Below are 104,222 nucleotides of genomic sequence, written 5' to 3' on the forward strand. Positions count from 1 at the left end.
TTGCCTCGTTATTGATGCTTACAGGGGCAGTAAACTAGGAATGATGATTACAGGGCCAATAAAATAGGCATAGTAAATTAATTGACTAGTATGTACAATTTCTGGATGCAGCTTGAATTATTAACAATGTATAATTGCTGTTTGTCTTAACCCTTTCAAGGAAGCATAGTGAGAATCACCAAGTAGCACTTTGTTTAACTTTACTTCATTTGATAAATCACCAAGTAACACTTTCATATCAGTGTTTAGTCCATAAATGAATTGTGAAGTTCATGTCATTGGTTAATAGGCCAACTAAACTAAGTAATCCTAGACTTGCCCTTTACATGACAGCTCTACTATGCTGCTGATTGTTGTTTTCCTAATTGAGATTACAATATGATGTCATTGTAATTCAGTAAATTTTCTGATGTTATCTCCAGTGTTGTATGGTCTCACGGTGATGAACTACATGCTGATGTTTGGTTTTCCAACTGTTCAGGTATAGGTTGTTCTTACCAACAACTGTTGTATGGTGTGGCGCATGGAAATTTGCCATTTAGTATTCCAGAAGAGCAAAATCCAGTGACAAATACTAATGGTGGAGATGCAATTGGACCAGATTCAGACAATGCAAGTCCGTCTATTGACACTGCTAATAACGAAACCGATGAACGGCACATGGACATTGGCTACCTGGAAAGTGAAGAATGCATGCCAGATACTGATGGAGAATCTTACTGGGATTGAAACAGATGACTGGGATGTATTCTATTCCACTAGTGAACTAGTGAAAGTTGGAGAAAATAAAGGACCTGGACAAGTGAATCATGCGTGTAGTAATGATTCAGGTGTTGGCAATGCTGTGGAAAATAGTACCATCATTCCAAGGGGCGAAGAAAGTAACACGGGAGGATGGAAAAAAAGGTCAGTACTTATTCCAAGGGGCGAAGAAAGGAAGTTGGGTCCTCAACAACGAGGGCTATCAAACAATGAGAGAAGTTGTTTGCCAGAGACAGGTACTGGGTATGGTTAGGAATGTACTGGTAACATTTATTTGACCAGTTCAATAAATTTAGATCAGAATCATTTTTAACCTGCTACTGGCCTTGTGCAGGGCTTCGACAAAAGGACCAAGAGCAAGACAAAAGGCTGTCACTGCAAGGCGATGAGTAGGCTGCACCGTACAGAAGATGATGGTTGGTTCATTTCAACATATGTGAAGGAGCACAACCATGAGTTTTCAGAAACAGATGGCAGAGAAACGGGAATGGAATTCACATAAGAAGATAGAGCAAACAACAAGGGACATGGTCAAATATTTACAGAGTGCTATGTTTGGATTGGGCCAGCTATTCAATTTGCTTCCATGAATTTATTTATGTATCTACTTTTAAGCTTTTGCTCGAATTTTTGAGCGTGCAAGGACTGGCCAGCACTAGCTTGGGTCTTTGCGCAAGCAACTGCGTGGCAAGGAATGGCTAGCGACGTGGCTTGAGCAGAAGCGGCGGAGCGCGATGCAGGCACGCAGCTGCGTGGGGGCGGCGAGCAGGCACGCAGCTGCGTGGGGGCGGCGAGCAGGCACGCAGAGGAGCTGCAGAGATTCAAAAAAAAAATGCTTTCAAACCGTCACCATGTTTGATGAATTTTTTACCCAATTCAAACATGAAGTCGTGGAAAAGTGTTACTAGAACTTACGACTGATATATATATATATATATATAGGGCTACATGTTCTGTATTGAATTTTACTTGAAAAGCTGAAAGAATTGAAAATTAGAAAGATCTGAACTTCGACCAAAACTCTCGAGCTTCAGATCTGCTGCGCGCGCGTTCGCGTCCGGGGGTCATTGGGCTGGACCGGTTGGGCGCACCCAAGTTTGTTCTTGTGCGCTGGAGCATCGCCCATCGGGTTTTCGTTGGGCCGGCAGGCAAGATGCCCGGAGTCCAGAGAAATCTGCCCGCCATTCCCCGGTTCCTCTATCTGCTGCGCCCGACCACGCATGGACCATTTCTGATGCCCTTAGCTGTTTATGCACCTGGCTGGCAAGCTTTGCACGAACTCAACGGACAAATCTGAAGAACAAACACGTTCTCTGATAATCTGATTTGGTTGCGCAAACGGTGATATGATTACTATGTATCCATCCTGGAGTTGGACGTCAGAAGGCAACCAGAGCAAATGTAGGGGGAATTAACTGTTACATACTGCAGTGTACAACCTGGTTCAAATCGTCCGGCAGTTTTACATGCACTTGCTGCGAAGAAAACCTCTAATACGATTCATGAATCAACATCACAGAAAAGCTACATTACAAAGCTTAATGAAAAAAAGAGGAAAAGTTCAAGTTGGATCGTACAGTAGCAACACCAGCCCTATCGTCGTTTCTGCTCCAGCAATGCCCCACCCAGACCAGAGTCAGGAGCCCCTAGGCCAGAGTCAAGAGCATGAGCAGCAGCAGCATGACGGTTGGGGCGAGTCAGTTTCCTTGCGGAACAGCTGCGTGGGACAGCTGCACGGGCACACGCGCCGCATCTACTTCAAGCATCAGATACAACAGCCACAGGAACGCACGCATGATTCTACATGAGCAGCTAGGAGGAGTTTTGGTCATTGGCAGTCTCTTTCTCTTTCTCTTCGGATTTATCGCCAGGGGTCGTTCCATCTAGGAAGCGGACAATGACAACTGTGATGTTATCGGAGCTTCCCCTTTTGGAAGCTTCCTGGAGAAGCTTGTCTGCTGCTTCCTGGGGGTCCTGAATGGGCTTGACCATGGCAACAGCTTCCTGGGAAATAGAAATTACATCAGATAGGCAGGCCTAGTGCAGAATATCAGAAGTCTAAACGAAAATATTTCAGTAATATTTTTTGGTACCTCATTAGTGACAACATCCCAGAGTCCATCACTAGCAAGGATGAGGAATTCAAGGGAGCTGTCGACCACCTCCTCCTGGTAGTAACACAAAAAATCGTTTTCAGATGGCTATGACAATTGCTGATGGGATACAACCTACATTTCTAGGCACTTACAAACTCATAATACTTCCTCAATCCATGATATGACTGGAAAATCATCCATAAAATCCATAGAAAACAAATCTAAGGAGACAAACCTTGATTTCCGGGTCAGCAACAACATACTGCTTCAAGAGCTTATCACCAAATGCTCTCGAGACGGCAAGAACGCCACCCACACGCCATGTCCCTACAAAATTCCAATAATTAAACAGTACAAATAACAATAACTGGTGTGTAATAAGGTAGATTCAGAGGAAGCATTACCAGCCCACATAACAAAGCCCCCAGCATCCTCAATTCTTTGTCTCTCATCTGACTGATCAGGTTTGTGATCCCTTGAAACAGCAATCGCTGCAGGTCAAAATGAGAAAAGCATCAGTAAACTGTTGACTATCAAGTGCAATGCGAGTAACTTTGAATCCTGCTAACTATGCATCATGGGGAAATACTTGACCAGGAAAAGATATAGCACATAATAATTTGAAAGCTTCTGATGGAAGTGGAAGCATAGGAACACAAGACACTGAGATATGTTATGTTACAGACAATAACTTACCCTGTCCTCCTTTACAAATAACAGCTCTAGAATCTCCAACATTTGCAACAAGCAAACGATCACCTACTATAATAGCTGTCGAGGCAGTTGAGCCAGCATCTCGAGTCTGACTACTATCAGCTTTCAAAAATTCTGAATCTGTGTGGTTGTAAGTTTCGGCTGCAGAAAATAACAGAAGGAAATCAAGGTCAACCTATCTCTGTGTATAAGTACAAAGTCCACAATAGTTGATGCGTGCGTACCAATAGCAGCCTTGGTATCAGTGATGAACTTTGGGTGTTTAATTAAATTGCTGAAAAGATGCTGCTTGACATATTCAGCTGCTCTCACTCCACCATGACCTACAGAAACAGAAAACTAAGCTCACTTTACAACTCAAAAAAAAAATCAGCTTCATCAAGGACTAGGAGTGCTGACACTATGAAAAACAAAGGAATTGGTACTACTTTCAATATCACTAGGCAATACATACCATCATATACGCCGAACATTCCAACTTTTTCTCCGTCAACGTCATCTATCCTTGCCTCAGAAAAGTCCTCCATCGATGCTCTTTTCCCAGGAGAACTTGCAACTCCATAAGTGAAGCGGCCATTTGCACTATTACTGCGAAGGGAAATGTTCTGTCAACCAACTGTGAATTCAAACTTAGGCGATATTGCACACTATCATATAAAAACGATATTGCACTATTACTGCAAAGGGAAATTGTGGTGTAAAAACATTGAACATTCTGCCAGGCCGGTCAAGGACACAGGGCTGATCAATGAAATCAGGTGGGGGATCCTCTCCCCTCCCGTCAACCTTAAAAAAAAAAAGGCTTATAATACCATTTAACACATTAATTCAACTAGTTATCTTCTAGTAGAAAAACAAACATAAGCACTAACGCTTATATTTAAGACATAATTATCTGATGAATCTCAGGACATAGTAATCAGTTCAGCGCTTCCTTTTTGTACTCAAAGAGCACTGATGCCAGGAATGTTTAATTTGCGAAGGGTGCATTCTCTGATTCAAGACATCCTTAAGGTTCAGTAACAAATATATAGGAATCAATACCGGGAAATCCACAATAAAGCATGCATGAATTTTAGTAAGTGGGGATTAGTAACAGCCACGGGCAAGGAGGTTAATTGGCTAGGGCGCTCGGCAAACCAAATGGATGACCAAAATCTTAGACAGATCCTGACGCTTTGGCATCAAAACAGCAAGCTATGCATCTTTGATTTGGCCTGGTACTACACGTCCTTTGGAGGCAGGGGGATCGGCGACAAGCAGTAACCATCAATAAAACGGTAAGTCCTCGCTCCTCATCAATGATTGAAAGAGAGGAAATCGATGCAGGCAGAAGAAAACTCCTTAATAATGGTCCTAAAACAATAGTCCGTCATCTTTCCATCTTCGTCGACATCCAGTTACCAGGAACCGACACTACGAATCGGACAGATCCAATTGAAAGGACGGCGGTTCAGCAGCTGAAGCAGTGAAGCCTGCTCTCTAATTCGCCTGGAACCCATAACCACACCGCCCCCAAACAGCCAGAGATCACAGGCAGCACAACTGATCCCTACGGCCATGGATCTCCGCTCCAAGGCACCAGAGCCTCCTAAAAAGCTAAAAGTCAACCAGAGGAGGCGGCCAAAAACAGAGACCGCGCGGCAACGAGATCGCGGCACGGAGCAGCGATCGGATTTTCAGAACAGGGTGGACCACCCGGGCTCACCTGATGTGGCCGGCGGCGGCGGCGTCCGGCGGCCCGTCCCCGTCGAGCCCCATGCGTGGTGCCGCCACCTCCTCCGCGCGTTCCCCCCGGCAGCAGCAGGAACAGGAGGCCGGCCGCCCCGCGAGCAGGAGGAGGAGGAGGAGGAGCAGCAGCAGCAGCGAGAGGCGCGCGGAAGGTGGTGGTCCCCACGGCCCCTTGCGCATGAAAAGGGCGGGCAGGAGGGAGGGGGTGGAAGAAGGGGTGGGGAGTGGGGAGGAAACGGATGGACGAGGAGAGAGAAGGGGGTAGTGGGGAAAGCGAGGGGGGGGAGACGGGGAGGAGGAAGGAAGGAGAGTGGATGAGAATGATCGGCGGGTGTCCTCGAGATGCGAGGGACACGTGGGGAGCGCGGCGCGGCAGACGAGGTGGGCAAGCGCGTCAAGCAGCTGACCTGCTTGCTACAGGAGTTGAGTTGGGGGTGGAAAAGGCTAGGAAATGCTATTTCTCGGACTAATTTAAGTTCGGTTCATCGGATATCAACTAATTATAAAATTAATTGCATAAATCGTGACTAATTCGTGAGATAAATTTATTAAATCTAATTAATTCATGATTAGTACTTATTTACTGTAGTGTCATATGGTCAAATCATGAACTAATTAGGCTTAATAGATTCATCTCGTGAATTAGTTTTCGTTTATGCAATTAATTTTATAATTAACATATATTTAATACTTCTAATTAGTAGCTAAGCATCCGTTGTAACATGAACTAAACTTTAATCCCTATTTCCAAACAAGACCTGTTATTTCAATCCGGTAAACTACAGTGAAAAATTCGTGGAAAAAGTGATTCGTGGATTTAATTAGACGGGCTTGAGATGGAGGGGCAAGGTCCGTATCCTCCAGCTGCTACTGCTATATTTCTCCAGGACCATCCATCGATCGATCGATTTATCCACGAGCTGTTGCGCTCTGTACGACTGTACAGCACCTCCCGTTCCGAGTTCGCTGGAAGCACTGGTGCTGAGCTGGCACCAAACACGAATCATGATGATGCCAGATGGCTAGTTTCATCAAGAAAAAAAAAGTAGGAGGGGAAAGCAGAAAAACAGGGGACCTTAAATTTGGGGGTGTTTCAATGGGGGCTCGAAAGGGGCCCAGCCCAAGCTGAAATCGATCTCCTCGCAAAGAAAGAAGAAGGCATCAGGCCCACGTATGCATTAATTAATATCTCATTCCGCGGTGGGTTCTTTAATTCAGACATACCGGGCCCAAGATATTTGACCGCACTTGTAATAGGGGATCTGCGCGCCCACGAAATATGCTCCACCCAGGAAGTGTCAACATGTTGGGCCCCACCAGCAGGCCACTGCGGCCAGTGGGCCCGTACAGGCCCGCTGGCGCAACAAAACCAACAAAACCAACGGCCCACGTCTGCTCGCGGTTTCAGCGCTCGTCGTCTTATCCTTCTCATTGCTTAACTAATTTGTATGCTCAAATATACCAGCAAACTCACCCCAAAATCCAAATCTCTTGTTTTCCTGTGAATTTGTTTGGATAAATTTGAAGCGAAGCCACTTTCGATTTGTAATTTATGTTCTTCAAAGTTCTTTGTGTTGAGGGTGCATGCGAGTTTTTTTTTTTTTTTGGGAAAGGAGGGTGCATGCGAGTTTTCGAGAGCTCAAACCGAGAATCTCTCAACAACCAGGCTGCGACAGACGACGGTGATGGCCTACGAGATCGAGAAGGCCCTCCTCTTCCCTCTTCCCTCTTCCTCCTGCCGCTGCGCTAGCCTCTCAATCAAGCCCGTTGCGTTTTGTCACCTTGTCCCAGCTCTGCAACAGCAGCAGCAGCAGCGTGCACGTGCGTGGCCCACCGCCGCACGTCGGATCTCGTATTATTCCGCGCTCCATGGGGCAATTACACGATCGTCTTTTTCTACGTTCAACCCGACAATGATTCAGGCGAAGATTAACGGATCGAGCCCAGCTTTCCGGCATTGTTCATAAACAATGGCATGCACTACATCGTAGCATAGCTTCAAAGATTCCTGTAGCAATCAGATGAAGAAGCAATAAAGCCCCCATCTTACTAGGGGTGTTTGGAAGGAGGAGCTAAATTTTAACCCTGTCACATTGGATGTTCGGATACTAATTAGGAGAACTAAACATAAGCTAATTGCAGAACCCTATGCTAAATCGCGAGACGAATCTATTAAGCCTAATTAATCCATCATTAGTGAATGGTTACTGTAGCATCACATTGTCAAATCATGGACTAATTAGGCTTAATAGATTTGTCTCGCGATTTAGCCTAGGGGTTGTGTAATTAGTTTTGTAATTAGTCTAGATTTAATACTCCTAATCAGTGTCCAAACATTTGATGTGACGAGGGCTAAAATTTAGCCCCCCTCCTCCCAAACACCCCCTCACCAAACGAGAAAATAACTATTTTTTTACTTTTATTTTTTTTCAGGAAGCATGGAGCTTATTCGATGATGCCATTTTAGATGCTTTTCCGTGGCTTCAGATTTTGAAACTTGCAGAAAAACTACAAGAGCTCGTTTTTTTTTTCTCACCTATCACCAAAACAGCTTCTTCTTCTTCCTCTGTCAGTGATGGGCTGACTGCTCTTGCTTGCCGTGAAGTTCCCTCGCTTTCCACTCACACGCAAGCGCGAGCTCACAGTTCCCAGGCCGCCACACGCGCGACCCAACAAAAAAGCAAACGAACACGCGAGCACAGCCAAACGTGTTCTTCCGCCCGGAAACAAAAACCCCTCCTTTTTCCCCCTTACCTCTCTTTCGATCCTTTTCCCCCACCCGCAATCCGAGAGCAAGGAGCCGTTTCCACTTTCCAGTGAGAGGGTAGCGGAGAGGGAGGCTCCAGCATCCCCCCATTGTGTAGGCTCCCGCCGGTTCTTGCGGCGGCGGCGACGGGTTCCGCCGCGATGGATCAGGACGCGGCGGCGAGCCTGGTGGCGGCGCGGCGGACGCTGCGGGCGGGGGTGGACAAGTCCCGGGCGCTGGGGCACGCGCTGGCCCGCGCGGGGCCCCGGCTCGAGGAGATCCAGGCGGCGCTGCCGGCGCTGGAGGCCGCGGTGCGCCCGATCCGCGCGCCGAGGGCCGAGCTCGCCGCCGCGGGGCCCCACATCGACCGCGCCGTGGGCCCCGCCGCCGCGGTCCTCAAGGTGTTCGACGCCGTGCACGGCCTCGAGCGCCCGCTCCTGGCGCCAGGCGGCGCGGGTGCGGGCGCGGGCGGGGACCTGCCCGGGTACCTCGCCGTCCTCGCCCAGCTCGAGGACGCGCGCCGGTTCCTCGCCGGCAACTGCGGCCTCGCCGCGCAGTGGCTCGCCGACATCGTCGAGTACCTCGGCGACCGCGACCTCGCCGACCCGCGCTTCCTCGCCGACCTCGGGGTCACGCTCGAGGGGCTCAAGGCGCCATCCGACGACCTCGACGGCGGGCTCCTGGCCGCCGCCCTCGATATTCTCGAGGCCGAGTTCCGCCGCCTGCTCGCCGACCACTCCGCGCCGCTCGCGATGCCGAAGCCCGGCGCGGCGGTGGCGGCGCCGGCCCGCGTGCCCGCCTCCGCCGTCCACAAGCTCAGCCTCAGCCTCGATCGCCTCGTGGCCAACGGCAGGCAGGAACGCTGCGTGGCCGCTTACATTGATGCGCGAGGGAGTGTGGTCACTGCCAGTCTTGATGCCCTCGGCCTCGACTACCTACGCGACCCGGCTCAGGACGCGCAGGCATTGGGACCTGCCCTTGAGATGTGGGGGCAGCATTTGGAGTTTTTGGTGCGCCGCCTCCTCGAGTCAGAGCGGCAGCTCTGTGTCAAGGTGTTTGGGCAGCACAAGGAGGTTGCATCGGCGTGCTTTGCGGAGGTGGCAGCGCAGGCCGGTGTTCTTGATTTCTTGAGGTTTGGCCGTGCGGTTGTTGATGCTAAGAAGGACCCCATCAAGCTCCAGCGGTTGCTGGAGGTATTTGATTCTTTGAATAAGCTTAGGCTGGACTTCAATAGGTTATTTGGCGGTAAGGCGTGTGCAGAGATTCAGAGCCAGACTAGGGACCTTGTGAAGTTGTTGATAGATGGTGCTGTTGAGATTTTTGAGGAGTTGATTGTGCAGGTTGAGCTCCAGCGGCACATGCCTCCCCCATCTGATGGGGGTGTGCCGCGCTTAGTTACCTTTGTTGTCGAGTACTGCAACCGGCTACTTGGTGATCAATACAGACCGGTGCTTGGTCAGGTGATCACCATCCATCGCAGCTGGCGCAAAGAGGTGTTCAATGACAGGATGCTTGTTGACGCGGTGGTTAACATTGTCAAGGCCCTCGAAGCTAACTTTGATGTTTGGTCCAAGGCGTATGACAATGCTATGCTGTCATATCTCTTCATGATGAACACACATTGGCATATCTTTAGGCATTTGAAGGCTACTAAGCTAGGGGAGATCTTGGGTGATGTGTGGCTGCGAGAGCATGAACAATACAAGGAATACTATCTGTCGATGTTTATCAGGGAGAGCTGGGGAGCACTTGCGCCGCTATTGAACCGGGAGGGATTGATATTGTTCTCCAAGGGCCGGGCCACGGCAAGGGACCTGGTGAAGCAGCGCCTGAAAACATTCAATTCAAGCTTTGATGAGATGCATTGCAGGCAATCGTCGTGGGTTATACCGGACAAGGATTTGCGGGAAAAGACATGTAATCTTGTGGTACAGACAATTGTTCCTACTTACCGGAGCTACTTGCAGAACTATGGACCACTTGTGGAGCAAGAGGGTAATACCGGCAGGTATGTAAGGTTCACTGTTGATGGTATGGAGAAGATGCTTGGTGCACTCTACATGCCCCGGCCCAGGAGGTCTGCAAGCATCCAAATCAAGCACTCGAGTGACAAGATTACCAGTGCAATGACTGGGTTGCATCGGAGCGCTTCTGCAGTGAAATAGCTTCTGTTGAGGAACTCAAAGATCGGATCCAATATTATGCAATAACTGTTTTGTGGCAAATGATTCATTTGACCCTGTCAGTAAAGAGTCCTGCGCTGTATAGGTGACCTGATAATGGACCGATGATGAGAGCAGTGGTCAGTGGTGGCACATGAACATAAGCTCCTCTTTAGTTAGCATGAGAAGAGAAGATGGCGTAATCATTCCTCAGCAACTATTTGAGATGTTACTTTCTCCTGGGCCATCTTCTCTTGTTTTTGTACTTCTACTAGGGTCCCCTACACCATATCATTCATTTGGAGGATATTCAATCATCTGTGTACTGTATGTAAAATCAGTTGTATTTTGAGCCCATTATATGTAGTGGGTTATATGGAGAAAAAAAATCAATTTCAAGGAATTGCTGGGAGCCTTGCTAGCAGTACCGGGGCTTCAAAGTGAGGCTCTGCAATTTGGTGAACCGGAGATGATATTTGCCCAATTTCAGCTGCATTTCACCCCTTTTCTTTCTTTCTTTCCCCCATTTTCTTTTTGCTACGATTCGAAATGAATTAGGCCACATCTACAGTACCCTTTTTTGTTTTTTGGTCCAAACTGACTTATGCAGCTGAAAGGATCCGTAACTGATTTGACATACAGTTCATTGATGGCTCTAGCACAGGTTGCCATTCAGTTCAGTGTGCCATGAGCTGCTGATGTTTACGGTGCGCATCGATGCAGGATGGACTTTTTCTAGGGTGATGCAGGATGAATTGAAGGAACTTGGAAGTTGGAATCATGAAGCTTGCATACTGGGAATACCCAGGAGTAAGCATCTGAAACCTGCTTAGAGATTTTTGTTATTCTCCCTTGCAGTTTGATTCGTTGCAGCATTTCAGTTCAGTTTGATTCACCACCCTCCTGACTCAAAAGGGATTAATGGGCCGCAAAAATGTTTGGGCCGAAAGCAGATGCGCGCTCATGGCACATAAGAATTACAGTACGCTACACAAGAATAATAGTACGCTACATAGCAGACGTTTAGAATCTTTAAAAAATCCCACGCTGAACATATGTTGCAATAATTAAGTATTGTTATAAGTATTGTTTCTGTACGTTCCACGATAAATGTTGCATGAAACATAGTGTTTATATTGCGGTGGGAATTTATCCCACAGTCGAACGACGTAGTCATTTTCACACATTATTTTTTTCATGTTGTAAATAGTAACTAGTAATGTTGCACTAGGTAATTTTTAATGTTTCGTCGGAGCGTCTGATACAAACTTTTCTATCAGACATCCAATCGCTAGCAAGACGTCCAAGCGCTAGCAGTGGTAAGCCCACAAACTATTATTCACATCGAATGGGCTGGCTGGGCGCAGAGTGCTCTTGATCGTACTTCGTGTCCGGTGGTAATTCATTTTCGCAATATTTTAAATTTTAATTACGTCAATGCAAGACCATTACCAAGCTAATTTCAGCTTAAAATGGGTACTTGCGGGGTTTTTATTTAAAAAAAGGTACTTTCAGATTGAAATACATACCAATGTTGTATATCAATGTTAGTTCCTTGGTGCTTCGAAAAATTCTTACACGTACCAATGTTAGTACTATACCAGTTTAGAAAGAAAAGGGCGAAGCACAAAGTTGTTAGTCCATAAAACAAGTCAAGGAGTAATGGCTTTATGGATCAGATCACCGTGTTCGGTTCATACAATCTAAAACTCATTTTAACTAACAACTAACGACTAACGAGTTGCAAGTCATCTCCGCAGCACATTAATGTCCGTACTGCCTCGGCTCGTAGTCTTTTGATACTCAAATTTCCAATCAAAAACTAAGCTATCGAGCTAAAAATGATCACAAACCCACAGATCCAAACAACCCAATGCATGCGAGACAGGTATGCAATCCACAGGACAAATAGATAAACCGTAATAACATCCAATAGACAGCACACTGAATGTAGCAGAAAAAGGAGTCACATGACACCACACGCAGCAGCTAAAAACATAATGTTCGCTGCTTAAACACTCCCATAACACAATTTAGACACCCAGCACAATTAGTTTAGACTGGACACAAAAGACTGACGCCACCACACTAATAAGACAACCACACGGGAAAAACAGAAAACAGGTAGATAAATAGCAGTATCGAAGTGCTGCGTGGGATCATAATAGCGCCACATCTCACTCATCATCCTCTTCCTCGGACTCGGCGCTCTGGAGCCACTCCACGAACGGCTTGGCATTCTTCACGACCTGGGAGTTCTTGCCGGCAGCGACAGCAGCGTTGTACCACTCCACGATGGTTTCCTCCTCCAGCACATCACCATCATACAGAGCTTTCAGGACGACTGGGACCTCCTTCAGGGCCTCAGGGCTGCACTTGCCACCGAAAGACTCGATGGCCTGGACCAGCAGGGTCTGGGCACCCTCATCAGGCACAGCAGCAGCAAGGTACTTCTTGTTCTTCACCACCTCTTTTGCAAATCCCTTGCCCACACCATCAAAGAGAGCATCAAGAAGAGCATTCATCACGTCCTGGGGCGGGAGTGTTGAGGATGCCAGCACAGCCTTGAGCTGTGTAGGTGTAGGAGCACTTCCCAAGCTAGCCTTGATGTCTCCAACCAGTTCATCATAGGGGCTGGGCTTAATGACAGCTGGCTCAGAGATCTCTTGGGCTTTCGCAGAACCATTAGCAGTGGTTTCTTTGTGGGTCACCTGTTTCTTCTTCTTCTCAGTCCCCTCAGTGGACAGCATCACCATCTCAGCAGTTGCCGCACTCAGTTGCTCCTGCATGCGTTGTTTTGCAGCCTCCAGAGAAGTGTCAGTCTGCCACTGGACATCATCATCGTCATCCTCCTCATCCGCAGCTGCATTGTCACCATCACGACTGCGAGTTGGTGATGTTGAATGATCCTCATCAGAACCACCAGCAGCAGCCTTCTTCTTTGAACTCTTGGCAGTGGATTCCTTGGAAGACGCACCTTTCTTCTTTGCATCCTTCTTCAGTTTCTTCAGCTCCTCATCAGCAGCCTCACCTTCCTTCAGACGTTCCTTCTCAGCTCTCCTCATGGCCTTCTTATCTTTTCCTCCCTTCTTCTGTTCTGGTGGGTTCTTCAGGATAAAGGTTGTGAGCTTGTCCCTCATGTCAACATCTGAGATGAAGCCACAGGCAGCACACTTCAGTGATATCATCTGGGTCTTAGAGATGAGAATCTCAGTCTCAGGGTTGCCACATCCGTAACACTGGACATACTTCTTGATGAATACCTCAAGGAGACCAGCCAGCTTTGCAGTGTCATGAGCCCCATTAACCAAGGAAATTCCTGTCTTCTCATCAAATTTAGACTGTGCACCAAGCTCACACCCAAAGTACTTGGTTGTGTAGGAAGGTGGCCTGGCAAGTGCTTTTGCAATATCAACCATGTTCACAACATTTGTCTTGATGCCATTACCACGGCCTTCTATTTTGGTAATCATCCTAGGCATCTTGTACCTGTAGAAGGCATCATCCCTGTTTGAAGCACCAATGTTTTGCAGCGCCATCTTGGATAAAGATTTCTGAAGCAGATGACTATCAGATGTGGCAAAATCCTAAATCGAGAGTTGCTGCTGATCCTTCCAGAAAACCAAGCTGACTCTGAGCACCAGCAAAAGACACCTCAGAACAAGAAAACCAGATGGGCTCTTGATGCATGCAGAGGAGCGGAAGCTTGTGCCTTTTTCTCGTTGCACGAGAATACTCTCCCAGCAATCCCAAATAAAGCAAAGATTGTTCAGACATAAAAGAAGCAGCAACACCTAAGCCCTCCACTTTGTCAGACTGCAGCAGAACAGAAGCTGCTACCTGTTATGCAGCAATAGAGAAACAAATGTCAGTGGTCAAGTAAGATTAATAAATTTGTTAAGAGACTACAGGCGGAGTTTATAGTAAAGAAATAATATGCACCAAGGAATACTTTATAAACTATCAAACTGGCGCCCATATCTAAATTAACACCAAGATCAATCATTCTACACCAACAAGGCACAGCAACATAAATTACATTGTATATCATAATGTCCTCCTTAAGTACAGACAGGAGTTCTACAACCTATACAAGAACATCCCAGACTCGCCACAAATAAGAACTGCACCCAAAATAACAAACCAAGACTAAAAATAAAAGGAGAGATAGTAAACAGCAAAACCCTTGCATGACTCGACAGCAAAACCACCAGACCCTTGCATGATTCTGCAGCTACTGGGATAACTTATGTCGTACCACACCCTTGCTAGTTTGGTAGTGCAGCATAACATTACTAGTTGCTTGTTAATTAAATCCTCGAACAAGAGTAAGTGCATCTCATGTTTTAATGAAACAATTACATAGTGAGCAAATCCTCGAACAAGAGTAAGTGCATCTCATGTTTTAATGAAACAATTACATAGTGAGCAAATCCTCAAACAAGAGTAAGTGCATCTCATGTTTTAATGAAACAATTACATAGTGAGCAAATCCTCATACAAGAGTAAGTGCATCTCATGTTTTAATGAAACAATTACATAGTGAGCACGAAATAATGCAAGTGGCAAAACACGCACAGAAAACAAAATCAGTATATGGGTAACTATAAACATGCATTTATGCCCTTCCATACTATAATGGATCTAGTGGACAACAACAAAACGGACCAAAATAAAAGAATCACAGGAGCCATGGCATCTTTGTAGACAAAAGTAAGGAGCACTAAATCACTTATGTTGCAACATCAAACAAGATATATGACTTACATAAATACAATGCACGTGCCAGCAGCCAAATACAAGCACATGCTACAGACCCCCAATCCCCCCTATCTAAAACAGTTCTTAGAAGGTTAAGCCACAGGACTCGGGCACACGATTGAAAATTTCATCGATCTGACCTGGGGAGTAGAACCATATCCCACCACATAAACCTAGTCCGGCAACTGCTACCAAACAAACCCTAATAAATCCTAATAGCGAGTTGTCATAAAAACACTCTTAACCCTAGCTTGTGCCGACATCTCAACAACCACCTACGAAATTCACTTCAGGATCTGGAACCTATGAGCCCGGCAGCATCGCACCCAGATCCACCGATCAGGACGGTCAGACGGCGAACGGAATCTACTAGTTCCTCTTCTCCCGAGAACCAACGCCGCCGCGGGTACCAGCTACCACGCGCGGCGCACCCAGCAACCAAAAGCGCCACGCGCAAAGCTACCGGCAGCCCGCGCGAGCACCCTAGCTCCGGCGCCGCCGGCTCGGCCAGCAAATCGGATCAGGGCAATACAGGATCCGAAGCCTCAAGAGACCGCTACCCACCTAACCCCAGCGAATCCAATCGAATCGAATCTGAACGAGCGGAGCGGAGCAATCGATCAACAAGCCGTGGACGGACGGGCGCACGGGTGCTCACCTCGGCGGGCGGAGATCTGGAGGGGACGACGAGCCGAGCCGGGCGGGGCGCGATTAGGGTTGCGGGGAACGGCGGCGAAGCGATGGAGTGCGGGGGGAAGAGGTGGAGGCGGGCTTTTATAGCGGGGAGAGGGGGGGAGACGCGCAGGGGTGAAGCAAAGCTAGGGCTGCCGTATCCGGCTCGACTTCTTTAAATTTTTTTTTTCTCTTCTTTTCTTTTTTTCCGGTGCGATCTGGCCTGGGTTGGCTTCTCGTCCGCTTCCGAAATTGCTTTCCGCCTCCCGAATTTTTTTTAATTTTATTTTTCGGCAGGTCTTGTGTGGTGAGTTGTGGGACCGGTAGGAGGATTTCGTGGACTGGACTCCGCCTGCAGAAAAGAAAACAATAAAGTGGAGAATAAAATATCTGATGGAACTTGAGGACTACTGAAACTACAAAGTCGGTACTAAAATTAGCATACAGTTTTGAGGAAATTATGTTACGAGTATTTCATGAGAAAATAGCTTTGGAAAAAAAATGTCGGTAAAAAATTACAGTGATACTTTTTTACATGCGCCATGCAACACAGGAACTTTGGCCCAACCTAGAACACAACAAGACCCTTGCCCAAGATCAAGATACTTTACTACGAGATAGAAGCAGAAAAGGGGGCACTTTATAGTAAGTATCATGTATTAAGCATGAGAGAGAGAATTTGTAATTTTCTGCAGTGGTTTAATAGCTTGTGGTAAAATCTAAATGACTAGCATTACCAGATGAATGAACTAATTAAACAATTTTGATGTGGCTGTTTTGACTTTTCCGAAACTTCAAAAAAAATTCGAATGCATTTTAGGATTTGATTATCAAACTTTCCAGCAAGTGCATTAAAAAAAGTAAAAGAAAGAGTATCTAAAAAAAATAAAAAGAAAGAGTACTAAAGAAGTAAAAGAAAGAGGGGGAAAAATGCCAAGCTCACCGCTATCTTTGAATCGACCTCCCAATCTCACCCTCCAGCGTAGCGTGGATCTTTCCTGCCAGCTCGGCATGCCATCTCACCAATCTCCCACCGGCCGCATCAAACTAGGATCGCTGGTTCCCGGATAGCTCGATTTGCGGATGTCTTGATCAAGCTCCTCCCACTGCTAACTCTTCAGGATTTTAACCTAGTGCCTGTGCCGACACCTCACCACCTTTTCTCACTTTGCGGGCGTGAATGGGAAGATGGGATCCTATCCACACCATCTATTTGTGAGAGAGATGGAAGGAATTTAGAAAGGGACGAGAGAAATGAGGGAAATGGGAAATTGAAAACGGACATAGACATGCATCATGAGGTCAAGCAAAGAATAGTCGTACAACAAGAATTCTCTACAATAGACATGATCATAAGCTACTCAAGGCCAAAAAGTCTAATTCTTTTAGGTAGATAAGCCCAACAGCAATCTAAAAATTCAAGCCCGTGCCTCTAGTATTTTCTGCTCCCTCCGTCATCGTTTTGATTTTTTAGTGTTCATAGATTTTGCTATGCACTTAGATATACACTATGTCTAGATGTATAGCAAAAGTTACGAATTTAAAAAAAAGCCAAAACGAGCTGTAATTTAAGACGGATGATGAAGTAGATACGATCAGCTATTTTCGAACAAGTTGGGTAGGATAGCCTACGTGTACCTAGTTTTTCCATCAATCGGTTTGTTTTAGTGAGACATTGTTTTTCCCAATAGAACAAGCTTCGTTTAAGCCACCAATTAAAAAGTGTGATCGGAGGAGTTTTTTTCCCCCGTGGGCCTGTTTGTTTCTGTGTCGGGCGGCAGCGCTTTGCTGTAACGCGTCAATTTGATCGCCGCCGAAGCGATTTTTTCAAGCACGCGACGGACGCGTGACGTACGGTTGGATTATCCCACGTTTTGTCAGACGCGAACGCAAGAAGCAGAAACAAACACGGCCTATAGATTGTTCATTGCTCAAGTGTGGAGTTTTCCCAGAATCCAGCAGCAACTATAAGCAGTTTGAAGCCTGTGTTGCTTGTGTTTCGCACAGATGAACAATCACAATAGGAAACAGATAACTGTTGCATAAGGATTCTATCTAAAATCACAATGGGCGTATGATGTGCAAGAGCCTATAGAACATGTTAACGCATCATATTTGGGACCTGGCCTCAGTAACCTTCCAACCTGCTAGAGCCTCGGTAACTGAACGTAACCTGCTTTTCACGTAAGCTATGCTAACTTGATATACTTGCCATCTGGATGAACTAGCTATAGTTATCAGCTCTATAAAGAAAAAGGGTAACAGGTCTCTACAATCTTCTCGAGTCAATAGCGGCGATTTCTTCCTTCGGAGCGTCGAGATCTTCGTAACTGCAGCCAGAGCGAGAAGCAAGTTACATGTAGTCGAAAAATGAATGTCATTGAAGTGAATGTGGATACATTGAAGCAGTCTGACTAATCCAAGAAAGAGTTGATGGGTAAAAATTGGCTGCCATTCCCACCACCAAAGCAAAACCAAGTGTCATAAGCTTGTGACACAGAGTGGATTAGAGGGTACTACTGACCTTCGATAAGTACGTCTGCCAAGTGGAAATGACGGATACATGGGTAGCGTTGGTCCCAGCACCGAAGGCTTCCCGTGTCGAGCAGCATCTGGTCCTGAATGTCCTTTCTGCATCATCTGCATGGCCATCTCTGGAGGTGCAGGAACAAATGGACCATATGGGCTAAGAAGAAAAACAACCCAAGTGCCCAACTTTAGTAGACAGCCTGGATCTCTTAACTGAATTATTAGCTGACTTGCATTCATAACCTACCCAGCACCAGGCACTGGTATTAGTACTGGTGAAAGGGCACACTTGGGGTCGGGGAGAAGTGGAGCATCTGAACCACGTCCACCAGAAGCACCAAACATCTGTTCATCAGGCCTTCGTCTCGTTCTATCCTGCAACTGAGAAAGTAAGATTATCAACAAAGATGTTCTAACTGCAAATCCAGCATGCTGAGAAACATCGCTATTAGCCATATTTAGAAGAAATTAAACTACGAAATGCAAGTGTGTCGACACAAAACCTACTTCACTTAACTAAAAAATGTAACTTTTACTGAGGTTCTAATAAAAAAGAAGGGTGTAATAAGAGCATCAAAATCTTAATCAGAATCTAAAGTTTAGTAAGTCCCCAGATTAAAATTAATTATTTTTTCTAGAAACAAATCCTCAGCATTAAACTTAAGATGACTGGAAGAGTGGAAATTGGAGCCCTTATTTTTGTTTCCTTTATCTAAAGGAAGAGTAAAAATGCAGTTCAGGTAAACAAACAAATGAAGATGGAATTGTATGACAAGAAGAGTTGTCAAAAGAATGAGTTTGCTAGAGTATATCTGTAATAAAAGAGAAAGACTCTAAATCATTTCAGTTTAAGAGTTCCTTGAACAAGCATGGCATTTTCTATGCTGAGACTAGGTTACAGGAACAAACAAAAGGGCCAAAAGTTCTTAAGAGGTACCGTTTGCTGCATGACTGGTTTTCCTCCTGGAGCATCTGGATCACTGCATCAAAAAGAGAATAGAGGAGAAGCATCACCTTTTGTCACTTATGAATATAATGATCTTTCAGTTGTGTATGGGCTTACTTCATGTAATTTTGAAAATAGATATCATTTTCGATTCTTGATGACAAAATAGAGACCAAAAGAGGATGCTTGAGCCTCAGATGCTTGTGAACATACTCAGGAGCATGGAAAAGTTTTTCACATCCCTTGGCTCCACAACCATACTTCCAGACATACTTCTCATCCCTCATTTTTCTGACATAAGGTTCTAGAACTTCAACAATTGCTGCATCAATTTTGTCCTTTGCAGTCAATACAACTAGAGGATCCTCACCATTCACCAGTCTTTGTTCCCAGAAAGAATCCAGTTTCTTCTCCCAATCAGCAGCATTGTTGTTTTCAGCCATAGTGCCACTCTTGTTTTCAGCTCTCACATGACGAAAACCTTTTGCGTATTTCATCTCAGACATGCCATAGTAATCAACACCATGGACACGCCACAGATAAGTAAGGAGAGTGTCTAGGAGCTCAACACCTTCAAGGCCCTTGACAGTATTTAAGCCCCGGACAATAACTACAGGCCCCATGGACCTGATGTGTGATTGATCAACATTTGAATTATCATGATCACCAGTTAACAGGATGTTTCCCAGAATATCCTTCTCTGAATCAAGCTTTTTCACCAAAGCAAGAGTCCGGTCTATGTCAGTGTGAATCCTTCGGTACTGTGAACTGACCGGATGAGCTTTAGGAGCAGCTGAAACTGAAAGCGGTTCAATCTCTTTCTGGGGACCTCTTCCATGTTTTCTTTTCTTTTCACCATAATCTGTATCATCCTCAGAGCTTCCACCATCACCGTCTCCTGATTTGATCACTGCATCAGCAGTCAATCCAGGACCACTACACCACCAAAAATAATGATATCAGCAAAACAAACCAAGTCTATCACAATAATTATAGTGACATAGACTGTATAGAATGTATCTCACAGGTCTAAAGTTCCATTCTGTAGGTCATGGATCAAATTCTTCGCTGCAGTCTTGCAAAAATCATTCCTCCTGAGTGAAGAAAATAGGACATTAATGGTTAGCAATCAGCAACAATAAAAGCTCCACCAAAAATAAGGAAACAATCTTTCAAAAGAAGAAGAAGGAAACAATGAACTAAGAAATGCTAGCACTATCAAAAGGAACTGTCATGGTTTCTTGTAAATGCTACACATAGACTTTCTAGGAGAACAATGGGAAAGCAAACTTTTCACCTTTCAATAACAGATAATAATTTTGTTGGGTGGTACATGTCTTTCAACCTGCAATTAAAATCAAACAAAAATCAATAAACCATCAAACCATGTAACTAATAAAGTGCAATTAACACCTAAACAAAGAAAGGTTTTAAGCATACCAATCTTCATTCTTATTGAGATCAAAATAAGCACGTTTCTGAGTAGTTATGTATTCTGTCCTGTATTCTTGGTACCTTGAAACCAGGGAAGAAACAGTATCACTAGACAAGTATGTGGTGTGAGCTATAAGTAGAACTGGTACCAACTACCATTAAAATGAATCCATATTTTATTCTCTGGTGTCAATTACCTGCCCCCAGCTTGAGATGGTGAAACATCATCCTCAAGAACTTGGGTAAACTGTTTGTATGTCATTAATCCTAACCTAAAAAACATTCAAAATAACATAAACTGATATGCAAGTAGCAATTGATAAGGGAAATAAAGAAATGGATGAACAAAACACCCATAGGCCATGGGAACTAACAGCAACCAACATGCAACCAGATCAAACCCATCAACTACTGGGCAACAATTTACATACCTTTCAGTGTTATCTTGACCATTAGTGGTATCACCATATCTTGAGTGAGGCCTATCTGAAATAAGAGCGAAAAGTCATTTTTTATGAGAAATTGTCAGGAAACACATGAAAGACCATGTGCTTTGTCTATTCATTAGTTTGTCTTCTTAGTAAATACCAATTCAATCTGATGCTTTTGCTTAAATTAAGGAATCCCACAAGTACTGATGCCAACTCGTGTTATCAAGTTAATAGGAACTCTACAAGAAGTTTACCTCCACAAGGGTGCCAACAAGCAAAGGCATGATTGGTGGAGCAGAAGTTCAATTTTGAGAACTACAATTCAAATTTTTTATTTGTATGATGGCACATTATTGTGCAACGCATAGCTATACGACGTAAACTCAATCTCCAAATAAAGACATTTGTGTTCCAAATGCTGATTAGAACAAACTGATGAACAGCATCCAAAATTTGACAGTTACAGAGTCTGTTTTTTAGAAGAATGGTGGTTGGTAAGAAGTTTTCACAACGAAATTGACGCAAATTCATCAACTTTAAGCTAATATATGGAAGAAGAGTGAGGGCTGGCAGCTTTAGAAAGCACACCACACCCATGGCCATCACACACTGTACATGCCATTAAGACTCCGTACTGACACCAATTCAATGCATGATCGTGTAAATTAATCAGTTTGCCAGAGACCAAGCCGTGATTAGCTCACCTGGAGAGCGAGAGCGACTGCACGTACGGCTGCCTCTGCCTTCACTTCGCCTGCACTTGCTCCAGGAACTGCGCAACACAATCCACAACACACACAAAAAACAAAAGCTTCACCATCGTACATGATCAGCTTCGAGCTCTACGTGAAGCGAAACGCACGGCGACGAGGCCTCACCTCCCGCGGCGCGACCGCTTGGGCGGAGCGGGCGACGGCGACGACCTCCGTGTCGGGGAGCGCTGCCACCGCCGCCGCTGGCCTCCTCCCGCTCCCGCTCCTGCTCCGGGGCTGGCGCTCCTCCCCACGCTCCCGGCAGCGGCAGGCCGCGCGCCGTCGCCCTCGAGGCGGGCCACCACGGCAAGCTCGGGTCGCGACGATCCCAGCGGTGGAGGGGGAGGGAGCGGGAGCGCCGGCGCGTCCTCGGTCTCCCGCGGCGGCGTTGGCGTTGGCGTTGCGCGGCCCCCGCCAGCTCCGGGGCTAGCGCTCCTCCTCTTCCTCCTGTAGCGCCTCCTCCCCCGCGCGAGGGCCTCGAGGCGGTCGACGAGGCGCTCCGGGCGCGACGATCCCAGCGGGGCCGGCGGAGGGAGAGGGAGAGGGAGCAGCGCTGCCAGGTCCGGAGGCGGCGCGGGGGGTAGGGACGACGACGGCGGGCCGGGCGAGCCGGCGGGGGAGCAGAGCACGTACTCCATTGCCGTACGTGGAGGCGCCGGGGCGACGGGAGGGCGCGGCGGGGTTTAGGGTTTTGGGCGGTTGAGGAGACGGGGGAGAGGAAAGGGAGGGAGGGAGGAAGCAAGACGACAAGGAGTTGAAGCGGGAGAGAAGAGAGCAGCGATCGTTCAGCAGGCAGCAGGCGAGCACGCACGCCGCGAAGGCGGTGGCAGCCAGCTGGCGAGAGAGGAGGGGTGTGTGGATTTCGTAGCTTCGTACGTGCGTACGGCGCGCGTGGTAAGGGGCTTGGGCCGGGCCGGGAAGTTATACGGTCCCAAAATAGGAACGGGCCGGGACGGCAGACGGGCCCAAATGGAACGGGCCCTAAAGCCTGGTAGAAGGTGCCAGTAGCCCAGTACACTCACTGCCTGCAGGGATTCATTCATCTCTGCTAAACACTTGCTGCACAGAAAAAGGACTTGCCGAGTGGCATGTGCATTGAGTAACAGCAGGCAAACAGTCAAGAACAAGGATTTGCGACGTCAGATGGTTGGTGTCGGCCATCAAGTGTCACGATGTGGCTGCTAGAAAAGGGGTTGCAGCCTGCAGGAGAACGGCTGCAGACCTGCAGTCAGTGAAACCATCGCATGCTAGGCACATGCATTTTTATGATCTGAAGAAAAGAACACTGCCGGTTCTGCTCTTGTAGGGCAAACACAAGCAAAAAAATTACCAGCGATTCTTTTGAGCATTGCAACATGGATTATGAACCTTCAACACAGTGCTTGGACATCCATAGAACGCGAAATGGGAAGAAAAAAGGAAACAAAGAACAGTGCATGGTGCTCGTGTTTCTGTCCTGTGCATGCGTCTTCAGAGTCTGATTTGCCTAATACTTGTAGTATGGGAATCGAGATATGTACATGGGGGGAACGGGCAGCAGTTTAGGCTTCAGAGCTCGCCAGCCTCCTCTTCAGGGACTCGTTCTCCTTCCTGAGCTTCATCACCTTCTGCTTCAGCGTCTCCACGTGCTGGACCGAGATGGAGTCCCTTTGCTGCTCGGCCTGCTTCATCCTCATCATCCTCACTGCGCCAAGAGAGAATATAAAGCCGTCAAGTGGCAGCCAATGGACTGATGGGTTCCAAATTCATGTTCCCCAGTTCAAAACTGAAACGCATATCCCCTCCTGCTGACCAGTTCAGCTTGAACTTACACTCGTTTTCCGTATTCTGAAGCTTCCTCTGCATGTCCTTCTTCTCCTCCTGTTCAACAGCAATCACATCCCTCAGATCCTGGATCTCATTTTTATCTGCATAAGGAACCACAACGAATTTCAGTAAGCTGAGGCTGAGACTGCTCCGTAAGGTGTGAGACTGTGTTCCTGAAGAAGAGCAACTCTTAAACATGTGTAGGAAGATTAGATCATTACAATGAGAATGCACATCCGCAGTAACCTGCTCCAACCTGCTACTTAACATGTCGATATGAGCTTTATGAGCACCCAGCTCCAACTTCAGTTGCTTCGTGGCAGCTTCGTCTGTTGCTTGCTGAACAAGGGCGTGGCTGATTGTAGCGACAATCAGTACTCAGTAGTTCGTTCAGTTTTCACAACACAATCAGCAGGGGAAAAAATCATCTGAATATCATGACTCCCACAGTAGTCATATGCGGCCTACCTCAAAGATAGTTTCTTACCTGAGCTCATTCCCCAGGGCATTGCTGTTCATTTCACTGTTGTGCTTAAGTTGCTCAACTTCCCTCTTATGCTCCTGCATTAAATTGACACCTGTTAGATTAATACAATGGATTACCTGCAATCTTAGGTGTTAGGTTACCTCTTCCATGGATAGCAATCTACTATTTGCCTTTTCCAGTTCTTCCTTCAGGCTTTGAGCTTCTGCATGAAATTTCACCTGAATAACAGCAAGCATATCAGAAATATTCCAAAAGTTTTATTAACAATGATAGGCTCTGCATACTGACCAAAGCAGATATCATATGATAAAACTTGATGATACAACCCCACATTATCTTCTGGCATCACAAGGTACTTGAACAGATGTTGAGGCACTTAAAGTGCTAAGATAATACACGTCCTTGAACTCATTTTGTGCAAAAGAAACAAAAAACTAAGACCAAACTACAGAAGCATTAGGCAATCAACAAGCCATAAGCATCTGCTAAAGCTGTTGTCATGGAATGAAGACCCCTATTCTCAATTTACTACAGATCATAGGTGAAAATGGCTCTAGATAGACATGAAACATGCCAATTAATTTAGTTGTGACATCCTCTGAGCACTACATTTTCACCACCGTATAATTGCACATAGTAAGTAGCAACCTACCTGGTTGGTGAACTTGAACAGAGTTTCTGTGTACAGTCTTCTTAATCGCTCATTGTCTGCATAGCATGAACAATTACTCATTTCTTTTTTTTCTTTGAAAAATAAATACTCATTACTTTCTACCCTCATGGAAGGAAAGTAAATGATTAGCTATTACATAATTTAAAGTGTTTTGAGAACAGGAAATTTAATTTGAACTTGCACAGATCACTGAAGTTTCAGTTAACCTCTCTTAAGATCTGCGATATGAGATTCAAGGGCTTCACGCTTCTTGGATTCAGTACTGAAGTTTACTCTTAAAGCCTGGACCTCCATAAGTGCATCTTTGTACCCCTGTTCAGAAAAAAAGAACCAAAGGACAGAACAAGATCAATAAGAATTAAGGACGGAAAATGCTATAGTAAAGGCCAACCTACTTAGGAAATGGAATCTCCTAAATGTAGACATTTATAAAGAAATGAACAATTCTTCTGCATATATGCCAGGCTGCCAGCCACGCAGCATTGTGCCCCAACACAAAATCCAACTAGCAGCCAGCTGCGAGCCTGCTACAGGTACTTTCTGGGCTAGAAATCCTATCAAACATGCCAATGTAACTGGAGACACCCGCTCCCCAATTGCATCCACTTGGGCATTTCATCAAACACCAGCTGTGCACGCATCAACTACCTCAGCATGCATAGGATGTAAGATTCAACGAACGATCACTACAACTCCCAATCCTCAAACTGGCCACTGGAGCAACACACGGACGAGACACTGACGATCAGAACGCAAAGCAGAACTCGTACACATTCCGAAACGGGGCGCGGGTGAAGCTCGAACACGATTCGCGGCTGGGCGACCGTAGCGCCGTAGCGGAACTGGGCAGCGTGGGGGCGCCGCGCGCGCGGCTGCTGTCCGTACCTGGGAGACGCGGTGGAAGTTCCGAAGCAGAGATTCCAGCTCCTCGTCCCCCATCGAAGCCTCCATCGGCCCGCCTCCTCGCGCTGCTCGGCAGCGCCGCTCCGGTGGACGGTGGTGTGGTGGTGCCGGAGGTGGAGCGGAGGAGGGACTGAGAGCCAAATTCGAGACGGAAACCAGGGGGCACTTTGCATATATTCGGATCGCGATTATTAAACGCGATCCAAGCCAGGGGCTATTCTGAAAATATTCGGATCGCGATTATTAACCGCGATCCAAACCGGGGGTATGATGCAAATAATCGGATCGCGATTATAATCGCGATCCCATATGTAAATATAAGGGTTGTTTCTGTAAATATTTGGATCGCGATCCAATTGAGGTGGTGCTTCGTAATATTTCGGGCCGGCGCCATGGGAGCCGGCGACCACCGCTCGCCCTTCGCGCTGCTTCCCTGCGAGCTCCCGTCAAGTTTGCGCCCCAGGCGCTGCCTGGAGAGCACGGAAGGAAGGAGTGGCCCGCGATGGCGCGGCGGAGGCGCGGGCGAGGTCTGCGGACCAGGATGCCCGCGAGGGGGTCGTCCGTGAGCTTCAGCGGCGGCGCCGGAGCTTCAACCTCCGGCGAGGCCATTGCGGATGGGCCCAGGACTCCTCGGCGCCGCCCGCGGCCGGCGGAGGTGACGACTGACGAAGAGCTTCCCGAGTTGCTGGTGATGGTGATCTGGGTGTTTAAGCATGCTGCATGCAACTGGCATCATCAGCCAAGTAAACTACTCCATTAATTAATTAGCATTCCACACATTAATTAATTAGCATTCCACACACTGTATGCAGAAAACGTTGCGGTTTCATCCGAACATCTGACATGTCATTAGCACCCACTGTGACTCCCATCAGCCGTCGTCTTGGCCGCAATTACTTCGAGAGGTGAAGAAACGTCACACCACTCATCAGAGAAGACGCGACACAAAAGGACCGAAACCTGTCAACGCAAGCCGTGTCTATTCCTGTTCCAGAACCCTTGAAAGTTACCGCGAAGTTCAACTGGTGAACATCCTGTAAGAGTGACCTCAACACAGCACTCGCAGTAACATTTTTCGAATATTACTGTCAAAAAAATACTTCCAATTTCACGTTTATTCAACACGCACCTCAAGGCAATCGAGTCTTGGCCCTAACAGATCACTGAAACGAAGTTCCTTTATTACAACTCTGGCATACAAAGGCTACTAGAACAACCGCACTGTACAAAAATTTCCTGCTTCAGCTTCAAGGGCGTCTCAAGATGGAGCTCTTTGTGTGCCACCGAGACTTGCTGATTATCCTCCTAAGCGCTTCCTTGGCTTCGTCCAGAGTTTCTACGCTGCGATCCACCTCAAATGCTATCCTCTGTATGTTGAACTGCAAAACCCGTGCAAAAAAAATGTTTCAGGGCTTGCATTGCTACCCAATAAGAAACGACAATAAATATGGCAGCATACTTATATCAGAGAAAAACGGAATGAAGTCGATTTATGAGGATCAGAAAGAACATAATAGGTGTGGAGGTAGGGCTCACGTTTCACAATTGACATGCCATGGTTCTTATTCGAATAATTGATGAGCTAATTTTGACAAGGTTTACAAAAAAAAAATCATCTCTTGTTTAATAACGAATTCTACCTCACAGTTATGTCTACTCTGGACACATAAAATGGAAAAGGAGACAAATACAAATTTTGAATTTGTCATGCAAGTACAATATTAACATAACAGTATATCTGGCTTTAACTGCAATATTCATAGCTACCCAAGGCCATGTACGGTGATACAAATTTTGATTAGTCAGAGATGCAAACCAAGTGCATCTGAATATAAGAATGGAGTTTTTTGCTCATTATTGCATATGCATAGCATGAAACTGCACCTGTAGTATAAAGATAAGCTTTAGAAGGTTGTACCTGTGCACCTTGTCGAACGCGGATATCGATACCTTTGCTATCCATTGATATAACAGCTACATCATCTACCTCTCCTTCAGTTGATAAGAGTTCTTTCAGAGGCTTTGAGAACATTGAGTTGATTTCCTATTCAAAGAGCAAAAGATGGTCAGATGGAGTGGTGAAGCCACTTTCAATTACAGTGCCTTGTGTCAACTGATGAAAACATCTTCAGGGAAAAGAATTATTAGTCCTTAAGGCTGTTCTCTGAGCAAACGTACTCATTAGCTTACCTTCAAATATTGCTCCCCTCCATCCATTGAAATCTTATCAGGTTGCAGGGACTCGTATTCCTTCACATCTATCCAAGCTACAGTACCAAAACCTCCAATGAAATATATGTCGCTGGAACAAAGTTCACATGTAATTATCAGAGTCATCAGTGAATATAAAAAAAATGGGGGCAACACAGAAATAATACATTGTGAGAGGGTGTACTGATACCACAAATAAATGTAATACCAAAACAATAAGTAAACTTGTGCAATGTCACATTTATTGCAAATCCATATTAGCAGGAAAAGTGCTAGAGAAATAGATCTGTCAGAAAGATTATCTGAACTAATAGAACCAAGGCACGATTGTAGCATTAGAAAGTACCAGTCCCCTTGATTGTTGCAAGAGTACTAAATCCAATAAGGAAAAAAAATATTATGTAATGACCATGTGAACTGATCAACTATAGCTGCTTTGCCTTGTAGTGAACACTCAAACAGTAAACTAATTCGCTGCAAACCTTTTGTATTTTGTTTTAAAGAATAATTGCATTGCTCACGACTCACGACCAGCGAGCAAGAGGAAAGTGCATCTTACATAGAAACAGAAATGCTCATAAAATCTCAAAGAACAACATACGGAATGTTGCGAAAATAGTTCTTATTAATGCAAGTTCAGGAACTACCTTATCGTCTCCATTCTGTAGTAGTAAAAGTTACCCCACTGTTGAGATGCCCACTGCTGGTGCTTTGAAACATACTGCTGATGAGCCCATTCCTGATAAGAATTTGCCAAAAAAATCAGAAGAGAAAAATATCAAAGGCAGAAGCATATTACAGTATTACATCATATAACCTACCTCATTGGAAATAAACTACAACTCCCATATGCTAAAGTCATGTTCATGAATATTTTTCCCTCATTTTATTTTGGCAGGTTTTCAGTTAGGGTGGCTGCCATTGACTGGCACTGACACTGATCAGAATTGGTGAATGGAAGTATGAAAAAAAACTGCAGCTTTAACATATATGAACCAGAAGGCAGGTTCAATAAGTGCCTTGCTTTTGAGTTCATTTTATAAATTCACATGTATAAGCATTGTCTTAATGCGCTGAAGCCAACAGGGGATACCTTTCTGTGGTTCATAGTTCACATAAAAACAAAATCATAGAAATATGGCACACATCTCCAGAAATAGCTTCATAAGTGTAAATATCAAACACAAAAATACTGAATTGGATGAATCGCAGGAGGTTGTATTAGAAAAAAATAGATAATATCAGTAGCAACTTTAGTACAAACCTGTTGTTCAGCAGGCAACGGAATGACATCACCAAAGATAGTTACTCGTGTATTTGATAATCCACTCGATCCAGTTATCTAAGGGAAGTTCAGAAGATTTTGGCACACAATCAACAAAGGCATTTCAAGAGCTGATTACATAGTATAGTCGAATGTCAAATTTACCTGTACAACAAGGCTGCATCTTGGGTCTGCCAACAAATTTCTTGTGTGGATGGCTAGTGGGGATAACGACAAGATTGGGTCTGCATGACAAAATTGCAATTTTTCTAAATAAGTAGAACAATCTAGAAGCTTGGTAGGTACAAGATGGGATATAGAAATTACTTACGGCCCAATGGGTCAGGTGCAAAATCTACTAGAGAACCAAATGGGTATCCTGCACGACGATGATGCATCCGAGACATGACAGTGCACAGCTGAGCAAACCTTGCCTGATTTTGGAAAAGAAACATGAGCATGGTCATTTAAAGTTCCTTTCCATATCCATACTTAAGTGTTTACCTCTTTCTATCTCAGAGTACAAATAAACCAAACAAATATATAGGTTTAGTGACTGCTAGCTACTCATAGATAGCTTCTTTTTGTAGAAAAAAATGGAGTAAACATACCTGTTCCATGAGATTGCGAACTGCCAAAGCTGGCGGTGGTAAATCATGAACAGCAGTTGCGCTGTGCACACCGCCTGAAATAGGTGTTCTGAATAGGCCAGTCCTTGAGCCACCAATGTTACTCCCACCATTTCCACAAATGCCAATCTCATCTTGTTTAGTGGTATCCATATGATGGCTTTCATGTAGAGTTACATTATTCTTTCCATATTACAAAGAGAAAGAGAACAATCATCAAGCTCATAAAATACAAAGCAACAATAATTAACCATATGTGTCACTGGTACCCAAAAGGGTAAGAGCCTATGAAAGAAAGCATTTTCCAAAAGAAGATTAAGCATGGTGCGTTGACATTTTACCAGTGAGCTGGTGAGTATTGCCATAGTTCATTGCCCTAATATACACTTCATTGTAGTTGCTTGTAATTACTGTGACATAGTTCATAGTCCTAATAAACGCTTCATTGCAATTGCTTGTGATTTCACTATAACAATGAAACATTTTGCCAAATTAGTCATGTATCAGCAACTGGCATTGCTTAAAGAGCAAATTCCTCCCAGATTATCAGTTGTCCAATTGGTCAAAAAATAATGTGAACTGCCGGCAAACTTGACAGATATTTTGATCCTTCAAGTGCCAATACACGGTTTGTTTTCTAAACAAAATTAGTTCCAACTGTTTCACTTAACGGAATATATCAATGAAGCAGTTAAACTGTCACATACACCAGCGAATTTAAAGCAGCGCCAAACAACTGAAGTACGATCTCTCGCGCACAAAATCGCACAGGATAGTTTCCCAGGAGCACATCAGCGAAAGCGAGTACCTCGAGTAAGGGAGATTCTTCCGCATGGCCACCCGCATCACCGGCGGGGTCCAGGGACCCGCCTTCCCCTGACCCAGCGAGCAGGCGGGCGCCGCCACGGCGGGGAGAAGCACGCGGCCAGCGCGTGGAGATGGCGAGGGTGGAAGGGCTCCTGCGGGACCTGGGAAGTGCGACGGACACCCGGATACGCGATGGGGAGGGAGACGCGTCTCCGGCGACCGCCGCCGGCGAGAGCACGGAGGAGCGCGCGACGAGCGCTTCCATAAGGCGAGTGGATCGAGAGAGCGAGAGGTGCCGGATGGTGTCCATCTAGGCCATCCTTCACCGTGCGATGCAGATCCAACGGCTCGGACTGGGCCTGCACGATGGAGTGGCCCCACCTTGGAGAATCTTCTTGTTTCACCTTAATTATCCCCAATAATGGACAAGGGATATTGCTGGGATAAACACCAGTCCTTGTTTCACCTTCGCATTTCAGAGTCTAAAATGTCTGTTTATAAAACATAAACAGAATGTTTATAGACACCAGAAAGGAAGAAACACTGTTGGGCCAAATGTGCTTGTCAAAGGTGGCGTTCTTCGAACGAAAAATTGTCAAAAGTACAAATCGGTGGCGTTTTTCGAACAAAAAAATGTCAAAAGTACAAATCAAACCAGTGCTTTGTTTACGTCTGCATCCACCAGAGGTCGTATGGTAATTTTCTAGTTCCTGTGTCAGCATCACCAGAAGAGAATAAAATGTGCAAGCTCCCCATTGCACAGTATGGATAATAATAAATGAAATAATCACTGTGTTGTACATGTAAACGAAAAAAGGCTTGAGAAAATATGTGGGGGCAACTCAAGGGAGGGGGACAACCTGTTACCATCCCAAAACCCTAACTTCCAAAACTACCATGTCACTTTCCTGTAATGTAATCCTGTATCATATAGTATAGTAGATGCTAGCATGTGAAACGCCCTCCATCTTTCTAAAAGTAAAGAATAGAGCAAACAAAAATGTATGTACATGGGTTCGTTGCTGCTGCTTCTTCAGTTCTCTTCCAGCCATTTGCATCATTGTCTGGCCATCGCAGGCGCTCTTGGACCCCCAAAACTAGGCTAGATGGGATTCAAGGCATGAGGAAGACGGGTGAAAATGCATCCTGAAGATGGTTCGCAGCTGCCAATACGGCTCAAGTATTCAGTAACATTTCCAAAAGAAATCATGGTATTAGTGCTGACTGCTTGCTTAGCATAGTTTTGCTATGGACATAGACACAGTACTGTACAGTCACTCGCCAAGGACATCACTACAGCTGCACAATAGCATCAGGAGAATTTCGTTAATATGAATGGGAAAAAAAACACAATTCCATGCAGATAAAATATGATATAGCAGTGCCCTTTTATCAGGATGGTTCCATAATCATTTTATTGACACGTCTTATTTAAGAGAATTACTGGTTGTCTTGTTTCATTCGCTTATCATTTCCTAAACCATTGATTTGGATCAGATCAGTGCTACAGTATTGTTATGAAGTGCGCATGTTATGCAAAAACTGTAGATAAAACATGGTGCACGAGTGTGTCATGTTTAAACATGCACAACACAGTTTGCCATACACAGCGCGCAGCAGGGTCATAACAGTCGAAAGTTTAGTTGGTGCTTAGTGAAGTCATCCATCACTCACCTCTACAGACTTTAAATAAAACTAGCAAGCAACGCATGCAATGCAATCCAATATATCAAGATGCCAAGTCTTAAGGTCGGTTGCCTCATGAGCAATCTATCACCAGAGACCCTGTTAAAATAAAAGGAAAATTAGTGACTCTGCCAAAACATCATCAACCTGTAAAGTAACAGGTGTAATTGCAGTTACCACATCCCATCAATTCTGTCTGATATCGGTCGAGTGAACTTGGGAACAAAGCGTGACATAGTCAATGACTTGAAACCATGTGCTGCAATAACAAATTGAAATCAACCAGAGAACAAAACTAAAAGTGAGTCTGTATTTAGGATGCAGGACACATGCTTACCTTTATCATCATCTTCATCATCTAATTGCTTGTCTTTATCCATCTCTACATCAATAGCAATTTGGTCATTGTTGACTTTTCGCGCGCCTCGAAGCTGAGTGACAACTGCTGGGCTTTTGTCATTCTGCGCTCAATTGAAATATGCAAGTAAGCATATATAAACAAATCCAATACATATTAATTTGTTCTATCCAGTTTGTACAGGTACTTTTATATTCACAAAATAGAACATACTTACCATTTGTTCAATCTCTGAAGTGCCAGGCAAGTTTATAGATCTGTTCAGTTGACTGGATGCCCTATCCCGGCGAAGCAACCCTATTTGAGAATCCTTTTGGCTCAATGAAGCTTCTAGAGCATCTGATTTACGCATCAATTCTTCCATTTTGGTCCTCTCAACCTGTAGTAAAGAATCTTTGCTTTGGACTACAACCCTTAAATCATCTGATTCAGATATCAGAGATCCTATTTTTTTGCTCAACATCTCCATATAGACAGGAACTGGAGTGCCATCATAGTCGCAATGCACGCCAAACTGCAAAAGTGCTGTTTCTAGCCATTTAATGAAATCGTTTATCTGTGATGAGTACTTTTTGTTGCTCTCTTCAGTGGTTAGCAGTTCATTCGTACTTCTTGTAACTTCCTGCCGCAGAAAAGAGATCTCTGAATCTCTTTCTTGCAATTGTGACTGAAGGTTTTCCACTTCTGCAAGAAGATTTTCAGACAAGCTATGCAACTCATCAAACTTGTCGACAGTCGTTGCAAGTTTTGCCAGAGCTTTAGTCCTAGAAACTTCTGCGCTCTTTAAAGCAAATTCTTTTTCTTGCAGCATTTGCTCCAACTCATGACTTTTGTTCTCCATGACTTCAAGCTCTTTTTCTTCTTCATCAAGTGCTTGCATCAAACCTTCAATTTCTGCAGAATACACACAAAAAAAAGTATTAACAACCATAGGAACAAATATTTTCGGATTTTTTTAATTATGCGAAAACATGTAGCAGTGAACAAAACATAAGTAACCAAACCAAACTGAATCAAAATGTTCTGACAGCTCACCTTGGTCTTTTCTGCTTAGTTCATCAGTCAATTCCTTAATTCTTCCGTGCTGCTCACTTGCCATTGACTCCATATTTTTAAGCTCATTTACTTGAGTCTCTAAAGCCTTGTTCTCATTATGCAACATATCAACTTGTTTCGCCAAATTGTGGACCTCCATTTTTGCACCTTCGAGCTCGACTGAGAGCTGCTTTGCAGAAGATTCAGCCGCCCTTAACTGATATGAAAGCTCTGAACTGATTGTGCTGATTTGGATATCTTTAGCTTGAAGCTCCTGCTGCAACTCAAGAACAGTAGCCTTCAGTTCCTTTGTGCTGCCTTCATTACTGTTCCGAGAAGTTTTTACAGCTAGAACTAACTGTTCAACTAATGATTTTATACGTTCATCTGCAGAATGATCAACAGCATAGCTCTGGTTACCAGGGTATATATCAGTCATCCCTTCAATCTCAGCAACTGAACTAGTACATGCTTCATATAGCAAGCTCATATTCCTGCGTTCAGATACAATCTCCTCATCTCTTCCTTTCATCTCCAACTGTAGTTCAACAAATTTTGCTCTCAAAGATTCCAACTCATTTTGCTGAGAAGTGAGTCTGTTCTGCAAGTTGGACATTACATCAAACAGCTCTGTTGCTTTCTGTTCAACTGAAAAGCCATGCTCATCAATGCTTCTTTTGAGATCATTACAGTCTTTTACACACTCAGATAAAGCACGGCATGCAATAGCAAGATGATGCAAAATCTGTCTCTCATCGGTATCATCCATCTTAATTTCCAAAGGAGCATTTGGAATATGAGCCTTCTGTAAAGAGCAATTTAAGACCAATTAGAAAGTAACGCCCTTATTATCTCATATAGCAACAACATATGTGTACTGCTTCAGCGCAGGAAAAAAAGCAAGGTCTTCCATTTCATTATGGGTGGAAATGCCATATTCCGAGGAAAATATTGATGACTTCCTTGGTGAATCAAGGTACCATGAAAGTTTAAGGATAAGGATATATTCTATATAGATATTATCTTTTAAGTTTTAACAATATGAATCTCATTAAAAGAAAAATAGGTTGAGTTATCTAACCATGCAAAAAATGCAGGACAATGAGTAGGTATTACGTGTCTTGGATATACATGTGGCGAAACACAAATACAAGTTAACCTAAGCAATCAGTCGTTTCAAAATGGTATAAAACTTGCTAAGATGCTGTGACTGTAAATATATTGAAATGAAGAAAAACACATAGAAGTTTACTTAAAGCATAATATACCTTGCTGTTTATGCGGTTGGACAAAACATGTTTAGAAGCAATCGGTACATCCATCATATTTGTGCCATCTATCCATTTACCAGAAGACTTCATGAAGTTTTCCATATAGCAGATAAGGTCCACATCCTTACTGAATGCATTGACAAGATGATGTGAAAGTTCAAAGCAGACTTCTCTTAGTTGACTGCTGGTGGAGTTCAACTCCATCAAATGATCTAATTGCTTCCTTCTTGTCTGTGACTGCGCATGCATAACATGCTCAAGGTGACGAACAGCATCAGCTCTTGCAGATTCTGTAACACTGTATTGTTTATAAGATTCAGAAAGTGCAGCTTCTGCCTTGAACAATTCCTCCTGCAGGTTGTCAGCCCTTTCATGAGCTTCATTTAACTCAGCTAGAAGCAACTCTGTTGCTCGTTTCGATTTCTTCACTTCATTCTGTGATGAAACCACAGTTTCCTGTAGGTCAAGGCAAAATTTTGCTATCTTTTCAACCTTGGTAACTGGATCCGTATCAAATTCCCGAGCAATGTCCACTTTATTTAAAGCATTTAATAATCCACTCAAATACTGGTTTGTTTCATGCAAGCTCTTCTCATTCTCAGCCAATCGATCCATTAAAGATGATTTCTCAGTCTCAAGTGATTCTATGTGCTGTTTTCTTTCATTCTTAAGTTTCTCTATCACAGCATTCATCTCTTCTATAGTTTGCTTCAGGCTGTCTCTGTGTTGCACTAGGCCCTTCCCTTTTCTGACAGCAACATTTAGTTTCTCCCTCAATGAGGTACACTTTTGCTCCTCCTGATTTAACTGCTCCTGCAGATTGTCCCGCTGCTTACCCACAGATTCTAGTTCAAGAACTAGCGACTGATACTTTTGCATCTGCTCAGCATCACTTTCTTGCAATTTGTTTATTTGAGCTTGAGCATGTAAGGTCTCAATTTCCAGCATTAGTGATTGCGTCTTCTCCACAGCTTCATCACGCTGCTGCTCCACTAAGGCCAGATTGTTGCGAGCATAATCTAACTCATTATTTAAAGAATTTAGTTCGATCTCTTTGTCGCTTGTACCAGTATCCAATGTAGAAGCATCATTAGATGGCTTGATATCCTCTAATTGAATATCTCTCTCAGTAAAATTGCCTTCAGTGGACTTGGACAAAAGAGTACCATAGTCATCCAAAAGTTTCCTCAACAATTTACCCAAGCACAAAACAGCAGAAGTGTCACCCGATGAAATTTCTGAATCACTGCCATCCTGCAATGTGTTTTGCACCAAATTCAGCAGCTTGTGGATCTCTGTGTCCATTTCATGATAGTGCCTGCTCTCCTCGGTTTTCTCAGCTAACTTCTCCTGCAATTCAGATAGATCTTTTCTCAAATTATCTCTGACAAACTCATCTTGAACTGCTTTCTCAGAGAGTCCAAGGAACTCAAATCTCAGTTTCTCTAGGCTTTGTGAGAAAAAATCCTTCTCAGCCTTTATAGCAACAACCTCTGCGCTGAGTTCAGATATCCTTTTATGCGACTCTTCTAGATCAGCAATAAGCATTTCAGAGGAATCCTCAAGGTGCTCAATCTTCAACTGTAATGAATCTCTTTCCTGCTCCACCTCCAAGAGTCTGTTTCCTAACCATTCTATCTTATCTTCTGCTTCCAACATCCTGAACTGTGGGGGGATGCTAATTTGACCAAGGACTTCTTCCCATTTCTGTATAAGACTGTTCCTCTCCACTAGAGATTGTTCCAACATGTTGTTGTGTTCAGCCAGCTCATAGAATTTCCTATGCAGCTCCTCATACTTGCTCTTTAATTCATCTGATGCTGGATTTGAATTTGAGTTCTGCTCATCATTTATCACATCCATGGCCACACCAGACTCAGAATGCCCATCAACAGAGGATCTCTTGTCACCATCAGGTAGAGTAAATGAAGTGCCAACAGCCATCTTCGACAGCAGTTCAATTTTTTCAACTATATCTCGAGAATGAAATTGCTCTGGCAAATCCAGGTCTTCTAAGACTTCTTCGATTCTCTGAAGAACAGAGTCTTTTAGAAGAAATGAGTCCCTTAGAGCTGTAGCTGAATTCCTTATGTATGAGAGCTCCGATTCCAAAGCTTCAATTCGATCTGCTTCTGTATAGGATTTGAGCTTAGCTTCTAACTCTTTCAGCAATGTTTCCTTTAACTGCAGTTCTTGTGTGAGCTTCTCGACCTCACCAGACTTCTCCAACAGAGACTGCTTAAGGCTGTCACGCTGCACAATCAAACCTTTACCTTTTGCAACAGCAATACTAAGTTTTTCCTTGACAGATGTAAGTTTCTGATCAAACTGTTCAAGTTCAGAAACCTTTTTCTGAAGCTCAGTACGCGAAGTTCCAAGAGCTTCATCAAGCTTTTTCATGCCATCCCTCAAGACTGGAACTTCAGTTTCCAGCTGAATATTTAGTGCATTGAGCTGGTTGATTCTGTCTTGCAAGTCAGACAGCTTTGGTAAGATTTCCTCTTTGATCAATGTAGGCAAGGGGTAAGACCACTTGTCGAATGAAATCTGGTCAAAAATATTGATATCTTGCAAGCATATCTTTGACAAGCGGATTTCTTCAGCTGCATTTTCAAATTTCTCAATGCATGAAGCCACACCGTCCTCAATGCATGGGAGAAGGGTGGTAAGTATATGATCTTCCTTGTTAAACCCTTCACCACTATCAGATATCAATTGAACACCTGCTGAGGAATGATTTACTGAGTGGGAAACCAACTTTTCAGCTACAGCAAGACATCTACTGTGTAGTTCATCTTGTGTGGCATTTTTGCTTAAAGAAGCTGACTTAAGCTCTTCATTCATAACACAAACATCATTCAAATTTTTTGTTAGAGAACTGTATCTCATGTTGAGCTCCTCGACCTCTTCACATTTACTCAACAGTCTTGACTCAAGGTCAGCATTGGATGACAGCATAGTATGGTGGTCATGCAACAAATTCTTTAAATGCTCGATGAGTCTTCCATATTGACTTTCAATTGGTTCCTCAGCACTGTCCCCTCCACCAAATTCATTTGAATTTTTAAGTGAATCGCATAGAAGTTCCTGCAGGGAATCATACAGTTTCTTGACAGTTTCAAATGCTTGTTCGCTCCTCTCTTGAGCAACACAGTTTGCTTTCCTGAGCTCCACCAGAGAACTATTGAGCTGAGCATTATCAATTTGAGCAGCCTCTAATTTCTCCTGAAGACTCTGGAATGATGTAGCAACAAGATCCACACAGCTCAAAGTGCGGAAACTGAGATCTTCACTTTCACTGGAATCATTAGGAAACATAGTACATCCCAAAGAGGTGAGCCTATTTGTTACTTCAATGAGCAAATCTGATAAAGACACCCTCTCCTTCTCAAGAATGGAAATCCTTTCTACCGCATCCTTTTGCAACAGTTCTGCTTGATCAATGAGCCTTTCAGCATTACTGTTTGCATCCTGTTGAACAGTAGCAACCTGATTGTGCAGATTATCAATTGTCTCCTTGTAGTTGCTCAGCTTCCCAGCAAGTTCATCCATTTTGGCCGCAAGAACAACAGTCTGTTGTCTATCTATATCATGCTGCGCAGTAGACTTGACGGAAAGTTCAATTTTGTTACAAAGTTCAGCCACATATTCTTCAGTTTTTGTAATATCTGAGCTCATTGCCATAAACTTTTCCCCAAGGCGACGTATCATCTCCCGAGTTGACTTTCGTAATTCATCGTGCTCCCCCTCAGTTAGTCCAGTGTCATCCTCATTTCCTTTAGGCTCGAATGATTTTATGAGCTTCGATACCAGAACACGTCCATCAGACCTAGAGGAAATCCTCTCTAGCAACTTTTCAAGGTCATGCAAATCACCTTTAGACACCTCTAGATGGCCCTTCAGTAACTGTAAAGCAGTAGAGTTACATGAGTCATTCGTGTTGGCCAGATTAGGAGTGCACTGATGATTACCATGGCCAACAAGTACAGGCCTCGTAATGGTTCTTTCAGCATTTTCAGTATTGACTTTAGGTGGGTCCAAATGAAGATCACTTTCTTGATGCACAACATTCTGAAATTGGCCCAGCACCACATTATACTTAGCGTGCAAGTCTTTGATTGCAGATTGGTAAACATCTGCGCTGCTACTAGCATACAGATTTTCCTCAATTAGCTGCTCCGTAAGTTGTTCAAAGTATGTTTCCGTATCTTTGACATGTGACTCAAGCTGCTTATGCTTGGCATATGAAAGGTTCAACTTGTCATTTAGTTCAGATAAATCTGAAGAAAGCCTACCCTTTTCATTACATAAATCCACATTGTCTTCTTCAAGTTTCTTTTTTGCTTCTTTCTCAGAGACAAAATTCGCAGATAACTCCAAATTATCTTTTTGCAATGATTCCAACAGAGCCCTATAATTTGCCAATTCTGTCAAAGTATGCTCCAAATTCTCATTGGAGGAACGCAGCTCTTTCTCCAAAACTTCACATCTGCTACTGCCAGCATCCATTTCCTCTTTCATAGAAGCTAAGTTAAGCTCAAGACCTGACAACTCTGATAAAAGCTTCCTGTTATCAGAAGATAGATGGTCCTGCTGCTCCTCAGCTGCTTTTTTGGCTTCTTTCTCAGAAGCAAGGCTTGCACTAAGCTCCAGGTTTTCCTTTTGCAGGGCTTCCAGTAACAATCTGTTGTCAGCTAATTCACTCTGCATTTGTTTTGTGTTCTCCTCGGAGGAATGTAGCTCACTCTCCAAACGTGTGCACCTTAAGTTGCTAGTGTTGATTTCTTCTTTCAAGGAAGCCATGATTAGTTCAAGTTCTCCCTTAACTGTGCTCACCTTGGAAAGCTCATGTCTACATTGATGAAGCTCTTTGCTAACTGCCAGATTGCTTTCTTCAGTTTCTTTTAGTAGTACCTGGAGCTTGGTGATCTCATCAGAAGACCGCTGTGTAACATCTGAATAATGACCAGCAACCTCATCTAACTGCAACTGGAGAAAATCCCTCGATAGAGTTGCAGAGTACAGATGCCTCTGTATATCCTCAAAATGATCTGGCACAATGCCTTGCAATACCACACTTCTAAATAAAGCTGGATCACCATCCTGTTCACAAAGTGGAGTATCCACTGCCCCTATTGGCTTGGCCTGTACACTCAAATCTTCATCAGTTACATGTGTTGTACTTGGATTTTCTTCAACAGCTTCCCTGCCCACTCCATCAGTTTCCTCCTCAGTGCCTCTTCCCGCAGTACTCTCAGGAATCTCATGTGAAGCTGCAACAGTCAACTCTTCTTCAAGTGCAGTCGCAGCAACTATTTCAGCAGAAACAGTGGGCTCGATGTCATGTTGTATATCTCCATCTAATGGAATCCTAGAAACATCTGTCAACATTTCTTGAGCTCCTTCATCATTATTATTATCAGCTCCAGTGTCTTGAGAAGGAATTGGCACCTCGGCGACTTCTTCGGAATCAGAGCTTGTTGGCTTTTCAACAGGCTCCATTTCCACCTGCTGGTGTTCCCCAAGTTGATTGCAATCATCACCGTCTCCATCACGTTCAGAAGAAGCATCCAACTCCATGTTATCCTTCAAAGTCATATCTGGCAGTTTCTTATCAACATGCACCTCACCCAGCTGAGCTCCTTCCACAAGATCACCACTGCCGTCTCCACTGGTAGCCTGGATTGCTAGATCCTCACCATCAGCTGCCTGGCTTTCATGCTGCTCCGAAATGCCCTGCTCACTAGTACCAGCATTATGCGCATCAGAGCCATCAGCTGCCGTCTCCTGTTCTCGCACTGCATCAGCATTCTCCACAGAGCCGGACTCCACAGCCCCAGGCCCCTCGCCATTGCATTGCTCCGCCTGTGACGTCTCCGCTTCCTGCATTGACAGACGAGCATTACACACAGGCAACACCAGCAACCCACTCAAAACCCAGACTCTCAACACTGGAGAACACGAGCTTCACCTCAAACGGAGTGCTGCTGCCGCCCACCCCGGCGAGGAACTTCAGCCCGACAGGCGATTTCGGCTCGGGCACGGTGGACTCCTCCGCCTTGGCCGCCCCCTCCTCGGCCTCCGCGTCGGCGTCGGCTTCCGCCGCCTTCTTCCCGGGCTCCCGCTTCCCCTTCTTCTTCCGGAACTGTTGCAGCTGCACGCAAGCAGAACGCAACACCCGATCAGAAATCGCGAGAGAGAGAAAAACGCACAAAAAAAATGGGGAGAAGGAATCCGCGGGACTCGTACCTTCTTCCGCCCGGCAGCGAGGAGATCGGTGCGGCTACTGTTGCCGCCGCCTCCTCCTCCTCCTCCTCCTCCCCCTCCTCCTCTGCCGCCGCCGCCTCCCCCTCTGCCTCCGCCGCCGCGGCCGCCGCCCCTGTGATCCATGCGGAGGAGATCTCCAGCCCCGGGGCAGTAGCGGTCACGAGAGGCGGGGAGGCATCAACCAATCCCGCCCGCCCAAACCCTAGGCGCCGGCGGATTGCCCCCCAATCGGACCGGGTTGGCGCCAATCTGCAAGATCTGGGAGGCGGGAGGGAATCGCGCGCGCTCGGGTTTGGGGGATTCTGGGAACACGAGGAGGAAGAAATTGACGCCGGGAAAAAAAAAAAGAAACAGAAGAGAGGTTCGTGTTCCACGTTACGTTACCGCGCTGGGCCCGACCCGGTTGGTGCTTGACCCTATGCAGTCGAGTTACTGACGTGTGGGGTCAGGTCCACGTGTCAGGGATCAACTGCACAAGGACCGACTGCTGTTCGGGGTGGCCGGTGTCGGTTCGAACGCGACGGTTTCACGTACCCACCCGACGAACACACACACACAATGCTACTACTCGGGAGCATCTTTGAAAAACTGAGGTGATAAATTTTCGAGATCGACGAAGTCACCACTGACGTCTCGCTGTCGACGGGCATGTCACCTACCTCTAAAAGAATAGCGTGCGGTTAAATCCTGGAATAAATCTAGAAAAATGCGAGCACCAGTGCCGAGCCGAGGACTCGAACCTGGTGGGCAGGTTCCACCACAAGGAACCTTTTCAGCTGAGCTCAATATCAAATTATCGATCACCCACGAGGTGGAACCTTAACAGCTGAGCTACGCTCAGTTCGCGGCAATATTGAATTATCGATCACCCCACGGCCCATAAGTATATTGTAAAAACAAATACCACAGTGAAACTTTTTTAAAAAAATAAAACCTCAAACAAATCCTTCGACCCTGCCAACAATGACTAAAAAAACCAACAGATGTATTCCTGAACCACCTATTCCGATGGGAAAAACCATGTTAACCGATTTGCAGTAATATTAGATAATACTTGCAAATGTACACACTTACTTGATTTAAATCGCAGTGAACTGGGGATAGGATGAGCTAATTAGGTTGTTAAGAGGAGCATTGAAATTTTATCAAAAGAAAGAGCTGAAATTTATTGTTGAACAGATTTCATTTCAGGCTGCACGGAATTCAAATGAGAGCAGAAAATAAATTACAGGACAAATTACTATTTAGGCATGTACAACAATGTAACTTTGCAATACATCATTCTTTTATATAGTCATTCTTGACATTAAGATCTTGCGTATTGCATTCACCGGTTTACCAACTGCAGCCAGAAACCTCATCACATCAATTCGTGCATCAATTAAATAATGGCAGAGATTCGGATTTTACTATTGCAATGCATCATTCTTTTATATTTTCATTCTTGACATCAAATGAACTTGCATATTGCATGGTCTATCAACTGCAGCAAACAACCTCATCATCTCATCTCTTCAAATATTTTGAAGTAAAAGTTCAGGTACGTGCGTAAATGTGTAATGTTGTGCCGCGTCGTGCGCCGGTGCCATCATCTCCTCTCTTCAAATATTTGAAGTAAAAGTTGAGCTGAACATTTTAATTTTTAACCAAACGGTCCTAGATTCATTCTTCTCCTATACTTGCACTACTAAAACAAGGAGCATTATATTTTAGGGATCAAGGACTAGAGAATCCGTAGCCATCAAGTACAGGGTGACAGCACCGTACCGTTCATGAGTACATATTACAAAGGAAGAAGGCCTTCTTCATGTTCTCATCTATTGTACTTATCCTGATCCACTGCCTGCAAACTAGTGTGTGATCTCTTGTTATGCAGTGAGTGGACAATTTCCCAAGTATAACGCTAATCATTAACTGGGATTAAAGCTAGCCAGTGCTGAAGTAATAGGCAACACTTACGATGAGAGAGCTCTGAATATCTGCATGCTAGTACATGTGTGCAAACGACGTTTCCTCTAGAATCCAAGATTACCCCCCAAGTATGTGGAAACTGTTACCTGTTGGCCCACCTGTCAGTTTTCAAGATCCATGCCGTGTAGTCCTGGAACGACTGTGACATAGGTCAAGGTGTTCAAAGTGGATATTGATGTGGGTAAGTGGATTCATGTCGTCCATAGTGAACTCACTCAAGATGAGACCCTCTTCCTTAGTCGAGGTTCAATACATTTTGATAATACAAATGTGGTGTTCGATACTAAATTATGACCCCTATGCCATTGCCCATTTAAAATGCGAAAAGAGCTTACTAAAAATTGGATGACATGGATTTTTCTACCAGAGGTCGTAGCTTAGCGTACACAAGTGTTTTCTTTCTGCAAGGTACATTTGGATGTTTCAAAATTCAAAGTACCGTAAGCACATTTGTTTCATGAATCATGCATATAGACCACTCCAGGTGGTTAATATTTTCCTTACTTTGTTTTTCTTTTATGCTCTGGAGGTTGGTCGAATCTCTTAGCGACTCGCGCTCACCTGATTAGTAAGGTTACCCAAATTTCTCTTAAAACTTCGATAATCAGTGGTGAAGACAGAGCAAATATGTGAGAGAGGCACTTGACTTGTGGATGCATTTTTTCAAATTTTCATGGGTACATAGCACCCCCTAATTATATTGTATCTTCATCCCCTAATTATACTATGTCTTCATCCCGGCGCTACGTCACTTGCGATTACGAGCACAGCACATGTGTGTGAACATCTGCGTCGGATTTTATTTAGGAAAATATTAAAAAAACCCTTTAAGAGGGGTTCTTGCGTTGTTGTCACGTGCTGTGCCGTGCCAAGTGCCGGCTCTCGTTGCACCGGCCGGCTGGTCGGCACGTCACCCACCTCTCCCCCAATCACGCACGCACGCACGACGCGGTTGCCGCCCGCGCCCGACCCGTCTCGCATGCATGCAGCCAGCAACCACACCCATCCTTCCTTCCCTCCCCTACTTCCCGGCCGCCCCGACTTCCGAGCAACCCCGTGTCGGCCTCGGGAGCGCGCGACGTAGCCCCACCCCCACCACCGCGCGCCGCTGCACGGCACGGCACCACCCCCGCATCCGACGGGCGCGCGCGCGCCGCCGTGACCCGTCACAGAATATTCCCTCCCCTCCACCCCGCCCCCCCCCCCCCCCCCCCCCCCCCCTCGCGGCCTCACGGGACTCCCTTCTCCTCTGTTTCTTCCTCCCCCTTCCCCACCACGCTCGCGGCTTAGCTTCCCACCGCCCCGCCCAGGCGCGCCTCCCCCTCCTCCTCTTCTCCTGTAAGCGCGCTTCCTTTTTTCTCTTGTTTTCCCTTTCTGTCTTTGGGTAGTTTTGTTTGTCGCCCGACCGTCCAAGATCGGCGCGTTCTTGTCCGGGCTCGACCGATCTCGCTTCGGCAGAGCTGGGGCACCATTCCGAGCTCTTGATCTGGGTTACCCTAGTTCTAATTGCAAGCTCTGATTGGCACCTGCGTAGCTGAGTGTAATTTGGTAACAACCGTCTTGTGCTCTGGTGATGAATTCGGGGGTGGGACGCCTCCCTATCCGCGGCAATGATCATGGAATGTGGTGATCGGTTGGTTACTGTCCGTGATCTGCTGGTTTTGTGATTGGTTGCCGCGTAATCGTTTGGGTGGTTGCCTTTAGGAGCTAGATATAGGCTAAATTTCTTGCATGGGGGCATATTTGGGTTAGGAAATTAGCTTCGGATTGTAGCACAGAGGCTATTGCAGAGCATGGGAGGTGATAGACAACATTGCCCGGTGGCAGCGCGTTGGGTGATGAATGGTAGTCACTGACCAGAGATTGATGGTACCAAATGCTTGATGGCTAGAGTTAGTTTGTGCAGAATAAGCACACTTCGTAGAGGCGAAGTTGCAGAGGTGGGTTGACCTTGCATTGAATATGCTTGGACAGCTTGATTGTCGAAACAATGCTGTGATTCAGCTAGAACGTTATTCATTCGCATTTTGTACTTACTGCTGCATCTAGCTTGTGCATCCTTACAAAGTTTGGGACTCTTTGGGCCACCGAGCTCCTTTTCTGAATTGGTGTACAGCATTTTTTAGAATGCTGCATTAATGTTTGACTGCACGTTGATTCCATTTGAACATTTACTCATTCTTGGTACCAACTGCATGATCTGATTATGATGTAATGGGTATTATAGCTGTATTATGGTATACACTACAATTTTGGTTTGGGTTCAAAATGTTCTAGCTAGAGTCTCACCTCGATGCTCATTGGTATAAAAGATGAGGAGGCCATGTTATTTGGCGTGCACTTGAGGTGGATATGCTCTCAGCTAAGAAGTGAGAATTGAGAGCATGTCAGTTACCACATAGCTGGTGACTTGCAGTTTGTGGGTACTCTAGATAACCGTGACCACACTGTTATATCTGGTCTTTGACTACAAGCTTTTAGGTCATTTGCATTTATAACTTTTCCAACTCATCTGCTTAAATCATTACTTATATACTAAGTTAATTTCTTTCATTTTCTTAGTAGAAAATGGCGATGATGGTGGATCCTCCAAATGGATTGGGAAGCCAAGGAAAGCATTACTACTCTATGTGGCAAACATTATTTGAGATAGACACTAAATATGTGCCTATCAAGCCCATAGGGCGAGGAGCTTATGGAATAGTTTGTTCATCCATCAACCGCGAGACAAATGAGAAAGTAGCAATAAAGAAGATACACAATGTTTTTGACAACCGTGTGGATGCACTAAGGACCTTGCGGGAGCTGAAACTCCTTCGCCATCTCCGCCATGAGAATGTCATTGCTTTGAAGGACATAATGATGCCAGCACACAGGAGGAGCTTTAAGGATGTGTACTTGGTCTATGAGCTCATGGATACTGATTTGCACCAGATAATCAAATCACCTCAGGGGCTTTCCAATGATCACTGCCAGTATTTTCTTTTTCAGGTAATGATTGGATCAATTTTCTCTATTCTGAATGTACTATTTTCTTATATAGTATGTTGTTGAACAAATAAAACAGAAATTGTGTATTTTGTAAAACATTAGCGATGATGTGTAGTGCGTACTGTAGCTCAGCTGCAACAGAGTATTATTGGCATGGATACTAATTTGAGGTTGATTTCGTTGAATTGCTGATCCAATGGGTATCTATACGGTCCTAATATCAAAATCAATTTAAGCCCTGTTGCATCAGTCTCTGTTGACACCTTTTCTGATAGTCATTTTCACGTAAAATTATTATAATACTTCTTCAAAAAGAATATTGTGATATCCAGATAAATATGAGAATATTGTGGTATCCACAAAGAATTCTGGTTGGTTTCACAAATCCTTGCACTTAATTACTAGGATTTGATAGAACTGACAATAATTGGCAACTTAATTCTGGTTCGTTTCACAGATTTTGGATTTCTCAAGTTTGATTTGATCTGCATATGTTGTCAGTTGTCACAGGCTCACAAACCCAGTCACTCTCATTGGCTTATCAAATATACGATTATATCTTAGTCATCACCACAAATGCTGTATGCAGCCTAAGACTAATACCATCTCTTTAGCTGTTTATCAATTACAACTGATTTTACTTGTTCAAGCCAGATCTCCCATTCCAATTGATATATCGAGTAAGGCAACCAGGAACTTACTTGATCAGGCTTGCTGTTCCAATAAAGGTTGACTTTTGTTGAAATTGGGTCATCTAGTAAAGCTGCTTAGTAGCAATTCTTTCAGCTGCATTGCATATTTACAAAAGAATCCATCCAATTGAATAAGTAGTTCCGCACAGGGGCTTAATAATCCATCCAATAATTAATAATTAGTTCTGCATGCGAAACTAGAATTTATTCTCTACATGAAGTAAAGAGCAGGTTGATGAATTTCTTGTTCACCCTACCCTTAAGCAATTCAGCTTCATTTTTATTTTGACCATCTTTAATTATGTTTTTCATTTCATTCTTGATGTTTGCTATCTACGTTCACTGATAATCTGAGACACTCTTCCTTTTCTTGGTTGTAGTTGCTCCGAGGACTGAAATATCTCCATTCAGCAGAAATACTCCACAGAGACCTAAAACCTGGAAACCTGCTGGTGAATGCCAACTGTGATCTGAAGATATGTGATTTTGGCCTTGCGCGTACAAACAGCAGTAAAGGCCAGTTTATGACTGAATACGTCGTCACCCGCTGGTACAGAGCTCCTGAGTTGCTCCTCTGCTGTGACAACTATGGGACATCCATAGATGTTTGGTCTGTTGGGTGCATCTTTGCTGAGCTCCTTGGCCGCAAGCCAATATTTCCAGGAACCGAGTGCCTAAACCAGCTCAAGCTCATAGTGAATGTTCTCGGCACCATGAGTGAGTCTGACCTAGAGTTCATCGACAACCCGAAAGCTCGGAGATACATCAAGTCCCTTCCCTACACTCCTGGTGTTCCCCTGGCAACTATGTACCCGCATGCGCACCCCCTCGCCATTGATCTACTGCAGAAGATGCTCATCTTCGACCCCACCAAGAGGATCAGCGTCACCGAGGCTCTTGAGCACCCTTACATGTCCCCTCTGTACGATCCAAGCGCGAACCCTCCTGCCCAGGTGCCCATCGATCTCGACATAGACGAAAACATCAGCTCGGAGATGATCAGAGAAATGATGTGGCAGGAGATGCTCCACTACCACCCCGAAGTCGTCACGGCAGTAAGCATGTCATGATCTCCTACTGCCCCAGGACCTCGGCAGGCTCACCCTTTTTTTGATAAAAGCCTACTGCGATTTAGCCGACTACGGCGCCTAGCTTTTGTAGCACCTTTAATGTGTGTTTGATGCTTGGCTTGTGTAAATACGAAGATGCGCCCAATAGGAGGCGTATGGATAGCTTTTATCATCATGGACCATTACTTGGTGTATGCATCGGTCGACTGTTGTGTGATGTTGTATGAGTTCATGAAGCTCTGTTAAAGTGAGCTCAGTAATCCTATGAGTACTTAGTTCAGTAATCTCTACTGTTTATGGGTTGATTTTCAGATTTCAATTGCTGAGAGGAAACATTTCAGATTTTCAGATCCCACAAGTGATCTGCTGTTAGAATCTGTGTCTCCGGACGAAACCAGTACAACACTATCGGGAAGAGTACATTTCTGAGAGGAAACAATTCTTGAATACCAAAAGGGATATCTGAATGTGAAGAAGCAGATTCACATCTGTCCAAGACTCCCAAGTTCAAAAAGCTGGAACAGGACGAATATGATCTGCCAGCCATTGGCCATCATCATCAGCAAAAGCATATACCTCGTTCTCGCAAGAAACTCAAGCTCCCTTGCGTCTGTTCAGCTGGACTTATAAGCTAGCTGAAAAGCTGAAACGACTGATTTGTTGTGAGAGAAAAATACTGTTCGGTGGCTGATAAGCCAGCTGATAAGCTGAAGCGAACAGGTCTAATCCACGGCCTGACATTGCAGCCTGCGACCACGGACCACAGGAGCTCAGAGGCAGGCCCGCGGCGTACGGATGGTCTCTTGGCCGTAGGATCTGAGTTGAACGGCCAGGATTCGAAACGGGAGATGCGTAACGGGAAGGAATCTTCCAGGATACCTCCCTCTCCGCCATTATTCCCCTTCCTCCTCCCGCTGCGGGGAGGCGCCGCAATGGGGGCGTGCCGGCGCCGGCGCCGGCAAGGAATCTCGCCGCTTCGAACACCCTCGTCGCTTCTCCCCAGGTCAGTAGCCGCTCCGTGCAGTGCGGCGCAGCATTTCCGATTGGCCGATCAGCGACGCAGATTTCAGGGCAGCATCATCTGCAGGGGCGGCTCTCTGGCTCCTTCCTTCCCTCTAGCATGTCGGACCAGGGAGGAGGCCATTGATCCGCGAGTTGTCATATCAAGGACTTTTAGCCGCGGGCTGTTCATGCAGTTGGAATTTCGTACTGCAGGTCTGGATAGGTGAGCAGTGCTCTGTGACTCTGCGCGCTCAATCATTTCCTTCTTTTGTTTGATGCTCGGCTAGTAAAAAAAAGAAGGATACAATCTGAGAGCTTCAACCACGTGCTGCTTTGTTTTCTGTTTTTAATCCTTACCTGATAAGCGCCTCGTGAAATTGCAAAGTTTTTCAGGTAATGATGAAGTTTCAAGAAGATCTGTATTGTTTTCTTTTTCAATTTCCTAGTTTGCTAGTGACTGCAGTACATGTTTCAGCATGTAGTTGCATGCCTGCAGGTAATTTCCCTCTTAAAACGGTGGCAAGCATAATGCATGAGTAGCAGATACTGTGAAAATGGTATTACATAGTCCATGCTGATTTCAAGTCAGTCGTTTTTCTTTGCAGTGGATGTTTCAAGGCAATGTGATGTTCAGCCGGTAATTTTGGTGCAGTGAAAGTAAATAAGAACCCATCATCTTTGCTGCTTGCTGTATGACTGTATATTCTAACATCACTTTATTTCCTTCCTTTACCTCACATTGTAAACCTGAGACAAACTATGTGACCACCATAGGATGACCATGACAACCCACTCTAAAGGCATCCTATTCTCTCCAGAGCAAAACTCCGAAAAAACCCGGGGGAAATCCTCACTCACATCTCTTAGCTAATGAGAAACTAAAAGGGCAAAAAAAAAAAGGTGCTGATAAAAAACAGTCTAGCAAGTATCTCTGTCTAGCTCTCCTCCTCCAGGGCTTGCTGAAGAAGAGATGGGCTCCTAACAAACCTTCCCTGCAAGAACCAGAACAGAAAATAAACATGTCAGTACTTCACACACTGTGATATGGTTAACTGCATCTGCAGGTTAAACACATGGTATTTTTTGTGTGATTGAACAGTGAGTTTTTGCAGTTTTTGCCTTACGAACAGATCTTTTATGCTTTCTAATCAGTTCTAGTGCTTGCCTTCATCCGAGGCCGGCAGTCGGCGTTCACCTTCCGCACTTGGTACCGGATCTTCTTTGAGAACAGCCGGGTGCGCCTCTTCTCCTTGTACCGCAGGACACTGGCTTCCCTGATGCCACCAGCAGCTCCATTCTCTGGAAACAGGTCAATGTCTGCAAGTTTAGCCTGCAACAAGGACGGATCTTCATCAGTAAGACTGTAAGAGCCCCAGTTTTCATACTTTAGGATCCATGAAGACAGTTGCTATTTACAGGTTTGCATTGTCTCTGAAATGTCTCTCAAGGTAGAAAATACATGTCATGATATGTCCATATTACAAATGCTGGACGTATCTATTGATTGTGATTCTTGTCATTTTTGACAGCTGCCAATATTGGCATGTGCCAGAGCAAATTGCAGAAAAGCCAACTGAATTGGGGCTGCAGTTGTTGCAATTGCTCTATCATTGGCACAAAGGGCACCAAAATTGAGCCCAAAAGACCCCTTTGCAACAAGACAGACATATAATCCTTGGCACAAGATCTCCAGGCTCTATTGTCTGTGGTCCACTGATGGATAATTGAGTTTAACAAATCATAGCCAGATACTCCCTCCGTCCCAAATTATAGGTCGCTTTAGCTTTTTTAGATTCATAAACTTTGTTATGCACTTAGATATACCATATGCCTAGATGCATAATAATATCTACGCATCTAGAAAAGCCAAAACGACCTATAATTTGGGATGGATGGAGTAGAATTTACCAATTCTCAAACAGATCTTCACCCATAAGTTTAACAGAATTTAAACGATTCATGAAGATATGAAAATCTGCTAACTGAAACCTAAAATTCAAAAGCTCACTACTTTTTATTTTTCTCCCCTAAAAAACTTAATATTGGGTTACTGCAAAATTCTCAAGCACCGTAAAATTTCTGGATAATTTATTCTACGGGTTACTGCAGTACCACTGGTATTCTGAAAGACGTGTACTATCAGATATGTAGCAGTGCGGTACTATACAGTACTTTGTGTGAGGGACCATCCATTTGGATAAACAGTTCCTATTCTAGAGACTTGTAATGTGGTTTTTTGCCTGTGAGTGTCCATTTTTATTGTTTGAAGAAGCAACTGTCCAATTGACAATTCCCTTCTTTCTTATAAAATTTTGAAACGAACTCTTTCTTATGAAAAGATATTCAGTTTCAGAAAATTGTCCCATTAATCTGCATGAGAATGTAACAAAGAAGTAAAATTCAGCTATAAAGCGCCAAAATCTTACTATTTGATCTAAACGAACAGTCCCAAATGGTAAAATTCAGTTACTGATAACGCATCAAAATTATGCTCTACTTTCCTGCTCTGCAAGTACCTTCTTCTTTGTTTTTTTTTTAATTTTAGGGGAAAGATTAATTGAAGCATCAAAATTCAGCCTCAAATGGCAATCAATTACTTACCCGCACGTCGGCAGCCGACGTCGGCGACTCCGGCCCGCCGCCCTCGGTGAACATGGACCCTTTGTCGGACCACGCCTTGAGCACCTCGTCGGCGTCCAGCTTCAGCCCCAACCCAGTCTTTGGCGCCTTCGTCGGCGTGCTGTCAGCGTCGCCGTCGCCATTAGCAGCCTCGACGGAGCCGTCAGCTTCCTCCTTGCATTTAGCGTTGGGCAGCTCCTCCTTCCCCTTTGCCATAACCTTCTCCACCTTCACGACCTTCTTCTTCTTGCTCTTCTTCTTCTCTGGCGCCGCCGGCACCTGCGCCATTGCAGCGTCCGGCGCTGCCGGTGCTGGCGGCATCGGTGGTGCAACCGTCAAGTCCTTCACCGGCACGGCCGGCCACATCCACCAGGCGCCGTCGTCGTCCCGCCGCTTCAGGGCGCGGTTGAGGTTGGGCCGAGCGCCGTGCCGGAACCCGAGGCCGAGCTCGAACCTGCCGGCGAGGCCGACCACCATGAGGCTCCTGAGGTAGGGGTGTATGCCGGAGCTTGACAGGATGGAGTCATCCGACGTGGTGGCCGTGTTGCTCTCGACGGTAAGGCTGCCCATGATACCGTCGAGGCCCTCGGCCGCGCCGGCGGTGGCCTCGTCGACGTCGAGAATGGACTCGGCGTCGAAGCCGTCGTCGTCGAAGTCGATCTCGCCAAGCTCGTCGGCGTCGACGGTGTCGGGGCTCGCCGGTGACGGTGCCGGGTCGCGGAAGTCCCGGAACACGCTGCTCACCGGGGCCGGCGACGAGCAGTTCTTGGCGCCGGACGGGCTCTGCGGCAGCGGCGGCGGCGGCGCGGGCACGTCCCGGAGCAGGAATGCGGTGTCCGCGAGGACGGGGAGCGGCGGGAGGAGGTCGGAGGAGGCGTCGAACGCTGCGGCGAGGCCGGAGAGCTGCCGCACCGGCGGGCGCGTCGCCGTCTTGGGGCTCTTCTTGACGGGGAAGACGGAGGGGTGGATGGACGCGAGCAGCGCGGCGGCCTCATTGTACGCCTGGTTCGGCCGCTTCCGCGGCGCGCGCGCCCGCTTCAGCGACACGGACGTCGCCGACGACGACGCGTTCGACGCCTCCGACAGCGTCGACGACGGCGACGAGTGCACCGGCCGCAGCGGCGACGAGTGCGCACCCGGCGACGCCGCCGCCTTCACCATGTCCAGGTCCAGCCGCAGGCCGGTTGGTATGCAGGAAGACGACATTGCAACGCCTCAACAACAGCAACAGCTACCACCAATTCTCAAACGATCACTTTGCCCTCGTCTTGTTCGGAAGGAGAGATGAACAGCTCCAGATATTCTTGGATTAATTCCACAACCATCAACCCAAAAACACAGGAGCAAGATTATGTCTTTGCAACTGCTGGACTCCTGTGGGCAGAAGAGATGAAGAAGCAGAGCAGAGAGCTTGCAAGAACACAAGAGCAGAAGCAGGGGAATTCCCTGAGCTGAGCTGAGAAGCTTTGTTGGGATTGGGGATTGATGAAGAGAGAAGCCGCTGCAATGGTACTTCTTGGATCCTTGGGAGGAGAGAGATTGTAGACAGATAAAGAGAAGGGTGTGGGGAATTGCAGCTGCTGGGGAGAGGAGGAAGAAAGGGTTCAAGAGAAGGGGGTACAGGGTGGGGTTTTAGAGGGCTTGGGTAGGAGCATATAGGAAGAGACAAGCCACCCTCTCACCATGTCCCTTTCTCTCCTGCTGCCCATGGCATTTGCAGGGCCCACACAGTTTGTGCAGGCCCCCCTCCCCAAGCCATTTGTGCTCTTTATTCCTAGGCTCTGGGTTGTACATGTGTTGGGATTTGCAATGCTAAAATGAGACCAATTTGCCCTAGCTTGTAGGGTTATCAAATTTGTTACCATCATCACCATTTTTTTTCCAGAAGAAACCCACTAGATAACTAACTGAAGTTATTTTGTTTCAGATGTAGTGAAGCCTTAAAAAGGCAGCACTATACTAGAATTTTTTTTATATCATAAGTTTGCTGGCAAGAAATCAGCTGGTAATTGCTAGAATCATGCGTGATTTATATAATTGATACAGCTTTGATTGAACAAATATACACAAAAGGTGTGATAAATCATAGATGGTTAAAATTATAAGCAATATGACATGACAAAAAAAAACAACTGAACTTCTAAATGTTGTCAACTCACACTAACTTCGCGGCATGATTCTTGCTTAGAATTAGAAAAAAAAATACAAGTTATTTATTGTCAAGCTTTTTTTCAAGGTTATTTGGCTTTTTGTTCATGGTTGTCTGTTGGTAACCATGTGACATATCAATAATATTTCTTCTAGAGACGGTACTGACCAATGAAACATGGGAGTAAGCATTACTTAATGGCATCCTCTTTTGGACTAATACATCTTGTCGCCATGCCTCTTGTGCCGTATGAAAAGCAAAGCTTTGAAGGTTTCCTCCCATATGTTTTTTTCCTGGTGAAATGTCAAGTTCCACCCTTGTCCTGATGCATGCTACCTCCATGTCTGTGCACATGCTGCTGGTATGTTAATTCGGCATCTCATAGTAATAATCGTATATGTTGTGATCTTTCTCTGCTGGAGAGATATAATTATATTGCAATAGCATTTGTTTAAACTAGTTTGTTGTCATTTTGTATGAAGTACATACATGCTTTTTGTCGATTGTATCTATAGATTCAGGACTGAGAATGAATTTTCTACCCTTTTTTTTTCTTTTGGTTACAGGACAAAGAACAACCTGGGATCCAACCAAGTTCGGTCATTAGCTAATTGTAGGTGCAGGAGATGAGATTCAAGATTCTGATTGTATATTCTGAAAACGGGGGTATCTAAAACCTATTTCCATTTATCAAGAAATACGCCATATTTTAAAATAATATTTGTCCCTGCTATCAGGGGTAGTGGTTGAGGAAGACAGGAGTGCACACTGTTATATGTCATAAAAGTGCTTGGTTGCCACTTGAAAGTGGTATTTTGTTTGTTAAAATAAAAGAACCTTGTACATAGTCAAAACATTATTAAATCTTGGTAACTATTATTAAAAAAATTCATATCTAACCATCTGAGATTATTATTTAAAAAATCATATGTAACCTTTCGAGACCGATGAATCGGTTCAAACCAAATGTAGTGCTAAGTTTTTTTTTCCATCACACATCAATTCAGATGTATGAATATTTTTGGTGAACCAATTGATTCTGAGCTTGTGATGCCCAAAACATTTGTTCATATCCTACCTAAAATCATAAGCATCTCCTTTGTGAGCTGTAAGTTGGAACCACCAAAAGCAAACCGGAGGGGCATTTTAGTAACAGCCGAGCTACTAGGGCGCTTTTAAGCTCCTGATTGCCCATCCCATCCACTCCAACGGAAAAGGTCCCATGATTTTCTCTTATCCGCTGACATGGCGTGCTCCCATTGGCCGCGCCGGATTCTCGGGCCTACGTGGCGAGTTCTTTATCGGCCCGGCAACCTTTTCACGTGAAGCTAAGCGCGGGGCCCGCAGGATCTTGGAAGCTTATATGCGCGCATGGCTGACGGTGATTGGTCCAGTACAAAGAGCAACAGTGCTACGCGCACACAAGCCTCTTGGTTCTCCATTTCATGCAAGAATTTTGGGCTTGTGTTAAATGTTTGGGTCCCTCTTAATTCGGATAAGCTTTGCATATCGAAAGTTTGCGTCACAACATTCGATTGCGAATGGGCCACAAATTGCATTTGCTGGTGCTGTTTATTTTGTCAGTGAAAGTTAGGAGTCCTGGAACTATTTCTGTCAGCGACGGCGGCGCCATGAGTAGAGTTTTCTCTGTATGCACGTAACACCTCGCTTCTTACTTTTTGGACCTTTGCCTATATTTGCGAATTAGGATGTGTGGTTGCGATGCCCCATACGTTGTTCCCCCGAGGTTCAACCACTAATGATAGAGGAGAGGGGCCAATTGAGCCGTTTCCAGCCAACCAAATTAATCTTGGCTCTTTGTTTAGGATGAGGTTTTTCCTTTGTCCTTGGTAGGGCCGGTGTAGCTGCAGGATCTTCTTCGCAAGATATTTTAGTTTTACATCAAAAGTGTCCCTTTGTGGTTGGTGGCTCGTTTTTTTATAAATTCTTAGAGAGATCAAGCCACTTAATAATATTGTGGAATCAGCAGCATGCACAGTTCAGTTTTTTTTTCAACTATTGTAATTGATAGCTTTAGCACATGCACAATAATCAGAGAAGGCGCTGATTAGAAATCGATAAAATATGTTTTTTTGTATGTTAAAAATTCGAGCATAACTTAATAATCTATAAGGGCGTCTCCACCCGTACGAGCTAGTGATAGCTCTAAGCAAGAGGACGGTAGCAGCAAGCGGTAGCGAATAGATGGTTCGGGAAGTGTGCATGCGAGAGAGTAGAGCATCGAGCTGCAAGCGATTTTTCGTTGTTCACCATTTAAAATAATATTTCTGGTAGCTCGACGCTACCTTGTTGGAGAAGCCCTAAGCTAGGCTTTTAATTAGTTAGCTTTTGAGATATTTTTGTGGCAGAAGACAAATATCTCTTCAGCTGTTGCCACCAAAATTCCAACACAACATGCAGTCCTACACATCCTGAATGGCCAGGATGTACCAGCCAATCATGTACGCAGTCTGCAAAGGGATTCAGATAGGCTCATCCATCAACCTGCTAAGTGTCTAGAACAGCTAGAACCTAGTGTGTCTAACAGATGTGTGTTGCATTTGTGGCCAGCTATTTTGAGAGGTTTTGTCTGCTTGTAGTGGTCGTACTAGGCTTGTTTTACGGCTCTCCTTTCTTGTCGACGTATGCGCGAACATCTTCTCGAAGGGCCACAAAATTTTAATGGATAGGAGAATGGGAGACATTTTATATTTTTTTCGCATGTATCCGACGATATAAATTTGAGTCTCCATATACAAGTAGACTTACATACCGTATACCGTATATGGACTCGAAGAAAGATAGTTGTACTTGAAAAACAACTATATATACTGGTATACACATATAGTTCAATCTCTACTAACAACAACTCTATAAATATTTGGATTTAACATATCTCAAACTTGCTTCATGCCGTTTTATTTTGATATGCGTAAGTATGTCACACTGCGAACTGAGCTTAGCTCAGCTGTTAAGGTTCCTTGTGGTGGAGCCTGCCCATCAGGATTCGAGTCCTCGACTCGGCACCGATGCTCGCATTTTTCTGGATTTATTTCAAGATTTAACCGGCACTATTCTTTCAGTGGTAGGCGACGTACCCGTCGGCAGCGAGGCGCCAGTGGTGACTTCGTCAAACTTGAGAATTTGCCGGCTCAGTCTTTCGAAGGTGCTCATACGCTTAGGGTTGTGCGTGTTCATAAGGACGAGTGTGTGAGCGTCTGCGTCTGTACTATGTGATTCGAAAAAAAACAAGTACATCACACTACCGTCCTTACAAAACAAACAGATAAATTACACAGCAGGAAATGGAAATCGGTGTAGTATTTGAAGATCGTGTCGATGTCCAATATGTTACTTACTTAAAAGAGGAAAAAATAAAAAAGAATACCCTCACACGCGTCTTTAGAGTGAGTTGTTCGTACGTGCTTATCCGTAGGCCGTCATGTACTTTGTGGATATTCACTTGCTGCATTTGACCACCCCTAGATTGGATATGTGAAGCTAGGCAGCAGACAAGCTATAGAAGACAAGCATGGCGGTTTTGATTGTTGTTGTCGCTATAGTGCCAAATGAATTAAGATCCGTGGCATGGCGAATGGTGTAATAAGGTGCCCAATGGGTGGTACCACGCATCCACCATGGATGCATGGGGGGCCATAAGATTACAATCGGGAAATGAGGGCATGTCTGGAGGTGGAAATGGGGCTTGCCAGACAAGGAAAACAACACTGCTAGATTGAGCCTGCGTGCACAAGAGCCAGAGCCGACCACCACCCTAATGACAACAACACCGTACCACCTGTGTGGACGCACGTAATTATACATAATTATATAATGTTCCCTCCGTTTTAAAATGTAGGTCGTTTTAGCTTTGTAGGTATATAGATTTTGCTGTACATCTAAATATAGGATTATACCTGGATACATAGCAAAATCTATGTATATAGAAAAGTCAAAACGATCGACCTACGTTTAGGTACGGAGGGAGTAGATGGTCCGGAGAATTATAAATGAAGGAGGAGGAGAAGAAGAAAATGGAATTAATAAGTTGCACCACATATGAGCTTGATAATTTGGATGATCTCAGTTAACTACTCTCTGAAATTTGATAACAAATGTATTTGACCATCTGAAGAATCTGAACTCTGTGCAGTCTGTTTGAACTTCCTTTCACCGAGCTGTATGTACAGTCTGTTGCACGCTAGCTCCTGCATGCAGCAGCCAGTAGCCATGCTCGTGCAAGTAGCCTGCATGGTAGCTGTAGCTGTGGTGCTGGAAGAGCGGTGGTGCCTTGCTGCCTTTTGAGACGCGCGACGCCTTTGGCCTTTGCCTTTGCCGTTGCAGCAGTGCAAACGCCAAACGCTCTTCTGCTTTGCCGTTGCAGTGCTGTGGCAGTTATCCTCTTTCTGCTGGGCTGTCGAGGGGCGGTGGGAGGGAAAAAAAGGCAGGCGTGGCCGCATGATGCATGGGACGACGACACCACCCGTCCATCCACCCTTGCCGGAAATGTCAAACGCTGCTGCGCTGCTGCTGCCTGCCTGCCCCCAGGGACCAGACTTGTACTAGTCTACTACCCGTACCGCTTGTGCTTGCCATTTCAGAGAAAGTGACGGCCTTTCGCCAATTCGCCTTGCTCCCCACGACTTGCTTGCTTGCTTCCACAGATATCTTTATTCAAGCAAAATGGCACCTTCTCAGTCTTGTCATACGAGCTCGACCATTCGCATGCATACTCATGGCTACAAACATTCGACCACTGAATGTCATGAATGTCTCTGAAAGATTGGGCCAGTTAGGCCTTGAGATTGAAGCGTAGTTATCATAAGCACTTTCCTTTCCTGTTATCGACCGGAACATCGCTTACCACTGGATGAACCAACAGTTAGCGGAGAAGGCGAGCGACCATGTACGGCAAGGCGGGGAGACTCGAACAAGAGTAAGTTTGGGAATCGGGACGGTTTGCTACACACTTGCCATTTACCGGAAAGATCCAAAGGGAGGGGTAGTACGTGAGGATCGCAAGGGATCGGGACCTGTGACCGTTCGGGCCTTAGCCTTTTTTTCCCCTGCGCGCGTCGCTTGGGATAGGGTGCTCCGGGCGCGGCCTCTGCCTGTCTACAGTGTACGTGTTTGTGTTCATTCGGTGATGGATCTGGGGATGGATGGATGGATGATACGATGATACACATGCGGCCAAGGGGGTGTGGACGTACTGCCCCGATCACCGATGCAACCAAAAGCTCGCTCTGCCCGCCGCTGTGCGTGCATGGTCCATGCAGCTGTGCCCGCCGCTGGCTGCTGCTGCCGACCAGCGTTGCCTGTCACCGCACCGGGGTGGGTGGGCCCGGAGGGCGCGTCGGGGTGCGCTGCTCGTGCATGCCTGCGCGACCTTCACACGGGTCGGGCCGTGCACGAGTCGCACACGACCACAGGGCACGGCGGAGGGTACTTTTTTTTTTGTGTGTGCGCGCTCGCGTGCGTGCATGCATGCGCAGTAGTCCCGGGTAATTCGAAGGATGCATCCAATCCGAAGCGTGAGTAACTCAAACTTAGCAAATCGTTTGGTTTGGGATGATTATAAAATTCAAATATACGAAAAAATAAGTTATTGTTATAATACATTTGATGATAAAATAAGTTATAAACAAAATAAATGATATATGCATAATTTTTTGAAGAAAATGAATGGTCATGATGATAAAAATCTACAACGACGAATATTTTGATACAAATGTAGTATATATAACGGTCGCACACTACTTAAATCTAGAGTTACCTTGACAGCCCAAAACCACTCACGGATACAGGTGCTAAACCACTAAGGTGATGGTCCTCGGCAAGCAAACCGTCAAGTAGAATCTGTAAAAGTAGGATTAGAGTGTTAAAAAAACACGATTTGCTTGGTGGCTGACCGTCAAACATTATTTACTTTGACTGTTGTTGGCCGTCAAGCCAACTAGAGCAATGTTAAAATTTCAACTGCACCTAGAACATGTTCCAACTGCTAAGTAATTAAATTTCCACTCCCTCTGATAATTCATAAATGCATATAATTTCCACTCCCTCTTATAAGAAAACCGCTATATTTTTTTTTAAAAAAGAAGAAGACAAAAAGAGTACATACCGATAATTCATAAATGAATATATAGCTAGTACAGTTTTATATTAATTTGTGTGTGATCCGTGGGATTATTATAGCTGTATAGGTGTTTGAGGAATCCGGATTTTAGTCTACGGGCAAAATGAACAATTGATGAATTAAGATCTCTGGTTCCGTCGTGGTGAGTTGAAACTACTCCCTCCATATTTATTTATAAGACGTACATGTATATTAAAATTTAAAGGTTGCAATATTTGTCCAATAATTTAACTATTTATTTTTATTTTTATAATGTAAATTTTATATGGTTGAATTCGTAATCAAATATAGTTTATAATGATCATAAATTTATAACCATAAATAATATGATATAAGAAATGATTATAAGATAAATGAATGTTTAAAGAGTTATTTGGAAGACCGGCCAAATCCTAGCATGACTTATAAACATTATAAACATAGACAAGGGAGTAACAAACTAGCAGCAGATTGGCATGCGTGTATTTCTGTTCCGCTAGAGCCTTTTCTTTTCTTTCGGTGTGCAGCGTTTAGCCGCATTCACGTCCCTGCCTCAAGTCTGTGCCATTTCTGAATTGCTGCAGGAATGTGGTGCTTCTGAATTTCTGAACTCCTGTTCCATCTGCTGCACAACTGCAATCCCAACACATCATTGTATGTTTTTACCCAGTAACTCATCGCTGTTGCAGGTGTTGCACGTCTGGGCTCTTGGTTTTTGCGGCTCTCTGTCGGTGTACTGCACATGCCGCAAGAGAAAAATAAATTACGGGTGTTCTGTTGTTCCCACGGTATAGTCGGACCACCCTATCCCCAGTGCAGATTCACGGCACGTGCTTCACACAAACAATGCGACATTAGAGCATCTTCATCCTCAGCGGATTAGTCATCTTCCATCACTAATATATTTTCTTTCTCCCTTAATGATAACATTTTTTTTTAACTAGTACTGCATCATATTACTAAAACACCTCATGCACATGAATATGGCAGATGAATGAATCCCCTTCATTTGGGTAAGAGGGATGTGTGTTTTGGTGATGACTAAATTTTTTTATAATAGAAATCAAATTGATAATCTATCAGAGTACCTCTTATAAATTTTTAATGTAGAAGGATGAATAATCTGCTGAAGATGCTTGTGCCAAACAAAGCATTCCCTCTCCTTTCGAACAAAATCTCCCGAAATTACATCAAATCGGCCGTCGCCAATCACTCGCGCCGAAACTCCCACGCCACGCATGAGAGACCGCAAGGCTCCAAGCGAGCATATCTGCCGTCCCCATCGGCAGAACACCCATGACCTGCACATCTTATCTAACCCTGTCAGCTAGTACCACCCCACTAGCACTAACAGAGGAGAGGGATTGCATTGCATGGTGCGCACCGGGGACACTTGGACCCCTAAACCATCCTCCGTTCCCTCCGGATAATGCAACCACCGCGCGTTGATCCTACTGCGTGAGAAGCCGCAAGGACCTCACGGATGGTGGATGAAAAAGGATGGCCTCTCTGGCTCTCTCTCTCTCTCTCTACTCACAGGAACAGAGTGCCTCTGCGTCTCTCATCCACTAGCCTCTCTCTCTCTTTAATTGGACTCTTTTCTCCGCAAGAAAAAAAAATAGTTTGATTCTTTGAAAAAATGTCATGTAAGTTTTTGCTAGATTTTGGAGCTGCAGATCTAGTATCTCATTGGGGAAATATCTCTTTTCTAGGGCTGTTTGGCCTCAGGGTGAGGGGGTGTACGGTTCGAGGACTAAAGTTTAGTCCCTATCATATCAAATGTTTATATACTAATTATGAGTACTAAATATAGATTAATTATAAAACCAATTGCATAAATGAAAGTTAATTCGCGAGATGAATCTATTAAGCCTAATTAGTTCATGATTTTACTATGTGATGCTACAGTAAATATGTGCTAATCATGGATTAATTAGGCTTAATAGATTCGTCTCGCGAATTAGCCACAACTTATGCAATTAGTTTTATAGTTAGTTCACGTTTAATTCTTCTAATTGGTATTTAAACATCCGACTAAAAAATAATTTTTTATGGATCCAAACACTGATGGTATGGCAACATCAAACAGGATTCATTTCCTGATACATGAACAAGTGGTCACGCATTTTTATTGTATTCTGGTTATTTCTGCGTGTTTTTAAATTAAACTGACATGACGTATCATTGGTTTGTATAACCAGCAAATGGAAGGCGCAGATTCTAACAGCGAAACAACAGCAGCCACGGAGCCTTAGATTTTAACAGCAGTAATAAAAGAACAAATTTGTACATCACATTTGTTACGCGGCAGCCCACAGGAGAATCATGCATGCTAAGTTCTTTTCTTTAAAATAAAATCAAATGACTAGTTGAGATCAATGTGCCTGGTACAACCATCACTAGTTAAGCATAACCCTAATCTAGGTTCACACTCCAGATTTAGATTCGGATGCTACAGCTATGCTAATTAATAATCCCAACTCTGGTCTATAACATATAAACTTCCAAGACACCAAAGTATGTTTAGACTACCTGACGCCTGTTGGTAATGTCGAGGCCCCAGGAGAACTACCTGACACCCTGGCCTGACAGTATGTTATGTAAGCCGGCACTTGTCTGTTTTTTGTTTCTTTTTTTCTTGGTTCTCTATACAGTTATTTGCTATATAAAACCTATGGGCAATGCCCAGATAAAAGCGGCATGCTACGCTTTTTCCTTGAGCTCGGCAGATGGCACGAGCACCACAGCTTGGTTTTTCATGTCACTCCCACCATTAGCGCACCCCTCTGCTCCTAATGACAGCATGTTCTTCTTCAGCCTCTGCAGCCTACACTCGAGTCCACACATCTCATCGATCACATCCAGGAAAGGCTGATAATCCGAGGCCCCAGTATCCACCAAAGGAGCAGCTTGCTCTTCAGCGCGGGCACCAGTATCCATCTGAGAAGCAGCTTCGTCTTCAGGGCAGGCATCAGTATCCATCTGAGAAGCAGCTTGCTCTTCAGCACTGACTTCATTGTTTGTTGGATGGCTCAAATCTGTCTGCAAACAAGACTTGCTTGTAGGTGACGTACTCTCCTGCAAACATGTTGAGGAAACACAATCAATGCAATGAATCTGACAGAAGTAGATCCTTTTTCAAGGCCCCTGCCACTCTAGATTAGGTCTACAAATTAGGCAAGATAAACACAATCAGCTTTGTGTATAGTTTCTACCTTCACTTGGCCTGTTGGAGAAGAAGCTCCTTTATTGTGTAGCCTCAGAGGGCTGCTAGTTGATTCCATCTTCCTCTTCTCAAGATTCCGTTGCAATCGTGTAGGCACATTGATAATTTCAGACAAGGGAACAAAGCATGAATTGTCTCCTGAATCAACCATGCCTGAGATATCAGCTTTTTCTTCATTTGTCCTCAAGTTATTGGAGAGAGTAGCAATCCGATCATTTCTTTCAGTCTGCAGGACATAAGTGGCATTAAAAGAATTGTTCTGTTGAATATAATATCTGAAAGATAAAATGGAAGAAATATTTAAACCTGGTGAGAGCAATAGAGGTTGCGTGGAATACCCTTGCAAGAGGTTTATAGGATAACCTGCCTATCCTAATCTATCTAGGCATGGCAGGGAGCTGGCCTGGGCCTGGTGTGTTCCCATACACGCACATAGCACATACATATCTAACACGCCCCCGCAGCCTGAACGTTCAGACTGGACCTGAACTTCGTGAACACCGAAGAAGGCAAGCCTTTGGTGAAGATGTCGGCGTACTGAGAGCTCGTCGGAACATGAAGAACACTGACATCTTCGGTGGCAACGCGCTCATGAACAAAGTGTAGATCAATCTCCACATGTTTGATGCGCTAATGCTGAACGGGGTTCGAAGACATGTAGACAGTGCTAACGTTATCACAATAAATCAAGGCGGTACGGCGCAGAGGAACATGCAGCTCAACAAGAAGTTGGTGCAACCAAGAAACCTCGGCAACGACATTGGCAACCGTCCGATACTCAGCCTCAGCACTCGAGCGAGAGACTCAATATGACGCTTGGAGGACCAGGAGATCAGATTGTCACCCAAAAACACGGCATAGCCTAAAGTGGATTTGTGGGTGTCCGAGCAGCCAGCCCAATCAACATCAGAATAAACAAGCAGATTAGACTGAGTAGATGGTCGCAGAAGCAAGCCCAGGTGAAGAGTTCCACGCACATACCGAAGAATGTGCTTCAAAGCAGCAAGATGCGGTTCTCGCGGGTCATGCATATGGAGGCAGACCTGCTGAACAGCATAGGCAATGTCTGGACGTGTGAAGGTGAGGTACTGTAAAGCACCGGCAAGACTCCGAAAATCAGTGCCATTGACAAGAGGAGCACCTTCAGCAGCAGACAGCTTCGGATTAGTATCAACCGGGGTGGAACAAGGCTTGCAATCGGTCATACCAGCACGATCCAGAATCTCCAGCATAAACAGGCGCTGGGACAACAGAAGATCATCACCAGAGCGCTGCACATGCATACCCAGAAAATGATGAAGCTCACCAAGATCCTTCATGGAGAGTTCCCGCTGCAAGGCATCAGTAGTGCAGCGAAGTAGAGGTGTTGAGGACACCGTGAGAACTATGTCATCCACATAAAGGAGGAGATAGACAGTGTCGTCGCCACGGTGATACACAAAGAGAGAAGTATTAGTCTTCGCCTCCACAAAACCAAGCTGCAACAAGTGTGTGGCAAAATGGCTGTACCAAGCGCAGGGTGCCTGCTTAAGTCCTTAAAGAGATCGATTAAGCCGATACACGTGATCAGGGAGAGCAGGATCTTCAAAACCAGTAGGCTGAGCACAATAAACTGCCTCTGAGAGTGTCCCATGAAGAAAGGCATTCTTCACAGCCAACTGATGAATCGGCTAGCTGCGAGAAGGCCAAGGAGAGCATTGTACGGACGGTGGCGGGCTTCACTGAAAGTCTCAGAGAAGTCAATCCCTAGGTGCTGGGTAAAACCTAGCAGCACCAAACACGCCTTGCAGCGCTCCAGAGAACCATATGCCTTGAACTTGTGCTTAAAGATCCATTTGCCGGTCACAACATTGGCCCGAGCAGGACGGGGAATGAGATCCCACGTATTGTTGGCCAAGAGCGCATCAAATTCCTCCTGCATTGCCCGGCGCCAATTTAGATCAGCAAGGCCGCTCCGGTAGGTGCGAGGAAGCGGTGATAGCGAGGTGGAGTGGAACAGCGTTGGGAAACGAAATCCCAGCTTCCCGCGCGTGGTCATGACATGCTGATTTGTCACAGGACGCACGGGAAGAGCACCGCGAGGGAGGGGAACCGGAGCAGAAGCTTGCGGGCCTTGGAGCGACGTCCGGATCGGAGCATGGATAGACCTGGAGAGGCCGGCCGGAGCCGACGGGGCGCCCCCACTGGGCAGCAAGGCTGGCAGGGGCTGAAGACGTGCTAACCGCAGCAGCAGTTGAAAGAACACCGAGCAGCGTGCCAAGGGCCGGCAAGCCAGCAGTGCCGGTGAGGCCAAGCACAGCGGGCTTGGGAGAGACGCCAGGAGGTGTGATGACAGAGGGCATCGTCAGGGCCGGCCGGGCGCCGAAGAGGGCAGCCGGTGCTGACACCGAGCGGCTGCAGGGCAGCGCCCAGCGGCGAAGTGGAGGCTACCGAAGGAGTAGAAGCCGCACGTGGCTGTGCGGGGGCACCGGGCGAAGGAACAGCCACACATGGCAGTGCAAGCGCGCCTGGGGGTGAACCTGTAGGTGACAGAAGGGGTGCTGGACCGATAGGTGCTGGCACCACATTAGTAGGCTCCAATAAAAACTCAAACTCCTCAGAAGTGGGTGGCGAGTGGCTGCTGGGAAAAGGGAAACGAAGTCTCGTCGAAGACCACATGCTGAGAGATGATGACTCGGTTGGAGGAGAGATCAAGACAGCGGTAACCTTTATGATGAGCAGAATAGCCAAGGAAGATGCACAAAGTGGAACAAGGAGCAAGTTTGTGGGCTGCAGTAGCGGAAAGATTAGGATAACAAGTGCAACCGAAAACACGAAGGTGATCATAGGAAGGCTGGGCGCCAAACAAAGCCATGTGTGGCGTCCAAGTGTTTTGGAAGGCAAGATGTTAAGCAGATGTGTGGCAGTATGCAGTGACTCAACCCAATAAGAAGGGGACATACTAGCCTGGAACAGGAGAGCGAACAACATTGCTGATGCTCCGAATCATGCGCTCAGCCCGACCGTTCTGGGACGAGGTGTATGGGTAGGACATGCGCAGGTGGACGCCGTGAGTGAGGAAGAAAGTGCGGGTACTAGAGTTGTCAAACTCGTGGCCGTTGTCGCACTGAACAGCTTTCACAGTGGCGCCAAATTGAGTACGCACATAGGAGAAAAAGTTAGTCGAAGTTCCAAACGTGTCGGATTTTAGGCGTAAGGGAAACGTCCACAAGTAATGAGAGCAGTCATCAAGAATGAGCAAATAGTAGTTGTATCCAGACACACTAAGAACAGGAGACGTCCACAAATCAGTGTATGAGATCAAAATTGCTAGACCCTTGAGATGCTGATGACTGAAAAGGCAAACGAGTATGACGCTCCAACTGGCACGCATGACAAATGGGACTGAGGTCTTTATTACGAAAATGAACTGCAGAAGCAACTTTGGACAAAACTTTATGACCGGGATGACCAAGACGGCGATGCCACACCGACGGGTTGGAGACAGCGGCGAGGGCGTGAGCAGTAGGAAAGCGAAAGGGGTACAGCGGCCGAGAGCTATTGCACCTGACGATCAGCCTCCGAGACTCCAGAGCCTTCACAGAACAGCTAGCGGGATCAAATTCGACAGAACAATTGTTATCAGAGGTGAACTGGCGAACAGAAATAAGATTCTTAATAAGCTTAGGTGAAACTAGAACGTTATTAAGAGATAATGAACCGGGAAGGTGAGCTGCGCCAGTAGCTGTGATGGGAAGCAAGGAGCCGTCATCGACAACAATGGACGAAGGAAAAGGATACCACGGGTAAGATGAATATGAAAGAGTACCAGCGTCTGAAGTTATACCGGAGGTGGCACCTGAGTCGAGATACGAGTCGTTTGCCTACGGTTGGTGGAGCGTCATGGGGCTGAACGTCGAGGCTAGTGATTGCTGATCCCAGGAGGAAGGCAGGTCCGTCATGGGGTTGTAGATACCCGGAGGAACCTGAGGCGCCTGCTGCCCCAGGTAGGGCGCCTGCAGGCCGTGCTGTTGCGCCTGCTGCTGAGTGAGGAAGGCCTGCTGCTGTGCTAAAAGAGGTGCGACGGGCTAGAGGGGGGCTGCTGCCGTGGACCTGGGTACATCTGGATTGTACCCGTCCACGGGTTCCAGAAGGAGGGCTAGGGGCTGCCGACCTCCTGTGCCGTGCCTGGAGCAGGAGCATGGGCTTTGGAGTTGTGGCCGGCAGGGGCCTTGCCACCACCACCCTGGCGCGGCTGGCCACCGTGCTGCTGGAGGACCCGGAGTTCCCTCCCTTGCCACCCCCTTTGCCGCCCCCGAAATTGTTGCTAGTCCGACCAGCAGATTGGTGGGAGGAGCCAGGGACGTGCGAGGAGGAGGAAGCTTGAGGCTGGTGCTGGTGAGGAGCGCCGTAGACGGAGTCGAAGCAAGATTCACCATCGCGAGCCTCCAGGAAGGTGCGGAGAGGCCGGCTGCGCCTAATGTCGCGGCCAACGGCGGCGAACTTCTCGTTGAGCCCGCGGATGATGCTGAGGATGAGGGTGCGGTCGGAGGGCATCCGCCATGCCCTTGAAGCGCCTGCAGTAATCTGTGATGGACAGATCGCCTTGGACAAAGTTGCGGAACTAGGCGTCAAGGTAGAGGGCCCGTGTCTCCCGGTTGCCGAGAAACTGGGTCTTGCTGGCAAGCCAGGTGGCACAAGCGGTGGCACCACGCTCGCCACGCTCCATGACGATGTTGACGAGGTCGTTGGCGATGGTGCCGTAGAGCCAAGACCGAACGGCGCAGTCCATGCGCCCCAAATCTAGAGAGGCCAGAGCAGCACGTCACGAAGTACATTGGTCCTGCAGGGAGTACTTGCCGACGGTGAGGAGGAACTACTCGCGCCACCGTGTGTAGTTGCCGGAGGCGATGTCGAGGACAACGGGGATGAGACTTCGGATATCCTATACAGCAACGGCTTAGGCGTGCAGATTCAAGACGGCATCAGCTTCGTGCAGGAGCAAGGCTTGATGGGCGTCGTTGGGCGCCTGATCGGAGACGGAAGAGGCATCGGCGGCGGCGTCCTTCTCAGAGTCAGGCGGGGCACCCTTGCGCTCCTCGACGGCGCGCGCCAGGGCGTCGCGGAGGCGAGCAGCAGCGGCGTCGCGCTCCTGCACAACGGCTGCGTTCTCTTCCTCAGCCTTGACGGCGCAGGTGAGGGTAGCGGCACGCGCAGACTTGCACGTCTGGCGCTCTTTTTCAGTGCGTTTGGTGGGCTCGGCATCCGTGCCGTCGCGCTTGGTATTGGCGGCGGAAGTCTTGGTGGTGGCGAGCGGCAGGGAGCCGACCATGGGCGTAGCGTGAAGGACGCGTGCGGGGTTAGCTACGCCGGCTAGGGCGCACTAGGTTGCGGAAGCAAGAACAGGAGAAACCCGGACTCGTGATACCATGAGAGCAATAGAGATTGCGTGGAATAATAGATTGATTAGGGTATACAAGGTGTACAAATATATAGGCAGCCCTTGGGAGAGGTTTATAGAATCATAATCAATCAAAGGATAACCTACCTATCCTAATCTATCTAGGCACAGCAGGGAGCCAGCCTGGGCCTTGGCGTGGTACACACCAGGCCCATACACGCACATAGCACATACATATCTAACACCTGGCACTATTTATCCTTCAATAAATTTACACATGCAACTAAAATATTCAGCATAATAGAAGAATTTAAGACTGAAAATATAATCCCCTTTAGACTGAAAATACGATCCCTCCGTTTTTATTTATAGGGCACACACGCATATCAAGATTCAAACTTTGCAATCTTTGACCAACAATTTGACTATTAATTTTTTATTTTTATAATGTAAATTTTATACGGTTGGATTCATAATCAAATATACTCTACAATGATTAACCGTAAACAATATAAGATAAGATAAATAAATGGTCAAAGTGTTATTTGGAAGACCGTGCTAAGTAATACCATGCCTTATAAACATAGATGGAGGGAGTATAATGTTACCTACAAATGAACTAATCTGCAAAGGTGACTGTGGACTTACAAAATTCAAAGAATCAAGTATCGAATAAGCACTATGGCTATAAATCTTTTAGGCCATGGCATTATTATAACTGCCAGAATCAACATGATTACTTTCGTACAACTGAGAATCAAACTCTTCTCCACATTTGCTAGTAAATGTGTATTTCAGACATTGGAAAAGAAAGGTATGAATTGTCTGCGGAATCAACCTTGCCTGAGATTCCAGCTTTTCCTTTACTTCTTGAGCTTTTGCTGGGAGCGGGATTATGACTGTTCCCTTCAGCCTGAAAGATGGCACTACTGTTAACAATATTTGAGTACATAACAACAAGATATACAGAACAAAAAACTAGAAGTTGGTTTTGTGTATCCTTCAATAAATTTACAAATGGAATCAAAGCACATGGAATAGAAGAACATATAACACTTATAGTGCAGTTTAGTTCTTGCCAACAACTGATTCTGTATAAAATAACTTGTACACTTATAAAAATCACAGATTCACTGGAACAAACGCATTGACATCATTATTTTTCAGGCTTCGATTATGGGCCTCGCAGCAAATGCTTGCACAGAGAAAACAGAAGTTATAGAGCGGGGAAAAAACAAAAATCAAAGACAACGCAGAATGCAAGGAAATACTATTTATTCAATGATCTTATGAATAACCATGAGACAGAAATCCATGCCTTACGATCTCTGAGAGCAGCACACCGCGTATTTTTGAACCATTTATCAATCTGCAAATGGATGGCAGACATTGGTTACTGACGCTGGAGACATTTTCAGAAAAAGCAAGTTGATAATCATTCTATACTTCTTAGATGCTCTGCCCAACACATATTGTTAAATTAAAAGAGTGACAACTGTGATATGGACTAGAGTATCTGACTTTAATTATGAATGGTATTTATAGCATTACTATAACAAAAGAGTGGAACATAATCTGGTAACACAGGGTATTTGAACAGCAGAAAGCAACTTTCAGGTGAATAAATCAATAAACACATAAGAGTAATAAAGAACACAGAGCTGTCAAAATTGATCTGATCAAATCCTACGTACCTTTTCGAAAGAAATGTCCAATTCTCTTGAGAGATTTTCTTTGACATCTCGGGGTGGGAGCTCATTTTCAGCAAAAGATTTGCGAAGCACCTAATTTAGGAAGGTGAAGGACAGATGATATTAATGACACACAAGCGTGAACAGGACAAAAATGACAGTTCCACAGTAGCAAGCATAATAAGCTAGTTTTAACTCCAATTACAGCCATGAGTTTGCCTTGTATCACAGCATATACAAATGCGAATCATAATATGCATATATAAAGAGGTCTATCAATTTATAAAGGTCATTAAAACTTTCATATACCTCGACTGCCGTGGGAGGAATCCTGAAGAGTTTTCTCCCCTTCTTCTCAGTCTTTTCATCAGATATAACATTCGAGAAACCATCAACAGAATTATCCTGTACACTGGCTGCACGTGTTCTTCTTTTCTTTCTTCTGTCATGACCCCAATCTTCATCCTCACTCTGTTCTTCATTCTCAATTATTTTTCCAAACATTTCCTATGCAGGGTGAAAGGTAATCAACATTCCAGCCCGTTGGGCTAACTTATTGCCGCAAATCAACATTTACTTTGTGAAGGTTCAACTTGTACATAATATTTCTAAGAAAAATGTTTTAAATTGCAGAACTGGTAGCAATAATTTTACTGGTGAAACATACCTCATTAAGTCTTCTATAATCAACATCTCTTCTTGGCCTTTGGTAGGTAAGGATCTGTGCACCATCATCTTCACCAGAGTCTATGCCTAAGTCTAAATTGGCATGACATAACCCTTCAACGTCATTGAAGTCTGCTGATATGAAGTCCGGAATATCATCATTTGGTGAATAAAGTGGACTTCCTGAACCATTGGAATCATCAGACATAATTTCTTCCCCACTGTTCATGCAGCTGCTGCTGGCCTCATTTTCTTCAGGATCATAGTCCTCATCACCTGAATACTCAGAAAGCCAATCTTCATCTAGTGCATCCTCAGAGTCTATTTGTTCCGTTGCTTCCTTGAAAACATCCTATAGAAAGCAAGTAGAGTTGACAATTGACAGAAATAGGATAGAATTGCTAGAGTAAAATGATCATAGCATAGGTGCAGAAATGTTAAAGACTCACTTCAAAATGGCACTTCACTGTAAAATTTGTTCCTAGATGTGCATTAATAGCTTCTAAAATTTTCACCTTGCACAAACAGAATTTGCAAAGCCAACCATGGCTACTTGTTGGAAGAGCTGAGAAAAGCACAAGACAGATATACATATTAATGGTAAAATAATTAGTAACGCAATATCTGAGTAAAAATAAACTAACAGGTCTCTGTGTATTTCCGATGAGGAGCAAAAACTACAGCAGGCTGCAGGCAACACAAAAAAGTACTGAAGTACAATACCATCAGAACAGCATCTGTACTTTTTATGCATGTCATTGCAACCTAGATTATATGACCAAGCATTAAATTACATCACTTTTTGATTTTATCCTGAGGAAGGTGAACAAGATTTTAGGTACACATCCTCTCATGCACAAAGTAAAAAAGCTGTGTGAATAGAATGGCTCGTTTATTTTGATGTGTCTGAGCAAAACGGTTACCCATCAACTGGGTTTAAAATGGAAAACTTAACCTTCTAAATTTTCCCTGTCAGCAAACAAAATAGACACTGTTTTGCCATAAATGTGTAACTATTTTATCACACTGAGTGCATAAAACAGCATGAAAGGCATGTAAACAAGTACGGGACCGCATATTCGGAAGGAAAAATAGAAATTATTACCACTTTTTTCTAAAGGAGGTTCCAAACATTTCTCATGATATGTCCTTTTGCAGGCCCCTTCACAGAAGATAATTTTATTGTTGGGAAATGATTCATGAGACTTGCATGTTGAACACATGATCTAGCAAAACAAATATTGACAATTCGTCAGTTGAAAGAGAGATCCTGAGGAAATAGAGCATTTGATGTTCACTTGATGCTATACGTACATGTTCAGGATCAGTACACTCAGCTGGAGGCATCACTGGGTCATCAAAGCTCCCAGTGGAATTACACACATCAAGTTGGCGAATAACATCACGTATAGCAATTTTGCATTTTATGATCTGCTTCTTGGCACGCTGCAGTTCCTTCTCTGGTTTTATTTTCTCTCGGCTGATTGGAAAGGTGCACTTAATCAGCGTACTATTTACTATCATACCTATTTTGCTGTACTAACACATAAAAGCAACTGAGCAAGGAAAGTAATGTGGTGGGGCTGATTTAAGGACAGTAATATGACCAGTTAACATGATTCTATCCAAATAATAGACAGGGCGGTGGGAGGGGTGGGGGGGTTGGAGTACTTTCGCTAGCCCATGCCAACAAAAGGTACTGCACTGATCTTGTGAAACAGAATTCAATCACATAAGTCCAAAAGTCTACTTCCAACAAATTAAGACAGATCAGTATTATTCCTAGACTTCAAAATGCCAGAAGCAAGTGAACTTGTGATCTTACTATAATTAAGAAATTTTAATTGCTTAAAGCACGTTGTTGTCGTATTGTCCACGTGCAGCTATTCTTCTTGGGTGGTAATAAATCCCATATATATTAGTTCCAAAACAAATTGGCATCTTGTTGGCTTCAAGCCTTAAATGTCTATTCAAACATGATAACATTATTGAGGTTCCTGTTTTAAATGAAAAATGCATTTACTCTAGTTGTATACATAGATCTGAAAATCTTCTTTCACCAATAGGTCACAGCAGTTAGAGCGCAGTGTGCACCTTTGCCCATTCCATCCATCTCCAGAGTAAGCATCTAGTAAGTTCTGCTCCAATTTTATCTTGATTAGAAAATATCTCGCTCTTCGTTCCAAGCGAGTTGCTTCATCAGTATTTTGCCGCTTTCTTTTCTTCCTCCTCCTCGCAACTAATCCTGTTACAACTTTCCCAGCAACAGAATCTGAACCCCTCCGACGTTTCAGAGGACTACAATGATATTTATTCTTTATGCTTTTTGCCAAAGTAGCATTCCTAACTTTCCTTGGTGACCTCTTCAGAGGAGAATCATGTTTACATTGGCGGGAAGCATTACGTCGACTTGGCCTGTTTGATACAGGAACCAACTCCGAAGAGGTCTCTTTCCTCCTTTTTGATGATCTCCCTGAGTTGGAGCACACCGTTTTATTTTCTGAAGAACGCATAACTAGTGATGGTGATTATCAAAGGGGACGAAGACCTAATACAATAAAAAGATATGTCAAATACGAGATAGGCATGGTAAGAAGCAACAGGAAAATTTTAATTTAAAAGTAACAGCAACATAGCATGATAAGCAGATTGCTATAGCATGTCATTATTTAGCACAAAGCTATGGTGATCTCAACTACCTATTTTTCTTAGGCATGCCATCTAAGAAAGGTTGCCAAACCAGACACATCTACATAAAGCGCTTGTTGGTTGGCCAGGTTCAACAAAATAAAATAAAAAACCGGCACTAATCTATATAGGTGTTCGCAGGAACATATTAAAAAAACATTGACATGAACATAATACACTATGGTTTCAGATGATGCACTGTATTACTTCTCCCCAACCGTGTGTGCAAATAGCTGCCACAAGGTGGACAGGTGAGCGCAGTACGTTTTGCACATACCAAACCCAATTGGACAGTCTGAAGCACAGAGTATTGGCAATTTCAAGTTGGTTGTTCCAAGCTGACAGTCGAAATGGGGTCAGACTGTATGGAGAAGAAACATCTCTAACTCCAAATCCATTCGAGGCAGTAGATCCGGACTCTACAGCACAGAAGCGAACCAGACGAAACCTACCTAATCGACCCCCTCTTCAGAAACGCTAACCAGCAAACCAAATTGCAGAGCAGAGGGGGAGAGAGGCGGGGGAGTGGAGGCGAAATGGGGTTTCAGACAGCGTAGGCTCGGGCCGCGACGTACAAGTACAATGGCACCGGCGACGGAGCCGCAGACGGCGACTAGCCCGAGGACGCGGGGCGCGCCGACCACACCGGCCCACCCGCCCGCCCGCTCAGATGCGGGGAGCGCGGCCGGCCACGGCGGGCGCTGGAGGCCGGAGGCAGCCGACGGAGCTCGGGGCGGAGGAGACGGCGCTAGGGCATGGCGGCGGCGGTTGCTTGTGGGGGAAGGAGAGCGGAGCGGCGGTGTGAACGGGAAGGCGGAGGCGGAGGCGGCGTCGCTGCTGCTGCGAGCGAATTGAAGAGGACACGGAAACGGAGGAGGCGGGGAGGGGAGGGGGGGCAGCCCGGCAGGAATGACGCGTCGCCTCAGTTTCTCTGCGCCCCGGCCGTTGACGCCCGGGGCAGAGGACGGACGGGCGGGATGGTCGGGAGCGGGCGATCGGACGGCCGGGGCAACCTTGGATGCTGCGACAATTATTGCTCCGTCACTCGTCAGTCAATGGCAGGCAAGGATGGATTCGAATTATTATTATTATTACATTTTTCTAAAAAAGCATTTATTTTCCTTTGATGGTGAAATCGTTGGTAATTTGAAGTAAAATCAACCAAATCAAGGGAAGTTTGCAGTGAAGTCGCCCAACTTTTAGCGAGCTCGGACACCGATGAACTTGGGATCCTTCGTGCCATTCACAGCAGTAACCAATTGGGAAATGGCCATTTGAAATTCTGCCCCTAAATTTTGAATGAAACATTTATTTAAATTAAAAACAAACTGCCCGGACCCGGCCTGGCTTTTTCTTTTTTACCGAAAAACTCAGGAATTTGGATTAGTTGTACAGGCTACACCTTCTCAAAAACAAGTTGATAAACACTACGTGGAAATGAGGACACAAAGCTCCTAGAGTAGAACAATGTAACACAGTATCGTCTTTGCAATTTTACATATTTCCTCTATAAAACAATCACTGCATGATGTTACACCGATGAACACAGATCACATATGGGCTTAACAATAGATGTCTGTTCAGAGTGAATTATCAGCCGCCAGCTATCTCAAGTCCTCAACAGCCAAACAAATAGACGTGCATCATTTCTTCGCTTTCCTAGTTCTCTTCGCAGGTTGGGTTTTCCTTGCGCCCTTTTTAGGGGCCTTCCCTGCAACCTTTGCCTTCTTCGGTGCCTTCCCCTGCATGTCACAGGAATCGGTTAGGGCTTCCATCAGGAGCACTTTGATGTCGAGATGCGAACTATTAATTGTAAAGAAGGTTTCATACTTCCATAATTGGTAATCCCTGAGAATAGCAGCACACTAGCACTAAAGAAGATATACACAAGCAAAACCTGGAGTCAATGCCATCTTTCCCTACCAGATTCATCGCAAACTTGTTGGTAGCACGTTCTCTACATCTTTGGTAATGATTCTGTGAAATTACTACTTCATTGAACATTTGAACAGCAAGGAAGCCTAAGGAAACAGGAAGGCCAGTGCTAATTGCTAAAGGCTTGTGCAATTTCATGATAATAACCCGTAAAGCAGCAGTGCAAAGGACATGATAACAAGATATGCACAAGTGCACAAGCATGTTAATAATTAAACCTTCAAATGCCCCTCGTAAAATTGCAGTCTGGAACTAAACACCTCTAATTCAGAATTCCCAATCACTACAAGTCTGGAACACTTTAATGGACATCTTCTGTACATAACAAAATCCCAGAAACTAGCTACAGATAATTAGGTTATTTTTTTCCTCGAATGCTCACATAATTGGGTTATAACAAGTTAGTTATCAACTAAAGTGGAGGCAGGAAAACGTACCACTTGTTTCTCAGCTTTTCTTTTGGTTTTCGCCTTAGGTTGACCATCATCTTCATTATTCGGATCATTTTGATAGGCCTGTGATTCAGGAAGCTTATCACCCTCCTCATCTGAATCAAATGTGAATCCATCAAGGGTACCTATACAGAAGATAGATCCATAATGTTAGAGAAGAAAAATTGAAATACAGGCTGTCACCATAGAAACAATGGGTCCATAACTTCATGCAGATTGTTTTTTCCTCACAGGCGCACACTAACACTAAAGCTGCACCCAAATGCGGAAGCACCTTTAAATAGCTCAATCAAAGAATGATAGAAGCATGCCATATTAACTTGCATGGCAGCTTTGTACATCAAAGATGCTCTGATCTAAAGTCTATAATTATGCTAACCTTCCATCATAGTCTCCGATTCAAATAAATTGGACGGTGGTTCCAGTTGAATGAAGTCATTCATTATAGCCTCTATCTGCACAGGAAAAACAGGGGATGCATTATGATAAACAGTTGCCTTGGAATAAAAGTGACATAGAAAAATGGAATACATAAAAAAAATGTATAGTTGGAGATTGCACATTAGACACTCGAATTTATGACGTGTAAACTGATATGGTGGATAACACTAATATGCTTATAAATTTATTTAATGGTTTACGAACCTTTGCTTCTGATTGTCCCACACTCACCTGAAAGAGGAAATGCACCAAGGATTAAAGCCTAACTCCTAATAATAAAATTGTACTTGAGTTTCAGATATAACTTACAACACAAAATGTCCTGGATGGAACTATGGTTGTTTTGTATATCGTTCCTGTTTCAGTATGAAAGAAGAAATAATAAGCTAACTCTTGGAATATGCATGTATCAAGACAAAACAGAGCTGGTTTTCAAATGCTTTAGCTGAGCTTTAGTACAGATATCTTGCCTGGGATTTCCTACCATAGATTAGAATTCGGAAAGCCAATGAAGTATCTAATGTGAAAGTTACTTGATGGTACCTTTCAGATCCAATAACAAATCCTGACTTCCAGTAGGACCGTTTGAAACTACTATCCTCCCAACAGCACCAATATCTCCACTCAAATCTATCGAGTCACCATCACATTCAATCAATGCCTAGAAAAACAATCAAATACACAGAACAAAGGATTATTAACTAAAGTAGATATTAATAAAATAAATTGTTGGATAATATAGTTGGGAGTTTCCAGGTAATAGCTTCACTAAGTTATTTTCCAGAAGTCCAATTGCCGATAGTTCAGCTTTACAACATAGTCACATGTATACAATTCAGAAATTTTAAACTAACCCATGCTCTTGTTCTTAAGTCATTATTTGCTATGATTGGACACACACAGTATCGTAAAAAACAGTACCCATGTCAAATCTCCTGACTGTACTTCCGTTGATTAAAAATTTATTTTTGCTAAGCAGACATTTTTTCCATGAAGAAAACAGAAGAGGGGTGGGGGAGGACAACAGGCTTGTTGAAAGCATTTGGTTGCAAGCATAATTTTTTTAATGAGCAGTGTTCACATAGGCAGAGGCACGGAGCACTAATTCCTGCAAGAGTTGATCATACCTTTGAACGTTGAACTTTATCGGGAAACATTAATGGTAACCTCTGGGAGACCTGGCATTTTAGAAAAAGAAACATATACTCAATCAAAAGGCTGCAGAAACATAATTTGAAATAATCACACAGAAAGGTACAAGCTGTTTTTTTCCCTTCTATTCTTTTTTCTTTGGTAAACGCCCCTCAAGTTTATCATCCAAAATATCACGGGGGTGAAAATGCATAAAGTAGAGAGGGGTGAGTAAGACATCTTACAGAGTTTCCTGTAAGTTTATCTTGCATTTCATCCTCAGCAACTCCCTCTTGATGTTCCAATGCGTCTATGTTGGACCATGAAACAGTAAGTACATGTTATTCATAAATCTGACTTTTAAGCTGGTAACTAAAATGGCAGCCACACTAAAATGTCTTACCACCTATTTGGTCTGGATCAGATTTTGCTCCCACAACCTTTGGTTTTTTATGCTTAGTTTCTTGAACCCCTTTTCTCCTGGGAGTGCTATGTGAGTCCTCTTCATGATTAGCATCACCAGCCCTTGAAGGGCTGTTTCCAGGGGAAGCATCAGAACCAGATGAAAGTGTAAACACATCCTTCTTTGGAGTCTATAAAAAGAATAGGTACAACAATTAATTGCAAAACTACAGCACTAGTGTCTGCACCTAGTATGTTGTAAACTTGTATGAAGTTAAATTAAACATAAGAGTTGCAATATCTGATCACTAGTAACACCATAAAAATTGAATATTCCAAAGATAAGGTCCAAACTAATAGTTGCCACAAAGGAACCGGAACTGATAATCTGTGCACGAAAAAGGTGCATGCTCAACTGTATCGATGGCAAATCTTACTAGTACAATCTGCAGATCAAAAGAATACCAGCCTGGATAGCAATATAACATGAATTGAAGCTAGGGAATTCAAACATCTAAATCCATACCGAGCGCCTAGTAGTGACATCTCGTTTTTCATCTGTGGTTGGTCCTTCTGCATGTTTGCCAAAAGAATCTATAAGCAAATATGTGGAACAACTGGATTATAATTTTAATGAGAAGCACTCGCTACTTCATAATTTTATTGCACTAAGTAAACAGGTCAACCAGATCTACCTTTTTTACTACTAAGAGTTTTTCTTCTAGCAAATGTCAGAGTCTTGCGCTTGTTTTGTGCAGGGTCTTCTCTATCACCTGCATGATCTGAACTAGCCTGCTTTTCTCCATTTCCTTGTTCTCTAGATGAAGTGGTCCTGGTAGGACTAGCTTCAGGAGAAGCATCAGACCCAGAAGAAAGCATCACTGGCGCCGTACTTGGTGCCTATACCATAAAAGAAGAAAGAAAAATTCAAATCCATGTAGTAACTGCTTATTGCTACATAATAACTTATACGAAGAGATGATTTTGGAACAAAAAAAATTTGGAAAGCTAATGTAAAGACAGAAGTAAGAGTAGCCAATGAATACTGCAAGAACAAGGTACTAAGAATGGCGAGAATGACATTTGGCACTACTGATGGAGTTCTGACATTTATTGACCCAAAAGGTTCTACAAGCTCCCCTTACAAAAACATTCACCAACCTCCATAGACCTACACTGTGGATCTGGAAATCAAATTGCTAAAACAAGCTCAAGGTTTTCATGTGGCTTCTCAGTATTGACAGACTCAATACAAGAAATTTGCTTAGAAGGGGATACAAATATACAATATTGTGCAGCGCAAATAGTGAAGTTTTTTTAAAATGGATATTGGAGAATTCAACCTCAATTCGTAGCTTCAGTATTATATGCTGGAACTACACTGTAATAATTTGGGACACAAAGCTAAATTTCCTCAACATGATGGTCAAAGGGAAAAATAATTCACCAACCCTACTTCATGGAAATTGTCACAAATGCAGCTTGGCGTATTTGGAAGCAAAGAAATCGATTAATCTTTGAAGGACGACAACGAAATTTTTATATCTGGAAAAGGAGCTTCAACTTCAAGGATGAAATCCTCCAATTACACAGGAATAGAAGAAAGCGTTAGATGTTCTCTCTTTTCTTGAGTGGAGTCTCTTGTGTAAATGTTTTTTAGATCTTTAGTTTTCTTTCATTTGTTTTTCTCCCTTTTATTTTTCCTTGTACAATCCTCTTATTTGTTTGTATTTATATGATATATATCTAGCATAGGGATCTATCCTACTGTATTTCTTTAGAGAAAAAGGAATGAAAAAGGTGCTGACTATCTTATAGCCACTGTCACGAATTTGTGACATAGAAACTACCATAGCACCATTCACGACATTGCTTGGTGCTATCATAGGTGGACGGCTACTGTTTAACAGAAAACACAACCATAGCTGCATACAGACTTGTCCTGATACAAACTCACAAATATCAATTCGAAAACGAAACGGCCTACAGCTCAATCCTACGAGGAACAGGAAGAACAAGAACTTTCTTGAGGAGGGCATGGACAGTTTACGGCACAGGAAGTGCCAATTATCAGCATGCACAGATCAATGCTAGTTCGACACCAGTTTGCTTCTGATGTGTGAAGCTGAAGCCGCACATTTAATTTTGACCACGATATGAGTGACTAAACAAGAGGTTAGCACTTAGCACTCAGAGGATGAAAACTCTTTTCACCCATCGGGGTTCTGGGTTCAGTACCGTCTGACCTAATTCGCAAGAAGTTCACACTTCACAAACAATTGCGCGACACTAAAAGCTAAAGTTTATCCAGAACAGCTGCTCCCTCTTGCAAAAAGAAATTTCTCTTGTCCCCGGCAGTAGCCACTCCAAGATTTAGCCGCGGAGGGTACAAGAGATACTCCAAAGCAGGATGGTACCTGAAACGCGGTGAGCCAGTCGGGGTCTTCGTCTTCCTCCCCCATTCTAACCGCTGGTGGCGCCCAGTAGCTTCGTGGGGAGATCACGGCGCCGCCGCCGCTCGTCGGCTATGGCCGCTGTGGGGGTAAGCGCGTAGACGGGGAAAGTCGGAAGAAGCGAGGACGAGGGAGGGAGAGGGCACGGGCTGAGGGTTTAGGGACCCGCGCCCGCGAGGGCAAACCCTGTACCCGTCCCCGCGCCCGCCGCCCGTCACGGTTAAGAAGTTGTGCCCGCGCCCGTCACCCGCGGGTACAGTCTACCCGCGGGCACACCCGTGCCCGCGGCGACGGGAAACCGGGCGTCAGGCGGCGGAGCGGGCGGCGGGCGAGAGGGGGGAAAGCGAGCCGAGCATATCATGGGCCCGGCCCATTGGCAGCCCAATAGGCCAGTAGTGAGTTTTCTTTTTCTTCTTTTTAAAATATTTTTATTTAGATTTCCTTTCGATTGAGGCTAGGCGACGACAAAGTTTGGATCACTTGACGAAAGGAACACGGCAGCGCAGTTATGTGCAATGACGGGTAGCTGCAAGGAGAGACTCGGTAGTAGCATACTCATAGGAGAGCTCTCCAGTTGAGGTTACTAGCCCCGTAATTAGGAGGGGGGGGGGGGGGGGGGGGGGGGGGGGGGGGGATCACGCGAGTCAAAAGCCAAAAAATGCTACTGTGCCATCGCATCAACGAGTCAGTTTCAGTTCTAAACATTCCCTCGGTAATTCCGGTACATAGATACAGCTGGTGGTAAAAGTAAACAGCAACACTTAACACCTTCGTGCCCCGGCATGCATATCCAACTGGTATGTCATCACACAACCAAGCATGCGATTAAGTCAGCTACAACTTCTCTGAAAAGCTACAACTCTTTGATGAACCACCGGCAAGTGCCGAGGAAGAGATGGAAGGGCATAACAAGGCTCCATAAAAGGACTGCCACTAGGGTTTATGAGGTTGCGGTGCAGGCGAGCCCCGGAATCAGCATCATATCTATCAGGCGTACTGTCTCTCACTCCTCGTGATATTCTGGGTTTTTCTTGAGAATTACAAAGCCCTCCAGTACTGGTGTGAGTGGAATGTATCTGCACAAAGCAAACCAACAGTAATTAGATTTCCTGGGAGAAACATATACAGATGGGTGTATAACACATTGTTAGTTCAAACTTCATTATTACTTTTCAGTAGCTAGTTCAGCACGCTCCCCTGCGGCAAGCAAGACGGGTGTGGAATGTGTCTGGAAGCCCGTAATCGTTTTGGGCCTTCCTGCCTGACCAACAACATCGACAGCTTGCCCAACCCGGACTGGAACAGGCAGGGGCTTCAGATCCTCATCCACGGTCAAAAGCATCCTAGGCTGTTGGCAAAATAGAGTTCAACCACAATATCCAACAGTTCTCTAATGCATTCATAGATGTGGTAACAATTGGCTATGGAAACATACCTGCATTGCCAGGACAATAATGTAAAGGATGTAGTGATATTTCCCTAGGATGGTGGATTTCATATCAAGGCAGGCATGCAAAACAGTTACAAGTCCTCCCAGTGCCATCCTAGAAAGACCACAAGGAAAACAGAAAAAAGATTGAAGCATAATCCAGTGGTATTCACATGTGAATTGGGTATTCAGATATAGTCACTTACGGGGAAAGAAGAAACCGATCAGAATGGTACGGAGAAAGGGTCAACAAGCCCTTTCCAAGGTGAACGAGCCCCTGAGCAATTCTTACCTGATGAACACAACAAAATTAGTCAACACATGCAACTTACACAACCAAGAAACCATCATAGTAAATGGATGCCAAAAGATCATTGTGGAGCTATGCTTACACAAAACAGATGAGCAGCTTCTTTGTAGTAATAACTTGAAAGGTTGCGAAGCATGCCAGCTATTCTGGCATTGTTTGTCCCAGCACCAATCAAACCCAATGAGATGATTGCAGCCTGGAGAAAGTGTAATTAGGATGTAAGATTGACTAAGTAAGAAAGGAACAGCTAGATACAAAAAAAAATACGAACCATTGATACATCAGCATCTGCGTCATGACTCAATCTGCTCAGTGTGTCCATCACATTTACCTGAGAAGACAAGTATTAGAAAAGCACCACCGAAAACCTACTAAATGTCCTGGCAATATTATGCAACCTATTCAAGTGAATGCACCACTGAAAAACTACTAAATGTTTAAATCGTCACATTCCCAAACAGAACAGAGTATTTTTGTGATTCGAAAGAAGAATATACAAGAAGAAATTGTGTAACACAAAATTCAGAACCTTGCATAGGCATATATGATGTAGATCACAATTTGGTTTATGATATACACAGCGAAGTTAACTTGGCCACACTTTAAATAATGAGGACACCAAGCAAAATTTTAGCGTTACAGTAAAATCTATCTTGCTTTGATATGATTAATTTCTAACATGGCACTAGATCCAACTTGAAGTCTTGTGTTCTGGGCCTATATTAACAGTAAGAGGGAAGAAAAGGTTTTGAATTGAGAAACGAAAAACAGAGTTAGCTTACAAACCAAACTTTGATCCATAGATTGTGGTCAACATTTTTTTATAAAAGAATTATATCAATAATACATTGAGAATAGCACATGTGCTTTGTTGTGTGTGTTTGTTGGTGCAAGTGCATCCTTTCATGCAGTAACTCATGGTCTCATCAGAGGGACATTTCCAAGCGCATGTAACAATTGTCAATTTACAAACCTCCAAAAGGATTCAAATATAATACAGTTTTACATGAAATCCAAGTTCTTAGCACTTCACTGATCAGGCATAAATGATTTGAGCAGGAGTTTCATATTTCTGAGATATTTAGGATGTAAGACCAACTTATCCGCATACCTTGGGATTAGATATACAGAGTATACCAAGAGCAAGAGGAACTGCACGTCTGATATTCTGCTCGCCATACTGCAAAAGACGCTCAAGTGAACGTACGGCCATTTCAGCTCCTAATTCTTCAGCCATAGCAATAAGAGCAATTCCAAGGACAGCTGGCCCTTGGTGTGTTTCACCCTTCTCAAGATGCTGTGAGCAAATGCCAAGAAGTTTCTGAACCTGCAAGCAGAGTTGGAATACAATTATTCAAATCAAACAACCCAAATTTGGTACAAGTTTGAAGTTGCTAGAAACCTTTTCCAGTGATATTAAATACCTTAAGCACATTCCCTGTCCCGGCATATGCCAGTGACATTAGCGTTACATCACAGTACTTCCCTATCTTCTCATCAAATGTTTTAGAGACCTCCGCAGTAGCCTCTACACTTTCCTGAAATATGAATTGGCTATCAGTGTTCAGTAATAGCTAAACACATCTTTGAAAGCCACTAAAAGTGACCTTTAAAAGGGCAGGGACATACATCTAGCCTACAATTGGAAAGTGGCATGTGGCAACAGGGTAAACAGGAAGATACTTCAGATAGATATGTTTAATCCTAGCAGGAATTTATTTGAATACTTAATCTACTCAACAAAATTGCAAAGTTTGAAATCAGAAGTCTCCAGGTTGCTTAAATCACCTGTTTTCCAAGATATAGAAGGCCAAGTGCAACGGGAAGCAACCGTATAATAGGCTCTGACAACTCGGCCTCACTACGCTCCATCAAGGCAAATATGATAGACTGTGCAATCTCTTCATTGCAAGAACCAACAAACACCAATCCCAAGGCAATGGCTGAGAAGACCAAGACCTCCAGAGGTGATTGGGAGTCACCCAACACAGCAGAAAGATGCATTTTCAGCTGAAATTTAAGAAACGATATTAATAAGAAACATGTAACAGATCAATGGGACAGTAAGACAGTAAGCACAATTTTCCACCTCTTCTTTCTGGGAACCAGCATATGCAATTCCAAGACCCAATATTGCCCCAATACGAATGTTTGAGTCATCCTTGCCAATATACTCCATGAGAATAGCAAGCGCCTGGCAGAAAGGTTAGGGTATTAGGGGGGTAGGGGGGCAAAAGAAGATGCATGGAGAGAGGACGGGATCAAGAGGTTTATAATAAAGTAAAGTAACATACAGGATCACAATCATTCTTCACGCTGCAAGTGACAATTCCAATACCTAGCAAAGCTCCAGCAACAACATGAGTATCATTACTATGCAAGTATTTGTCAAGCTGAGCAAGCCCAGAATCAGTATCCCACAGGAGAATCATTCCCTGGAAACAAGTTATTTAACTGTTAATGGATAGTTCAGACAAAAACAAGATTCTCAGGTTAAAAACATAAAGAATACTGTAATTATACCAGACTAGCTGCTGCGCTGGCTTTTCCGTGTTCCTTGTTCTTGAATAACCAGTTTCCAGAAGACCCACTGCTGGACGAATCAGATGGAGCGGTCATCAACTTGTCCTGCACGAAGTATATAAGAAAACTTAAGATGCACTATTTTCTCACAAACAGGACCACAACTGTTTCATCTCAAAAGCTAACCTGGCCAAACCCAGCGTTCACAAATGCATTGACGAATGTTGCAGCCAAATTCTGTCTTGCAGAATCAAGACTAGAGCTGGCACCACGGCCATCAATCAAATGGACCTACAAATTGCACAACCACAATTATTATGGATGATGACTGAATTGTGCCACCAAATACAGTAAGCAGTAAATATACATCACCTTGTATATATCCTCTGGAGATTTTGGCTCCATGACCTCAATATCACGAGCAAGAGTAAGGTATCCCTCACTCAGCTTAGTATTATTAACTATTTCTTGCAAAACCTCCTTGTCATTGTCATCAGAAGCTATCTCATCATCAATCTCCATAGCCAAACCCTTCAGAAGAGGAAAGATGATGGTTCAAAACCAGGGGAAAACAAGATCATAATGAGGTCCATCTAAGTGTTGTGTGCTAGCCACTTGCCATGATTATGAATATATGTGCACACATGGTATATGACATACGAAGAGGAGAATGGGGGTGGAGAGGGGCTTACATGGCGTGCTATGATGTATGAGAACTGTTTCTTGAGCAGAAAATCATCAGTTGATGTGTACACTTGCTTCACATACTGCATGGGCTACGGACATTTAAACGTGTGTTAATATGGGTTTGGTTCTTAAATGAAGTGGTATGGCATGAGCTAATTGTGTACTCACTTTGTCAAGTTGCAGAGCAATTCTCAAAGCACTTGCAAGGTCTCCAAACTTCATATAGATGGTATATGCTATGTCAAGTGCCAACATATCATCAGGAGCAGGAAGATATCTGCACGTTTCACGTTCAGGAACAGAAAAGTGTTAGTTTAATTTCGCTGAAATTCAAGTATATCTAAGTTCCACATTCGTTCTGACATAGAGGGCAAAAGCAATACCACAGAAAAGCACACAATATGTTACAAAGAGATGCATGCTTACTTGGATGAACTAGTAAGGTACAAGCAAGCTCTTTTGTAGTTTGTAGCGTCCACATGCTCAACTAGCAAATCAAGGTCTTCAACCTACAAACGAATGAAATTTATGCATCAGTATATTCATTCGCGAGAAATATTGGGGTGTACTCTGAGAAGAACAAGTAATATGGATTGAAGGTACCTCCATCAGAAGATCCACAGCCTCAGGTTCAGCATTATGCTAATAAAAATAACAGAAGATAAAAAAAGTTAGCACACCTAAAAATTCAAGAGAAGAGAATAAACATTCAACCATGAACTCTAATCAGAACAAACCTTCATGTGAAAGGAAATAATTTGCTGCACGAGCTCCATTAGGGCATCAATGGGCAAGTCATCATCCTGGAAACAATGAAAACCACCATTAGAGCTTTGAAAGCTAGAAAATGGAACAGAATAAACAGGGTCCACTACTTAATTCCACTATTGCCCAGTAGCATGAAAAGAAAAATAAAACAAGAAACAATAAAGGTTTTGCAGCAATTTGCAATGAAATTTGATCTTGGTTACCAGGTACGTGGGACTAGAAATGCTAGATAAATGGGGTAGAACACATAAAATGAGCCAGGAAGGAATGAAATGCAGTTGTTTACCATGCCAACCTTATCAATGAAAACATGCTGTGACTTTCAACTATGCAACAATCAACAGTAGAAGCTCATGCGATTCAAAACTCTAAAATTTCAATGTGGTAGGAAGTTAAGACAAAAACAACCAAAGAACAAAGTTTTAAACATTTACAGGGCGTTAAATAGAAGAAACAGGCACACTAAGTTATAACAACATTACAAAAGGATTCAAGAATTCTACTATAGCATGGATATGAGGTCAACCTGACGCTTTTGGAACTCTTGTGCGATCTCACCGGCCAAATTCCTGTACATGAGACACAAAATGAAGTAAATCCAAACGAACAGGCAAAATAGACATCTCTTGAGATATTGATGAAATAGTCAACAACAGCATTTCAGGATGATATGCAAAAAGTTTCCTCTGAAATAAAGCTAGTATAAAAAAGGTTCATGCCTGTCATAAGTTGAACTGGATGTGACCAAGTATGTAAACAGTGTATAAAGGTTTATTGATTTGTTCATACCTTACGTATTCATGACCCCATGACCCGATGTCACCTTCAGAGCCCAACAATCGATACTTCAGGCTCTCCTGAAAATAATGTGTAGGAAATCACATTTTCGCAGATGGGCACAAGGAGTTGCATGGGAATAGCTGAATTTTTTTCCCCAACAAAAAACGAATATCTAGTCTACCACAGTGGGGGTGAATACAGCAGGCACATACCCTTTCTCCTTCAAGGGACATTGTCAAAGCTAACACCGACAAAATGTCCGCCATGTATTTCTGGGAAACAGTAAGATGAGATCAGCACTGTATCAAACCAATCTAAATCACAACTCACAGCACAACTGGGTGATCAGCACTTCACACATACCTTCAGCTCAGATTCTGGCATGGTCTCAAAGTAGGACTTGAGGGTTCCATAGTGTGGGCGGAGAAATTTCAGCGGCTTCGGAACAGAAGTCATTGAGCTTGTGGCGGAGCGGATCTCCTGCCTGCAGATTAAGTGACAGCAAAAGGAGTTACACAAGCTGTGGGTTTGCACAAAACTACAGCAGCAGCGATCAAACTCATCTTAATTTTGAGCCTACGGCGAAAAGAAATCATACGGCATGCTGAATTCAAGTATTCAACCACACATCGTAAACCTAGAACTATGAGCCCACACCTAGAACTATGAGCCCACACCACAAAAACTTTGCTAGGGGAGTGATGGTAAATTTTAAACCTAGAACAGTGAGCTCGCACCACACAAACTTTGCTACAGGGGGAAACGCAAACTGAATCTACCTCATGCTCTCGAGGGCGAGCTTCTGGACACCAGGATCTGAGTCCTGCGCTCGCAGGACGTACAGCTCCAGTTGCTCCTTAAGAGCCTGGTCTTCTTCGGACTGCGCCATCGAACAGAACACGTCAGTCCAAGCCAAACATCAGATCGGATCGAAGCAAAATAGGGCGAGGTTTTTTAGCGGACAAACCAGATCGTCCTCTTCTTTCTTCTTCGCCTTCTCCTTCCCTTTAACCGCCGCCGGCGGCGGAGGTTGCGAGTGCTCGGACGGCGCGGCGGGGTTCGGCTGTTCCGGCGCCATGACGGCTCGGCGGCGGACGGGTGGAACTTCTGGCGAGAAACAGACGCGAAGCAGAGGGGAGGAAACTGAGGAAAGGAATCGCCTTTAGATGCGAGGAGGCGCCGCACGCAGGGCGAGTCCTCCCTCCCCCTCTCCGCTCACCGTCACGAGGCCCAGTTCTGAGGCGAAGCCGAACTCTCTCTCTAGTGGGCTCGGCCCAGTTCGGTCAGCCGTCAGCCCAGTTCGGCGACGGTAGCGTGCCGACCTCCAGGTTTTGTGGCCATCTCCAACACGTTCGTCAAACCAATTTTGTCCTATAAAAAATGTTTGGAAAACTTGGTTCCATAGCACTGAAGGATCATAACTTCTGTAAAATATCACTGAACTGAAAGGTTGAAACGTTAACGTGAATTAGCATTCTGTTAGATTTTGGCAGCAGTTCTGTTAACTTGAACAAAAATACCCCAAACCGTTATAACCCATAAGAAACGCATGCACATGTGACGAACTGGCAACATTTAATCATAAACATATTGTCCATGGCAGCATATGCATTAAATATCGATCGACAACATAAGGGCATCATTTCAACATGTTCTGGGTCAATTTCATAAAGCAAACAGCAGCAGTCAAGTCTCGCTTCAGCACAGTAGCTGTTCATACATCGCTAATTCAGCACAACAAATAGTTCGACGTGGTCTACTTAAGGATCACACTAGCACACACAACACAAAATGAGCTTTTACAACCAGCCTAGTTTATAATCAGCCTCCTAGCAATTCCTCCTGGTGAGATGTCAAGTTGAGTTGCCATTCTTCTTGTAGGCCCTGGACTTAGTGGTGTATTTGGTGGTCTTGTTGGAGTAGAAGTAGAAGATGACATCCGTCTTGTAATTACTCCTGGACTAACTGGTGCTTAAGCAACTAAGGCAGTTGAGGTGCTTGCTGCACCAGCCTTGGAGTTTTCAGAAGTTTTCTTGGATTTTGAAGTACCAGCCTCTCCTTCCCTCTTCCTACACAGCAGCAATTTAATCAAGCCATTATGCAGCAAAAATGTTGGTGAAACAAAGCATAGTAATAAAATGACAGGAGCTTAATTTACCTAGATTTGGAAGGAAATGAAGGTGGTAATTCAACCTAGATTTGGAAGGAAGTGAAGGTGGTAATTCAACACCAAGTTCAGTTGGGGGCTCACGGCATCCCTTCTCAATATGTCCAAATTGGAAGCATCTTTTGCATTGGTAAGGGCCCCTTTTTTCCTGGCTCACCTCTACTCTTGATCCTTTTGACTCTTGGCCTACCTGTAGATCTTTCTAGCTTTGGAGGCAACATCTCAAACCTAGTATCAATTTCACGCCATTCTGACTTGTCAACCATCGGGTTGACTTCAAATTGATAAGCAGCCTTGAAATGCTCAAGTGAGTAGTACTAATGCATATAGTCCTCTAGTTTAACTTGTCTCAATGAAAATATGAAACAAACAGCATGGGTGTAAGGTTTACCAGAAATTTGCCTCTGACCATATGAGCATGTTCTCAATTCAAGGTCCACAACTTGCCTCCAAGAATAGTTGTCTTTAGTCAATCCAGATATCTCAGCCTTAAGTCCACCGCTCCCCTTGATCGTGTACTTCAAGTTTCTCATCTTCAGCTCATTGATCACACTATCAAGAATTGGCCCTTCAAGTCTATTAGCGATGTGCTACCTCATCGCTATCTTTTCCATGATCACCCCCCTAATCGTGTCCACGAGGGCATCCACAAGCAAACCTTTTGTTGGGGGAAATATTAACGACCTCCTAATGTCCATTAAAACAACAATCATGAAGGTCCAGGCCCACCTGAGGTAATGAAGACTGCCGTCGGCCCAACACGGGAGAGGGGAGAGCCCCGCTCCCGTTCTCCCCCCGCTCCCGTGGGTCGGGCGAGGCGGAGCATGGCTCCCCCCCCCCTCCCGTGTTGGGCCGACGGCAGTTTTGATTACCTAGTCCTAAATTGTAGGTCATTTTAAATATAAGTGTATATCTAGAGAAAAATCAAGACGACCTACAATTTGAAACGGAGGGAATATTATTTCCTTAAATATTATTTATTGCACGACTAATGTATTTTTCCATTTCAAATTGCCGAATGTTACTAGATGCATTATTGTGCTGGCGGCAACACGCGGGGTTTTTGACTAGTTATATATAGCTGGCGCCATCGATCTCTACTTCACACCAAGAAGCCAAAAAGAGAATCACGGTGCTCGATCTCGCCTCCCCTCCACCGTCAAGAAAACCACAGGTCGTCTCCACCATCTGCGAAGGACAATGCGCGGCAGCGAGACCAACGCTACGGCGGCGGCGCCGCACGTCGTGTTGCTCTCGTCCCCGGGCATGGGCCACGTCGCGCCGCTGGCCGAGCTGGCGCGCCGGCTGCACGACGCGCACGGGTTCACCGCCACCGTGCTCACCTACGCCAGCTCCGACTCCGCCGCGCAGCGCGCCTTCCTCGCGTCCCTGCCGCTGGCCGTCGGCTCCGCGTCACTCCCGGCCGTCACGCTCGGCGACATCCCCACCGGCGCCGCCATCGAGACGCTCCTCTCCGTCGAGGCCCAGCGCTCCGTCCTGGCGCTCACCGAGGTGCTCTCGGGCCTCAGGTCCACGACCAACCTTGTCGCCTTCGTCGCCGACCTCTTCGGTGCCGACACGCTCCGCGCGGCGCGCGACGCCGGCGTGCCCGGGTACCTCTTCTTCCCGTCTAACCTCCTGATGCTCTCGCTCATGCTCCACCTCCCGCGCCTCGACGCCGACCTCGCCGCCGGCGAGTTTCGCGACCAGCCCGAGCCCCTCCGCCTCCCCGGCTGCGTGCCCGTCCCCGGCGCCGACCTCCTGCAGCCGCTCCAGGACCGCGCCAGCGACGCGTACCGCTGGATGGTCCACCATGGCGAGCGGTACCGCGACGCCGCCGGCATCCTGGTGAACACCTTCGACGCCGTCGAGCCTGGCGCCGCCGCCGTGCTCCGCCGGCCTGAGCCCTGGCGCCCGCCAGTGTACCCGGTCGGGCCCGTCATCCGGCAGCACGCCGCGGGCAGCAGCCCCGCCGCCGACACCACCGGCTGCATGGACTGGCTCGACGCGCAGCCGGAGAGGTCCGTGCTGTTCGTGTCATTCGGCAGCGGCGGCGCGCTGTCGACGGCGCAGACGGAGGAGCTCGCACGGGGCCTGGAGCTCTCCGGCCACCGGTTCCTTTGGGTGGTTCGGAGCCCCACCGACGGCGGCGGGGCCAACCCCGGCGAGAGCTACTACGACGGCTCCCGGAGCAAGGACGACCCCCTGAGCTTCCTCCCACCCGGGTTCGTGGAGAGGACCAAGGGCCTCGGCCACGTGATCCCCTCGTGGGCCCCGCAGACCAGGGTCCTCGGCCACCGCGCCACGAGGGCTATGCTGACGCACTGCGGGTGGAACTCGGTGCTGGAGAGCGTCGCCGCCGGGGTGCCGATGATCGCGTGGCCGCTGTACGCCGAGCAGAGGGAGAACACCGTGATGCTCTGCGAGGAGACCATGGTGGCGCTGAGGCCTAAGGTTGGGGACGATGGCTTGGTCCTCGCCGAAGATGCCGCGGAGGTGGTGAAGGAGATGATGGGAGGCGGCGAGAAGGGTGAGGCGGCGTGTGTAAAGGTGATGGAGCTCAAGGCGGCGGCGAGGAGCGGGCTCGAGCCCGGTGGCGCGTCTTACGAGACACTCGCTGAAGTTGTGAACAAGTGGAAGGCAGCTAGTGAAGCTGATTAACGCTGAATGTTCATTGTGTACAAAAATCTGAAGCATGGCGATTCTTCTCTCTGTCAGAGAAAGAATTTGCAAGCAAAATGGTACTCGTGTGTACCTCAGTGCCTGTACTCTTGGTCCAGTCAGCTACACTTTCATGATCGTAATCATGTCTTGTAAATTCCTGGCGATCGAATGGTTCCCGTGTGTTTTTTGTTATGATTTGTCAAGAAACTTGAAGCTTGTGTTCTTTCATCGTTTCATGGGAAACTCAGTGCCATTAGTATAGTACCTACAGCAGTTCCATGGTCCACTCCTGCAACGGCTGTGCACATCGGCGGTTTGCGTACGATGCTCCGCAGAGTCGTACAAATCTGGATTGATTCCAATTTGTTTACATTTTCAAGCCAGCAAAAAACAATGCAACCCATCCCCCCCTATGTTTGATGTAGTGCCAACAGCCCAACACCAATTTGTTCCTAGTAGTTTACTAAGCCCTCTCATGGCAGTTGAGATGCTCGTGCACCATCGTGCCGCTTAGACAATGCGCCCTTCCCCTCGTGATCACAAGTTCAGCCACTGCAAGTTGGTTTTACGCAACTATTTTCCGATGGAACCGATTGATTCCCCAGCTGGCTGGCCAGCCAACCAACGCATGGGGCGTGTCTGCGTAACCATCAGCATGGCGCATATGAAAATAATGTATGCGGCACTTTACCCATGGATAAAAATAATCCAACCATCGAGCGTCGCTTTTTCAAGGGGGAGGAATCAGCAAGAGGATAGCACCAAGGTTATCACATCCATCACATCTAAGAACATAATCAAAACCCTGTAACGGCGTTAGAAACAGCAAATAGGCAGTTGATTTACGCACAGAAAAGCAAGAGCACAGGACAGGCATGGTAGCTTAACAATGAAGGTAAAATAATACTCCAGCAGTGTCTCAGCGCCCAGCTATCCCAGGCTGCGGCACAACTCTACACGCTACAAAATTTTTCACAAACGTTGCATAGAAGGAAAAGCTTAGAAAACCATCCTTAGCCACAATTCAAATAGTAGAACTCATTACCACTCCTCCAGAACATAGAGAAGTTGGCGATACTTTTTAACTAAAACAGACTTCTTTATCCAGCACCTTAGCAGACACCTAGGACACAATCTAGAGAAGGTCAGCTACGTTGGCGGGCAGCTCCTCGACGGTCACGTTGTAGAACTTCTGGATGTCAAACAGCATCCGCTCATCGTCGCGGGTGACAAAGTTGATGGCAACACCCTTCCTCCCGAAACGACCACTACGGCCGATGCGGTGGAGGTAGTTCTCAGGCTGGGTCGGCAGGTCGTAGTTGATGACCAGGGAGACCTGCTGGACATCAATACCACGGGCAAGCAGGTCGGTGGTGATGAGCACACGGGAGGACCCGGACCTGAACTCCCTCATGATGATGTCCCTGGTGTTCTGGTCCATGTCACCGTGTGTGGCAGAGACGGTGTGATCCCTGCTCCTCATCTTGTCTGTGAGCCAGTCCACCTTGCGGCGTGTGTTCACGAAGATGACACTCTGGGTGATGGCCAGGGTCTCGTACAGGTCACAGAGTGTGTCAAGCTTCCAATCTTCCTTCTCCACATTGACATAGAACTGCTTGATACCCTCAAGGGTGAGCTCATCTCTCTTCACGAGGATCCGGACAGGCTTGTTCATGAACTTGCGGGTAATCTCAAGGGCCTCGGGGGGCATGGTAGCAGAGAACACACCAACCTGGATCTTTGATGGAAGAAGCTGGAAGATATCATAGATCTGCAGCAAATGGCACACATGTCAGTTCAAAGGACATGAACATTTCAAATCTGGTTTAGGAAGATTAGACTAAGCACAACCAGGTCAGAAACATTCTCAGTGCATATTACAATTCTACTAAGCACTGAAATCATGTAAAAATTACAATCCTACTAAGCTAGTAACATTTAACTTAATCAGGCACTGAATACAAAGTAAAAAATTACAAGCCTCCTAAACTTAATCAGATCATGCAACTCTAACAATCAGATATGTTTTTGGTCACATTCCACATCAATCGAACTGTCAGCAGACAACTGGATAAACCACGAGTGCATGTAACATAACTAAACAAAAAACACTAAGTAGCAGCATAACAAGTATAAAGCATGAATGATCATAGCACCAAAGTTGTAACATAAAGAGGAGTAAGAAGCAAACCTGATCCTTGAAACCACGAGAGAGCATCTCATCAGCTTCATCCAACACAAACATCTTAATGTTGTCTGGGCGTAGGGACTGCCTACGCAACATATCAAACACACGCCCTGGTGTGCCCACAACAACATGCACACCACTAGCAAGAATCCTTTGGTCCTCACGGACAGATGTCCCACCAACACAGGCATGCACTTTGACACCCAAGTAGTCCCCAAGAGCACGCATGACCTTCTCAATTTGCTGTGCAAGCTCACGGGTTGGAGCAAGAACCAATGCCTGGCACTCAACCAATCCATAATCAAGCTGCTGCAAAATTCCAGAACAGAATGTAGCTGTCTTTCCTGTTCCAGACTGCGCCTGCTGAATCACATCAAGCCCCTTGCAGAAGGGAACAATCCCCCTTTGCTGAATAGCTGATGGTTTCTCAAAACCTGCAAATGAAGTAGCATGTTTATAGAGCAGATCAAAGCTATAACCATTGAATGAAATTCAGGAAGCATAGAATTTTTACATACCGTAGGCATAGATGCCTCTCAGAAGGTTCTCTTGGAGCCCCATGTTGTCAAAACTTTCACAGACTTCATCATACGAGGTAAAGAACTCCTCAGTTCTGGTACAGAAAGTTAACTTTTGTAAATCCGTGGAACCAAGTTATGAGAGAAAACAGAGAAGTAAGCTAAATACATGTCAAGTGACTGAATAAACAAAACTGATGTGATATGACTTACAGTAGCTCCTGCATCTTGTTGTCATACTGCTTGCCGTCAAACTGGGAACCCTCTGGTGCCAATCCTGCCATGGCTGTACAGTAAAGAATAAAAGGAGGAGGTTAAACCAACAGCAATAAAAAATAAATGCTGGAACAGCCACGCCGAACAGAGATGAGTACAACACAGGGAAGGTAAGTACAGGAAACACTGGGCCTTATTTTCTGCACAAGCTTATCAACATCATTAACAGTACAGGGCTAGAAAAACATCACTAACAGTACAACAACCAAACATGACTAACAGTGCAACAACCAACCTTTTATAAGACGAGGTTCACAACAACACGTACGAGACTTTGGCGTACAAACTTGAAGGCGAGACGGGATTAAATATCGTTACTCAGCCACAACAGACGAAATCTGATACTAATAAAGTGCTGCTAACTGTTAAAATAACATGCTTACACGACAATGAAATCTGCAGGTAAAGCCTAGACACCTCCTGAACCTAATAAAATTTTCTACAAACCAAATCCCTCGCGCCGCGCCTGTCTCAAACCCCTCGCACAGGGTCGGCGAAGGCCACGAAAACCTTTCGCATCTCCACACCTGGAACACCAACTTTACCTCCGAATCCGCCCAGATCCGGCCCCGCCGCCGATAGACAGACCCGACGAACCACGGGAAACCGATAGAAACGAACGGCGCGCCCAGATCGAGCGCCAGCAAACCCCATCCGAAACAAGCGCGCAGGAGTGAGACGGGAAAGCAGATCTCGGCGTTACCTGACGAGCGGCGGGGAGGAGAGCGCGACGACGGGCGGCGAGGAGGTGGACGCTGGAGGGCTGGTGCGACGGCGGCGGCTGCGAATCCGAGATCGGCGTCTCGGGTTCGATTCGGCGGTGGCGTTTTGCGTTGGGGGGGAGGAACAGGGACTAGGGGAAGGGAGGGTTTGGGGGGAGGCGGCTTTATAAGGGGTTCCGACGGAGGCGGGGCGCGGCTCGACTCGTTCCCTTCTTCTCTCCCTCTTCGGCTTCTTCGCGTCGTGTGCGTGTGGGTGGGTGTGGCGGACGCCCACAGCAAAGGCAGTAGGGTTTGGTTGGTGCTCGTGCGGTGGGCTTGGGTCGTTTCGGAGTTGGGCCCGTGCGCGCCGCGTCTGGGCCTTTTAGAGCCTGTTTAGTTACCCTCAAACTTCCAACATGGAGTACTAAATGTAGACGAAATTAAAAACTAATTGCACAGTTTTGTTGTACTTTGCGAGACGAATCTTTTGAGCCTAATTAGTCAATATTTGGATAATAATTTACAAATACAAAGGAAACACTACAGTGTGCTACAGTGCTACAACAGTGATTTTGCATCTTAAAGTTGGGCAACTAAGGCCTTATTTCCTTCCTTTCTCTCTCCGCCCCCACGCCGCCGCCTTCCCTCCCCTCTACGTCGGCGGCGAGTCCCCGTCGCCCGTCGGCGGCCCGATCGGGGCCTGCGCGTCACCTCACGTCACCGCTTGCGTGTACTCGCGTGTCCATGACATGTGGGGCCAGCTGCCAGCAAGAGAGGTTTCCCGTTTCGTTTCCTTCGGAACGAAGGAGCCCGTGTAACGATGCGATGCGAGTTCGTGTCGACTCCGTTCACAGCATGCATGGAAGTATGGAACACGCTACGTGACGCGGCTCACGACTTCACGTATGCGCCACGGGCAGCCGCAAGTTCCGACGCGCACGCACAGCTCCTCGTGCTCCGGCGCGGTGGTCCTCCTCGAGGAAGAAACGGTTCGGCAACTTCTGCAGGGGACCGGGGAAATTCGCTCACCAATACCAAAAGTTCAGCTCGGGTTCAGGCTCCAATTCAGCGTCTCTCGGATTCCATGCATGTTCAAAGAGGGAAGTTGTTTAGGAACCTTTGGGTACGAAACATGGGGATTTTAAAAGAGAAACTTCAAAGGATTTGCCGATTTGACACATGCACACGCTCTGAACTCATCACAAGTGGGAGAGTCGCCAGCTCGCCTCACCTGCACAACGCGGCGCCATTGATCACAAGTTCACAAACCTACACAACAGGGCAGCCATCGCATTGTGATATGGCACTCGCTCCAAGTTACTTTCAGATCCCGAAGTTCCAAAGGAATGGGAGAATCACATACACACAGATACAGTGGATTGACAGTTTGCATCAGTCGAGCACCCTCCATTGACGCACTTCTTGAGCGGCACATTCCCGTTCATGATCAGCCCACACTCCACAGAGCACAAAACGATGATCAGAAGCATCCATACCGGGAACACCCGAGGGGACACGGCGAGCGCGCGGGAATGGTCGATGAAGATGGCGCGGCCACGGGCGGCGGCGGCGGCGGGGGTCGCCTTCCCCGCAGCCAGGTTGACGCGGTACACCTTGCACGTCCTCTTGTAATCGTCGCCGTACTCGCCGTCGGCGCCGCCACGGACACGGCGCATCCTCCGGTGCACCAGCATCAGCTCGCCGCCGTTGTCCACCAGGTGCGCCGTGTCCGTCATCCTGCGGATCCTCGCGGCCAGCTTGGCGGCCACCACCAGCCTCGGCGGCGGGTCGTCCTCCCCTCCCATGGCCGTCGAGTCCACCACCATGACGGAGTCGGTGGTGACGCCGTAGAAGCGGCCGGCGAAGGACACGGTGGGCATGAGCGAGCCGGCGGTCTTGAGCAGCGCTCGTCGCCGGCCGGGCTTGGCGAAGGCCAGCGTCGTCCCGTCCGCTAATCCGTGGCCGTAGAGGAAAACCCAGCGGCCGTCCACGAGGCCGGCCCAGCTTGTGGAGCACTCGCCGACGTGCGCAGGGGAGAAGCCCAGCAGGTCGTCGCCGGTGATGAGCGGGAGCTCGGCGACCTGGCGCGTGAGTGGGTTGAGCAGGCGGACACCACCCCCGGTGGCGGCCTTGCGGCGGAGCAGGAGGAGGAGGCCGTCTTCGTCGGTGGATCGGAGCACGCCGTGGTCCCGGAGCTCGGGGACGTCCACCTGGATGCACTGGCCGGTGGAGACGTTGAGGAACCGGCGGCGGGTCCGGTGGGGGGCGGCGGCGGCGTGGAGCTTCTCCCCCTCGGCGAGGAGCATGACCCACCCCCGGGGGTGGAGGCGGCTGTCCTCGAGGAGAGCGCGCGCGCGCGGGTCCGCGCAGCACCGCCTCCACGCGCGGCACACGGCACGGAAGCGGATGTAGTCGACCACGCCGTTGGTGGCGGGGAGGACGCTCTCGGCGATCAGGCCCGCCGGCCCGTCGTCGAGATCCGACCAGTCCCTCCTCCTGCCGAGGGCGGTGCGCCAGCGCTTGGCACCCCAGTGTAAGGTGGTGGAGGTGGAGGACGGTCCTGCGCGGCGACGGAGCAAGGGCGCAGGCCGCAGGCGCAGGCGAAGGAGGTTCCAGTAGATGCTTCTCCTCCTTGTGGGGATCATCGTCGGCCGTCTTCCGCGGTTGCTTCCTCCTCCTTCCCGGCGGCCGGCTTGCTGAAGCTAGCTTCGCCATGGTGGTGGTGGTGGTGGTGCCGTTTATTTGGCGCGACACGATCGAACCCGCCGCAGTTCCAGCTTGCTATACGGGTGCTGGATTCCGACTCCGATCCGATTCCAGTATGGGACATTGGGACTGTTAGTCCGAGTATAGTGCTAACTCCTAAGCGGATTCACCTTGTACTTAGCGTCCACCTTGTCTGGTCACAAGAAATTTGACTGTGAGATGACTGTTGAAATTTAGCAGGATTAGCAACCAACGATTGATTATGGCATACCCAGGTTAGCAATTTATCCACCTATCCTGTATCCAGGTCAGGACCCCAAAAATCACACATGACTTGGAAAGTTAAACCCTCTTTCACTTCAAGAGGCTGCAGCAAGATTTAAAAAAATGGAAGGATAACAGTGCTGAACTCCAGGATTGCTTGGATTTAGCAGCTACTGGAGCAGCATAAAAACACAAAACCTGGCAAACCATTGCAAAGAGTTTGTTAGCTTCTCCACAACCACAAGCAGATGCCAATTTGATCCATCATGGCAATACCCCCACAAGGATATCCAACATGAACAGCAGGTATAGTATGGAGGAACAACATGTATATTCCAATGAAAGGTTCAGATAATACTTTATGTACATTCAACTATGCCAAAATGCCATCTGCTCAAGGACTCATTTGTGCTTTTCTACTTCTGTTCCTAGTTCCTATGCCTATATGCTTCAACCAAGAGCAGGACTTCTGAACTTCTGAATACAGGATTACAGATAATGTGATTAGTTGGATCAGGCACTTGACGCACCGAGGAGACCAAGCGACTAATGTAGACATAACGTATTGCACTATATACTAGCATATATTAGCAAACAGAAAGAGGACCTCAAGATCAGTCTGATGTACAGAAGGTTACTTCTATAGACAAAGAAGACTGTAGAACACGAGAGGTATGAAAGCATTGTCGAGCTGTGCTGTATATGCCTCCAATAATCCGCTCAATGTTACAGCTATCAAAAGCGATAACCAATTCTGTGTCAGCAGGAAAAGATGGTCAGTAAGATTTTGTGCTTGCTTTGTTGGTTTTACTTTCAGTAGCTTAAAAGAAGGAATGAGGTCGAACCTGCGAAAGAATGTACCCGCTGGAAGCTAAGAGTGACACCAGAATAGAGCAGGCTGCTAGCACAGAAGTTATGCCTGCTGCTGTGCCTTCAATTGTTTTCTCTAATATTTCAGAAAAGACAAAAGCATAAGAGTTCAGAGAACAAAGAGTGGAAGGGCCAAAAAGAGAACAAAGTAAGGAACTAAACTCACTTCCTGTCTTGCTCCATCTTAACACGCCATACTTGTACCCTATCATTGATGCCTAGAAAAGGAAAGGAGATAATTTATAATATGGATCAAAGAAGATAATTAACGGATCACAAACATTGGACACAGAACTTACCATGGTATCGCCTATCCCCAAGCTGAGAATTCCAGCGAAAGGGGCAAGCGGTCGGTCATTTAATCCAGATGACATCCATTTAGGAAGTGCACAGCCCAGTAAGAGTGAAAAATGGCTGAAAACACAAATAATATTAGGTTTATCATACCGCAGGACATGAAAAAAAAAGGGTGAAATACGAAATGAGGGAACTGAAGCCTACTAAAGCACACCTACCTAACAATAAGAATCTCAGAATCACGATGATCAGTGAAGGCGTTCATAAACTGATGCACAACACGCCCAAGAGGGTATATTTCCCAAATCTGAGGCATGGTTAAACATTTTGCAGGCCAAAGAGCAAAGGTTACTCAAATTAAAAGAAAATAAGTAAAAAGAACTTGGGAAGACAAAACAAAAGGTTCCTTACTCGTATCATCTCCAATATTAAGAAAACTGCAAATGCTGCACCAAATGCCAAGTCCAAGAAAGCAGGCTGCAAAACATGAACATTTTTCCAGCGCAAACTACTGAATATTCTGATGGACATTGAACTTTGTTTTAGCACAGATGGAAATTGAACTGAAAAAAATGCACAAATCACCTGAAATATAACTGCAGGAGAGAAAATCAGAACAGCGACAAGATGATAATACTTGCGCAAAAGAATCCTCTCTGTTTTGCTCTGCTTTGATATGCTGTAGAACCTTCTAACTGATACACATATCACACATATCCAGTATGCACATAAAGCAAGTCGTTCATGTGAATCAGTGAACATGTAGTTAATAATCCTGTGAAATAATGAATCATTTAGCAAACATAAGTCAACATATTAAAAGAGTTTACGAGCAATAAGATCTCACAAAATGTAAATCCATCCAAAAAGTGTTGTCCAACTACCCTATTTCACATATATCAAGGAGTCATAAACTCGAAGCAATAGATATATCACGAAAAACAGTGTAACTAACTTTGCTGTCGATTCCAAGACAAGGTATTTTGAAACAAGAAATCCCAATAACCAAACAATATTTAAACACAAAGGAACATTTAAGGGTGTCAAATTAAATGGCATGTACGATTAAGAAGGTCGTGTTGTTTGTGTGCATGCTTTTCAGGCTCTCTTCGGAAAAGGTGAACTGCAATGCTTACCAAACAAAAGGATGCACTTTAAGACCTTGAACAAGGTGTGTCCATGATGGTACTAAAAACATTAACACCACCACCAACAAGGTATAGAATACAGCAGAACCAATTCTTTTTTGTGTATGTTCCACAGCTGCTTCTGTCCGTTGCTTCCCCTTACAGTAATCCCAAAACTGAAGAGAACTTTTGTATAGCAATGGAAGTAGAAAAAGGCCCAGTAAAATCCCCTGTCAAGAGAAAAGGAGAATAAAGTTATCCCAAAAAAAAGAAAAATAAAAAGAGAGTAAAGATAAATATGCTATGACACCGATGCCAGACAAAAGCAACTCTACCTGAATAATTGTGGTCATATCGCTTCTAGTTCCAGGTGTGTGAATGAATGCTTTTGATGACATGGAAAAATCCATCTGTCATCCCAAATGCAAGACAAAATAATAAGTAAATAAATAAGCAAATCAGCTTTGCCACCATTTTGCTTGTAGAATAAATCACACCTTTGAAAGTGTATGGGCCAACATATCACCAAAGTAAAGAACAAGACCACTGGACACCAGAAGCGCCTCCCCTGAAATATGCAACAGTTTAAACAATGAGGGGGAAAGAAAGGAGAAATCTCCAAGTCAAGGTAATTGAGCAATATGCTGATAGATTACAGAAACTAAAAAGAATCACACAAGGTAACAGAACTTGCATAAACTATAAGATATATAAAGGTTTATAAAATTTCTTGTAGCGTATGAAACCAGACATGACAAAAAAGAAGAGTAAAAAAAGATCTAATTACATCTTAGACTTCAAGTACAAACCAAAAGATGAACATGAAGGAAACTTCTCTAGAATATGCTTGATTAAGATCACAGCAGCCACTCCATGGCAGAGCATATACACCATATTGGTCATTACCATCAGACCTACAACAAATTACATATAGGTGATTTTGACAACTTCCTTGGGTATGATAGACCTAAATTACATTTAAATGCATATTAAACACGCATGTTACCTCCATCAGTCTTCAGTAGAAAGGACAAGAAGTATGTCACGAGATATAAAGCTACCAACAATGGACCGTATTTCAAATGTTTAGAAACTCCATTGCTGGGAGACTGCCGTAGATGCCAAAGGAAGAAAGCCAGCACACCGAGACAGCTGATTGATGCCGCCCAGTACTGCATTTCAAGGTATGCAAATTCTGGCAATGGAAATAGGATTTGTAATTAGTAAACTGTGTGCATCACATAAGAAACTAACCAACAATGAAACAGACAACAAATGCACTTTACAAACACTTTGAATCATGAATTTAAATGTAGAATTCAGGAAAATCGAATTTAATAGCCAACACGATCAAGATAACAGAACAGAAATATACCTTCAGGTCCATTAGGATCAGCTGGTAAGAGCCTTGACCGCTGGATTAATCGAGAAAGCATGACACTCGGCAGAGTAGTGGCACCAAGAAGTATGCCTGATGAAGCACCTGGCCTGGAGCACACAATAAAGCACTGTCATTATAATTTCCTTACTATGGGTCTTGGTAGAAGCACACATAAACAGTAGAAACTAGGTAGGTCACACAGAACACAGAAGGCGAACTAATAGTTGAGCAACTACAGACAGTGTAGCCTCAAAAGAGCATGGAAGTCAGCTTGGAAATCACCGAATCCTAGTTAATCTGAAGAAAGTCACTAAGAGCATCTCCAGCAGTCTCCCTTTCCCCAATCCAACTATCATATTGGAAGAGTTGATAAGAAAATAGTGCTCCAGCAGTCTCCCTTTAACTTTCCTTTTTCCCAATAATTATTGGGATAACCCAAAAATTCACCCCAACTCTCGCTAAATAAAGGAGTTGTGAGGGTAGTTGGATTGGGATGAGATTATTGGGAGACTGCAAAACCTAATCTCCCAATAACGGTGAAAGTGATATTGGGATATCCCTATTAACTAGTTATTGGGAAACATTTATTGGGAGACTGCTAGAGATACTCCAATCTGACCTTACCACTCCTGTCAGCCAAACAAGGCACGGGCTTACCTCATGTCTGCATTTCCATTGCATGTTAAATCCAACAATCCAACTGAATAAGGGAGTCAGCTCTTACATATCCAACTGAATCCCCAGTGCATCTGCTAATTCCCTAATTATTCCCCAATTGCGCATGCATTGCATCCCACACATGGAAGCAACCATTCGCATAAATTGGCCTCAGGTTTCCCAGCTCCACCAGGAGCTTTGCAGGGTACAGCACCACCATCCACTAAAACGTAGCTCCTACGCACCTAGTTCGCTGGACGGGGGAACCTAAACCGAGCATGTCCCCAATTCACACCGCGGGATACCACCCGCTGACCCGCAGCAAACCAAATCGCGGAGACTTTTCAGTCTAATTGAACGGGGGGAGATAGCACGGAACGAGAGAGGGGGGGGGGGGGGGGGTAAAGCATCCGCGCACCTGGTCCTGAAGCGGCGGAGCGGGGAGGCGGAGCCATCCACGGCGAGCTCGACGGCGAGGGCGGCGGCGGCGAGGACCGCGAGCGGCGCGGCGAGGAGGGCCGGGGCCGCGAACGCGACGCGAGCGGCGAAGAGGAAGACCACGAGGCGCTCGCCGGTGAGCAGCGCCGGCGACGGGGACGCGGCGGCGAGCGCGAACCCGGCGGCCATCGGCTTTGGTCGGCCCCGTTACGCTAACGCGGCGGGCGGGTTTGGTCCGGTCCGGTCTGGTGCGGCGTCCGTCTTGGGTTGTGGGTGGTCGTGGCGGTTGGGCGCGGTCAAAGTTGGTGACCAACTGATCATCCTGTGACGCGTTCGGTCAAAGTTGGTGACCGATGAGTTTTTCACCTAGTTGTATTTTTCGGGGACTACAGGGACCTGTTGGAGCATCCGTTCTAGTATTTTTTTTCCCTTATTAACATTTGGGGCATGGAGTACTCTAGTAATTGTGAATATTCTTTGTTGATAGAACTGCAATTTTTTGTTTTTTGTTTTGGCGAAGAGAACTGATTTTTTTTTGTTTGAAACCACCGCATCCTAATTAATTCTAATCTCATCCTGAATTTTGTGCCGAACCAATCGTAACCCCTCCGTTCTAACATGTTTTATTTGATCCTGTAGATGTTCAATTCATCTGGGGTATGCAAAAAGATGTTTTCAAATTTGCAGTGACTAATCGTTGAGGTAGAAACCAGCAAATCGGCAGCAATACGGTGACTAAGGGTCGTTTGGATCATTGAGCTAAACTAATCTTCGAATACTAATTAGGAGGACTAAACATGAGCTAATTATAAAACTAATTACACAAATGGAGGCTAATTCGCGAGACGAGTTTATTAAGCCTAATTAATTCATGATTAACACATATTTACTGTAACATCACATTATTAAATTATGGACTAATTATGCTTAATAGATTCGTCTTGCAAATTAACTTCTCAATTGGTTGATTTTATAATTAATCAATATTTAATACTCGTAATTAGTATTTAAACATTTGATATGACAAGAACCAAATTTTAGTTCGTGCAAATGGAACCTTAGCCACGCGCAAACTTTAATTAGTGGAATCAAACGGGAACCTTAGCCACGCGCACGTAGATCTAGATGGAGGTACGGAACGGAAAGCAGCGTTGAGAATAGTGCCGCACGCGTTGCGTGGCGTGTCGCCAACGATAAAACTCTGAACAACAAACCAAGGACGCACCGCCGAACTGATTCCCTTCCCGTCGGCAGGAAAGCA

General features: G+C 45.4%; 17 protein-coding genes and 1 pseudogene across 29 annotated transcripts in view; 4 read left to right on the forward strand and 14 right to left on the reverse strand.

The window, feature by feature from the left end:
• Positions 1 to 1,438, forward strand: part of LOC117845779 (uncharacterized) — a 6,029-nt gene extending 4,591 nt beyond the window's left edge. For 5 of the 6 annotated variants that reach the window (XM_034726879.2, XM_034726886.2, XM_034726872.2 and 2 more), the window contains 2 exons: positions 482 to 998; positions 1,097 to 1,438. The gene's annotated coding sequence lies outside the window, so the exon portion shown is untranslated. Of the gene's footprint in view, positions 1 to 481; positions 1,006 to 1,096 lie in introns of all 6 variants that reach the window. The other variant, XM_072292066.1, reaches the window with a different exon arrangement.
• A 726-nt stretch (positions 1,439 to 2,164) lies between these two features.
• On the reverse strand, positions 2,165 to 5,558 carry LOC117845774 (probable protein phosphatase 2C 45). The gene is made up of 8 exons (XM_034726855.2): positions 5,281 to 5,558; positions 4,027 to 4,160; positions 3,797 to 3,895; positions 3,555 to 3,713; positions 3,263 to 3,349; positions 3,094 to 3,185; positions 2,856 to 2,930; positions 2,165 to 2,766 (listed from the first exon to the last, which is right to left on the reverse strand). Exons 1-8 carry the CDS (start codon positions 5,481 to 5,483, stop codon positions 2,575 to 2,577), a joined length of 1,041 nt encoding a protein of 346 aa, XP_034582746.1. The 5' UTR covers positions 5,484 to 5,558; the 3' UTR covers positions 2,165 to 2,574.
• Positions 5,559 to 7,807: 2,249 nt separating this feature from the next.
• On the forward strand, positions 7,808 to 10,614 carry LOC117840870 (exocyst complex component EXO70A1). The gene has a single exon (XM_034721408.2). The coding sequence runs from the start codon at positions 8,211 to 8,213 to the stop codon at positions 10,212 to 10,214; it is 2,004 nt and encodes a 667-aa protein (XP_034577299.1). The 5' UTR covers positions 7,808 to 8,210; the 3' UTR covers positions 10,215 to 10,614.
• A 1,488-nt stretch (positions 10,615 to 12,102) lies between these two features.
• Positions 12,103 to 15,790, reverse strand: LOC117846911 (eukaryotic translation initiation factor 5). Its single transcript, XM_034728036.2, has 2 exons — positions 15,631 to 15,790; positions 12,103 to 14,051 (listed from the first exon to the last, which is right to left on the reverse strand). The coding sequence occupies exon 2, from the start codon at positions 13,748 to 13,750 to the stop codon at positions 12,389 to 12,391; it is 1,362 nt and encodes a 453-aa protein (XP_034583927.1). The 5' UTR covers positions 13,751 to 14,051; positions 15,631 to 15,790; the 3' UTR covers positions 12,103 to 12,388.
• A 2,406-nt stretch (positions 15,791 to 18,196) lies between these two features.
• On the reverse strand, positions 18,197 to 20,819 carry LOC117866891 (serrate RNA effector molecule). Its single transcript, XM_072290851.1, has 7 exons — positions 20,751 to 20,819; positions 20,560 to 20,634; positions 20,417 to 20,464; positions 20,145 to 20,213; positions 19,237 to 20,055; positions 19,111 to 19,153; positions 18,197 to 18,554 (listed from the first exon to the last, which is right to left on the reverse strand). Exons 1-7 carry the CDS (start codon positions 20,813 to 20,815, stop codon positions 18,417 to 18,419), a joined length of 1,257 nt encoding a protein of 418 aa, XP_072146952.1. The 5' UTR covers positions 20,816 to 20,819; the 3' UTR covers positions 18,197 to 18,416.
• A 2,236-nt stretch (positions 20,820 to 23,055) lies between these two features.
• LOC117849956 (protein At-4/1) lies at positions 23,056 to 25,773 on the reverse strand. Its single transcript, XM_034731710.2, has 8 exons — positions 25,588 to 25,773; positions 24,909 to 25,014; positions 24,682 to 24,737; positions 24,170 to 24,247; positions 24,030 to 24,103; positions 23,764 to 23,897; positions 23,548 to 23,643; positions 23,056 to 23,420 (listed from the first exon to the last, which is right to left on the reverse strand). Exons 1-8 carry the CDS (start codon positions 25,651 to 25,653, stop codon positions 23,278 to 23,280), a joined length of 753 nt encoding a protein of 250 aa, XP_034587601.1. The 5' UTR covers positions 25,654 to 25,773; the 3' UTR covers positions 23,056 to 23,277.
• An 892-nt stretch (positions 25,774 to 26,665) lies between these two features.
• LOC117849948 (uncharacterized) lies at positions 26,666 to 30,841 on the reverse strand. The gene is made up of 9 exons (XM_034731700.1): positions 30,518 to 30,841; positions 29,692 to 29,892; positions 29,412 to 29,514; positions 29,246 to 29,325; positions 29,081 to 29,158; positions 28,464 to 28,555; positions 27,796 to 27,907; positions 27,524 to 27,649; positions 26,666 to 26,984 (listed from the first exon to the last, which is right to left on the reverse strand). The coding sequence occupies exons 1-9, from the start codon at positions 30,824 to 30,826 to the stop codon at positions 26,853 to 26,855; spliced, it is 1,233 nt and encodes a 410-aa protein (XP_034587591.1). The 5' UTR covers positions 30,827 to 30,841; the 3' UTR covers positions 26,666 to 26,852.
• A 407-nt stretch (positions 30,842 to 31,248) lies between these two features.
• LOC117849932 (uncharacterized) lies at positions 31,249 to 41,474 on the reverse strand. 2 transcript variants are annotated; one of them, XM_034731689.2, is made up of 9 exons: positions 41,116 to 41,474; positions 40,838 to 41,020; positions 34,864 to 40,749; positions 33,596 to 34,397; positions 32,778 to 33,454; positions 32,540 to 32,663; positions 32,380 to 32,461; positions 32,191 to 32,301; positions 31,249 to 31,815 (listed from the first exon to the last, which is right to left on the reverse strand). In XM_034731689.2, the coding sequence occupies exons 1-8, from the start codon at positions 41,254 to 41,256 to the stop codon at positions 32,202 to 32,204; spliced, it is 7,995 nt and encodes a 2,664-aa protein (XP_034587580.1). In that variant the 5' UTR covers positions 41,257 to 41,474; the 3' UTR covers positions 31,249 to 31,815; positions 32,191 to 32,201. The 2 variants fall into 2 exon arrangements, with proteins under 2 accessions (XP_034587580.1, XP_034587572.1); XM_034731681.2 differs by having other exon boundaries at positions 33,596 to 34,400; positions 41,116 to 41,473.
• A 2,845-nt stretch (positions 41,475 to 44,319) lies between these two features.
• Positions 44,320 to 48,141, forward strand: LOC117847895 (mitogen-activated protein kinase 3). Of its 2 annotated transcripts, none has more exons than XM_034729199.1 (3): positions 44,320 to 44,442; positions 45,667 to 46,095; positions 47,168 to 48,141. In XM_034729199.1, the coding sequence occupies exons 2-3, from the start codon at positions 45,673 to 45,675 to the stop codon at positions 47,855 to 47,857; spliced, it is 1,113 nt and encodes a 370-aa protein (XP_034585090.1). In that variant the 5' UTR covers positions 44,320 to 44,442; positions 45,667 to 45,672; the 3' UTR covers positions 47,858 to 48,141. The 2 variants fall into 2 exon arrangements, with proteins under 2 accessions (XP_034585090.1, XP_034585096.1); XM_034729205.1 differs by having other exon boundaries at positions 44,324 to 44,442; positions 45,670 to 46,095.
• A 1,376-nt stretch (positions 48,142 to 49,517) lies between these two features.
• On the reverse strand, positions 49,518 to 53,129 carry LOC117847883 (protein CHLOROPLAST IMPORT APPARATUS 2). Of its 2 annotated transcripts, none has more exons than XM_034729189.2 (3): positions 51,461 to 53,129; positions 49,979 to 50,189; positions 49,518 to 49,851 (listed from the first exon to the last, which is right to left on the reverse strand). In XM_034729189.2, the coding sequence occupies exons 1-2, from the start codon at positions 52,682 to 52,684 to the stop codon at positions 50,004 to 50,006; spliced, it is 1,410 nt and encodes a 469-aa protein (XP_034585080.1). In that variant the 5' UTR covers positions 52,685 to 53,129; the 3' UTR covers positions 49,518 to 49,851; positions 49,979 to 50,003. The 2 variants fall into 2 exon arrangements, with proteins under 2 accessions (XP_034585080.1, XP_034585074.1); XM_034729183.2 differs by having other exon boundaries at positions 50,025 to 50,189; positions 51,461 to 53,127.
• Positions 53,130 to 62,071: 8,942 nt separating this feature from the next.
• On the reverse strand, positions 62,072 to 74,286 carry LOC117848787 (pathogenesis-related homeodomain protein). 3 transcript variants are annotated; one of them, XM_034730326.2, is made up of 12 exons: positions 73,972 to 74,286; positions 72,803 to 73,256; positions 72,023 to 72,188; positions 71,814 to 71,934; positions 71,158 to 71,273; positions 70,710 to 71,060; positions 70,352 to 70,549; positions 70,046 to 70,135; positions 69,670 to 69,720; positions 69,190 to 69,264; positions 62,961 to 63,197; positions 62,072 to 62,823 (listed from the first exon to the last, which is right to left on the reverse strand). In XM_034730326.2, exons 2-12 carry the CDS (start codon positions 73,219 to 73,221, stop codon positions 62,449 to 62,451), a joined length of 2,199 nt encoding a protein of 732 aa, XP_034586217.1. In that variant the 5' UTR covers positions 73,222 to 73,256; positions 73,972 to 74,286; the 3' UTR covers positions 62,072 to 62,448. The 3 variants fall into 3 exon arrangements, with proteins under 3 accessions (XP_034586217.1, XP_034586226.1, XP_034586233.1); XM_034730335.2 differs by lacking the exon at positions 73,972 to 74,286 and adding an exon at positions 73,849 to 73,867; XM_034730342.2 differs by lacking the exons at positions 72,023 to 72,188; positions 73,972 to 74,286 and having other exon boundaries at positions 72,803 to 72,966.
• A 513-nt stretch (positions 74,287 to 74,799) lies between these two features.
• LOC117833071 (uncharacterized) lies at positions 74,800 to 80,353 on the reverse strand. Of its 3 annotated transcripts, none has more exons than XM_034712462.2 (12): positions 80,175 to 80,353; positions 78,453 to 78,657; positions 78,284 to 78,351; positions 77,762 to 77,948; positions 77,601 to 77,665; positions 77,352 to 77,402; positions 76,768 to 76,885; positions 76,534 to 76,580; positions 76,429 to 76,455; positions 76,163 to 76,238; positions 75,769 to 75,908; positions 74,800 to 75,138 (listed from the first exon to the last, which is right to left on the reverse strand). In XM_034712462.2, the coding sequence occupies exons 1-12, from the start codon at positions 80,217 to 80,219 to the stop codon at positions 75,040 to 75,042; spliced, it is 1,128 nt and encodes a 375-aa protein (XP_034568353.1). In that variant the 5' UTR covers positions 80,220 to 80,353; the 3' UTR covers positions 74,800 to 75,039. The 3 variants fall into 3 exon arrangements, with proteins under 3 accessions (XP_034568353.1, XP_034568345.1, XP_034568357.1); XM_034712454.2 differs by having other exon boundaries at positions 77,759 to 77,948; positions 80,175 to 80,352; XM_034712466.2 differs by having other exon boundaries at positions 77,759 to 77,948; positions 78,284 to 78,330; positions 80,175 to 80,349.
• A 529-nt stretch (positions 80,354 to 80,882) lies between these two features.
• On the reverse strand, positions 80,883 to 87,857 carry LOC117851251 (26S proteasome non-ATPase regulatory subunit 2 homolog A). Its single transcript, XM_034733036.2, has 25 exons — positions 87,675 to 87,857; positions 87,487 to 87,587; positions 87,071 to 87,191; positions 86,920 to 86,979; positions 86,717 to 86,784; positions 86,454 to 86,496; positions 85,897 to 85,962; positions 85,763 to 85,801; positions 85,586 to 85,668; positions 85,328 to 85,436; positions 85,165 to 85,248; positions 84,845 to 85,003; positions 84,659 to 84,763; positions 84,473 to 84,577; positions 84,244 to 84,384; positions 84,039 to 84,143; positions 83,738 to 83,959; positions 83,374 to 83,487; positions 83,061 to 83,276; positions 82,221 to 82,280; positions 82,032 to 82,145; positions 81,846 to 81,931; positions 81,646 to 81,754; positions 81,380 to 81,558; positions 80,883 to 81,286 (listed from the first exon to the last, which is right to left on the reverse strand). The coding sequence occupies exons 1-25, from the start codon at positions 87,783 to 87,785 to the stop codon at positions 81,214 to 81,216; spliced, it is 2,673 nt and encodes an 890-aa protein (XP_034588927.1). The 5' UTR covers positions 87,786 to 87,857; the 3' UTR covers positions 80,883 to 81,213.
• Positions 87,858 to 88,517: 660 nt separating this feature from the next.
• LOC117853550 (uncharacterized) lies at positions 88,518 to 89,687 on the reverse strand (annotated as a pseudogene).
• A 301-nt stretch (positions 89,688 to 89,988) lies between these two features.
• LOC117852565 (UDP-glycosyltransferase 72B1) lies at positions 89,989 to 91,730 on the forward strand. Its single transcript, XM_034734696.2, has one exon. It carries the CDS (start codon positions 90,075 to 90,077, stop codon positions 91,533 to 91,535), a length of 1,461 nt encoding a protein of 486 aa, XP_034590587.1. The 5' UTR covers positions 89,989 to 90,074; the 3' UTR covers positions 91,536 to 91,730.
• A 687-nt stretch (positions 91,731 to 92,417) lies between these two features.
• Positions 92,418 to 95,389, reverse strand: LOC117852573 (eukaryotic initiation factor 4A). The gene is made up of 5 exons (XM_034734709.2): positions 95,224 to 95,389; positions 94,458 to 94,530; positions 94,245 to 94,339; positions 93,730 to 94,160; positions 92,418 to 93,309 (listed from the first exon to the last, which is right to left on the reverse strand). Exons 2-5 carry the CDS (start codon positions 94,526 to 94,528, stop codon positions 92,674 to 92,676), a joined length of 1,233 nt encoding a protein of 410 aa, XP_034590600.1. The 5' UTR covers positions 94,529 to 94,530; positions 95,224 to 95,389; the 3' UTR covers positions 92,418 to 92,673.
• A 1,028-nt stretch (positions 95,390 to 96,417) lies between these two features.
• On the reverse strand, positions 96,418 to 98,348 carry LOC117850196 (uncharacterized). Its single transcript, XM_034732004.2, has 2 exons — positions 98,199 to 98,348; positions 96,418 to 98,120 (listed from the first exon to the last, which is right to left on the reverse strand). Exon 2 carries the CDS (start codon positions 97,864 to 97,866, stop codon positions 96,577 to 96,579), a length of 1,290 nt encoding a protein of 429 aa, XP_034587895.1. The 5' UTR covers positions 97,867 to 98,120; positions 98,199 to 98,348; the 3' UTR covers positions 96,418 to 96,576.
• Positions 98,349 to 98,500: 152 nt separating this feature from the next.
• On the reverse strand, positions 98,501 to 103,211 carry LOC117853558 (dolichol kinase EVAN). Its single transcript, XM_034735882.2, has 14 exons — positions 102,942 to 103,211; positions 101,861 to 101,973; positions 101,492 to 101,680; positions 101,295 to 101,399; positions 100,983 to 101,053; positions 100,821 to 100,895; positions 100,495 to 100,715; positions 99,944 to 100,133; positions 99,770 to 99,835; positions 99,577 to 99,665; positions 99,361 to 99,475; positions 99,228 to 99,279; positions 99,037 to 99,137; positions 98,501 to 98,945 (listed from the first exon to the last, which is right to left on the reverse strand). Exons 1-14 carry the CDS (start codon positions 103,148 to 103,150, stop codon positions 98,832 to 98,834), a joined length of 1,710 nt encoding a protein of 569 aa, XP_034591773.2. The 5' UTR covers positions 103,151 to 103,211; the 3' UTR covers positions 98,501 to 98,831.
• Between the last annotated feature and the right edge of the window lie 1,011 nt (positions 103,212 to 104,222).

This window comes from Setaria viridis, chromosome 1 (genome assembly GCF_005286985.2).
Source record: "Setaria viridis chromosome 1, Setaria_viridis_v4.0, whole genome shotgun sequence".
In the NCBI taxonomy this organism is placed as follows: Eukaryota; Viridiplantae; Streptophyta; class Magnoliopsida; order Poales; family Poaceae; genus Setaria; species Setaria viridis.

Bases quoted from the DNA above. Each gene is read 5' to 3' on its own strand.
- LOC117845774 (XM_034726855.2), bottom strand. From the start codon at position 5,483: ATGCGCAAGGGGCCGTGGGGACCACCACCTTCCGCGCGCCTCTCGCTG. The intron at 4,161-5,280 runs GTGAGCCCGGGT...TTCCCTTCGCAG, and splicing joins GCCGCCGCCGGCCACATCAG to TAATAGTGCAAATGGCCGCT. The intron at 3,186-3,262 runs GTAATGCTTCCT...GGAATTTTGTAG, and splicing joins GGGCTTTGTTATGTGGGCTG to GGACATGGCGTGTGGGTGGC.
- LOC117840870 (XM_034721408.2), top strand. From the start codon at position 8,211: ATGGATCAGGACGCGGCGGCGAGCCTGGTGGCGGCGCGGCGGACGCTG.
- LOC117846911 (XM_034728036.2), bottom strand. From the start codon at position 13,750: ATGGCGCTGCAAAACATTGGTGCTTCAAACAGGGATGATGCCTTCTAC.
- LOC117866891 (XM_072290851.1), bottom strand. From the start codon at position 20,815: ATGACATACAAACAGTTTACCCAAGTTCTTGAGGATGATGTTTCACCA. The intron at 20,635-20,750 runs GTAATTGACACC...CCTGGTTTCAAG, and splicing joins CCATCTCAAGCTGGGGGCAG to GTACCAAGAATACAGGACAG. The intron at 20,465-20,559 runs GTATGCTTAAAA...TTTTAATTGCAG, and splicing joins CTCAATAAGAATGAAGATTG to GTTGAAAGACATGTACCACC.
- LOC117849956 (XM_034731710.2), bottom strand. From the start codon at position 25,653: ATGGAGGCTTCGATGGGGGACGAGGAGCTGGAATCTCTGCTTCGGAAC. The intron at 24,248-24,681 runs GTAGGTTGCTAC...GCTGTTATTCAG, and splicing joins TGTTCAAGTTCACCAACCAG to GTGAAATTTCATGCAGAAGC. The intron at 24,104-24,169 runs GTAACCTAACAC...AATTTAATGCAG, and splicing joins GATTGCTATCCATGGAAGAG to GAGCATAAGAGGGAAGTTGA.
- LOC117849948 (XM_034731700.1), bottom strand. From the start codon at position 30,826: ATGGACACCATCCGGCACCTCTCGCTCTCTCGATCCACTCGCCTTATG. The intron at 29,159-29,245 runs GTAAATTTGACA...AACTTCCCTTAG, and splicing joins GATGCAGCCTTGTTGTACAG to ATAACTGGATCGAGTGGATT. The intron at 27,650-27,795 runs GTAAGCTAATGA...CTCTTTGAATAG, and splicing joins GAGGGGAGCAATATTTGAAG to GAAATCAACTCAATGTTCTC.
- LOC117849932 (XM_034731681.2), bottom strand. From the start codon at position 41,256: ATGGATCACAGGGGCGGCGGCCGCGGCGGCGGAGGCAGAGGGGGAGGC. The intron at 32,462-32,539 runs GTAAGCATGTGT...TTGTTATTGCAG, and splicing joins TGATGAAGATGATGATAAAG to CACATGGTTTCAAGTCATTG. The intron at 32,302-32,379 runs GTAACTGCAATT...TTATTTTAACAG, and splicing joins GACAGAATTGATGGGATGTG to GGTCTCTGGTGATAGATTGC.
- LOC117847895 (XM_034729199.1), top strand. From the start codon at position 45,673: ATGGCGATGATGGTGGATCCTCCAAATGGATTGGGAAGCCAAGGAAAG. The intron at 46,096-47,167 runs GTAATGATTGGA...TCTTGGTTGTAG, and splicing joins GCCAGTATTTTCTTTTTCAG to TTGCTCCGAGGACTGAAATA.
- LOC117847883 (XM_034729183.2), bottom strand. From the start codon at position 52,684: ATGTCGTCTTCCTGCATACCAACCGGCCTGCGGCTGGACCTGGACATG. The intron at 50,190-51,460 runs GTAAGTAATTGA...TCCTTGTTGCAG, and splicing joins CGTCGGCTGCCGACGTGCGG to GCTAAACTTGCAGACATTGA. The intron at 49,852-50,024 runs GCAAGCACTAGA...TGGTTCTTGCAG, and splicing joins ACTGCCGGCCTCGGATGAAG to GGAAGGTTTGTTAGGAGCCC.
- LOC117848787 (XM_034730326.2), bottom strand. From the start codon at position 73,221: ATGCGTTCTTCAGAAAATAAAACGGTGTGCTCCAACTCAGGGAGATCA. The intron at 71,274-71,813 runs GTAATAATTTCT...TGCTTTTCTCAG, and splicing joins ACCTCCTTTAGAAAAAAGTG to CTCTTCCAACAAGTAGCCAT. The intron at 70,550-70,709 runs GTATGTTTCACC...CACCCTGCATAG, and splicing joins ATTATAGAAGACTTAATGAG to GAAATGTTTGGAAAAATAAT.
- LOC117833071 (XM_034712454.2), bottom strand. From the start codon at position 80,219: ATGGGGGAGGAAGACGAAGACCCCGACTGGCTCACCGCGTTTCAG. The intron at 78,658-80,174 runs GTACCATCCTGC...TTTATGGTATAG, and splicing joins ACTGGCTCACCGCGTTTCAG to GCACCAAGTACGGCGCCAGT. The intron at 75,139-75,768 runs GTACGTTTTCCT...TGTGACATGCAG, and splicing joins GAAAAGCTGAGAAACAAGTG to GGGAAGGCACCGAAGAAGGC.
- LOC117851251 (XM_034733036.2), bottom strand. From the start codon at position 87,785: ATGGCGCCGGAACAGCCGAACCCCGCCGCGCCGTCCGAGCACTCGCAA. The intron at 85,669-85,762 runs GTACCTTCAATC...ATTCGTTTGTAG, and splicing joins CTGTGGATCTTCTGATGGAG to GTTGAAGACCTTGATTTGCT. The intron at 85,004-85,164 runs GTAAGCCCCTCT...CCTCTTCTGAAG, and splicing joins CATACATCATAGCACGCCAT to GGTTTGGCTATGGAGATTGA.
- LOC117852565 (XM_034734696.2), top strand. From the start codon at position 90,075: ATGCGCGGCAGCGAGACCAACGCTACGGCGGCGGCGCCGCACGTCGTG.
- LOC117852573 (XM_034734709.2), bottom strand. From the start codon at position 94,528: ATGGCAGGATTGGCACCAGAGGGTTCCCAGTTTGACGGCAAGCAGTAT. The intron at 94,161-94,244 runs GTATGTAAAAAT...CTTCATTTGCAG, and splicing joins GAGAGGCATCTATGCCTACG to GTTTTGAGAAACCATCAGCT. The intron at 93,310-93,729 runs GTTTGCTTCTTA...CATTTGCTGCAG, and splicing joins CTCGTGGTTTCAAGGATCAG to ATCTATGATATCTTCCAGCT.
- LOC117850196 (XM_034732004.2), bottom strand. From the start codon at position 97,866: ATGATCCCCACAAGGAGGAGAAGCATCTACTGGAACCTCCTTCGCCTG.
- LOC117853558 (XM_034735882.2), bottom strand. From the start codon at position 103,150: ATGGCCGCCGGGTTCGCGCTCGCCGCCGCGTCCCCGTCGCCGGCGCTG. The intron at 100,896-100,982 runs GTGTGATTTATT...TTGGGATGACAG, and splicing joins TGGCCCATACACTTTCAAAG to ATGGATTTTTCCATGTCATC. The intron at 100,134-100,494 runs GTAAGCATTGCA...ATTATTTCACAG, and splicing joins AAAGTGCATCCTTTTGTTTG to GATTATTAACTACATGTTCA.